The sequence below is a fragment of the Dermochelys coriacea genome, chromosome 3 (assembly GCF_009764565.3).
Source record: "Dermochelys coriacea isolate rDerCor1 chromosome 3, rDerCor1.pri.v4, whole genome shotgun sequence".
Taxonomy (NCBI): Eukaryota; Metazoa; Chordata; order Testudines; family Dermochelyidae; genus Dermochelys; species Dermochelys coriacea.
The window spans coordinates 3252099-3375552 of record NC_050070.1 but is presented as its reverse complement, the minus strand read 5'-3'; the positions used below and the strand labels follow the sequence as shown (position 1 = coordinate 3375552).

At 54.5% G+C, this 123454-nt stretch overlaps 2 protein-coding genes across 2 annotated transcripts; one reads left to right on the top strand and one right to left on the bottom strand.

Moving 5' to 3' along the window:
• Positions 1–8967: 8967 nt before the first annotated feature.
• LOC119853257 (interferon-induced very large GTPase 1-like) lies at positions 8968–37529 on the top strand. The gene is made up of 2 exons (XM_038396118.2): positions 8968–9437; positions 28073–37529. The coding sequence occupies exon 2, from the start codon at positions 28132–28134 to the stop codon at positions 35407–35409; it is 7278 nt and encodes a 2425-aa protein (XP_038252046.1). The 5' UTR covers positions 8968–9437; positions 28073–28131; the 3' UTR covers positions 35410–37529.
• A 12649-nt stretch (positions 37530–50178) lies between these two features.
• Positions 50179–91887, bottom strand: LOC119852576 (exostosin-1-like). Its single transcript, XM_038393923.2, has 11 exons — positions 91583–91887; positions 80345–80477; positions 80051–80158; positions 78378–78497; positions 73519–73651; positions 71272–71390; positions 62718–62813; positions 61963–62052; positions 60493–60653; positions 59692–59863; positions 50179–57353 (listed from the first exon to the last, which is right to left on the bottom strand). Exons 1-11 carry the CDS (start codon positions 91885–91887, stop codon positions 57168–57170), a joined length of 1623 nt encoding a protein of 540 aa, XP_038249851.1. The 3' UTR covers positions 50179–57167.
• Between the last annotated feature and the right edge of the window lie 31567 nt (positions 91888–123454).

The window sequence follows — 123454 nt, the reverse complement described above, 5'->3', positions numbered from 1 at the left end:
CTGGTGAAAAAAAAAAGGTGTTAACTCTTTTACATTAGCTAGTAAATGCATCTGATGAAGTGAGCTGTAGCTCACGAAAGCTTATGCTAAAATAAATTGGTTTGTCTCTAAGGTGCCACAATTACTCCTTTTCTTTTTGCGTATACAGACTAACATGGCTGCTACTCTGAAACCTTTCTTTTGTGTGTGTTTTGTACAAAATTTAATGCCTTTAGGCAAAACTTTAAAAAGAAAGCTGGTGTATTTTTTATGAGAGTAGAACATCCTTTGTTAAAAGATGCATCTTTATTTCAGTTTTAGCAAAATAATTAAGAAAAGGGTTTGTTTCTTTAGAGTCAGTGTTTATTTTACAATCTTCAGACAGAAGGGGGTGGGGGTTCTTGCTGTAAAATATAAGGTTTTCCTTTTAAATTTAAACACGTAGCCTATCTCTCTCTTTTTTTTTGTAGAAGCTGCTTTCTTAGTGTCGTCCAGTACAAACCCTGCTAATAAAGCTTTATTCCTATCATGCAGTTATTCAATCCTTTTAAACGTTTATTGTAAATGCTGGGGATATGACATCCTTCCCTTTACAAAGCTTACATTAAAAAGACAGCTAAATTCAATTTCCAGTAAATGAAATAAGTAAGTTTGACATAACTTTTATTATAAATGAGGGGATATACATTCAGTGTTTTTCATGTTATGTATAAATACTAAAACCGTTAGGCAAAACTTTAAAGATGGGACATTGTTAAAACTTTAACAGCATTTAAAAAATTAGAAAAGGAAAAAGTGTGTGTGGTGGGGAAAAATAGACTCCTTATCTCTGGTTTAAAAAAAGTATTATCTCTTTCACCAGCGTTAAAAAACAAACAAAAACCTTGCTGCCTCAAATAGCTCCCACTGCGTACAAACCAACCTTTCAAAAGGACTTGTTATGTTACAGCTCATTCAAAAATGACCAATGCTGTTTTTTTCACTCTTAGCAAAAGAATTAAGAAAAGGGTTTGTTTCTTCAGGGTCAGTGTTTCTCTTACATCTTCAGACAGTTAGAAGGGAAGGAGGGAGTGAGCTCTTGTTTAAAGTCTTGGTATGGTATGATTGGTACAGGATGATACATTCTAGGATGTAGCTGTAGAACAGCTTTTGATTGGTCCAACGTATAAGGCACCCGGCTCTTCCTTGTTCCCCCCAGAGGTGCCTCAACCCCCACTTTGCCCCGACGCCCCACCCCGCCCCTATCCCTGAGGGCTATTCCGCTGCTCTACCACACTCCCCCAAAACCTTCACCAAGCCACCCACCAAAGGCTGGTTTGACAGTGGTGCTGCGCCCCCTGTCAGCTGTGAGTGGGGGCGGGCAACACCCACACACCATCAGCTGATGAGCTGGGTGCGGACGCCTATGGCTAGTGGGCGCTGGCGTGCCCCGTAGGGCTCACAGCCCCCAGGAAGTGGTAGCATGTCACTACAGGTAGGGGCTCGCTAACTCTGCTCCTCTCTCTCATCATTCTCTGCCAATATGATGCCTCTTTATCATCTCCTTTGTCATGTGATCTATTAAAGTTTCTGTCAACCTAACAAAGAAATCTTTAATTTAAAATAACCCTTTTTAATTTCTCTTTCTATGCGTTAATTTTCCTCTCTTTATTTATGAACCTACCTTTATATTTCCTCTTTATTTAATAACACGTTTGCTTTTCTTTAATTTATTTCAAAATAACCCTTTTTAATTTCTCCCCAGCCTAACAACAGATTCTCTATTTTTTACTCTTTTCTTTAATAAACCTTTGAAACAATCTTATTTCTATTTTTTAATTTCTTTAAAATCCTTTCTTTAATTTCTCTCTATTTTATTTCAAATTAACCCTTTTTTTTTCTAAATCAACTTTTTAAAACCCTCATTACTCCTCTCACTCCTGTGTGTTCAGTGACACAAGCTCTCTTGCTGCTTATTTTTCAAACTTTATTTCAAAAGAACCCTTATTTTTTTCTAAAATTTTAAAACCCTCCTTGTTCCTGTCTCTACCATGTGCTCCCTCTCTTTTCTCTTCTCTCTCCTTTAAATCTCTCTACCATGTGCTCACTAAACGTACCTAATAAAGACATCTTTATTTTCCTTTTCTTTAATTTCTCTCTCTCAGCCTAACAAAAGAATCTTGAATTTTCCTCTTTCTTCATTAACCTACCTTTATTTTTACCAGTTTTATTTAATAACCCTTTGCTTTTCTTTCATTATTTCAAATAACCTAATTTTTTCTAAAATTTTTAAAACCCTCTTTGACTCCTCTTTCCTCTTAAGGACTTCTTGCCATGTGTTCCAAGTGACAAGTGGGTTGATAAGCGGGAGAGCAGTATGTGGGGGTATAGGAGGGGGCTCTGCATTGGGGGTGGCTCAGGGCTGTTGGCAGTGGGTTGGGGCTACGAGGTTGGGGTGCAGGCTTTACCTCGGGTGCTCCATGGTCAGCGGCGCACGTTGGGCTAAGGGCAGGAGGCTCCCTGCCTGTGTGCCTGGCTCCGCGCTGCACCCAGACGACGCTGCCAGCTCCTAGGCCATTGGGGTGGGGGCCCACAGGGCTCCGTGCGCTGCGTTGACCCACATGTCACTGCCCCCCAGCCTCCCATTATCCATGTTTCACCAGCCAATGGGAAGTGACAGAGCCGGGGCTCAGTGGCGGGAATCACGAGCGTTTTGGGGGGGAAGCCCCGCGACCCCATCGCCTAAGAGCTCGAACTGTCCGGCTATTTCTGGGGCGCAGCCTGGTGCCAGGCCAGGTAGGGACTAGCCTAGTCCAGTACTCATCTGGAGTACTGTGTCCAGTTTTGGGCCCCACACTACAAGAAGGATGTGGATAAATTGGAAAGAGTACAGCGAAGGGCAACAAAAATGATTAGGGGTCTAGAGCACATGACTTATGAGGAGAGGCTGAGGGAGCTGGGATTGTTTAGTCTGCAGAAGAGAAGAATGAGGGGGGATTTGATAGCTGCTTTCAACTACCTGAAAGGGGGTTTCAAAGAGGATGGCTCTAGACTGTTCTCAATGGTAGCAGATGACAGAACGAGGAGTAATGGTCTCAAGTTGCAATGGGGGAGGTTTAGATTGGATATTAGGAAAAACTTTTTCACTAAGAGGGTGGTGAAACACTGGAATGCGTTACCTAGGGAGGTGGTAGAATCTCCTTCCTTAGAGGTTTTTAAGATCAGGCTTGACAAAGCCCTGGCTAGGATGATTTAACTGGGACTTGGTCCTGCTTTGAGCAGGGGGGTTTGGACTAGATGACCTTCTGGGTCCCTTCCAACCCTGATATTCTATGATTCTATGATTCTATGATAGCCTGCTGCCTTAGACCCACAGCACTGCCGACCAGACTTCTAATGGCCCAGTCGGTGGTCCTGACCAGAGCCTCCAGGGTCCCTTTCGACTGGACGTTCTGGTAAAAACGGACACTTGGCAACCCTACGTGACTAATGGATGTTGGACCAAACTCTCAAAATGCCACACCATGAGAAGAACCAAATGCAAAGCAGTCTCCTGTTGTCACAAGGAAGAGCTCTGTTTTAGCCATGTTGAGATTCAGCTGATGGCTAGACATCACAAGATGTCTGAGGGACAGGCCAAAATTTTGTTTGATGGAAGGAGACCGCTCTGGAGTCGGGAGGTAGATCTGTGGATACGTCTACATTATGAAATTTGGAAATCGATTTCTCAAAACAGATTTTGTACAGTCCCTTCATGCATCCCTACTACGCGCTTAAATTCGGCGGTGTGCGTCCACAGCACCGAGGCTAGCGTCGACTCGCAGGGTGGTGCACTGTGGGTAGCTATGCCACAGTTCCCACAGCCTCCACCGGCCATTGGAATTCTGGGTTGAGTTCCCAGTGCCTGATGGGGCAAGAAATTTGTCGCGGGTGGTTTTGGGTACATGTCGTCAGCCGCCCCTCCCTCCGTGAAAGCTACGGCAGACAATCATTTTGTGCCCTTTTCTCTGGATTGCCAGAGCAGATGCCATAGCATGGCAAGCATGGAGCCCGTTCATCTCACTGCAGCGGTTAAGACCATTTTAACCACCTCGTGCATTATCGTGCAGTTTGTGCAGAAACAGAACCTGCAAATGCAGGCGAGAGGCAACGGCCGCACGATGACAAGAGTGATGAGGACATGGGCACAGACTTCTCTCAAGGCACGGGCCCTGGCACTTTGGATGTCCTGGTGGCAATGGGGCAGGCTCATGCCATGGCCGCCGATTCTGGGCCCAGGAAACAAGCACAGACTGGTGGGACTGCATCGTGTTGCAGGTCTGGGATGATTCCCAGTGGCTGCGAAACTTTTGCATGCGTAAGGGCACATTCATGGAACTTTGTGACTTGCTTTCCCCTGCCCTGAAGCGCAAGGATACCAAGATGAGAGCGGCCCTCACAGTTCAGAAGCGAGTGGCGATAGCCCTCTGGAAGCTTGCAATGCCAGACAGCTATTGGTCAGTCGGGAATCAATTTGGAGTGGGTAAATCTACTGTAGTGGCTGCTGTGATGCAAGTAGCCAATGCATTGAGCAGCTGCTATCAAGGGTAGTGACTCTGGGAAATGTGCAGGTCATTGTAGATGGGTTTGCTGCAATGGGATTCCCGAACTGTGGTGGGGCTATAGATGGAACGCATATCCCTATCTTGGCACTGGACCACCAGGGCAGCCAGCACATAAACCGCAAGGGATACATTTCAATGGTGCTGCAAGCACTGGTGGATCACAAGGGACATTTCACCGACATCAACGTGGGATGGCCAGGAAAGGTTCATGACGCTCGCATCTTCAGGAACTCTGGTCTGTTTAAACACCTGCAGGAAGGGACTTACTTTCCAGACCAGAAAATTACTGCTGGGGGTGTAGAAATGCCTATAGTTATCCTTGGGGACCCAGCCTACCCCTTAATGCCCTGGCTCATGAAGCCGTACACAGGCACCCTGGACAGTACTAAGGCTGAGCAAATGTAGAATGGTGGTAGAATGTGCATTTGGACGTTTAAAGGCGCGCTGGTGAAGTTTACTGACTCGCTCCGATCTCAGCGAAAACAATATTCCCATTGTTATTGCTGCTTGCTGTGTGCTCCACAATCTCTGTGAGAGTAAGGGGGAGACGTTTATGGCGGAGTGGGAGGTTGAACAAATTGCCTGGCAGCTGATTACATGCAGCCAGACACCAGGGCGAGTAACAGAGCATAGGCAGGGTGCGCTGCGCGTCAGAGAAGACTGAAAACCAGTTCATGACTGGACCAAGGTACAGTACGACTAGTTCTGTTTGCTTTCCCTTGATAGAACCCCGCCTCCTTGCCTCCATGTTAGATATAGACTATTCAGGGCTGTCTGTAAAGGCCTAGACTCTAAGGAATTTAGGTGTATTCTATCTCTTAGCTAGTTATAGAGGGTATAAAAGAGAATCAAATCTTTGGCTAAGTAGCAGAGGCAGCCATAAACTGGGAAGCGACCGGTCACCTCCTCACATTCCAAACTAGTCACACTGAAATCAGGTGCTATTGGGCTATTAGGATACAATCCTGTCCTGGGAATGCCTGTCGCCTCCAGAGAAAGGGAAGTGCCTAGAAGATGTAAAAGGAAACTTAGTTTGATAGCATCCTGTCTGGCAAGAACTCACTTATCAATAGCTGGGATGTGAAACCTCATTTCTGTATTGTTTTGTCATTATAGTTCCCACTTTGCCATTGTTTGTCTGTATAATTTCTGTCTGTAGCTCACGAAAGCTTATGCTCAAATAAATTTGTTAGTCTCTAAGGTGCCACAAGTACTCCTTTTCTTTTTGCGAATACAGACTAACACGGCTGCTACTCTGAAACCTGTCTGGTTCTGTGATTGTTCCTGTCTGCTGTATAATTAATTTTGCTGGGTGTAAACTAATTAAGGTGGTGGGACATAATTGGTTACATAATCATATTACAATATGTTAGGATTGGTTAGTTAAATTTCAGGAAAATGATTGGTTAAGTTATAGCTAAGCAGAACTCAAGTTTTGCTATATAGTCTGCAGTCAATCAGGAAGTGGGTGGGTGTGTGTGGGGGGAAATGGGAACAGGGAATGGGGGTGGGGAAATTGGAATCATGTTTTGCTAAGGGGGGGGAATGGGAACAGGGACACAGGCGTAAGGCTCTGTGGTGTCAGAGCTGGGAAATGGGACACTAAGGAAGGAAACTGGAATCATGCTTGCTGGAAGTTCACCCCAATAAACATTGAATTGTTTGCACGTTTGGACTTCGGGTATTGTTGCTGTCTGTTCATGCAAGAAGGACCAGGGAAGTAGTGGGTGAAGGAATAAGCCCCTAACAGTCCACTCCAATTCAATTTAATTTTGCCATCCCCTCTTCCCGCCCTCCCCTCTTCGAGCACTGATTGCAGAGGCAATAAAGTCAAAGTTGTTTTAAAATCATGCATTCTTTATTAACTGATGATGACACAAATAGAGGAATAACTGCCAAGGTAGCCCAGGAGGGGTGGGGGATTAGGGAAGCACCGGGTGGGCTGGTGGATGACTGGAGGGGGGAAGAACAAGACCACACTGGATTTCAAAGCTTTTTGAATGCCAGCCTTCTGTTGGTTGGGCAGTCCTCTGGGGTGGAGTGGTTGGGTGCCTGGAGCCCCACACCCTGCATTCTTGGGCGTCTGGGTGAGGAGGCTGTTGAGCTTGGGGAGGAGGGAGGCTGGTTACACAGGGGCTGCAGGGGTGGTCTGTGTCCTGCTGCCTTTCCTGCAGCTCCATCAGATGCCGGAACATGTCCGTTTGATCCCCCAATAGCCACAGCATTGCCTCCTGCCTCCTCTCGTCGCGCTCCCACCGCCTCTCATCTTGCTCCCGCCACCTATCATCTCAATTGTCCCTCCTCTGCTCATGCTCGTCCCTCCTGTCCTCCCGTTTGTTTGCCGCTTGCTTGGACTGAGATATTGATTATCTTCAAACATTTTGCTGAGCTCTTCAAGTGTGGGAGGACTGCATGAGCTCAGTGAACATTTCATCACGTGTGCGTTTTTTTTTGCTGCCTTATCTGTGCGAGCCTCTGGGTCGGGGTTCAAACATTTGCAGATGTGGGAGAAAAAAAAGGGAGAGTACTATTTAAAAGATACATTTTACAGAACAATGCGTAGACTCTTTCATGGTGAACAAAACTATTCACAGTACATAGCACATGTGCTTTTGGTACAAGGTCGCATTTTGCATCTTATATTGAGTGCCAGTGCCTGCAGGTTTGGTTTGAGAGATCCCACACACTGGGCCAGTCAACAGATTTCGGCTTGCAGGCAGTCATGGTAAGCCTTCAACCTTCATAACAGCAGTGCCCTCCTTTCCCATACCAAGCAAAGCCCGCTGAGTTGGCCATTTAAAAGGAGGTGCTGTGGTTTTTGGATTAACGTGCAGCAGAAACCCAACTAACTCCCCACATCCTTTTTGATAGACAAACTCAAACAGCTCAGCTTGAACACCACCCCCCCACCCCCGCCCCACCACGTGATTGGTATTAGGGAAGGTCCCTGCTAGCCAAACGCAAACAGCTCAGCTTGAACATCACCCCCCAACCCCCATCACGTGGCTTTTTTCAGGGAAAATCCCAGCGAGCAGCTCAGCGCCACTTCCCCCCCCCCGAAGGCTTCCCATTCTCTAGGATGATCGTTTCATCACCACCCCCCGCCCCCCACCGCATGGCTGGTATCAGGGAAAATCCCAGGGAACAGCTCAGCGCCAACGCCTTCTGCCCCCCAAACACTTGCCTAAATGTGGGGACGATTTCTTTTCATCCACAGGCAAGCAGCACTTTAGGAATGGCCACCTCTGAATTAAGGGGACCTTAATTAAATTCCCGTATTTCAACCAGGTCACTATGAATGATATCACTCTACTGAGGATAACACAGAGAGAGAAAGAAGGGATGTTGCTTGAATGCCAGCAAAAACCGGGACCATACGCTGCCATGCTTTGTTATGAAATGATACCAGAGTACTTGCTACTGGCCTGGCATGGAAAAGTATCCTACCATGGAGGACACAATAAGGCTGCTCTCCCCAGAAACCTTCTGCAAAGACTTTCAGAATACCTCCAGGAGAGCTTCATGGAGATGTCCCTGGAGGATTTCCGCTCCATCCCCAGACACGTTAACAAACTTTTCCAGTAGCTGTACTGGCCGCGAATGCATCCCAAGTCCTCAGGGCAAATAAATCATTAACAAACACTTGCTTTTAAACCATGTATTATATATACAAAGGTACACTCACCAGAGGTGCCTTCGCCGGCATCACGGTCTGGGATACGGCCTTGGGAGGGTTGGGAGGGCACTGGCTCCACGGTTATAAACAGATCCTGGCTGTTGAGGAAAACAGTCTCTCCACTTGCCTGCGCAGCGCTATCCTCATCCTCGTCCTTCTCATCTTCCTTGTCCCCAAATTTCCCATCCCTGTGCACTGAGACTCCTCCAGTGCTGTTGTCCACGGACGTGGGTGGGGTAGTGGTGGCGGCCCTCGCTAGAATTGCGTTAGGCTCCGCATAGAGCCGGCACGTCTGGGGTTCTGACCCGGAGCGACCGTTTGCCTCTTTGGTTTTTTGGTAGGCTTGCCTGAGCTCCTTAATTTTCACGTGGCACTGCTGCGGGTCCCTGTTGTACCCTCTGTCCATCATGGCCTTGGAGACTTTGGTATATGTATTGGCATTTCGTCTTTTAGACCGTAGTTCTGCCAGCACGGATTCGTCTCCCCATACAGTTATCAAATCCACCACCTCACGTTTGGTCCGTGCTGGAGCTCGTCTGCAATTCTGGGACTGCATGGTCACCTGTGCTGATGAGCTCTGCGTGGTCACCTGTGCAGGTGAGCTCACCACGCTGGCTAAACAGGAAATGAAATTCGAAAGTTCCCGGGGCTTTTCCTATGTACCTGGCCAGTGCATCTGAGTTGAGAGTGCTGTCCAGAGCAGTCACAATGGAGCACTGTGGAATACCTCCCGGAGGCCAATACCATCGAATTGCGTCCTCACTAACCCAAATTCGACCCAGCAATGTCGATTTCAGCGCTAATTCCCTTGCCGGGGAGGAGTACCGAAATTGATGTTAAGAGCCCTTTACGTTGACAGAAAAGACTTTGTCGTGAGGATGGGTGCAGGCTTAAATCAGAATAACACGGCTAAATTCTAAATAAACTCGTGGTGTAGACCAGGGCTAAGAGTGTGTCCCAGACCCTGTCAGGTTTCACTTTGCTCACTCCTGTCAGAACTTGGCTTAGCCAACAGGTTACTTTTTCAGGCTTTCTAAAAACACTGTGATTTACAAGAAATCAGGGGAAGTTATTGGCAAGCTACCAAAACTGAAACCGTGCTGTATAAATAGCCTTGCAGAGCCACCGGTTTGAGAAAGAGGAAAAATCGGAGCAAGTACAGAGCAAAGCAGAGAGCTGGAAAACGCTGACGATACAAGGTACTGTGGTGGCTTTTAGGAACACAGGAATTCTCACATATTGTGGGCACCCTGCAAGATGTGGGCCCCCAGGCAGGATTTAAATGAGAACAAGGACCCACCCCCTTCAGTCTCCTGTCTCTGACAGGTTTCAGAGTAGCAGCCGTGTTAGTCTGTATTCACAAAAAGAAAAGGAGTACTTGTGGCACCTTAGAGACTAACAAATGTATTTGAGCATAAGCTTTCGTGAGCTATAGCTCACTTCATCGGATGCATTTGGTGGAAAATACAGAGGGGAGATTGATATACACCAAATGCATCTGATGAAGTGAGCTGTAGCTCATGAAAGCTTATGCTCAAATAAATTTGTTAGTCTCTAAGGTGCCACAAGTACTCCTTTTCTTTCTGTCTCTGACAGTGGCCAGTAGATGCTCCAGAGGAAGGTGCAAGAAGTTAGCAATTAATTATGGGATAACCTCTAGCCAGCGGCAGTGAGTTATATGGGCTCCTGGCTCCAGCAATGCTGGGGGCCAAGCTCCAGCCGTGTTTGGGGCCGGGTCTCCACAGCTGATGCCCCCCGGCCTCCCCTTGCTGCCCCCGCACACCTCCCCAGGCCCGGAGCAGAGTGTCCCTGCCTCTGCCCTGCAGCTCCATGCTGCCTCCCTGCATCAACTGCTGCCGCAGGGTCCTAGTGCCCCCAACCAGTACTGCCAGGGCAGACTGCCCCTGCCCCTGCCCCTGCTCTTTTCCCTCAGACTCTTCCCTTTTCTGGCAGGACCCTCCACCAGCATGGGGGGGCCCCAGCCCTGCCCCCCACCCCCAGTGAGGCTACAGTGAGGGGCAGCAGCAAGGGAAGAGGTGCGCATGTGATGGAAGCACCATCCCCCCCCGGCACCCACCACAGGGGAGGCGAGGGAGATTCCTGGACCTGAGAGGGGCCCTAGGAGCATGTGCAGTGACAGTGGTGTGGGGTGAGTGTGCTGCCGGGGGGAAGTGGGGGGCCCTACCCCAGAGCTCGCTGCTGCCAGCTGGGAGAGGGCTGGGGGGACTCCTCCTCTCTGGCCCCAGTCCAGGGCAGCTTGCCTGCACCCCAAACTCATCCCCAGCCCTGCCCCACCCCAGAGACCAGACACCCAGCTAGACCCCTCACTCCCCCCCCCCCGCACCCTAACTCTCTGCCTCAGCCCTGGGCTCCCTCTCACATCTCAATCCCCCCATCCTCAGCCCCAGCCAGAGCCCTCATCCCCCCGCATCCTAACTCTCTGCCCTAGCCCGGAGACTCTCCAACACCCCAAACCCCCCAGCCCCAGAGAGAGCCCTCATCCCCCACACCCCTACTCTCACCCTGAGCCCCTCCCACACCCCAAACCCCCCATCCCTAGCCTCACCCCACAGCCCTCACCCCTGCACCCCCTCACCCCTGCACCTCCTCCCATCCCCAAACTCCCTCCCATAGCCTGCACCCTGCCTTCACCCCAATCCCCTGCCCTGCCCAGGGCCTGCACCCCAGACCTCCTCCCTCACCCAAACTCCCTCTCAGAGCCTTGGGCTGGTGGGGGGCAGAGTTAGGGGGGCGGAGTTTGGGCAGGGGTGGGTTCTGGGCACCACCAAAATTTCTACAAACCTGCCACCCCTGCCTCTAGCGTACATTTCTTCCTAATCCCCAGCAAGGCGGTTAGAGGTTGGCTCATGCCTTAACATAGGAGGGTCTTGTCCCTTCCAAACTTTTGTTTTTAAAACCCCTGCTATTGTAACGCTGGAAGTTCTCATCATCCAGATAATGGTCCAGATCTTTTCTGAGTGCTGCTAAGCTCCTGGGGACAGATTTTCAAAAGTATTTAGATGCTTAAAGATGCAGATAGATGCCGAGGGGGATTTTCAACAGCGCCGAGGGTTCTGATTGATCTCTGTGTGTTTTGCAATCTGTTTTTTGCACACCTTTGTTTTTTCCCTACTGCAGGGGTGGCAAGTTTGTAGAAATTTTGGTATTTCCCTCCGGCCGCACACTCACCCCACACCACTGTCACTGCACTTGCTGCTAGGGCTCCTCTCAGGTCCAGGAATCTCCCTTGCCTCCACTGTGGTGGGTGCCGGAGGGTGGGGGGGCTGCCATCAATGTGTGCCTCCTCCCCTGTTTGCTTCTACCCTTCACTGGGGGTGGGAGATTGGGCTGCCCCTTGCCCAGCATGGGGCAGGAGCAGTGACTGCGGGGGGGGGCAAGGGCTGTGCTGGTGGAGGGTCCCACCAGAAAAGGGAAGGGTCTGAGGGGGAAGGGCAGGGGCCGGGGCAGTCAGATTGGGGGGGCACTAGGACCCTGCGGTGGCAGTTGATGCAGGGAGGCAGCATGGAGCTGCAGGGGAGAGGGAGGGACTCTCTGCTCCGGGCGGTGCATGCGGGGGCAGCAAGGGGAGGCCGGGGGCCACAAGGGGGAGGCATGTGTGGGCGGCAGGTGGGGCCGGGGGGGGAGGCCCGGCCTGGCCCCTAACGTGGGTGGAGCTGGGTCCCCAGCCCTGAATTTTGCTGGAGCCTGGGCACCAGAAGCCCATATAACTTGTCTCTGCTGCCCTACTGCACTAATGATTCTGGGGTGTTGGGGCTTTCCCCATATCGGGCAACACTTGCCGCAGTGTTATCTACTTTCCTGTTGGTTTGCTGATAATGGGTGACCGGAGTGAAATTAGAGAAGAAAACTATTAAAATCACCCAAGTGTACCGTGTAATAAAGAGCAGTGACCTGGGTTCAACAGCTGACTAGGAGGGCCAATAGGAAGATGAGAGTTCAGAGATTATCTGGTAGAGCAAAGGGGGACACCTGGGCTCAGGAGCAGGCTGTGGGTTAAGGATGGTAACGGTGGGGGGCCCCTAGTATTTGAACTGGCTGGCAGGTTCAATGGGGAATGGGGAACCCACATTCATGAGCGGTAAGGCAGGACTGGAGTTGGACCTGGGATCAGGCACAGGACAGTAGCCAAAAGTGAGCAGGGGCCCAGGATTTTCCAGGGACAATCCTACAACTAAACCAAGTATTTGTGGGTTATTCAGCCACTGCGGGGGCTGTACAAAATCTAGTGGATTTTAGGTTATTTTGATATGAATCAGGATTTGATACAGTTATTTCTGCAGCTTGGATAAGCATCCTGAGCTTGTAAGCTTATCAGTCTGTATGAGTCCCCTTCCTCTCTCTGTGAGGTTTGAAATGATCCACTGTCACAAAGACCCCACCCCCAACCCTAGCTGTAGGGATTTCTTAGGGGAGGAGAGCAGATCTGTTCCCTCTGGGTGTCTTCAGGGGGGTCTCCCACGTGCTTTTCCTACAAAGTTGTCTTTGGGCCCCTGGTGCTGTGAGCTGCCCGGCTCTGGAGGAGCCACAAATGTAAAGGAGAATCTGAGTTTCATTTTAAAAATCAAAAAGCAGATCCCTGTAACGAGCCTTGAAAACATAAAGCAAATAAACCAATGTAGAGCAATCACTGGGGCTGCAAGGAACTCGTAGCTGGACTCCGTTTCTGTGGCAGGCAACGGGGCCCTAGAAATCCCACACACAAACACCCCCTATACTCACTTTCTGTGGGAAATAAACTGTATTCCACCATATGACTGATCTTCCCAAAACCCTCAGGCCAGCTCGGGATACAGCAGGATGATAATCCCGGACAGGAGTCTGCTATGCTGCAGTGGGGGATGGGGACAAAAATTATTTTGCAGACCTGCTCACAAACGCTAAGAGGAACTCTGCCTTCTCTCCCTTGTGTCTGAGCTGATGCAAACCCTTTGCTGTCTAAATCCTTCACACTCTGCTCTCCCTTCCTAGCTGCTCCTGGCTCTTATCGCTTTGCCCCTCTCCTCCACTGTGCCAGCAAAGGCAAACTCCATCCCCCATCTGTCCAGATCTCTCACACCTGTTTCTCCACGCTGCCTTTTCCCCACGGCATGCCCTGCCTCAGCCTACCCACAGAGCCACGGCCCTCTCCTCCTTCAGTGCCCTCCTCAAGACTCACCTGGGCCACAACACCCACAAGAGGCTACTCTGGGCTGGGTTGAGGGGCACTTGGGATAGTTGATACCAAAAACACAGTGTTTATTTTCTGGTGGTTATGTTTTATTTCCCCCTCCCTCCTGCCCCCCACAACACAATTTATCTATTACTTGTCTCCTTAAACTGGAAGTGGGGTAGAGACAGTGTCTTTGTACATGTGTGGCGAGCACTTGGCACATTGTGGGCACTGTTGGCAGCACAACTGGTGCCCAGAATGACTGGTGGGGCTGCAGGCTGCCATCTCCTCCCCCCCTGCAGCTTGGCCCTATTTTCAAAGTGACAAACCGGGACAACGTGGCTGGGGTGTCAAAGGGAGCCGTTCTGATGGCGATTCAGGGAGGTTGGTGGGAAGCGGCAGTGGAGACGGTGCTGTCTCCCATGCTCTCCGTTCTTCCTTCCCTTTCGGAAAGGAAACCTGGGACATCTCACTGTAAAGGGCAGGGGATAACAACAGGAATCATTTAACCCTCTGGGACCCTTTCCCTGTGCTCCCCTGATCCCAGCCTCTCCCTCTCCAATCTCTCTCTACCATCCCATCTCCTCCTACCGTCTCTTCCTCCCTCTCCTCCTGCACCACCAGCTATTCACCCACAGCCTCATTCACATGACTCCATCCCCTCGGCACTAAACCCTGACCACTCAACCACCTACTGCCTACCTTAGAACCGCCCAAACTCCATCATTCCCTCTGTCTTGTCACACGCACTCACACGCCTCTAGCACAGGCTGAGAGACCCCCTTTGGTTACCCAATCTCACCACAGCTCACACCCACCCCTCAGCTCTGAGCCATCTCGCACCCAACTCCTCCAGACAAACTACAACCCCCACACCCTCCAGGCACAGAAAACCCACCCCCAAGTGCAGAACTCTTCCTCTGCCCATCTGACACCCACCACCATCAAGCTCAGAAACCCCCTACTTGTGCTGGCTCTGGGAAAGCAGGAACCAGAGAGGAGTGAGTCTGTGATCTGAAATAGCCCCACAGAAACTTGTATTCCTTTTTCTGTGCCTGGTTCTTCATTCACAGAGGTATCCTGCAGCCTCCAGAGCAGCGGTGTGCAATACGTTCGCCACTTGCCACATGTGGCTAATAGGCTATTGAATGGTGGCTAATGCATGTGGCTTTTTTATAATGTGGCTAATAAGAAAAATTCAAAACCACAAGTGTGGCTAGCATCAAATTTCTGTTGGACACCGCTGCTCCAGAGGCTGGAACAGCTCCAACATTCACCAGGCGCTCCCCAGTGGCAGCAGGGGGTACCCCAACCATACTGTACAGCTGTGCTGATATTGGTGGGACTTAGCCCCATTGTTCCCTAAGGATCAGCTGCCCCAACTACTGAAATACAAATGACAGCAATGGAGACATCAGTAGTGTCTCCACAGTTAGGGCTGTGTTGCGATTTGCATGAAAATCTGTCTGGTTCACACTTAAATGATTGAATTCTGTCTCCAAACTTGGCCCTGTGACTCTTCATAGACCAAATTAATTTTCCATGTAATACTGTTAGAAAAACATTGACAAATGGGTGCAGAGGAAACATTTAAAAATTCTCCTTCTTAAAATTTTACTATTTTCCTACCATTCTGTTGGGATCCTGTAACAAAACAGTTACAGTCTCCACAAACTCCAAATGTCGCGCACACTTTGATAACGTCTCAGAAATAGGCCACTTTTGCGCTATTAAAATTAAATGCATAAAGAGTTTTCCCCCTTCTTTGCGATTCCAAATGATCCTGAATTTTAACTGACAATAGTTAGGCACACGGGGAGTAGAGAACTCCTGCTTCTTCTGGAGGCATCAGTTGCAGCTCCAGAATTGAAGTGAATTTTGCACTTAAAGCAGGGATTCATCCTTTTTTAATGTATGAAAAAATACATATACACCCCAAACTCATAGCGTTGACTCTGAACGTAGAATGACTTTTATGAGCATATGCAAGTAAAACAATTAATTTCAATTAAAGTAAATTTTAAAGTCCTTTAAAGATATTATCAACGTGTGGAGGACAAATTTGTCCCTAATGTTCTCAGTAACCAAATAATACTGATTCTTTAAACTTCCCATGTAGTTAAAACTTACTGAAATATTATGTATGTTATCGCTGAAGATTTTATTTTAGATTCATGGTCATTTTTTGCTATTATATTTCATAAGTGAAATTTTCTCCTTCAGCAGGGGCTGGGGAATAATCTTCAGTCCACGAAGAACTGCCCTCTTTCAAAATGTCGCCCATCAGTTCTTAATTAGACTGAGGTTGCAGGCTTTCCTAAGCAAAGACAGGTTTCAGAGTAGCAGCCGTGTTAGTCTGTATTCGCAAAAAGAAAAGGAGTACTGGTGGCACCTTAGAGACTAACAAATTTATTAGAGCATAAGCTTTCGTGAGCTACAGCTCACTTCATCGGATGCATCCGATGAAGTGAGCTGTAGCTCACGAAATCTTATGCTCTAATAAATTTGTTAGTCTCTAAGGTGCCACAAGTACTCCTTTTCTAAGCAAAGAAATTCACCTGAGCCTCATTCCTCTTCACAGCACAGGAAGCTACCATCTTATAGAATCATAGAATCATAGAATATCAGGGTTGGAAGGGACCCCAGAAGGTCATCAAGTCCAACCCCCTGCTCAAAGCAGGACCAAGTCCCAGTTAAATCATCCTAGCCAGGGCTTTGTCAAGCCTGACCTTAAAAACCTCTAAGGAAGGAGATTCTACCACCTCCCTAGGTAACGCATTCCAGTGTTTCACCACCCTCTTAGTGAAAAAGTTTTTCCTAATATCCAATCTAAACCTCCCCCATTGCAACTTGAGACCATTACTCCTCGTTCTGTCATCTGCTACCATTGAGAACAGTCTAGAGCCATCCTCTTTGAAACCCCCTTTCAGGTAGTTGAAAGCAGCTATCAAATCCCCCCTCATTCTTCTCTTCTGCAGACTAAACAATCCCAGCTCCCTCAGCCTCTCCTCATAAGTCATGTGCTCTAGACCCCTAATCATTTTTGTTGCCCTTCGCTGTACTCTTTCCAATTTATCCACATCCTTCTTGTAGTGTGGGGCCCAAAACTGGACACAGTACTCCAGATGAGGCCTCACCAGTGTCGAATAGAGGGGAACGATCACGTCCCTCGAGGGCAACTTGGCTTCATGACCCTTGGAAACAATGGATGGTGTTGATCATTTTGAAAGAGGGCATCTTAAATCTGTGCAGCCAGTAACCTCAGTTCCACTGAGGACAAGGAGAGATGGCAGCCATTTTGCCCTGGCTTGCACATGGGACTAAAAATAGCAGAGTAGACATTCCCACTTGAGCTGCAGTCTGGGCTCTGAGACCCAGTGAGGGGGGAGTGGAGGGAACAGGATGTATGGCTGGGAAAGCCCTGGGACCAGGTTTATCAGGAAGGAGCTTGGGCTAAGCTTTCAGCGTTGGTTGCTATACTTCGTCTGAGGGCTTTGATAGAAAGCGGTCAGTTCTTCTTGAGTTTCTCCAGAGACTCTTTTATGCTTCAGCCTCTGCCAACAGATACATTTTCAGTTATGAAAAATGGCCAAAATTACCATTAATCCTGGAATCCACATCTGACGAAGTTGGTTCCAGCCCATGACAGCTTATGCCCAAATTTGCCCAAATACTAAATTTGGTAGTCTCTAAAGTGCCACAGGACTCCATTAAAGGGGATTTAAGGTTGAGTGTACAGTACAGGGATATTATAATTATCCCCATTATAAACCCAGGAAAATCCAAAAGAAATCCAAACAAATTGGGTTATGGAAATGCACAATATGGGTACCCAAATCACCTTACATTTGCCTTGTAGGGACAGATGGAGAGAAAAATAATGAAAAAAAAAATCTTTACCAATCAGTTTTATCTCATCTGGGCCCACACATATGGGAATACCTGAATTGCAGCCATACAGTTATTTGACATTGTTTGGGTGCCCTCACTGTGCCTGTCCTTACCGCAATAAGTTTGGGTTTCTTTTTAGTTGTACTTTATGCACGTTTAGTATATTAGGTTTGGGGATAATAATAATAAGCCTGTAAAATATTGAAACCTAAATTACTGCTCAGTACTCTGTACCTTAGCTCTAGAGAGAGCCTGTGCGTGTGGTAACTGTGCATTTCCATACCGTCACATGTTTGGATTTCTTTTAAGTTTAACCTCACCTCTGAATTTTCTGGATCTATAATGCTTCTTTGGGGATCATTAAAACATCACTATAATATTCTTTCTGTTAAATTGTTACATGATTTTTAAAAAACAAGGAAATTCCCAGATTAAAATTTCCGATGTGAAAATTAAACATGAAACCAAAGAGTTTGAGAGTGAATGAGACTGAATGCCAAACTGTTCTCAGGAAGATGGTGACCTGGCCACATATGGTGTTAGCACGACTATGTTCCCTGAGAATAGAGACTGAATAGAATAGGCTTGAATAGAGACTGGGAGTGGATTGGTCATTACACAAAGTAAAACTATTTCCCCATGTTATTTCCCCCACCCCCCACTGTTCCTCAGACATTCTTGTCAACTGCTGGAAATGGCCCACCTTGATTATCACCACGAAAGGTTTTCTTCCTCCCCCCCACATGCTGGTAATAGCTCATCTTAAGTGATCACTCTCCTTACAGTGTGTATGATAAAACCCATTGTTTCATGTTCTCTGTGTGTGTGTATAAATCTCCCCACTGTATTTTCCACCGAATGCACCCGATGAAGTGAGCTGCAGCTCACAAAAGCTTATGCTCAAATAAATTTGTTAGTCTCTAAGGTGCCACAAGTCCTCCTTTTCTTTTTCCCTGAGAACAGTTTGGCTTCAGTCCCATTGAGAATAAGAGATGACAGCCATTTTGAAAGGGGTCAGTTTGCCATGGAATTATCTGTAGTACATCATCATTCTTCAACCATGGCTGAAGGGGAAAACTTTACTGTGAAGAATGGTTTAAAAAAAAAAAAGACCATTAATCCTTAACCCACCCCTCTCCCCCAAATATTCAGATGTAATCAATGTTCAAATGATTTTTAACTATATTGTCAGTTTGAAAGGTCTGCACTATTCTGTTATGAAGATCATTTGGGACAAAATAAATGTTCTGGCACCTGTGCTAAATTTATTTAAAAAACCATTAGAGAATGAATTTTAACGCATGAACACATTATTCAATTTACTTGTACATTTTCAGAAAAATTCATTCTGAACTCAACAAGTGGCATAGCTTTTTGCACACACTGTATGTTTCATACATAACCAAGTGAAGGAATCCCTCCTTTAAGTGAAAATCTGAACTCAGCCCTAACTATGGAACTATAAGAATCCTGAAGTAATTGTAGTGGTGCCTATGTACCGCAAAACAAGGTATCTGGAAGTGAGGATGGATGTAATGTTCGTATTGTTTCACAGTTAATTTTTTATAATTTGTATTTGGTTAGTGGGAGTTGTCCCTTTAAGCATAGGGTGTGGCAGGATTACACCATATTTGAAACTGAGAGCAACATGTGAAGATTTTGCTAATGTGTTCAGAGAGTACGGTGACCAGATGTCCCGATCTTATAGGGACAGTCCCAATTTTTGGGTCTTTTTCTTATATAGGCTCCTATTACCCCCACACCCCATCCTGATTTTTCACACTTGCTGTCTGATCACCCTATCAGAGAGTGGGAGAAAATCCTGCTTGTCTGAGCATCAACATGGTCAGAACTTCATTTACTAAACTTCTCTTTCCAGAAAGCAAGTCCCATTCTCACAGGTGTTACATTAATGGTTTGGAGGCTGTCAGTTTGAATCCAGCGCAGTTCAGCAGGAGTTATAAAGGGTTTCCACTTAATGGATGTTTGATAGTCCTCATACATAAGTTTGGTGAGTCCCAGGTCCAGCTGCCATTCACAACCCCATCGTTATTCTTTGCACTGGACTGTAGCTCTTCAGGGTAGGGTAGGGACACTCTCTTACTATGTGTTTGTACTGTGCGTACCACAACGGGTGTCGATCTCAGGTGGATCTGCTAGCAACATCTTCTTCAGCAGGGGACAAAATTGCTTTCAATTTACAGCAGTTGGCAGGACGAATTGTCACACACACTTTGGGAGTGGATGGGGAAGTTCAAAAGTCAGAAGACAGGCCAAAAAACACAACAAAGAAAACCCCACTAGCTGATCTTTTTAAACAGTCATGATTATTGGACCCATCACATGAATTTTTGGGATCTCTCTCATGATTTTTTCATTCTTGTGCCGAGCAGGACGGGGCTGAGCATGTTCCCAAATCCCTTTCCCCCTCGAAAGCAGTTGGGCAGTGCAGGAGATCAGCATCTCTTGGCACAGCAGCTCCCCTCACAAAAAGCAAAGAGCCTTTTGAAAGTGTTTAGCTGGTCTCACACCTCTCAACGTATTATTTATTTTGATGACATGGCTGTGCCTGAGGGCCAGCTGAGAAAAGGAACCTAGTGTGCCAGTCACTGAACAAAAGAATAGAAGACAGTCCCTGCCCCGAAGAGCTAACAAGACCAGCCCTGTGGGAACAGGGCAGAACGTACCAGCACAGTGAAGGTCTGCAAATGTCATTAGTGCCACATTTCTTTCTAATTCTTTGGGTGGGGTTTAGTTAGAGTTGGGGATTCCCTCCGAGAACTTTTGCACTCAGCTTATCCAGAACATCTCATCCAGTTCTGGGAGACACTTCATCCAGCTCTCTGGGATCCAAACCCTCAATTTGAATGTGGACTTGTCACTGAGGTTTTTTTTTTTTGGCATTTCATAAAACTACACCTGAGGTGACCAGGCTCAGGGGTAGGGCAGTGAGTTAGGGTGCACCACAACTCCAAAGTACATCATTATCAATCAGATTAGGCCGAGGTGCCTGTTGCTGGCACAAAAGCCCGAGGCAGGCAACAGCTGGATTCGTTGCCCGGTGTGCGTCGCCCAATAATCACAATGGGGTGGAGAAGTAAAAAAGTTTATTTGAAGCTTCAAGCGGTACAGGGAGACAACAATCTCAAATCCTGCATACCCCAGTGCAAGCAGTTACACATATTTTATACATTCATTCTTTAGCATACTTATCCTGCCCTGAGTATCCATATAGCCAATCCGGTATACCGGCCAGTTCCCCTTTTTCCTCTTATCTATTCCCCCATATATGGAGTTGTTTGTTCAGCATTATCTAACATTCCTGTCCTGCTTGACCTAATCTTGCTCCAGCCAGTTTGTGCCTGCAATACGCTGTTGCAAACTTCTCAGCGTGACCGCTGTGAGTGTCTCCGGGCAGAAAAGGGAAGGGGGGGCCATCTGGGAATAGAGCGAGGGGGCTTCATCGACACTTGTGGTCTTCCATCCCCTTGAGTTACCTAGTGGCCATGCCCGGTGTCCCCAACATGCCGACTTTCTGATTTGCCAGGGGGATGCTCGACCTCTGCTCCGCTGCACTCCAGGCCCTGTCCCCAATCCACGCCTTCCCCAAATCCCCACCCCCGCCCCTTCCCATCCCATTCCTCCTCCTTGCGGCGGGTGGGAGGTGCTGGGAGGGAGGGGGAGGAGCTGATTGGAGTCTGTTTTTGAAGTTTTTTTGTTGAAGAATTGCAACGTTTAGGTCTGTAATCAAGTGACCAAAGAGATTGATGTGTTCTCCGACTGGTTTTTGAATGTTATAATTCTTGACGTCTGATTTGTGTCCATTTATTCTTTTACGTAGAGACTGTCCAGTTTGACCAATGTACATGGCAGAGGGGCATTGCTGGCACATGATGGCATATATCACATTGGTAGATGCGCAGGTGAACGAGCCTCTGATAATGTGGCTGATGTGATTAGGCCCTATGATGGTATCCCCTGAATAGATATGTGGACAGAGTTGGCAACGGGCTTTGTTGCAAGGATAGGTTCCTGGGTTAGTGGTTCTGTTGTGTGGTGTGTGGTTGCTGGTGAATATTTGCTTCAGGTTGGGGAGCTGTCTGTAAGCAAGGACTGGCCGTCAAGAATTATAACATACAAAAACCAGTCGGAGAACACTTCAATCTCTTTGGTCACTCGATTACAGACTTAAAAGTTGCAATTCTTCAACAAAAAAAATTCAAAAACAGACTCCAACGAGAGACTGCTGAATAGGAATTAATTTGCAAACTGGATACAATTAACTTAGGCTTGAGTAGAGGCTGGGAGTGGATGGGTCATTACACAAAGTAAAACTATTTCCCCATGTTTATTCCCCCCCACCACTCCCCACTGTTCCTCAGATGTTCTTGTCAACTGCTGGAAATGGCCCACCTTGATTATCACCACAAAAGGTTCTCCCTCCTCCCCACCGCTCTCCTGCTGGTAATAGCTCACCTTAAGTGATCACTCTCATTACAGTGTGTATGGTAACACCCATTGTTTCATGTTCTCTGTGTATATAAATCTCCCCACTGTATATTCCACTGAATGCATCCGATGAAGTGAGCTGTAGCTCACGAAAGCTTATGCTCAAATAAATTTGTTAGTCTCTAAGGTGCCACAAGTACTCCTGTTCTTTTAACTGTGGTATGAAACCTATCAATTAAATCAGCTTCTGTACCAGAAGACAAAGTTAGCTAATGTGATGCCAATTTTTTAAAAAGATTCCAGAGGAGATCCTGGCAATTACAGGCTGGTAAGCCTCACTTCAGGCAAATAAATTGAAACTATAATAAAGAACAGAATTATCTAATATAGATGAACACGATTTATTGGGGGAAGAGTCAACATGTTTTCTGTAAAGGGAAATCATGTCTCACCAATCTACTAGAATTCTTTGAGGGAGTCAACAAGCATGTGGACAAGGGTGACCCAGTGGATACAGTGTACTTAGGTTTTCAGAAAGCCTTTGACAAGGTCCCGCACCAAAGGCTCTTAAGCAAAGTAAGCAGTGATAGGATAAAAGGGAAGGTTCTCTCATGGATCAGTAACTTGTTAAAAGATAGGAAACAAAGGATAGAAATAAATACTCAGTGTTCAGAATGGAGAGAGAAATAGTAGTACCCCCCAAGTGTCTGTACGGAGATCACTATTGTTCAACAGATTCATAAATGAATCTGTTACCCGGAAAAGAGTTAAACAGGGAGGTTGCAAAATTTGTAGATGATACAAAACTACTCGAGATAATTAATTCCAAAGCAGACTGTGAAGAGATACAAAGGGACTTCACAAAAGTGGGTTACTGGGCAACAAATTGGTAGATGAAATTCAATGTTGATAAATGCAAAGTAATGTACGTTGAAAAACATAATCCCAACTATACATATAAAATGATGGGGTCTAAATTAGCTGTTACCATAGGCGCCGAGTTCTGCTCCCACCGGGGGGGTGCTCAACCCCCATCTACCCTGGCCCCGCCCCCCACTCCACCTGTTTCCCCAAGGCCCTGCCCCGCCTTTTCCCACCCCTGCTCTGCCTCCGATCCGTCCCATTCCACCCCCTTCCCCAAGTCCCCATCCCACCTCCTCCCCGCTCCTCCACCTCCCTCCAGGAGTGTTCTAACCGCTGCCAAACAGGGCGGAAGTGCTGCGAGGGAAGTGGAGGAACGGGAATACGGGTGCGCTCACAGGAGGAGGTGGGGTAGAGGTGGGGCAGGGAGAGCTTGGTTGTCAGTGGGTGCAGAGCACCCGCTAATTTTTCCCCATGGGTGCTCCAGCACCCAGGGAATCGGTGCCTATGGCTGTTACCACTCAAGAGAGAGTTTGGAGTCACTGTGGGTAGTTCTCCGAAAACATCCACTCAATGTACAACGGCAGTCAAAAAAGCGAACAGAATGCTGGGAATAATTAAGAAAGGGAGAGATAATAAGACAGAAAATATCATATTGCCTCTATATAAATCCATGGTACACCCACATCTTTAATACTGTGTGCAGATGTGGTTGCCCCATCTCAAGAAAAAGTTATATTGGAATTGGAAAAGGTTCAGAAAAGGGCCAAAAAAATGATTAGGGGTCTGGAACGGCTTCCATCTGATGAGAGATTAATAAAACTGGGACTTTTCAGGTTGGAAAAGAGATGACTAAGGGGACATGCGATAGAGGTCTGTAAAATCATGACTGGTGTGGAGAAAGTAAATAAGGAAGTCTTGTTTACTCCTTCTCATAACACAAGAACTAGGGGTCACCACATGAAATTAATAGGCAGCAGGTTTAAAACAAGCAAAGGGCAGTATTTCTTCATACATCACACAGTCAACCTGTGTCGCGGTTTGCCAGAGGATGTTGTGAAGGCCAATACTATAACAGGGTTCAAAAAAGAACTAGGTAAGTTCATGGAGGATAGGTCCATCAATGGCTATTAGCCAAGATGGACCAGGATGCAAAACCATGATCTGAAGTGTCCCTACCCTCTGTTTGCCAGAAGCTGGGAATGGGCGACAGGGGATGGGTCACTTGATGATTTCCTGTTTGGTACATTCCCTCTGGGGCACCTGGCACTGGTCACTGTTGGAAGACAGGACACTGGGCTAGATGGACCATTTGTCCAATGCGCTCTGGCCGTTCTTAAATTCTTATTTACTAGCTATGAATTATTTACAAGGCCACTTGTGAATTCACACTTTGTCCATTGTTAACCTCTGTTTCCTTACTTCTGTTTTCTTTCCTTGTTCATCCAAGGCCTCCAGTTAGGAGGAAATTAGCTAGATGAAAGGACACAGGAGTGGAAAGGTGATCCAGAAAGGAGAGGGGGAAGGGAAGTAGGGCCGGGGAGAAGAAGCGGAGTTCATGGAGGGCAGGTGGAGTGAGGCTGAGGTGAAGTGACTGGGAGGGACTGGAGGGGGTTGGTGCAAGAAACTACCAGCCTGATGACATCACTAGCGTCCGAGGGTGCCGGGTTCAAGACCTGCTAAGGCTCGTGATATGTCTGCTCCTGCCAGGTTTAGTTTCTCTGGCTTCCAAGGGATGGCTCCTCCCTGAAATTTTAATTCTCCAGCCTTCATCGCTTGGGAGGGAAGAGTAAGGGGGAGGCACTGCAAAGGACACCCTTGCATGGTTCTGGCTCCGGGGGTACTGCGAGAAGGGATGACCCAACTGGGTCCCATCTTTCCTCCTACCTCCTGCAATGCTGCCGGAGTCGGACCTGCTGAGGCGACTTCTGGGTCTACTCCTAATAATTTGAGAGTTCCTGAAACCACAGGTGTCGGCTTCCTCTTTGTGCAGGGGGTGCTCAATCCCCGCTCCGCCTCAGGCCCAGCCCCTGCTCCACCCGTTCCCTCAATCCCCCACCCTCCACCTCTTCCTGCTCCACTTCTTGCCACCCAGTTCCGCCTCTTCCCCCAGCGTGCCCCATCTCTGCTCCTTCCCCTCCCTCCAGCAGAACAGCTGATCGCAGTGGGTGGGAGGCGCTGGGGGGGGGGGAGGAGCTGATCGGTGGGGCCCCCGGTGGGTGCTAAGCACCCACTAATTTTTTTGGAGCACCCGACAGAGTCGGTGCCTATGTCTGAAACCACCATGGCACAAAAGGGTGACAATGACCCAAAACAAAGGTCATAAAGTATTTCACGGGAAGCTTTAAATGCAGGATTTGTCCTGTACTGTAGATAATTCTTTCTATTACCTCCGTCTGAGACTTCATTTCTGATGTGAGTAATTTGCACCAAAAGTGAGGGGAAGCCAGTGCTGTGTGGAACAAAGGTAGTTTGGGGACTAAAACAAGTCATGTCCAAAGCCATAGTTTACTGGTATGGTTTTTCTGAACTGTTTATTCATGGCAGGCTTTACTTTTATTATTATTTATTAGCTGTATTATCGTAGTGCCAAGAAGCTTTGTGCATGAGCCAGGGCCCCATTGTGCCAGGCATTGTACAGACAGAGAAAAAAGACAGTCCCTGCCCCTGACAATCTACGTGTAAGACAAGAGACAACAGATGGGTACTGACAGACTGCCGAGGGAGCACATGGAAACACAGACAATATTGGTCACTATGACAGGCAGCGGTTTCAGCACACCAGCAGCCTACCCGTTGTCAAGGTTTTTGTGGGCCTCATGGCAAAGGAGGGTTTTGAAGGAGGCTAGTGAGCTAGTTTTGCTCATGTTTACGGGAAACACCTTCTAAGTGCGTGGGACAGCATGGGGGAAAGCATGCAGGTGTTTCAAAATGTAGTAAGTGGCTGACTTCATGGGTCAGCTGGGGGTGGGAGTCAACCTTTTGATACTAAATGAAAGATGATACCTCTCTCCTGCATTTATTTCAGCACCTTCTATACTTACTGCCCATGTAAAGCAGTTTCTGGAATGTATGTGTTTCCCATGGGACTAGAAGGGAAGAGGGGATGTGAGAAATGGGGCACTTTTTGCACCACACTTGTCCCCAGAGAAGAGAAGGAAAGAATGAAGATGGATACAGAATGAGACACAGCAGAATTTGAGTGCCCTGGAAGGAGGGAATAGAGATTGTGGTCCTTTGTGAAAGACAAGGGGACTGATGGAGGTAGAACTAAGGGGGAAGACAGATGAGAGGTGGCCAAGAAACAGAAGAGAATGGGAAAGTGAAAGAGAAATAGAAACACCAGAGACAAAAATAGGAACATAAAAGACCAAATAGAAATTTGTTGGAGGGAGGGGAGGACAGACATGGGCACACCAGAAAATAAGAAAGAAAGGACAAGTGAGGAATGAAAGGATGAACTTCTGGTAAAGGTACTAGCATGGGACTTGAGAGTTCTGGGTTTAATTCCCTGTGTGACCGTGGCAGGGGTGAAAGTAACTTAAAGGATTTACCGGTACACTGGAGTCCTGAGCAGTGGGCAGGGCCTCAAGTGGAAGAGGCAGAATCGTTAAATCCCCGGGCCTTTTAAATCAAGATTCCCTGAACAAGCGGCGGACCGGCTTTGAGAACCACTGATTTAAAGGGCCCAGGGATTTAAATCAAGATTTAAAAGGCCCGGGGCTCCAGCTGTGGTAGCAGCGGCCGGAGCCCCGGGCCCTTTAAATCAGTGGTTCTCAAAGCCAGTCCGCTACTTGTTCAGGGAAAGCCCCGACGCGCCGGACCAGTTTGTTTACCTGCCGCGTCTGCAGGTTCGGCTGATCATGGCTCCCACTGGGTGCGGTTTGCTGCTCCAGGGCAACGGGGGCTGCGGGAAGCGGCGCGAGCCAAGGGACGTGCTGGCCGCCCTTCCCGCAGCCCCCATTGGCCTGGAGCAGCAAACCGCAGCCAGTGGGAGCCACGATCGGCTGAACCTGCAGATATGGCAGGTAAACAAACCGGTCCAGCCCGCCAGGGGCTTTCCCTGCACAAGCAGCGGCCCGGCGTTGAGAACCACTGCTTGAAATCACAGCCCAGCTCCACTGCCAGAGCCCTCGGGTAGTGGTAGATGCCCAAAGCCCTTTAAATTCCCCCCAGAGCCCTGGGGGCTCCCGGCTGCCGCCGGTACTCCGGGGCTTCAGCAGCAGGGCTCTGGCAGTGATTTAAAGGGCCCAGGGCTCCAGCCACTGCCAGGAGCCCCAGGACCTTTAAATCACTGCCTGAGCCCCGGGGCTCCCGGCCCCGCCACTACCCAGGGGCTCTGGCGGCAATTTAAAGGGCCTGGGGCTCCAACCACTGCCAGGAGCCCCAGGTCCTTTATATCACCAGCCTGGGGAAGCCAGTACGGTTGATGGTGTACCGGCTCTTGCCAATAAGCCGTACTGGACCATACCGGCTTACTTTCACTTCTGGAGCTTGGGCAAATCATTTAATTTGTCTGTGCCTGAGTTCCACACAAGAGCTCTTATCACAATTGGAACCTGAAATTGCTTAGGGCTTCTAGGTACTGTGTAATACAACTTAACAGGAAAATCAAATGAGGGATGGAGAGAGTACTTCTTAAAAAAGGAAGGTAACAAAATAGAATAGTGAATCCTTTAAAAAAATAAAAGGAAAGTCATTAAAAAGGGAAAGGAGTACTTGTGGCACCTTAGAGACTAACAAATTTATTAGAGCATAAGCTTTCGTGAGCTACAGCTCACTTCATCGTATGCATCGGATGCATCCGATGAAGTGAGCTGTAGCTCACGAAAGCTTATGCTCTAATAAATTTGTTAGTCTCTAAGGTGCCACAAGTACTCCTTTTCTTTTTGCGAATACAGACTAACACGGCTGCTACTCTGAAACCTGTCATTAAAAAGGGAGGAAATAAGGATAAAATAACCAGAAAAAAACAAAATGGAAGTCTACGGAAAGATTGCATGTTGGAGAAATTAATAAAACAACAGGCATGGGTGGATAGAGCAAAACTATAGACAATTAAGGACCATAGACTTTGCTGAAGAGTAGGGTGACCAGATAGTAAGTGTGAAAAATCAGGACAGGGGGTGGAGGGTAATAGGTGCCTATCTAAGACAAAGCCCTGAATATCAGGACTGTCCCTATAAAATCAGGACATCTGGTCACCCTACTGACAAGGAATTGCCAGTCCAGCCTTAGTCCTATGGGGCGAGTGCATAGACAGTGGTTTGGATTAGTGCAGTGTGTACTGGATTTGGGGAATAGAATAGGGATAGCAATATTTTAATTTTTCCAGGGTGAGCACTGGTAAAATGTCAGAATACTTCAGTACATCAAGATTCAGGATATGATCTGATGGAGGGTAAATGTTTTCATGAAGAAGTGACAGAAATATGTTCCCTATGTTTAAATCCTTCTCTGCAGAGGAGTTAAACCACAATAATCCAGTTCAGGGTGCCCCTGTGAAGGAAACACACACCAAGATGGAAGAACTGGGGAAGAGACTCGATGAAGTGGGACTGAATACACAGCACTGGCTGCCCAAACTACAAGACAAATTGGGGATTACCTCTGCACAGGCTTTGAAACACCTAAGATACGAAGTCTACTTAAAGCTGGAGTGCAAAGTAGAGCACCCATGGGAAAAGCAGGCTCTCCAAACCCTACTTAACATAGCAGAGAACAAGACAACAATGAAGCAGCTGCAGGGGGAGCGCTTGGAGATGCTAAAGAAGAAGCAGGAGCAGGCTAAATTGGCACTTCAGGGATTGAAAGAAATGCAGGAGAAAGGCAGAAGCCGCCATGAGGAAGCTGTAAGAAAGAAAGAGGAGGAGCTGCAGGGAGTTATGGACGTAGCCCCAGAGTATTGGGCACCATCTGAGAAGCCTTTGAAGGAAGTGATAGAGAATGTGCACAAACAATTAGACCTCCTGGAAGAGTCGGTGTCCCAAAGTGAGAATCTCCCTGACAAGGACGTTTTGAGATGGGCATCAGGAGGGCTGGCCCTGCAGGGCATTTACAAAACCAACAAGCTTGCAGAGATGATGGAGAAGCGAGAGCAGCTCATAGACATCCCAGAAGGGTTCGAGCTCTTTGGTCCACAGCAAGGGCCATTGTTTGAGAAGAAGGAGTTTTCATCTGCCGAATCAGAGTCCTTGTTCACCAGGACCATGGAAAATCTGGGCTTCAGCATTAGCGTCACAGCCAAGGGTGGATTTTGGGGGTTTAGTGCTGAAACCAGCTCAGATTACAGCAGCTCTTCAGAGTCTGAACAAACCCACAGATCCCACTCAGAATCCACCTACATTTGCACCACCAAGTACAGCTACATCCCACTGGCCTCATGCTACTTCCCCAAAGCTCAGCTTCGACTTTCCAGTGCAGCGCTGCAAGAGTTAAAAGAGATCGAGCAGCTTTTGAGTCACACCCCAGAGCCAGACAAGCTCAACATGCTGAAGAGCAGGGGCAGGAGTTTCTTCAACCGATTCGGATCTCATATAAACCAGGGCCCGCTTCATTTCGGTGGGATATTCTGGTGGAAAGCGTCTTCTGAGGGATTCCGGGCAGAGCAGCTGGACGAGGTGAAGAAACAAACATCTGATGCACTCAGCTCTTACATTGGGGGCAGCTATAGTGGCTTTGGTTGGAGCGTTGCAGCTGGTGTTACTGCATCAAAATCAGGTTCTGAAGCCTCATTTCAGGGCACAGATAGAAAACAAATCCAAACAGAGATTCAGCTGTTTGTGACCAAGACAGGAGGCCCACCTGAGATACATTCTCTCACCCAGTGGCAATCTGGGCTTATGACTAGTAACAAAACCTGGAGTGTCATTGACCGAGGCTTTCACCTAATTCCTGTGTGGGAGATAGTCCTGTCCAATCACAGACAAGATTTTAGTGATGTTCATCAAGTCAGCAGCAGCCTCAGAGATGCCTATGAAGTCCTAACTAACCAAAGCGTCAGTACTTTGTTTGGAGAGGGATTAGTCAGTGCAGTGGATGAGGCCAGATCATTCTTAGAGAAAATGAAGACCTGGGAAGTCACTGGGGATGAAGAGCAGCTAGTGACACTGATCAATTTCAAACAAAAGCTGACTGCAAAAACTAAGAACTACAGTACATGGATTAACATTTGCCTGTCGGATAAGGTGCTTCAAGATTTCCTGGAAAATACAGTTTCACTGTGCAAAGATTTGCCTGCACAAAATACCGAATGCATCAAATCTTTGCTGCGCTGCCTTCTGGACCCTCATGTCTATTCAGTTAAGAATTTCCCCAAAACTTCCTCCATTATGCAGTGGATTTTTCATGAAGAAAAAAAGCAGCAAAAAAATACATCTCTCTCTGAATTTGCTGATTTTACTCAAGTCCTACAGGAAATGAAGAATTACATACAGGAAGTTACTTACGACCGTATGTCCTCTGCAGCAGCAGTGCAAGTAGCAAAGGTAAAGGCCACCTTAAATGTGAGCTTAGCTTTGTCTTCCTTTTTGCAGGCTCTACGGGAGAGAGAGCAGACAGATATCGAACTGTTATTGCTCTCCATCGCAGCCAGCGCAGGATACCGGGTGGACAGTCACACTTTTCAGTATCTCCTCGGGTGCCCAGAAATTAACTTCATATTGCAGGAAATGCAAACAGCACATGAAGGATATTTGACTCTTAGGGCTCAGGATGTTTCCAGAGCTCAGGCTTTCCTGCTGTTGATGGGTCTGACTATAACATTTGAATGTAAAGACGTGTCTCCAGAGGAAAAGAACAGACGTTTAGCTTTTATGAAACATCAAATGGGAAACTCATTGTCCACTGAAATGTCAAATGTCCTTAAAAAGCACAGTGCATGCAGTGATTGGGACACACTGGAAACAGACCTGAATTGCCTCAAAAATGGGGACTTTGAAGCCACAAATGATGAGTTGAAGAAACAGGGTATAATAAAAGAATTAGAAGGCATCTGCCAAGGAACAAAACCTTCAAATCAACCAAAATCAAAACCTGAAGTGAAATCCAGCAATGTTAAAATGTATGAAGCTATTGAAAACCAAGAGTTTCTCAATTTACTGAAGAGACTTGGACTTGAAAGTTGCTATCCAAGGAAAATGGGGACAGCAGACTTCCATGTCATTTACAAGACCTCTTTACATGACAACCAGCCCAGCACCGAATGTGAGCTGCCATTTTACTTTTTGCAAAAGCTTTTGATGGTGGACTATCGGGTAAGATACCTCGTTTACAAAGATGACATAAAATCTAAGCAAGGAACAATAAATACACTGACCACCCTAGAAAATGAGAGTGGATCCTCAGATACATTTGATGACTTTTTTAATGATATCAGTCCTGGAACCAATGAATCCGTTACAGATCAGGCACACATACACCCAATGGACATCCAGATGGCAATTTTTCATTGTGCAGATGACTTCATGAGACAATATCTTTCAACAAAGCTCGCTTTCTGCCAGTTTGCACTCCCACTTCTGGTGCCAAATCCTTGTACTTCACAAATAGAATTCCCTCTTTGGTCCCTTAGCCAAGTGACAAAGAGCTGGAAGGGTGCTGAGAAATCAGGAAGGGAGACTAGGTTTAAAAATTATAAAAAATTGATTTATCAGGCAGCTATGCCCATGGTGTCCTTCATACGGATTGGTCATTCTTCTTCTTCTTCAAAGTCCCAGATCCTTAATGCTCTGCTGAGTAATCACAAACATGACATCTTTTTCCACCGTCATTGTAAAGGCAGCAGCAAAGATTGTCTCCTGATGAAGGGGGTTGTGGAAATCTTCTGGTATTGTCCAGGTGGGAGAGATGATGACAGATTTGACAACTGCGTCGCATTCACTAATCTGCATGGAGATGCAAGGCAGCATGAACAACAGGTCAAATTTTTACAGGAAATTTCTTCTGTTAATGTGGTTCTCATATCAGATGTTGATCAAAATGATAAGAGAGGCATGAAAATTATACATGACCTCTGGAAATCTCAAAAACCTTTGATCTGTCTTTTTGCTGAAAAAGAGAACATTGTTGCTGGCAAATCCAGACAGAACATAAAAATAGCCATGAAAAACAGAAATGAAGCAGAATTAATAGATGAACTGATGACAACAATCAGGGATTTACTAGCAGGTTCAAACATAACTTGCAGTCTTGAGAACAGTGCAAATATTGCTCGCCAGCAAGGTTTCGTCATTGATGAAGATGAAGAAGAGTGCACGAAAGCCAAGACAATGGCACAGGGTCTGATGACGCTCTTGAACAAGACTAATTTATATGAGATAAAGTCAAAACTGTTGCCTCTGCAAGGAGAATTGTGGCACAAGTGGTGTCAAAAGGACAAGGAACTTACCCGCTTGCAGGATAAAAGAAACAGAAGCATTGAGCAGCACCGGAGCCAAGTTGAGTCGGAAAAGCATGCAATACGAAGCAATCAGTTAGAAAGAGCATTCCCTCTCAATCATCTAATGAAGTCAGTGCTTAAATTTCTCCAGTCACATCCAGAAGCCACCAAAAAATATTTCCTGCAGTGGATGAAAGTATTTATGGATGACTTATCCTCTGATTGCCTTGCAGAACTTCACCAAAAATACCACAGATTGTGGTCTCAAATCCTTGAAATAAAGAAAAAAGGAGAAAATGATGACTTGAAAAATGCTTTGCTAAATAAATTAGAAACACTCTCAAATACGATAAATGATTCTACAATTGGCCTTGAACACATTTTGAGAGAGGTAGCTCAGATTTATGAGGCTCTGGATTCAATGAAACAACAGGATGAATGTTTTCTTGCACTACCTCAAATTGCAGCGGACCTGATGGTTTCAGGTTATCCCATTGAGCTGATGGACGGTGATGCATCATACGTGCCATTAAAATGGGTTGCAGCAGTTTTGGACAAATTAATTGAGAAGTTAGGAGATGAAAAAGTGTTTGTTCTTTCAGTGCTTGGCACCCAGAGCACTGGAAAGTCAACTTTGCTAAATGCCATGTTTGGTCTTCAGTTTAGTGTCAGTTCAGGGAGATGCACCAGAGGAGCATTCATGCAACTGATTAAGGTGGAGGAGAACCTCAAACAGGATTTGAACTTTAGTTATATACTAGTCATTGATACAGAAGGGCTCCGGGCTATGGAGATGGCTAATAAACTGTCATTTAATCATGATAACGAGCTAGCTACCTTCGTTATTGGTATTGGTAATATGACTGTGATAAATATTTTTGGTGAAAACCCTTCAGAAATGCAAGATGTCCTGCAGATCGCTATCCAGGCATTTCTGAGGATGAAGCAAGTAAAGCTCTCCCCGAGCTGTTTGTTTGTGCACCAGAATGTTGGAGAAATAACTGCAAAAGAACAGAATATGGAAGGACAAAGACGCTTCCAGGAAAAACTAGATGAAATGACTGTTACAGCAGCTCAGCAAGAGTTCTGTGATGTAACTTGCTTTAGTGACGTTATCCGATTTGATGTGAACACCCACATTCATTACTTTGCTCACCTCTGGGAAGGGAACCCACCAATGGCACCTCCAAACCCCAGCTACAGCCAAAATGTGCAGGAACTAAAGAGCAAGATTCTCTTGGCTGCCAAAAAAGAATTTCAGGGCAGTGTTTTAAGGCTGTCAGGTTTAAAAGTCCGCATTAGTGACCTTTGGAATGCTTTGTTAAATGAAAATTTTATTTTCAGCTTCAAGAATACGCTGGAGATTGCAACATACAAGAAGCTAGAAATAATGTTTAGCCAATGGACCTGGCAGTTGAGAAATGACATACTAGATTTGCAAATGAAACTTACCAATCGAATTAGGAATGGAGAAGTGCACTCGGTCACCAAAGGAGACCTTGAAGAGGAAATTCAGATAAAGTATGATGTCATAACGGAGGGCCTACAAAAGTATTTCAGTGAAGACAAAGACTCTGAAATGCTGATTCAGTGGAAAGGAAGCATTGAACTGAAACTGAGAGATCTGAAAGAGTCACTCATTGTTGAAACTAAGAGGAAGTCTGAAGAACTTATTGAACTAAAGAAGAACCAAAGAAAACTGGATGAAAAGAAGTCAGAATATGAAAATGAGCTTCTGAAAAGAAGCAAAGAGTTGGCTCTGTCTTTAAAAGGCCAGGAACTAGGTGAAGCAGAACTGAGAGCAAACTTTAACTCGTTGTGGAGCGAGTGGGTGATTGAAGTGTCTTCAAATGCTCCACAGGCTGAAGAGTCTGATATTAATGTTGATGTAGAAAATATCCTTCTAGAGCATTTTAAACAGCCTAATTTATTAGGAAAAATTAAGGATTTCCCAAAAAGCAATACATTTTCTGTTGATTTTTCTAAATATATCAGCATGAAGAAAAAACTCTACCTTTTCAGCCATAATTTAGATGGATGCGACAAAAGCAACATTTGGGAAGTTACTGATGGCATCATTCAGGCTGTCAAAGCAAACATTGACAAGAAAGAGCAGCAGAAAATGGATTACAATCGAAGTTACATTCATGAAATATTGCAGGAAATAAGGACAGGTATAAAATCATCTGCATCCAATAACTCAAAATACACATTTAATAATGAGTACAATATAGATTTATCCTTGTATCTGTGTAAAATGGCAGCAGAAAGATTTAAAAACATGCACTCAGCATTTAAAAAAGCAAATGATCCAACCGTCTATCTGGAAAGTAAGAGAGAAGATTTCTTTAAATGTTTTCAGATTTCCTGTCAAGGAGCCACATCCATCACAACATTTGCTGATTTCTTATGCACCAAGCTTTCTGCAGCTCTCCGCCAGGCAGTGTATGACAAGACTGCCATTAATGTAGCCAAAGAGATGCAGTCTAACCATCCTGCCCTCAATGCCAGTAGATTCAAACTAGAAATCTATATTCTGAAATCCCTGGCAGAGGAGGAAAACTTTGAGAAATACAGGCAGTACATTCATTTCCCAAAGGACTTTTTAGAGAACTTTATCAAGAAGTGTGTTGATGATTATTGTTTAGACAAGAAAGATCAAAGATTGAAGAATTTCTTGGATATTTCCCTTGATTCTTTCCAGGTTCTTGTTCATGCAGCTATTCGTGACTCAACTAAAGTTGTCAAAGACAGAAGTGGCAATGTATCCTTATGGTTAGATGAATTTTGCAGAAGACTGGGAGATGTCTTAGACCTTCCCAGAAGTGATCTGAAAAGCATTGAACATCAGGAGACAACAGATGTAGAATTTCTTAAAGAAGCAATGAGTAAAGCATTGGATCCTGTGCTAGAAAATCTGAAAAAAGACTTTGCTGTCATTGGTCTGGAGCCATTTCAAAGAAAACCACACAAAATATTAGCTGAACAGCTCTCTGGGTGCTGGGAGCAGTGTCCCTTTTGCAAAGCTATTTGCACAAATACTATATTGAACCATGATGGAGATCACAGTCTTTCTTTCCATCGTCCTCAAGCTACAGCTGGCATCCACTGGTATAAAACAAATCACCTAGTTACTGACATTTGTTCAAGTCTTGTCGCAAGTAATTGCTTATTAGTGCTGGATGAAGACCATAAAATTCCATACAAGAATTATCGGGATGCAGGACCTCGTTATTCCAAATGGAGCATCACACCTGACACCTCTGTGCAACCTTACTGGAAATGGTTTGTGTGCCATTTCAGGGCAAAGCTAGAGAATCAGCACTGTGGGAAGTTTGAAGGCAAAGGGGAGATCCCTTTTCAGTGGAAACAAATTACGAAAAAGGATGTGCTCTCTGAGCTGGAAAAGGTGTTGTTCTAAGTTAGTCAGAATGAAATATTCTAAGCCTGATAGCAAATTTGTTGTTCTAGTTTGAAAGTGTATGAAACAACTGTATTTTCAAATATTATTCTTGTATTTTGATTTAGGAAGATAATCATCCAAGGTAAACTATATTTAATCTCTCATAGAACTCAGAGAAATATAAGATTATTCATATCAGTGTACAGTAGTGTAGTTGCCTAACGTCAGAGCCCTGTAGCTTTCCCAACAACAGTGATACAATTCACCTGCCTGTGTGTTAGCGTATAAAGAAAAAAATTCCCTGCTGTGAGCATATTATGAAAGATTAATTCACTCAGCAAGAAATAGCCAGATGAAGAGCAAAGAAAGGCATTAGTAAATACTATTTTTATAAAAGGTTATGATCTGATGCCAATTTCCCTGTGAGAATTATCTTTGACTTTAACCCAACAAAAGCAGGATATTAAAAAAAAACCTGGAAGATCTAAAACACAATGGTGGGATGGCAACAGACACCTGTCCCTTACTGGCAGCCTACTTCAGAACGTGCCAGATTTGGTTCACGACAGAACATCATAGAGGCGCATAACACATTTGGTGGGCTCCATCATGCCCAGACAGCATGAGAACTAACTAAAGTGCAGAGGTATTTAATGTACACTGCCATATTTGATTTTAAATGCACAATCTGGGTACGGTTACATTATGGTCAACAGTTTTTTTAATTTTATAATGTTCTGATATCATAGAATCATAGAAGATCAGGGTTGGAAGAGACCTCAGGAGGTCATCTAGTCTCACCCCCTGCTCAAAGCAGGACCAACCCCAACTAAATCATCTCAGCCAGGGCTTTGGCAAGTCAGGCCTTAAAAACCTCTACGGACGGAGATTCCACCATCTCCCTAGGTAACCCATTCCAGTGCTTCACCACTCTCCTAGTGAAATGGTGTTTCCTAATATCCAACCTAGACCTCCCCCACTGCAACTTGAGACCATTGCTACTTGTTCTGTGTATCTGGATAGAGAACTACTTTGTATGCAAGAACTATTTACTTTAACATTAAATTCCAATTTTTCATCATTGTGGTATGGGAGTCTTGTTTATCTAAACTTGTAATAGCTGCAGTTAGCAGAAAGTGTGTGTAACTATTTGTTGACCTATGACCCTGCCACAGCTTGTGAGTGACTTTATGCTTTGCTAAAGGCAGAATGACATTATAGCGGTATAAAATCGATGGGTGTATATTGCTTATTGGCTTGGAATGTGCATTGGGGCAAGTAGGTGAACATAATTGACTGGTTTATTAAGCTTGCTATGCTTACAGGCCTGTTGTATTGGTGTGAGGCCTTGTGGCAGTAGCTATGTTAAAGGTGGAATTTTAGACTAAATGAGAACCGCAGAACACAAATTCTGCCCTCTCATTCTGGGAAGTTAAACAAATGATCATGAAAGGGCCAGTACATGGCAGGGAGTTTTGGGGAATGTTAGCAACCTGGTTGCTGTGCAGTAACTAGGAGATTGGACTGCATTTATGTATTGGAATTATTAAAAAATTATTAAGAAATGAATAGTGGTAGCTTATTAATATTAATGATTAAGTTGTAGTTATGAAAACCCAAAAGGCCACATATGGATAATAGGCGGGTATCAATCTTATCTTATTATGGTCACGGAAGGTGGTCAATATAGTTATATATCCAATAAGTCACAAAAGGTGGAATATAAAAGATCCTGTTTATTGCCCTGTTTTGGGTTCTCTTGGACTCTTGAACTTGTATCAGCTGGATCCGTGGCCTTCTGAGGTGCTCTGCTAACTGATTCTTCATCCCTGTAATCCTAACTTTTAGATTGTAAGTATGAAATGTGTTCATTAGCTCTGCAGCTTTGGGTACATGGGTTGCTTATTTCAACAGACTTGTGCTGATTAGCAATTTTGTGTAGTCAAATTATTTGGTGTCTTTGTAAGGTTATAATTGAACCTAGGCAGCTCTACTGCAGATCACATCAATCTCTTAATGAAAGAGAGGAGTTTCTGGGAGAAACTTCTGTGTAGCTCACTTTGGGAAAGAATTAATTGTTAAAATAATTGTTAATTGTTAAAACATACGCATGATGCTCAATTAAACATTATCAATGTGAAAAAATGATACAGTGTCATCATTTATTAGGGCTACATATTCAGTCTATACAATTTTTCAACCACATGCTTACAAGATAGACAGAAAGAACTGGAAATATGAAAAGCTGTGTTTAACTAGAAAGACTATCACTACATTTCTGTCTCATACATTTTCTTCATTCTCCATAAAAATTACATCCTTGAAATAAAACAGGTTTCTATCAAACGGACCTTACCAAAATCCTAGGCCTCAAACTCACTTTTCAATTTAATTACAAATAAAATATCCAAATTTGCTCTTCGGAGCTACTGACCGCTAGATAGTAGGAGGCTCACACTCATGACCCATCTGATCTCAGTTGCTAGATCCCAAGACAGCCCCTAACTCTGTCACCCATCATACCGATTCCCATCAAATCTATCTGAACGCCAAGCAAAGGCAGCCAGCTTGCATGGACTGGCCAAATTCTGAGAGATGAGGTGCACCTGCAGCGTGCATTGAAATCAATGGATGAGAGGCTGCGGTTCATAGGAGTTTGGCCCTTGTAAAGCGTAAAGACTCTAATGCACCCTGGCAGTTTTGGCACACGTGGCCATATTTCCAAGGGGGCTCTGGATGCTCAGCTACACCTATGGCCCTGTGCATGACTAACCATGTCAGGTGACATATCACTGGAAAATGCATCCAGTTATTTTCACAACCTTACTGGTAATAGCCCATTTCACCAGTCTTGGGTCTGTAATGTTCCAAGTCACTACGTGTAATTTAAAGGACTACAGGAGAAAAATGCCTAACCTCCTAAAATAGGTGTGCGGCAACTCTCCAAAAAGGGCCATCGTTTTGGAGTTTAATGAACCCACCATACACACACCCACATCATGTATCATTTGAAAGCTTATTTTATATATGTTCAGATGTAGTTCTCCTGGTCATCACAAACCCAACTATCTATATTTTTAATCACTGAAGCCCCCATTACTATTACCTGTCTCTTCCTAATAACATGGGCCCCCTCTCACAGAGAGTATCCTCAGTGTGAGGCTACCATGTCATCACCTGGAAGGAGGGTCCAAACTATGGGATCATTTCCCTCTGCTCCAACGTGATGTTCTCCTTCCCCAAAACGTTCATCCTCCTCAACAGCACAGTGGCTGTCAGAGCGGGGGTCGGACCACTGTGGTATATCCTGGAAAGTCTCCTCTATGTACAATCATTGGCAGCATGTAATGTAGGCTGGTAAACCTCGTGCTGCTGGGGGTGGGGAGGCAGCAGCAGATTTGGGGCCCCCAGAAAAATCTCCTCCTGCCACAGCCCTGGGGATGGAGGAGCTCTCACTCCCTGCCAAGGCTCCAGCTTGTCCGGTCTTGGGGCCGCAGCGGGGGACCGGGGGAGGTGAAGGAGCTAGCAGGGGAAGAGGTCTCGGGGGAGAAGAGGCAGAGTGGGGGTGGAATGGGGGCAGGGCCATAGGAGAAGGGGCAGAACGGGGACAGGACCATGGTGGAATGGGGGTGGCACTGCAGGGGAAGGGAAGGAATGGGGTGGGGCAATGGGTGGGGCCACAGGTGGAAGGGGTAGAACTGGGGATGGGCTCCAGACTCGGAGCTCCAGTCAGGGCCAAGAGCTCTACCGCAGTCCTGGTCGAGGCTGAGAGCCTGACTCTGGCTGGGGCTGAGCTCTCAGCCCCTCCATCCTGCCCCTGTGGCCCCAACCAAGCTCTAAGCCCTGACCCCCCACCCCAGCCAGGGCCATGGGAGAGAGGAGCCAAGCTCTCAGGCCTCCACTGCGAGCAGCAAGCAGAGGCATGTCCTCAGCCGGAAAGAGGCAGGGCAGGGGGCCCGCATCCCCAAGGGGAAGCTCCACCCTCCATCCCTGCTCTCTGATTCCCTTCCCTCCTCCAGTTCAGCCCCTCTGCTCTCCAGAGCCTGTAGTTGGTTTCTGAGGGCCAGGAGCGGCTTGCACTGAATGCACACATGCATTGCCTGCTCATAGGGCAGGTAATCATACATGCTGCATTGGGTGCAATCAACTGGATTCTCCCCCCCTCCACACACACACACACACCCCAACTTTGCTGCTGGACTTTCGGCCAGAATTAGTGTTACTCTTGCTGGTTTTTTGTTTGTTTGGTCTTTGTGTGTGTGTGTGTTTTATTGGGGGGAGCAGTTATTGACATAAATTTAGATAATGTTTATTAGGAATAGCTGGCTCCCGCTCAAAACTCCCTTGCAAAACTCCTGTTTGCTGGCCCCCCTGGTCACTTCACAAGCTGACGTTTTAACCCCCTGTTCACAAAGAGTTAGCCCTGCCCTTTAACAAGGGATCCTAAAGGGATTAGCCATCCACCCCAGGCACCCACTGGCCTTGAGGAACTCTGCCCTCAGGCACCTCCACCCTCCCCTTCAAAGCCCCCTGGTCCCCGCAACCTCCTCTCTCTTCCCAGCCCCAAACCCCCTGCTTCCCCACCTCCCCTCTGCACATCCCCACCCCAAAGCCTCCTGCTCTCCCCTCCAAGCTTCTCATTCTCCATTCTCCCCAATCCCACACCCGCCCAGTCCCCTGCTCAGCTCCCTCTGCCTCCCAGCCCTGCCCCGTAACCAGGCCAGCAGAAAGGCGAGCAGAGTGGGGAGCATTTCTGGGGCACATGTGGGGCAGGAAGGGATGTGGGAGGGGGGGCGCAGGCAGCCTGTCTTCAAACGAGGGCATCTCATGGTTCAGGAGTGAGCCTTGAGGTGTCTGAAAAGTGCCAGGCCATGGGCCAGGTTGCCCCCTCAGCACCATGGCCGACATGTAAGGGGGCTGCTGGCCCCCCACGGACACTTAGTGGGATTTTGGGCTGGTCTCTCCCAGCACCAAAGGAAAGGGGAAGGGCCAAAGAGAAATCAGGATCCTGAGACTGACAGTCCCCAGGGCCAATGGGGAGAGGCCAATGCTCCAGGTCAGCCTGATTGACAGGGCCGTTAGAAGTCCGGTCGGCGGCACAGCGGGGGCCTGGGGTTCAGGCGGGCTCCCTGTCTGCCCTAGCTCTGCACGGCTCCCTCCAGGTCTCTGCGGCCCCTAGGCCCTGGGCAGACAGGGAGGCTCCATGCGCTGCCTCCGCCCCAAGTGCCGGCTCCACAGCTCCCATTGGCTGCGAACCACGACCAATGGGAGCTGTGGGGGCAGCACCTGTGGGCACGAAGGCAGCTCATGGAGCCTCCCTGGCCACCCATGGGCCTAGGGGCTGCAAGGACCTGGCAGCCGCTTACCGGGAGCTGCAGTAAGTGCCGCCGGGACCCCACACCCGCACCCCAACCCTCTGCCCCAGCCCTGAGCCCCTCCTGTACCCCAAACCCCTCATCCCTGGCCCCATCCCAGAGCCGACACCCCCTGCCGGAGCCCTCATCCTCCTGCCGCACCCCAACTCCTTGCCCCAGCCCTGAGCCCCCTCCTGCACCCCAAGCCCCTCATCCCTGGCCCCACCCCAGAGCCCGCACCCCCAGCCAGAGTCCTCATTCTCCTCCTGCACCTCAACCCTCTGCCCCAGCCTGGTGAAAGTGAGTGAGGGTGGGGGAGAGCGAGCAATGGTGGGAGGGGGAGGGGGCGGGGCAGGGGCTTCAGAGAAGGGGCAGGGCAGGGGCAGGGCCTCAGAGAAGGGTCGGGGCAGGGGTGTTCAGTTTTCTGCTATTAGAAAGTTGGCAACCCTAGAGTCAGGGGTGAGCTAAAGGAAGGAGCTGTGGGGCTAGGGCTGGGATGGCGGGCGCCAGCTGTGCCACAAGTAACACTGGAGCCGAGTGCGGTGAGCAGCTGCGGAGACCAAGGGGGGCCCTGAGCAGAGGGCCTGGTGCAAAGAGATGTCGCCAGACAAGAGAACTTGCAGGCTGGACTCGGAGGGCGGATGCGACCCTCACGGGATGGGTGGGGGCAATGCTGGGGAGAAGGGTCCTGACACCTAGAGCCTGAGGGCAAGCAGCGTCTGACATGCAGTGTTACCGCAGTCCAACCAGGGCCTGGGAGGGAGGCTGGGATGTGTGAGGAACAGACTGTGAACTTTCCTTATGTCCCAGTACAGCCAGTTGTGGTGCCCCCGAGCCCGCAGGGCAGGACTACTTGTTTCCTTTAACCCTCTTCCGTTTTTCCCTTATTTTTCTTACAGTTGCTGTCTAATAAATTGTATTTGGCTTGAACTTAATGTAGAGATCAGTGGGTCAGGGAAGCAGCGGGTGCAGAGAGAGCACCCTGGAGAGGGGCCGCTCTGGTCCCTGGCCTAAGTGACCATGACAAGACTGGTTTCAGAGTAGCAGCCGTGTTAGTCTGTATTCGCAAAAAGAAAAGGAGTACTTGTGGCATCTTAGAGACTAACAAATTTATTTGAGCATAAGCTTTCGTGAGCTACAGCTCACTTCATCAGATGCATTCAGTGGAAAATACAGAGGGGAGATTGATATACACACACAGAGAACATGAAACAATGGGTTTATCATACACACTGTAAGGAGAGGTTTCAGAGTAGCAGCCGTGTTAGTCTGTATTCGCAAAAAGAAAAGGAGTACTTGTGGCACCTTAGAGACTAACAAATTTATTAGAGCATAAGCTTTTGTGAGCTACAGCTCACTTCATCGGATGCATCCGATTTGTTAGTCTCTAAGGTGCCACAAGTACTACTGTAAGGAGAGTGATCACTTAAGATAAGCCATCACCAGCAGCGGGGGGGGGAAAGGAGGAAAACCTTTCATGGTGACAAGCAAGGTAGGCTATTTCCAGCAGTTAACAAGAATATCTGAGGAACAGTGGGGGGTACTGATCCCATTGAGAATTACCAAAAGAAACTACAGCATTTGCTCAAGAAACTCCCTGAAAAAGCACAAGAACAAATCCGCACAGACACACCCCTAGAACCCCGACCTGGGTTATTCTATCTGCTACCCAAGATCCGTAAACCTGGAAATCCTGGATGCCCCATCATCTCAGGCATTGGCACCCTGACAGCAGGATTGTCTGGCTATGTAGACTCCCTCCTCAGGCCCTACATTACCAGCACTCCCAGCTATCTTCGAGACACCACTGACTTCCTGAGGAAACTACAGTCCATTGGTGATCTTCCTAAAAACACCATCCTGGCCACTATGGATGTAGAAGCCTCTACACCAACATTCCACACAAAGATGGTCTACAAGCCGTCAGGAGCAGTATCTCCAATAATGTCACGGCTAACCTGGTGGCTGAACTTTGTGACTTTGTCCTCACCCATAACTATTTCATATTTGGTGACAACGTATACCTTCAAATCAGCGGCACTGCAATGGTCCCCGCATGGCCCCACAGCATGCCAACATTTTTATGGCTGACTTAAAACAACGCTTCCTCAGCTCTTGTCCCCTAATGCCCCTACTCTACTTGCGCTACATTGATGACATCTTCATCATCTGGACCCATGGAAACGAAGCCCTTGAGGAATTCCACCATGATTTCAACAATTTCCATCCCACCATCAACCTCAGCCTGGACCAGTCCACACAAGAGATCCACTTCCTGGACACTACGGTGCTAATAAGCGATGGTCACATAAACACCACCCTCTATCGGAAACCTACTGACCGCTATTCCTACCTACATGCCTCTAGCTTTCATCCAGATCATACCACATGATCCATTGTCTACAGCCAAGGTCTACGATATAACTGCGTTTGCTCCAACCCCTCAGACAGAGACAAACACCTACAAGATCTCTATCATGCATTCTTACAACTACAATACCCACCTGCTGAAGTGAAGAAACAGATTGACAGAGCCAGAAGAGTACCCAGAAGTCACCTACTACAGGACAGGCCCAACAAAGAAAACAACAGAACGCCACTAGCCATCACCTTCAGCCCCCAACTAAAACCTCTCCAACGCATCATCAAGGATCTACAACCTATCCTGAAGGACGACCCATCACTCTCACAGATCTTGGGAGACAGGCCAGTCCTTGCTTACAGACAGCCCCCCAGTCTGAAGCAAATACTCACCAGCAACCACACACCACACAACAGAACCACTAACCCAGGAACCTAACCTTGCAACAAAGCCTGTTGCCAACTCTGTCCACATATCTATTCAGGGGACACCATCATAGGGCCTAATCACATCAGCCACACTATCAGAGGCTCGTTCACCTGCGCATCTACCAATGTGATATATGCCATCATGTGCCAGCAATGCCCCTCTGCCATGTACATTGGTCAAACTGGACAGTCTCTACGTAAAAGAATGAATGGACACAAATCAGACGTCAAGAATTATAACATTCAAAAACCAGTTGGAGAACACTTCAATCTCTCTGGTCACTCGATTACAGACCTAAGAGTGGCTATACTTCAACAAAAAAGCTTCAAAAACAGACTCCAACGAGAGACTGCTGAATTGGAATTAATTTGCAAACTGGATACAATTAACTTAGGCTTGAATAGAGAATGGGAGTGGATGAGTCATTACACAAAGTAAAACTATTTCCCCATGTTATTGCTCCCCCCACCCCACCCCCCACTGTTCCTCAGATATTCTTGTTAACTGCTGGAAATAGCCTACCTTGCTTGTCACCATGAAAGGTTTTCCTCCTTTCCGCCCCCGCTGTTGGTGATGGCTTATCTTAAGTGATCACTCTCCTTACAGTGTGTATGATAAACCCATTGTTTCATGTTCTCTGTGTGTGTATATCAATCTCCCCTCTGTATTTTCCACCAAATGCATCCGATGAAGTGAGCTGTAGCTCACGAAAGCTTATGCTCTAATAAAATTTGTTAGTCTCTAAGGTGCCACAAGTCCTCCTTTTCTTTTCATGACAAGACTGTGTGTTAAGGAATCTTGGGCCCAGCCTTGTCAGGGTTACGAAGACTCTGCCAGACAGGAGAGCAGAAGGGGAGTCCTGGAGGTCAGGCAAGCCTGTGGGTAAAGGTAGCTGGAGCGAGGACTCATATCCTTTCATTTTCTGATTCCACCGACGCACAGAAGCCAGGAATATTCCCCACAATAGTGGGACCATTCCCCCACTTACACACGTTAAAACTATATCTTGCTTCATCTATACTAGGATTTTTTACATGAGTTGGCCTCACGTTTTTAAATGCATCTGTTTCCTAGTGAACACAAGCCGCAAGAGGCCTAACAGCAAATGCATTCCCAGTGCCCCAAACCACTGTCTGTTTAGCCAGCGCATCCTTAGTCAAACAGAGGTAAGATAGGAGTGGACAAAAACTAATCCCTTTATGGGACACAGTTTCTGAGCCAGCTAATCCCCCCCCCCGAAGCATTTCCCTCTAGGTGCAGAATGGAGTTTTCTTATGTATCATCCCCTCAGCCAGGTGTTGGCATAAAGAAACAGGGCCAAGGCTGGATATCATGGGGTTCCTTCTGAATAATTAACATTGGCTTGAGCCCCTACCCAGAAGCCTGGGAAAATTAAATACCCCTCTAGGCACCCTAGATAGGCAATGCTACCCCCTCTCACACACCAAGTCCTCAAAACAAAGAATGTTACTGAGAGAAAAGGGGACGCAGAATAAACTTGAGTAAGCCAGCTATAATAAATAAATAATATCTGTACATACAAATAAGTCAGATTCCCCCATGAAGTTATCTTGTCAATAGTCAGACTCAGTCCTCATCTTATCAGTGAGTGTCCAATAAAACAATTTGTTTCTGAAATAGCCACCTCCCTCCTCTGCTGCACCCCCACTCACTGTTTATCATCCAGGGTTAACAAAGTCTTGAGTTTGGGCAAGTCAATCTCCAGCCCCTAAGGGAAGTGCTGCCTGAGCTGGTGGGGGGAAGCTCTTCCACCGGACCCAACTGATTACAAGTTGTAGTACTGGGCAGGAGACCCTCACCTAATCTGCTGGCTTCTGGGGTGTACACAAAGGCATCTCTTTGCAAAATCTCCAGAGAAATCAGTGGCATATAGAGTAGAACCCCTACCGCCAGGGACACACTCGCCTAAGAAAAAACAAACAAAAACACTCTTTTTCTTTCATTTGTTTTTAATTCTGCACTCTGCTGCCCAACTATACCAGACTGGGGTATGGTTAGGGTGATCCCACACCCCAGGCATATTTGGTGCAGTTCTCTTGCCCTTTTGTTACCTGACCGGGTAATGATGTTTGATCACCCCTGAACTCTAAACTTAACTGCCTATTGACCAAAATGCCCCAAACTGTCACACATCGGAAATGCAAATGAGGCCCAGCCCATTCAGTCTTTTCCTCCTGCTCAGCAGCAGATGGCAGCAAAGAGCTCCATCCCTCTGGGGTCCTGGGCTGCACTTCTCCCTGTTCACCAACAGGTGTCCATAGTGAGCTCCCTGCTCTCTAGGGTATCTTTCCCCAGGGCTCAGACTTCAATACATTCAAGCAAAAATCTCCCACTGAGCCGGGTTTAAGCTTGTTAAATCTGCTACATAAAGGGGAAAATCCAGGCAGGTCAGGGCTTGCAGGGGGAGGGACTCATTTATACTTTCTATGGCACTTATTGCTGCAGTATCTGAGTGTGCTATATCAAACAGATTGCACAGACCATGAGGTAGGGAAGTATTATCCCCTTTATAGTGACAGGGAAACTGAGGCACCGGAAAGCTGTGGCAGAACTAGGAACAGAACCCAGGTCTCCTGAGCCCCTACGCCAGAGCCTTCACCTCAAATCACTGTTTTTATCACCTCTGGAGACAGCTTGGATTGTGGGCAGTGGTCAAAGAGGTGCAGCTAGTTTCCTGCTTTCTCAGTTTCTATGGGCTGTGCGGCGAGAGCTGAGATTCACACCCTGTCCTTCAGAGCAGGTAGGCCTCACTCCCATGAGCAAGGGATGCATGGAGGAGGAGACACACATGGATGAAAGATATTAGGGGAAGACCTCACTGGTTTCTCCACCAAGCAAAGGAGAGCTGCATTAATCCAGCTGGCAGGGGCCTGTAGATTTAGAATGGCAGGAGCTGGCTTGTAGCCCTAGAGTGTGTTACATCTGCCTGCACCACGTGGATCTGTGACATCCTCTCTGAGCCTGTAGGAACAGAGCTAAGCTGGTCTCAGTGCGTACCTTACAGCCAGGCTAAAAATGAACCAACATGAAGTGTCCAGGAGAGGGTAAGTCCTGGAGTCCTGACCACTGGCTGCAGATTCTGAAAGGAAATTGGGTCACTAAGCCAGGAGACACACTCGGTAATGAAGGGACTTCACCTGCACCTGGGCTAATTATTAATTTCAACCCAGAAGAGAAAATCTAAATCATTTGTTGCTTGCTGGCCACCACATGTCACTGGCTGATCTTCACCCCCCCACCCCCCATTGCCAGCCTGGGCAGCCTTTCCCCCAACAGACCCTATCTGGATATTTTCCTCCCCTGATCACTGAGCCCTGAGGGCCCACATGGTTTTCTTCTGTTGGAACTGGGTATCCTTTATGACGTTGCAATGAGGCAGCTCATTAGGAGCCACCTAAACTAGCTAAGAAATAAATGGTGATTGCAGCCTGCGTCCCTCCCCTCTCAATCCCTGGCATAAATAAAGCCTGGCCCAGCCGCTGCAATAGAGTGAGGCCTTTGAATGGTCTCTGTTGGGCTCTGTATTAAAGCAGAAGCAGGCAGAAGGTTTGGGGTATTTCAAGGGAGACTGTAACACACTCCACATAAGGGGCTTCAGGCGAGGAGCTGTGTGTCCTGGGGAGAACTTGTGTCAGGCCTAACGGGCCCCAAGGGTATAAAGCTATTTATCGTTTGATTCAAATAGCCCCCCATACAATAGTCTCTGCAGTAAGAAATCACTTTGGCACTGCGATGGGTACCCGCATGGCCCCACACTAGGCCAACATTTTTATGGCTGACTTAGAACAACGCTTCCTCAGCTCTTGTCCCCTAATGCCCCTACTCTACTTGCGCTACATTGATGACATCTTCATCATCTGGACACATGAAAAGAAACCCTTGAGGAATTCCACCAGGATTTCAACAATTTCCATCCCACCATCAACCTCAGCCTGGACCAGTCCACAGGAGAGATCCACTTCCTGGACACTACGGTGCTAATAAGCGATGGTCACATAAACACCACCCTATATCGGAAACCTACTGACCGCTATTCCTACCTACATGCCTCCAGCTTTCATCCAGATCAGACCACACGATCCATTGTCTACAGCCAAGCTCTACGATATAACTGCGTTTGCTCCAACCCCTCAGACAGAGACAAACACCTACAAGATCTCTATCATGCATTCCTACAACTACAATACCCACCTGCTGAAGTGAAGAAACAGATTGACAGAGCCAGAAGAGTACCCAGAAGTCACCTACTACAGGACAGGCCCAACAAAGAAAACAACAGAACGCCACTAGCCATCACCTTCAGCCCCCAACTAAAACCTCTCCAACGCATCATCAAGGATCTACAACCTATCCTGAAGGACGACCCATCACTCTCACAGATCTTGGGAGACAGGCCAGTCCTTGCTTACAGACAGCCCCCCAGTCTGAAGCAAATACTCACCAGCAACCACACACCACACAACAGAACCACTAACCCAGGAACCTATCCTTGCAACAAAGCCCGTTGCCAACTCTGTCCACATATCTATTCAGGGGACACCATCATAGGGCCTAATCACATCAGCCACACTATCAGAGGCTTGTTCACCTGCGCATCTACCAATGTGATATATGCCATCATGTGCCAGCAATGCCCCTCTGCCATGTACATTGGTCAAACTGGACAGTCTCTACGTAAAAGAATAAATGGACACAAATCAGACGTCAAGAATTATAACATTCAAAAAACAGTCGGAGAACACGTCAGTCTCTCCGGTCACTCGATTACAGACCTGAGGGTGGCTATCCTTCAACAAAAAAACTTCAGAAACAGACTCCAGCGAGAGACTACTGAATTGGAATTAATTTGCAAACTGGATACAATTAATTTAGGCTTGAATAGAGACTGGGAGTGGATAAGTCATTACACAAAGTAAAACTATTTCCCCGTGTTATTTCTCCCCCCCCCACCCCACCCCACCCCCCACTGTTCCTCAGACATTCTTGTTAACTGCTGGAAATGGCCCACCTTGCTTGTCACCATGAAATGTTTTCCTCCTCCCTCCCCCCCCCCCCCCCCCGCTGGTGATGGCTCATCTTAAGTGATCACTCTCCTTACAGTGTGTATGATAAAACCCATTGTTTCATGTTCTCTGTGTGTGTCTATAAATCTCCCCACTGTATTTCCACCGAATGCATCCGATGAAGTGAGCTGTAGCTCACGAAAGCTTATGCTCAAATAAATTTGTTAGTCTCTAAGGTGCCACAAGTCCTCCTGTTCTTTTTGCAGTGAGAATGAATCAGAGATAATTTTTATACATTGCTGCCATCTACTGGACATTAACAGAAGTGGCAGAGAAACAGAGTTCTGAAATCTGAGCCCATTTGACAATAGTCCTACAGCAAACCCTAAAACCTGAGGTCACCATGTGGTATCCTGAGTTTGGCTGAACCCACAAAAAGGCTGCGGAATGAGAAGGGCTGCTGGATACTTGACCCAGCTGCATGAAAGGTTCTGCCCTCTCCCCGGGTTACTGTGGTGAGTTTTATGTAAGCGACTGTATTCTGTAACAGAAGTAACTGGAAGGTCCCTCGTGGAGGCTGTACTTTGGCTAGTGAGACCACAGGTAACCATATGCTGCTTTTTAACTAAGCAATGCTACGTGCATGTTCTTCCTTTGTAAGGCTTCGTAGGTTGGCCTAAGAGAACATCACACCATAATGTTAAACAATTGCTTTTGGTGTTTTAACCAAGTCCCTTTCAGAAACTGGAAAGATCCGGGACCACATTCACACCTGTGCTTTCTGATTAATTACCTGCCTGAATTATCTCAGCACTTGGGAGCCCCAGTCATGGGCCAGGACCCCATGGTGCCAGGAGTTGTACAAGCACAGAACAAAGCCCCTGCCCCAAAGAGCCTCCAGGCTAAGACAAGAGCATCCCGACTCCTTGGAGACCGACCTAAAGCACGATAAATGCACTGGAGATCCTAAAGAACTGGTAACTGGTGATGAGTAAACGTAATGAGAAGTCTTGGTGATTCTGTTGTTCTGTGGTGTAACCGCTTGGCCTCAATCCTGTCTGTGTCAGTCGCTTACAAGATAGTATTGTATTGAGTACCCTCCTTGTACATTTGAACTCTGCACTTGCTCTATAACACTGTAGATTAGAGACTTCTGTGGGCCTTTGTGAATTAATACATTTGTTGACTGGTTAAGAACTGAGTGTTTTGGAAAGTGCTGTTCAAGGTACAAGTAGACCTGGAAAGAACCCGGTATTCAGGTTAATAGCTAGTTCTCCCTGGCCTCAATATAAAGGGGTTACCCTAATTAAATTCCATTCCAATATTGATTATACCGCTGACCCAACTGGCAAATCTAGTTTGTTAAATTTCAGCTTTAAATCTAACCGGCACATTGGCAAAGTCATAACGTTGACCCCGCCCATGCCCTGCTACTCATTCTTATATCAAACACAAGTTATTGGGTTAATATTGTGACACTACACCCCATGTTCATTATGGGGGTATAATTATGATATGATTATGATATAATTGTAGTTAGATGAGGCCCTGAAACATAAACCCTTGTATCAGAGGCCCAGTATGAGGCCTAAAGCCTGAGCTAAAGTAATGGTCAAGACTTTGCTAACATAAAGCAAAGTTAGGCTGTGAGCCAGAGGCAGGCCCTGCTCACAGAAGCTGGCAAGGAAAGGGCTGATGTTGCAAAAGTACACAAACCTAAACAGTACCAGAACACTGTACATTCCACACAGATAACAAGGAACAGGCAGACCCATCCTAAAGACAGGGCAAAAGATGGATAGAGTTGTTTTGTTCGAACCAGGAGAGAGGCAGCACCTTGTTACGTAGAGGGGTTGCACCTCACTATGTCAGGAGTGATGTGTAACTTGTTTGTACCCGTGTATAAGAATACAGCCCTGGGATGGTGTCTTGGTCTTGCCTAGGGGGCAGTGGAAAGTCCCACCACTGACTGAGCTGTGTCCATTGTCAGGGAGCATATAAGTACTAGCAGACCCATCGATATCTAATCCGGTGAGCTAGAGACTGTGTTTCATTGGACAATAAACCTGGCCGGGTGCCTTCGTACCTTATCAGAGTCTGTGGTCTTTGCGGGTTCTCTCGGGGTCTGCTGTGTCAGCTATCTGCGCAGAGCCGGGGCACCACACAGAGGGAGCATGCACGCAGCCGACTGTTATCATCATCGAACAAAAGCAGAGCACCGCACCGGTAGCCTCTAATGACAATAATTATGATGTAATTTGTACAAGATGAGTCAGGTAAGGTGTCATTGGAAAAGTTATGATTTGCCAATATGATTATCCTATTTGTATGCATGTATCATTTTTGTATCTGAAGTTATGAATGTTAACTAGGTATCTGTATTTCAAATGTGCTTATTCTGGAAAACACCCACAGCGGGCACAACAATGAAGACGCCAGACAGTGCTCATGGCTCATCAGCAAAGACAATGGGCTATGGAAGAGTTTAGCCTTCCTGTAATGTTTCAGCTAGCCAGTAAGTATTGGCTGCTATGACTCAGCAAGGGCATGCGACCAGACCATGTGACACTGAACACCATTTTGGGTACCTGTATTTTTCCACAAACAGGGCTTGGAACAGTTTATGGAACAAGGGGTTCCTGCTACATGTTAAAGCTATACAAGGTGAAGTGTGACATCATCTAGTGGCCTCATTCCCCACACAAGGACACTCCTGGAAACACGTGGGGAAAGAAGACTGAACTGAGGGAAGTGCTGATCCCAGGCTAAAAGGATTTCTACCCTGTGTATGGAAACCTGGTGGACTGCTTGTATCATCCGCCAGGGTGAGAAATTGCTAATTCATAGCCAATCTTTCTGATATTTTAGGATTAGTGTGCAGTTTTATTAGGTTATCTGCTTTGATCTGTTTGCTATCGCTTATAATCTCTTAAAATCTATCATTTTGTAGTTAATAAACTTGTTTTTTGCTTGATCTAAACCACTGTACCTTTGACTGAAGTGTCTGGGGAAAATCTCAGCTTGGTTAACACAGGCTTGTTGCATATCCTTCCCACATTGAGGGGAAGGCGAATGTTATTAATGAGCTTACATTGTACACATCCCTGTGCAGTGCAAGACGGTATAATTTTGGGTTTATACTCCGGGGCCAGAGGAGGAGGTGAGCCTGGGGAGCTGGGAAATTGCCTGGTGTCTGCTGTTTGCACTCAGGTAGCTCAGTTTGGGTGTGTGGTACCACCTACTGTCATGTTGGGTGATAACAGGGCCTGTGGAGGCTGGCTGTATCTCCAACCAAGCAATGTGAAAAAGGGCCAGCCCAGCTAGGAGAATGAAGGACCACAGCAGTCCCCATAGCTCCCAGCCTGCACCCCGGGTGTGACAACCCATCACAAAGATATTGATTCTAAGGCCAGAAGGAACCACTGTGACCATCTAGCCTGACACACATACCCCGCCCCATATAGCACAGGCCAGAGAATGGCCCTGAATTAATTCCTGGTTGAACCAGAACAGATCTTTTAGAAAAACATCTAATCTTGATTTTAAAATGGTCAGTGATGGAGAATCCACCCTGGCCCTTGGTTAGTCACTGCAATGGTAAATTACCCTCCCTATTCAAAATTCACACCTTATTTCCTGTCTGAATGTGTCTAGCTTCAACTTCTTCCCATTAGATCTTGTTATACAGCAGTAACTGTGTGAAAGTCTCAATCTATTCATACAGGAGGTCAGACTAGATCATTAATAGTCCCTTCAGTCTATATCTCTCCAGTTGGCAAGTGCTATGGAAGAGTCTGCAGCTCAGCTGGAGTGGGCAGGATCCCCCTACTGAGGTCGCTGTCAAACCAGCTCCTCACAGTGGACAGTAACTGCTTTTATTGTGTGTACTGCACCCTGCAATGCTGCTGAGCGCAGTCAGCACCTGCCTTTAATTTTCTAGTTATGGGGGAGGGGTGCGGGGGGATCCTTTTTTGCTTCCTTTCTGGCTGTGTTTTACAGCACATTAAATAAAGCTCTACTCTGTTAAAGCGTCACTGTCTTTCTTGTTTCACAATTCAGAGCTGCAGATCCCTCAAGGCAATAGAGATACTGGGTAACTGAGGCATATGGAACACGGGGACTTGCCTGTAACCACCCTCACACACACTGCAAACTTATCACTCTGCATGTCAGGTAACATCACTGGCCAGCCAAACCAGGATACTGCCTGGGACACGTCTGGCTTGTGCGCGCTGCCAGAGTGAGCTCGTAAAGCTTCCCACACTGGCACTGCCCTTGCAGCAGCCTAGTAACTGGCTGAGCTCACATTCAACACACAGCCTGTCCATGCACTCCCCTCCCCCCCGGCAGTGAGAGCTCCCACTTGGGCTGGCGGATGTTATGCAGGGTGCAGCAGGCAGCAACAACTACTGGGTGTTTTCCTCACTGAGACAGAGCCTCGTCATGACACACAATCCCTGCCCTTCGGTCTCCTGAAGACCAGTCTGCAGCCTCAGGAGATAGTTAAATCTTTCCTTGCTACTGTCCAGGAGCTTGGTGTCGGGCTTCATGAGCCAGGGGAGCAAAGGGTGGCCTTGATCCCTGAGACTCCAAGTTGGCTTTGGAACCCATTAATGCCGATAGGCCAGACCGAGAGAATCGTCCCTGCTTTCAACCTGTCAGGAGGTGCTGTGTTCCTAAAGATAAAGCATCATGGACCTTCCCACCCCAGCCAACGTGTCAGTAGCTTAGCCTCTCTTTGCCAGAAGCTGGGAATGGGCGACAGGAGATGGATCACTTGATGATTCCCTGTTCTGTTCATTCCCTCTGGGGCACCTGGCACTGGCCACTGTCGGAAGACAGGACACTGGGCTAGAAGGATGGTCTGACCCAGTATGGCCGCTCTTATGCTCTGTTCAATAAATCATCCCTGGTGCTCCACCAATGCTTGCTCAACCATGAAGGAGTCCCCCTCAAAGGCAGGTAGGGAAGGAGGCAGGATCGGAATGTGCAGCCCGTCTATTACCCCCTGCCCAGCCAGGGAAGCCCATTTCATTGACTCCATCTATTATTTCCTGCACACTGTCCGGTCACGCTGATGTGCAGCTGGACACTTTTACTGGCCTTGCGCACCTGGATGACAGTCACCCTCCTTGTGGCTTTTCCCAGCAGCAAACTGTTTGCCTGCCGCCCGATAGCAATGTGGGGCTGCAAGCACCCACCTGGTTCTCAGCACCCATTTCCTCACAGTCAGGGCAGCTGCCGTCTCAGTGCCTGGGTACTGCAGGGCTGGGGCAAGCCTGGTACATAGCTCCAGGGATGTGGTCTCCCATGTCCAAAAGTTCTGGTGCAGCTGCTAGTCGGCCTAGTTCTGCATCACACCCCAATGCCACCGCTCAGCGCCTGTTGGTCAGCAAATGCTTGTCATAGCTGGACAATGTCTTTTACTGCCCACTCATCCTCAGTACCATGTCTCTGAGCATGGTGGGCTTGCAAATACAAGAGAATGCCTTGTTCTGGCCTTAAAATGGACCTGAGAGCATTGCTGCTCAGTGCTGCGTCCATGGTTTCAGCAGTGCAGCGGAAAACAGAGCGAATAAGAGTAGATTATGGGATGGAACCGAAGGATTTATGGGAATTCGACCCCACAGTCCCAAATTCCCTGTGAGGAGTGAGGATATCCCACAAGACACAGCCAAAATTCCCCACAAGGCAGTGCGTCAGAAGGTGGCACAGAGGACACTGATATGCCAGCCCATGGAGCCACATGTCTTTTGCAGCTAGTCTGATGCCATGTGAACGCCCTCTGCTGAAATAGCCTTGACAGTAGCCCTCTGTCGGCAGAACTGTTGCCATTTAAACTCTCTAGCATAGACGAGGCCTAAATCACACAGCGTCCCTGCTGTGGAGCCATGGGGCCCTGCTCAGGGCTGGTTCCTGCAGCCCTTCACTGGGGAGCTCTGCCTAACTATGGATGGCAGGATCTGTGGCTCAACGGCACAGCTAACCTTCATCAGAACAAAGGAAATGTGCAGCTGGCCCCAAGGGCTCAGCTCAGGCGTGTGAGACTCGGGTCTTTTCCCTGCGCTAGCGGAGGGCCTGGGTTGTTCTGTGATGACTGGGGCAGGGCAAGAACCAGGCTAAGCTCTGACGTCACTGCTCTGGCCTTAGTCTGCCACTCGCACCCAGCTTCCAGCGGTTTTAGCTGGCCAGGGCAATATGGGGCTGGGGTCAAACACACAGTGGCAGTGCCCTGAACAGAAACCACAGCAGAGGCCCCTTGAAAAAGTCTTGGTTCAGTTTAATTCAACAAATTCTGATACAAAATGGGCCTTTACAGGGATTCCTAGGAGGGGTTTTTACATCTGAGTCGCTATAAAACCTACCTATTTTGCTGCTGCACGAGACACATTCGAACAGAGCGTTGGGGCAGGGCGGGGAGTCCATCGCCTTTCTCAAACCCCACCGCCAGCCCACGCCTTTGGCTGAACAGGGGCAGGGAGACAGGGCAGCTGGCACCGTGGACAGGAGGGAGCGAGGACACCTTGAGCCAGCCCCTTGCTACTTCCATCCTGTCCTGCTGAGGAATCAAACGGAGCAGGGCTGGACAGAGCTGCTGAGAAGGGGAGGGGAAAATGGCAAGAGGTTTTCCTCTCCCTCTCCTGCAGACACCTGCGGCCGATTGCTCTCTGGAGGCCTCAGTTATTTCATTGTAACTAACCTGGCTTCTGGCTCCCAGGGCTCTAGCCTGTCCTGTCTGACTCTTCATCAGGCGGCTCCCGGGCAGGAGCGGGTCTCACCCTGACACCTGCCTCCCTGGCCCACCGGCTCGGTCCCGTTAGCCCGTCGTTGGTCGCTGCGCATCTCATCGCTGAGCATGCCGGAGGCAGCTTGAGCAACGCCGCCACTGACCTCTGCATCCGATGAAGTGAGCTGTAGCTCACAAAAGCTTATGCTCAAATAAATTTGTTAGTCTCTAAGGTGCCACAAGTCCTCCTTTTCTTTTTGCGAATACAGACTAACACGGCTGCTACTCTGAAACCTGACCTCTGCGGGGTGACACTGAGGAATTCATGCCAGGACCCTGGCGCACTCAGCAGCACGGGCTCCTCCCTGGCTTTGGGACCGATTCGCCAGCCTGTCGCTGCCAGCCAGTGACTCGCTCCCTGAACGATGCCTCTGAAACCCACCCCCCGATACAGGGATAAAGCAGCGATGGGGAGGGTTTACACTGGCCCTCGGAGACCATGTGGGACCCCGCACACGCACCTTGGACCTGCAGGGGAGGCTGTGCCTCAATGTCTGAGTACGGTCATGGCAAGCCTGTGCTCCAGGCTCTGAGCGAATGTCTGACAGTTCCTCTCCTCTGCACCTCCCTCTGCCCCCGATGAGCTCTGCAGAGAGCCCCCAAACAGCTCTCCCTGCCCCGATCCAGATCCCCCCACGGAGGGAGGGACAGCTCCCTGGAGGAGGAGGAAATGAAGCCGACTCACCATGGCTGGGACGATGGGCCCCGTGGAGCTCCCGGCTTCTCTGCAGTTTATCAGAACCTGCTGGGGGCCTCTCACTTCTCTGCCCCCCTCCTCACGCCTGCTCCCACCCTACCCCCTCAGCACCCTCGCCCTCCCACGCAGACCACATGCACCCGCCCGCAAGTCTGCAGCTCAGCCACCCTCTCCAGCCCTCCTCCCGTCAGTTCCAGGGGAGATTCAGATGGGGAGCTGGCTCTGGGCTGAGTGGGGTGCTGAAGATCTGCTGGGGGCTGCCATGGGATCCCCCACGCCCAGGGGCTGGCGGGATGTAGTGGGGACACCTGTTGGAAGGGGGCAGGAGGGGAGATGTCCCCTCTGCCTCGTCCAGACACAGAACAACCTGCCGGGGCTCCGCAGTCAAGCCCTGAGCTGGTGCAGACACGGAGCGGTGTGACCCTTCTCTACCACCCCTGCGAGCGCGGGATGGAGGATCTGCTGGGGCTGACACCCCTAGGGCTTTGCTCCCTGCCCCCTTCAGTGGTTGTCAGCCCCACTCAGATCTCTCCCTCCTGCACAGGCATGGCCCGGGGACCACAGAGCAGTGCACTCGGCTCTCCCTCGGATTCCCTGGGCTCCCATGCTCGCCCTGCCAGGAGGCTCGGCCCCTGGCCACTCTCTGATGGGCCAAACCTGCGGATGGGGATGTCGTTGTGTGTGAAGCACCCAGAGGAAAAGGGCTTTGAGCCCTTGCTGGGCAACCACGGTGAAAGGCAGCTAAAGATAAAATAAGGGAGCGGCTGAGCGGGCGTCTCGGTGCGGCTCCGTCTGCACTCGTAGTTTGGGGGCCCAGAGAGGAGACACGATTCTTGGCTTGAAAGCGGGTTAAAACCAGAATCAATCAGTGACATGAGCCATGGAGCGAGCAGTCACAGAACTGCCCCTGGACTCTGCGCTCTGCATCCCGAGCCTCCGACTGTCCCCAAAGGTTTAACCCCAGAGCCAGGCCCAGCGGCTGTCTCCCCTGTTTGTGCCCGACAACCCGGCCCTGCCCCTCAGGCCAAGCCTCCATGGCTCCCAAGGGAGAGTCCCTTCTCCGCAGGCTTCTTTGGGGGGGTCCTCACCCCCTTCTCACTCTCTGTCTGCGGCTTCTGCAGCTCTACAGCCTCTCGATGTCCCTGTACTTCTTGCGCAGGTTGGAGACCTGGTCTTTGAAGAGGACGGGGTCCAGCCGCATCTGCGAATGGACGAGGGGCATGAAGCCGAACCAGCTGGTGAAGGAGTTCATACAGGCCTGGCGCTGGGCAAAGTGCTCCGGGTCGGCCCAGCGGGATGTCTTAGAGCCCTGGGGAGGGAAGGTGGGAAAGGGTCCCTGAGTGCAACAGGCAGGAGGTCACTGATCGTGCAGGAGCTCTGGGGCGTCACTCAAACGCCCAGGGCACGGCAGCCTTGCAGGGATAACGGAGCCTGTTAGAGGAAGGGTGGCCCAGTGGGGGGCGCTAGGCAGGGCCATGGGTGACCCAGCTTTAATTTCCTGCTCCGGTAAGTCTCCCTGCCACAGTTTCCCCATGTGCACACAGGGGAGAACAGCACTTTCCTACCTCAGGGGGCTGTGGTGAGGAGAAGACAGAGATGACAGCAAGGAACTGAGAGGCTGCGGTGAAGGGGCCAGATACGAATCGTATCTAGACAGATTTCACTGCACAGCTGTGCAACGCACTGCCCACCCTCCCCCCATCCCAGACATGGGGAAACAGGTGCAGCCAGGTGAGCTCACCCAGCAAACCAGTCCCCGTGCTGAGCACAGAACCCAGGCGTCCTGACAACCAGCCCTAAACGCATTCAGCACAATGCAGCCTGCCCGTCACCCCAGAAATTGGCCCTTCTGTTCCGCCGCGGGCTGCCAGGGCAGTAGGTAATTCACCGTGTCTGAGAGCAGCACGAGTCGGGAAGGGCCGGGAGCTGAGCTGCCTGCCAGTGTTTTCAGCAGCTGCCTCCGATTTGGGGTGCCCGCTGGAGGCAGCTTGGGCTGCAGGGCTGGGCCGATGCCACAAGGGATCAGCGCAGGGATCCGAAAAGTAACGGCAGCAGGGGAGAGCTGGACTCTGAGCCACACGCCAGCCCCAAGCCCCTCCCCACCCAGCGGGGGAATCACCCTCGTCCCAGGGTGCGCTGGGGCAGGGGCCAGGCAGGGGCCGGGGCAGGGGCAGGGCTCTCTGCTGCACAAGGGAGGTTCCGGCTGGATCCCCTGCTCCAGTCGCTGGCTCCCCAGGCTGGCACCGGCTGAGGGCCACACCGCAGTCAGCCTATGGGTGGTAAGCACCATGCACCAGTGAACCCTCTGGAGGAACAAGGCAAGGCCCTAAGGCCCAGAGCCTCAGCGGTATTTGGGCAGCTTGCTCTGACAGGCACCACGGGGAGTTAGGCACCGGGATACCTTGGAGGGGCTGGGCCCGAGGGACTGCCCAGGGCACTGCATTCAGTGGGGAGCAGGGCTGCGCTGTGTAGTGGGGAGGGCGGATGGGGATCAAAGCAGGGGGCAATGGAGCAACACCAGGGCCCTCGTGTCCTGACAGAGCTGGGGACCCGCTGGGACAGGGCAGGGGGACATAAGGAAGATGATGGCTCTGCTCTTCATTTCCATCCCACACGCAGACGGGCGTGAACAGTGACTCCAGCTCCGAACCCCTCTGGCCACTGGGAACGTCAGGACCAAGAGCCAAAGGGCCCAGTTTCGGGTCTGCAGCAAAGGCTGACCCTGTCTGGGCTTGGGCCTGTCTACTGCCTCAGTTTCCCCTTCTTCCCGGGTAATAAGACCTCCCTCTGCAGGTGTTTTCTCCTGATTTCTCCCTTTTGGGGAGTCAACTTTGGCAAGGTAAAGTGCAAACTAACTCAATATCCCCCCCTGCACCAGCTGGCTTGACCCTCAGGACAGGGCTTTCAGTCTGTCCCTCCAAGCAGGCTCTTGCCCCTGCAGGGCTCCCTCCCAGGCCTCTAGGGGGATTTCCTCAATGCACTGTAACCCCGCGTCTGTGGGACCCGCGCTTGGGGCCTTAGTGTGTCCAAGCCCGCAGCTGAGCGTCCGCAATGCTTCGTAAACCTGGGTGTGTGATTGCCAGACCGGGTCTCACAGCTGTGCTAATGTATCCACAGTGCACCATGCAGCCCTTCTGACTCAGGTCCGTGGCTTGAGCTGCGTGCACACTGCACAATGAGAGGTTTGGACCTGAGCTTCAGCAGGACTCGGGCTCAGACCCCACCGGCCCCCCAGGTCTGAGTCAGCCAGATGTGTATGTGGACGATACGGGGGTTGGGCTTAAACCCAAGTCTGAGCTGGGTGTACAATGCAGTGTAGATGTACCCTACTCAGCTCCGGGTTGCTCACTGGCCCTTCCCCGGAGGGTCTCTCACTCTTCAATGGCGCGCTCACTCCAGGTCTGCTCCCTGACTGGCCAGAGGCTGCCCCCATAGCCCAGCCCAGTTCTTAGTCCTGCGATGAAGGGGCCAGATACCGATTCTTAGTCCCCTGACCCTCGCAGCCATCCCCTCCACCTGGGGAGGTGGGTGAGGCCTGGCACAGATGCAGCTGAGCCCCCAGCCCCCTGAAGGGCCAGGGCTCTCTGTGCTGAGGTCCATCCCCAATTCCATGCATTCGAGGCAGTCGGAAGAGGTGGGAAGCCAACCTGCTGCATCATGGTCTCCTTGTACTGCTTCTTCTGGGTGACTTTGATGGGCGGGAGCTTGGTGACTGCAGAAACCAGGAAGTTCATCAGGATGTCCTCGCAGTTGGCCATCTGGTCCACCATGCTGTGCAGGCTGGCCGGCAGGTAGAAGCTGTACAGGTAATGATAGTACCTGCCAAAGGAGAGGGCAAACAGGCAGCATGCAGCGAGTGCCGGGGGGAAGGGAGGGGGTTGTGAGACCCCAGGCCAAATTGGCCCTGGTGGGGCTCCTCCCAAGGCAACAGAAACGCGCCAGCGATGGGTCTGGCCCATCGTCTTACCAAGAGTAATTCTGCCCAGAGATGCTCCTGGAGCTGCTAGCACGACGGTGCGGCACATCTGGGAGACCGGCTCTGAGCAGGGAGAGGCAAGACCCTGCAAAGCCAGTGGTCTGTCTGCACCGGGGCTCCCCGTCAGCTGGGCGGGGGTGGCAATGGAGGGACAAGGCTTGCAAAGGGCGGGAGGTTACAGAGAAGGCTCTGCTCTCAGCCAGAGCCCTTGTTCGGGAGAGCTGAGGTAGCAGGGGTGTCCCCGGGGAGCCCCGCTAGCACCCCACTGCTTCGCGTTAGTCTCTCTGTACATTGGCCCTGCTGTACAGCCAGCGCTCGTGGCTGGTGCCTGCAGGAGGCTGCCTGGTGCTCTGCCAGGCAGGGCAAACGTTTGTGCCTTGCCTTGCCAGCGGCACGTCGCACACAGCCCCCTGCGCCCTGTGATTTCCCGCCCGGAGCCAGGTTCCCGACCGTCCCCCCGCCCCCGGCTCACCGGTGGTAGAACGCTGCCCCCGTCAGCACCATGGAGTACTCATTGGTCCACTTAGAGGTGTAGGCCCACCAGCCTTTGCTGCTGTCCCAGTAATGGCTCCGGGCTGGGTAACCCACGATGCGCTCCGGGAAGCTGCACCACACAGTGAAGGCAAAGTCAACCTGGAGGCCCCGATGGCAGGGGCAGGTCAGGGGGGAGACGGGAAAGGAACGAAACCAGGATTAACAAGCCAGGCTTGGCACAGCAGCTCCAGCTCTGACGCTGCCCCACTGTCCGCGGCTAATACAGCTGCATTCACCCGGCCCGTGGTGTCCTGGGCCAAACCTCTGGCTGGGGGTCTGCCTACCCCTGGGGGGCAGTGGCCTGGGAGCCTCAGTGTGCAGCCCCCCCCGCCAAGCCGCCACATGGTGCCTCCAGGAGGGTGCCCAGCTCCCCTGCCCAGCTCTCGTGCTGGCTGCACCTCATGGCAGGGGGCTCTTGCCCTGTGACCAAGTCAGCCTGCCCCGGCTCCCCGGCTCCAATAATGCAGAAGGGGAAACACTGCACCCCCTGCCCCCTATTTCAGGGACCTGGTGTCTTCCCTTCCCCTGGCACACCCAGAGCCGGCTCTGCCCCGTGCCCACGACAGGGACAGTCCCCCTGCCGGCCTTGGGGAGGTTTGGTGTCTGTAATTCCCCATCGGGTCAGGGAGAGTGTGGGGGGGAAACCTGGCCCGTTCTCTTGTGAACCACACACGAGGCTCTATGAAGACCTGACAGCAGTGCCCAGTACACAGGGCCAGCCAGGGGGCAGCTGGGAACCGGGGCTGCATGGAAGCAGCCACGCACCCAGCGCCAACCTCTCCTGCCCCTGAGGGTCCGGGCTGCGTTATTCACCGAGAACCCAGCCAAATGGCACCGGACCCCGACTCTTCTGCTGGGTAAAAGACAGCTGTGTGCCCCCCACGGATGGGCCTGATCCGCATGGCCCATCCCTGGCACAGTGTCCCCTGCTGGAGCAGAGCCGTTTATGCATGGCCAGAGGAGCCCTGCCGCTATCAGCTTTCATAAGGTCGCCCACCACCATGGCATCAGAGCACTTCTCCGGCCCCTGCTTGGGCGTGGAGTTGAAATTTCTGGTTTCCCTAGCCCCGGGCTGTTCCCAAATGCTGTTTCCTTTTGCATCCCAGTGTCTGACCCGCTGTGAGTAGCCGATGACCAGCGTGGGACATGGGCAGGCGCGGTGCAGCAGATGCTGTGTGAGTGTCCAGTACACGGCTCTGTCGCTGCACCGCAGGGCCCTCCAGACCTGCCCCAGCCTCCCCCCGCTCCGCCGGTGCCCCTCCTCCCACCTCTCCCGCTCGACTGAAGCTGCCCCCAGCCAGCCCCTGGGGCTATCCGAGCCCAGGACCCTCCCCCCCAGCTATGAGATGCGCCCCCGTCCTGCAGGGAGGGACAATGGGAATTATTGGACCCCCCCCGTTGGCCTCACCTCATTGGTTGATAGGACAGTGTCTTCGTCCAGGCTCAGCACAGCGTCCGTCCGGATGAGGTCGTAGGGGAAGAAACGGCTGCTCATGGTCTGTGCAAAGAGAAAGCAATTAAAGCCCAGCCAGCCACGCGCCCCCACCCCAGCCCCTGTGACCACACCCCCTAATCCCAGCAAGCCACCCCCCAAACACTGGCCACTATGACCACACATCCCCAAACCCCAGCCACTGCGACCCCACACCCCCACTCCCAAACCCCAGCCAGTGCGACCATGCACCCCCAAACCCCAGCCACTGTCACCATGCACCCCAACCCCCAAACCCCAGCAGTGCGACCACACCTCCCCACCCGCAAATCCCAGCCACTACGACCACGCACCCCCAAACCCAGGCCACTGCAACCATGCACCCCCACCCCCCAGCAGTGCGACCACACACCCCACCCCCAAATCCCAGCCACTATGACCACGCACCCCCAAACCCCAGCCACTGCAACCATGCACCCCCACCCCCAAACTCCAGGAGTGCGACCACACACCCCCACCCCCAAACCCCAGCCAGTGCGACCATGCACCCCCACCCCCAAACCCCAGCCACTGAGACCATGCGCAGCCACCCCCAAGCCTCAGCAAGTGCGACCACACACCCCCAAACCCCAGCCACTGCGACTACGCACCCCTACCCCCAAACCCCCAGCCACTGCTCCCCTCCCTGCCCTCCCACCTCCAGAAGTGCTGCAGCCCCGGGGCCCCCCTACCTTGTGTTCCCCTTCCACGACGCTGAAGGGCACAGGGACGGACGGCCACCGGCTCCTCGGGGGCAGGGGCTTCTCGCAGTTCCACAGCACCACGATCTGCAGCAGGGACGGGCGGGGCCGGGTTATGGCCCCGACCAGCCCCAGGCTCAGACCTTTACCAAGCATCAGCCACGGCCAGCCAGCACCAGCGGCCTCGGCCACCCCAAGGCCAGAGCCGGGCCACCATCCCGCCAGTCAGCACGGTGCATGGCCCGAGCAGAGACGCCCACGGGGAGAGAACCTCAGCCAGACCCAGCCAGGGCCCCGTAGGGATGGACCCGGACGGACCCTGACACCAGCCCCCATACCCGGAACGGCCCTTACCGAACCCACAGCCCAGACGCAGCCCCGCAACAGCTCTGACCGAACCCACTGCCAGCCCCCATCCCCAGTACGGCCCTGACCGAACCCACCGCCAGCCCCCATCCCCGGTACGGCCCTGACCGAACCCACCGCCAGCCCCCAGCCCCGGAACGGCCCTGACCGAACCCACCGCCAGCCCCCATCCCCGGTACGGCCCTGACCGAACCCACCGCCAGCCTCCAGCCCCGGTACAGCCCTGATCGAACCCACCGCCAGCCCCCAGCCCCGGAACGGCCCTGACCGAATCCACCGCCCAGCCCCCAGCCCCGGAACGGCCCTGACCGAATCCACCGCCAGCCCCCAGCCCCGGTATGGCCCTCACTGAACCCACCGCCAGCCCCCAGCCCCGGTACGGCCCTGACCGAACCCACCGCCAGCCCCCAGCCCCGGTACGGACCTCACCGAACCCACCGCCAGCCCCCAGCCCCGGTACGGCCCTGACCGAACCCACCGCCAGCCCCCAGCCCCGGTACGGACCTCACCGAACCCGCCCCCAGCCCCCAGCCCTGGTACGGCCCTCACTGAACCCACCGCCAGCCCCCAGCCCCGGTACGGCCCTGACCGAACCCACCGCCCAGCCCCCATCCCCGGTACGGCCCTGACCGAACCCACCGCCAGCCTCCAGCCCCGGTACGGCCCTGACCGAACCCACCGCCAAGCCCCCAGCCCCGGTACGGACCTCACCGAACCCGCCCCCAGCCCCCAGCCCTGGTACGGCCCTCACTGAACCCACCGCCAGCCCCCAGCCCCGGTACGGCCCTGACCGAACCCACCGCCCAGCCCCCATCCCCGGTACGGCCCTGACCGAACCCACCGCCAGCCTCCAGCCCCGGTACGGCCCTGACCGAACCCACCGCCCAGCCCCCAGCTCCGGTACGGCCCTGACCGAACCCACCGCCCAGCCCCCATCCCCGGTACGGCCCTCACTGAACCCACCGCCAGCCCCCAGCCCCGGTACGGCCCTGACCGAACCCACCGCCCAGCCCCCATCCCCGGTACGGCCCTGACCGAACCCACCGCCAGCCTCCAGCCCCGGTACAGCCCTGATCGAACCCACCGCCAGCCCCCAGCCCCGGAACGGTCCTGACCGAATCCACCGCCCAGCCCCCAGCCCCGGAACGGCCCTGACCGAATCCACCGCCAGCCCCCAGCCCCGGTATGGCCCTCACTGAACCCACCGCCAGCCCCCAGCCCCGGTACGGCCCTGACCGAACCCACCGCCAGCCCCAGCCCCGGTACGGACCTCACCGAACCCACCGCCAGCCCCCAGCCCCGGTACGGCCCTGACCGAACCCACCGCCAGCCCCCAGCCCCGGTACGGACCTCACCGAACCCGCCCCCAGCCCCCAGCCCTGGTACGGCCCTCACTGAACCCACCGCCAGCCCCCAGCCCCGGTACGGCCCTGACCGAACCCACCGCCCAGCCCCCAGCCCTGGTACGGCCCTGACCGAACCCACCGCCAGCCCCCAGCCCCGGTACGGCCCTGACCGAACCCACCACCAGCCCCCAGCCCCGGTACGGCCCTCACTGAACCCACCGCCCAGACTCCAGCCCCGGTACGGCCCTAAATGAACCCACCGCCAGCCCCCAGCCCCGGTACGGCCCTGACCAAACCCACCACCAGCCCCCATCCCCGGTACGGCCCTGACTGAACCCACCGCCCAGCCCCCAGCCCCGGTACGGCCCTGACCGAACCCACCGCCAGCCCCCAGCCCCGGTACGGCCCTGACCGAACCCACCGCCAGCCCCCAGCCCCGGTACGGCCCTCACTGAACCCACCGCCCAGACCCCAGCCCCGGTACGGCCCTAACTGAACCCACCGCCAGCCCCCAGCCCCGGTACGGCCCTGACCAAACCCACCACCAGCCCCCATCCCCGGTACGGCCCTGACTGAACCCACCGCCCAGCCCCCAGCCCTGGTACGGCCCTGACCGAACCCACCGCCAGCCCCCAGCCCCGGTACGGCCCTGACCGAACCCACCGCCAGCCCCCAGCCCCGGTACGGCCCTCACTGAACCCACCGCCCAGACCCCAGCCCCGGTACGGCCCTGACTGAACCCACCGCCAGGCCCCAGCCCCGGTACGGCCCTGACCGAACCCACCGCCAGCCCCCAGCCCCAGTACAGCCCTGACTGAACCCACCGCCAGCCCCCAGCCCCGGTACGGCCCTCACCAAACCCACCGCCCAGACGCCAGCCCCGGAACAGCCCTGACCGAACCCACCGCCAGCCCCCAGCCCCGGTACGGCCCTGACCGAACCCACCGCCCAGACCCTAGCTCCGGTAGGGCCCTGACTGAACCCATCGCCAGCCCCCAGCCCCGGTACGGCCCTGACCGAACCCACCGTCAGCCCCCAGCCCCGCAACGGCCCTGACCGAAACCACCGCCAGCCGCCAGCCCCGCAACGGCCCTGACTGAACCCATCGCCAGCCCCCAGCCCCGCAATGGCCCTGACCGAACCCACCGCCAGCCCCCAGCCCCGGTACGGCCCTGACTGAACCCACTGCCAGCCCCCAGCCCCGGTACGGCCCTGACCGAACCCACCGCCAGCCCCCAGCCCCGGTACGGCCCTGACTGAACCCACTGCCAGCCCCCAGCCCCGGTACGTCTCTGACCGAACCCACCGCCCAGCCTCCATCCCCGCAACAGCCCTGACCGAACCCACCGCCAGCCCCCAGCCCCGGTACGGCCCTGACCGAACCCACCGCCAGCCCTCAGCTCTAGTACGGCCCTGACCGAACCCACCGCCAGCCCTCAGCTCTGGTACGGCCCTCACCGAACCCACCGCCAGCCCCCGGCCCCGGTACGGCCCTGACTGAACCCACCGCCAGCCCCCGGCCCCGGTACGGCCCTGACTGAACCCACCACCCAGCCTCCATCCCCGCAACAGCCGTGACCGAACCCACCGCCAGCCCCCAGCCCCGGTACGGCCCTGACCGAACCCAACCGCCAGCCCCCAGCTCCGGTACGGCCCTCACCGAACCCACCGCCAGCCCCCAGCCCCAGTACGGCCCTGACTGAACCCACCGCCAGCCCCCGGCCCCGGTACGGCCCTGACTGAACCCACCGCCAGCCCCCAGCCCCGGTACGGCCCTGACCAAACCCACCGCCAGCCCCCAGCTCCGCTACGGCCCTGACCAAACCCTCCGCCAGCCCCCAGCTCCGGTACGGCCCTGACCGAACCCACCGCTAGCCCCCAGCCCCGGTACGGCCCTGACCAAACCCACCGCCAGCCCCCAGCTCCGGTACGGCCCTGACCGAACCCACCGCCAGCCCCCAGCCCCGGTACGGCCCTGATCGAACCCACCGCCCAGCCCCCAGCCCCGCAACGGCCCTGACCGAACCCACCGCCAGCCCCCAGCTCCGATACGGCCCTGACCGAACCCACCTCCAGCCCCCAGCTCCGGTACGGCCCTGACCGAACCCACCGCCAGCCCCCAGCCCCGGTACGGCCCTGATCGAACCCACCGCCAGCCCCCAGCTCCGGTACGGCCCTGACCGAACCCACCGGCAGCCCCCAGCCCCGCAACGGCCCTGACTAAACCCACCGCCAGCCCCCAGCTCCGGTACGGCCCTGACTGAACCCACCACGAGCCCCCAGCCCCGGTACGGCTCTGACCGAACCCACCGCCCAGCCTCCATCCCTGCAACAGCCCTGACCGAACCCACCGCCAGCTCCCAGCCCCGGTACGGCCCTGATCGAACCCACCGCCAGCCCCCAGCTCCGGTACGGCCCTGACCGAACCCACCGCCAGCCCCCAGCCCCGCAACGGCCCTGACCGAACCCACCGTCCAGCCCCCAGCCCCGGTACGGCCCTGACCGAACCCACCGCCAGCCCCCAGCCCCGGTACGGTCCTGACCGAACCCACCGCTAGCCCCCAGCCGCGGTACGGCCCTGACCGAACCCACCGCCAGCGCCCAGCTCCGGTACGGCCCTGACCGAACCCACCGCCAGCCCCCAGCCCCGGTAAGGCTCTGACCGAACCCACCACCAGCGCCCAGCTCCGGTACGGCCCTGACTGAACCCACCGCCCAGCCCCCAGCCCCGCAACGGCTCTGACCGAACCCACCCCCAGCGCCCAGCTCCGGTACGGCCCTGACCGAACCCACCACCAGCCCCCAGCCCCGGTACGGCTCTGACCGAACCCACCGCCAGCCCCCAGCTCCGGTACGGCCCTCACCCAACCCACCGCTCAGCCTCCATCCCCGCAACGGCCCTCACTGAACCCACCGCCAGCCCCCAGCCCCGGTACGGCTCTGACTGAACCCACCGCCAGCCCCCAGCCCCGGTACGGCTCTGACTGAACCCACCGCCAGTTCCCAGCCCCGGTACAGACCTGACTGAACCCACCGCCAGCCGCCAGCCCCGCAACGGCCCTGACCGAACCCACCGCCAGCCCCCAGCTCCGGTACAGCCCTGACCGAACCCACCGCCCAGGCCCCAGCCCCGGTACGGCCCTGACTGAATCCACTGCCAGCCCCGAGCCCCGGTACGGCCCTGACCGAACCCACCGCCAGCCCCCAGCTCCGCTACGGCCCTGACTGAACCCACCGCCAGCCCCGAGCCCCGGTACGGCTCTGACCGAACCCACCGCCCAGCCTCCATCCCCGCAACAGCCCTGACTGAACCCACCGCCAGCCCCCAGCCCCGCAACGGCCCTGACCGAAACCACTGCCAGCCCCCAGCCCCGCAATGGCCCTGACCGAACCCACCGCCAGCCCCCAGCTCCGCTACGGCCCTGACTGAACCCACCGCCAGCCCCCAGCTCCGCTACGGCCCTGACTGAACCCACTGCCAGCCCCCAGCCCCGGTACGGCTCTGATCGAACCCACCGCCCAGCCTCCATCCCCGCAACAGGCCTGACCGAACCCACCGCCAGCCCCCAGCCCCGGTACGGCCCTGACCGAACCCACCGCCAGCCCTCAGCTCTTGTACGGCCCTGACCGAACCCACCGCCAGCCCCCAGCTCCGGTACGGCCCTCACCGAACCCACCGCCAGCCCCCAGCCCCGGTACGGCCCTGACTGAACCCACCGCCAGCTCCCAGCCCCGCAATGGCCCTGATCGAACCCACCGCCAGCCCCCAGCTCCGGTACGGCCCTGACTGAACCCACCGCCAGCCCCCAGCCCCGGTACGGCCCTGACTGAACCCACCGCCAGCCCCCAGCTCCGGTACGGCCCTCACCGAACCCACCGCTAGCCCCCAGCCCCAGTACGGCCCTGACTGAACCCACCGCCAGCCCCCAGCCCCGGTACGGACCTCACCGAACCCACCGCCAGCCCCCAGCCCCGGTACGGCCCTGTCCGAACCCACCGCCAGTCCCCAGCCCCGATACGGCCCTGACCGAACCCACCGCCAGCCCCCAGCCCCGCAACGGCCCTGACCGAACCCACCGCCAGCCCCCAGCTCCGATACGGCCCTGACCGAACCCACCGCTAGCCCCCAGCCCCGGTACGGCCCTGACCGAACCCACCGCCAGCGCCCAGCTCCGGTACGGCCCTGACCGAACCCACCGCCAGCCCCCAGCCCCGGTAAGGCCCTGACCGAACCCACCACCAGCGCCCAGCTCCGGTACGGCCCTGACCGAACCCACCGCCAGCCCCCAGCTCCGGTACGGCCCTCACCCAACCCACCGCCAGCCCCAAGCCCCGGTACGGCTCTGACCGAACCCACCGCCAGCCCCCAGCCCCGGTACGGCCCTGATCGAACCCACCGCCCAGCCCCCAGCCCCGCAACGGCCCTGACCGAACCCACCGCCAGCCCCCAGCTCCGATACGGCCCTGACCGAACCCACCGCCAGCCCCCAGCTCCGGTACGGCCCTGACCGAACCCACCGCCAGCCCCCAGCCCCGGTACGGCCCTGATCGAACCCACCGCCAGCCCCCAGCTCCGGTACGGCCCTGACCGAACCCACCGCCAGCCCCCAGCCCCGCAACGGCCCTGACTAAACCCACCGCCAGCCCCCAGCTCCGGTACGGCCCTGACTGAACCCACCACGAGCCCCCAGCCCCGGTACGGCTCTGACCGAACCCACCGCCCAGCCTCCATCCCTGCAACAGCCCTGACCGAACCCACCGCCAGCCCCCAGCCCCGGTACGGCCCTGATCGAACCCACCGCCAGCCCCCAGCTCCGGTACGGCCCTGACCGAACCCACCGCCAGCCCCCAGCCCCGCAACGGCCCTGACCGAACCCACCGTCCAGCCCCCAGCCCCGGTACGGCCCTGACCGAACCCACCGCCAGCCCCCAGCCCCGGTACGGTCCTGACCGAACCCACCGCTAGCCCCCAGCCCCGGTACGGCCCTGACCGAACCCACCGCCAGCGCCCAGCTCCGGTACGGCCCTGACCGAACCCACCGCCAGCCCCCAGCCCCGGTAAGGCCCTGACCGAACCCACCACCAGCGCCCAGCTCCGGTACGGCCCTGACTGAACCCACCGCCCAGCCCCCAGCCCCGCAACGGCTCTGACCGAACCCACCACCAGCCCCCAGCCCCGGTACGGCTCTGACCGAACCCACCGCCATCCCCCAGCTCCGGTACGGCCCTCACCCAACCCACCGCTCAGCCTCCATCCCCGCAACGGCCCTCACTGAACCCACCGCCAGCCCCCAGCCCCGGTACGGCTCTGACTGAACCCACCGCCAGCCCCCAGCCCCGGTACAGACCTGACTGAACCCACCGCCAGCCGCCAGCCCCGCAACGGCCCTGACCGAACCCACCGCCAGCCCCCAGCTCCGGTACGGCCCTGACTGAACCCACCGCCAGCCCCGAGCCCCGGTACGGCCCTGACCGAACCCACCGCCAGCCCCCAGCTCCGGTACGGCCCTCACCCAACCCACCGCCAGCCCCGAGCCCCGGTACGGCTCTGACCGAACCCACCGCCCAGCCTCCATCCCCGCAACAGCCCTGACTGAACCCACCGCCAGCCCCCAGCCCCGCAACGGCCCTGACCGAAACCACTGCCAGCCCCCAGCCCCGCAATGGCCCTGACCGAACCCACCGCCAGCCCCCAGCTCCGCTATGGCCCTGACTGAACCCACCGCCAGCCCCCAGCTCCGCTACGGCCCTGACTGAACCCACTGCCAGCCCCCAGCCCCGGTACGGCTCTGACCGAACCCACCGCCCAGCCTCCATCCCCGCAACAGGCCTGACCGAACCCACCGCCAGCCCCCAGCCCCGGTACGGCCCTGACCGAACCCACCGCCAGCCCTCAGCTCTTGTACGGCCCTGACCGAACCCACCGCCAGCCCCCAGCTCCGGTACGGCCCTCACCGAACCCACCGCCAGCCCCCAGCCCCGGTACGGCCCTGACTGAACCCACCGCCAGCCCCCAGACCCGCAACGGCCCTGACCGAACCCACCGCCAGCCGCCAGCCCCGCAACGGCCCTGACTAAACCCACCGCCAGCTCCCAGCCCCGCAATGGCCCTGATCGAACCCACCGCCAGTCCCCAGCTCCGGTACGGCCCTGACTGAACCCACCGCCAGCCCCCAGCCCCGGTACGGCCCTGACCGAACCCACCGCCAGCCCCCAGCTCCGGTACGGCCCTCACCGAACCCACCGCCAGCCCCCAGCCCCAGTACGGCCCTGACTGAACCCACCGCCAGCCCCCAACCCCGGTACGGACCTCACCGAACCCACCGCCAGCCCCCAGCCCCGGTACGGCCCTGTCCGAACCCACCGCCAGCCCCCAGCCCCGGTACGGCCCTGACGAAACCCACCGCCAGCCCCCAGCCCCGGTACGGCTCTGACCGAACCCACCGCCAGCCCCCAGCCCCGGTATGGCCCTGACCGAACCCACCGCCCAGCCCCCATCCCCGGTACGGCCCTCACCGAACCCACCGCCCAGCCCCCAGACCTGGTACGGCCCTGACCGAACCCACCGCCCAGCCCCGAGCCCCGAAATGGCCTGGGTCAAACCCGCCCCACAACCTCCATCGCCATTTAGACCTGGACCCATCCCCTACCACTCAGCCTCCATCTTCGGAACAGCCTGGACTCGCTCCCCGTGGTTTCCTCTCCCAGCCCCACCCGGGCGTGCAGAGGCTCAGCTCCCACTGTGGCTGGCCAGGGGCTTGTTCTGGGGTCAGACCGCAGACCCGGGCCCACGGGAGCGGGAGGAGGCACGTCCCCGGCAGGTGGGCCCCTACCTGGGTGCAATGCTTGGACTTGGCGATGGCGAGGATGAGCCTGACGATGGGCTGGGACTGCGAGAGCAGCGGTGAGACGGCCTGGATGACGGCGGTGAACTCCCTGGCTGGGCTTCGCCCTGCAACGACAAACGGCCCGGCTCGGACTGGCCCGGGCGCTCTCCGGCCAGGCCGAGGGGCAAGGGGCCCCCGGCAGCCAGGAGGGGAAGGGGAACAGCCCGGGCGGGGCCAGCATCTGGGCAGGGCTGGGGCGCAGACGATGCACAGAGGAGTTCATGGCGCTCTCGGGACCTGGCCGGGGGGGGGGACGGGGAATAGCCTAGGGGGCTGCAGCATCACTGACTCTCTGCGCTCAGGGGTCAGCCCCCACAAGCAGGAGGCTGGCTTAAAAATCCTGAGATTTAATACAATCCTCAGCACTGGGCTGGGCTCTGCACCCCTGCTCTCTCAGCCGGAGGGGTCGGGCTGTCAAGCTCTTCTTTCACCCCCCCAGGGCGTCTTTACCAGAGACCTCCTTTCTCCCAAGAGTTGGCTGGGCAATGGATGGGTGATAAAAACCAAGTCTGGACCAATCTGACTAAAACACCCTTCCCCTCCCAATAACTCGGCTTTCGCTCTCCTGTGACGCCAGCTGAGTTCCAGCTAGACAAGACCTGGCTTTCTTATGGAAAAGAAGCAGGAAGAAAGACTTTCTGGTCTTCTTCATATGTCAGAGGAAGAAGGGAAAATTCCTAAAATCTGAAAACAAAACTAACCCCCTCCCAGCGAAATTCTGATTCTGAAAAGGGAGCATGCCAGGGACTCACTGATGTCCAACAGGAATGTCACTAGTGCCATAGATTTTGTGTGGAAGGTGCCCAGATACTAGGGTGATGGGCCACCACGATTAAACCGTAAGATAGACACAGCACACAAATAAGGCAAACCCCTCTTTTTACCTCCCTTTGATGGGCTGGTTTAGAAATAAGGATGGAAATTTTAAGCTGGATCCTGAACCAAACCAGGAGCCTCCATGCTGGGAATCGGAGAGTGACACCAGGCACATCCTGGGTTTGAACCCAGGACCTTCCGCATCAGACCTCTGCCACTTTAGCTAAAGGAGTAACCCCATTCACTGGACCGGCAACTAGAGGGGGATGTGGTGCCACTGTACAAGTTCTAACCCCAACCCCGGGGCTGATGCAGCGTTAGGTGCAGCCAGGAGGTCAGTGTCTCTGCATAGTGCATCAGTGAGCTGGTGGAAGGGCTGATCTCCACCAGGCGGAGATGCCAGCAATCCCTGGTCTCCAGAGATCCCTGCAGGAAACAATCCCCTCCTGTAAATCCTCAGCCTGCCACCAAGTGAGCAGCCCCCAAAACACGTGGGGCTGGCCAGCAGCTGCAGGGTAGGAAGGGAGATAAAGGGAACAGCAAGTAAGGAATGGTAGGAAGGGGAGCAAGACAGTATGAAGGGCACCTGGGACTGGGGTAGCAGGGGCGATTGAGGGGCATTAGCAGAGCTGGGTGTGGGGAGCCCAGGCCTGGGAGAGCAGGGGCTGTGGGCCAGGATTGAGGTGCACTGGCAGAGATGGGGGGAGCCCATGGCTGGGATAACATGGGGGGCTGCAGGTCAGGAACAAGGGGGCCAGTAGAGCTGTGTATGGGGAGCCCAGCTCTGGGATGACTGGGAGGGCAGCACACTGGGACTGAGGGGGCTGGCAGAGCTGGACACTGTTAAATGAGCCAGCTCCATTGGCACCGGCACCACGGGGCCCGTGACTGCCCCTCCAACCCGGCGCTCTAGGGTGGGGCTTACTGAGGAGTGAGTCTCCAGCCGGCTCCTCCCAAGCGATCAGCGGGAAAAGCCCGTTTGCCACAGGCTGGGCTGGAACAGCAGGGGGTGCTGCAGGTTCAGGATCCCGGAGCAGCAGTAGAGCTGTGTGCGTGACCCACTGATCTCCCACCTCCGATGCCCCGTCCAGACCAGCAGCCCCCCCTCACCCCGCTATTGTTGTCCTGGCCGCTCCTGAGCAAACCCCACGCGCTGTAACTCACTGCACCAAAGCATGAGGGCACCACGGCCCCTCCAGGAGAAATATCCAGGAACCATGTATATTCTACTCAGCCCACGGGCTGTTACTCCATCGGGAGCTCCCAGCCCAGCCTGGGCGACCAGGGACTCCAGGGCCAGCTCCGATGCCTAGCCGGGCTGGAGGCCCCCCGGTGCCCATTCCCAGAGCCTGGCCTCTCCCCATCGCTGCCACCTACCCAGGGCGCAGTAGTAGAAGGGGAAATCGGCGAGGCTGGTGGAGAACTGGGGGAGCGCGTAGAGCCCGCCCGGCTGCGCATTCCACATCACGTGGTTCCGGCTGATGTGTGCCTGGATTCGGTCCTGGATGATCTGAAAACGACGAGGGGACCGGGGGAGCCACGTTACTGACCCTGGGCTGGGCCCTGCGAGGCTCAGCTGTGGACGCTGCACCGCCCCGGCCTCCGGCCCTGCCCCATATACCCCGGGGCGGGAGCCAGCAGGCTGGGCCACATACCACAGCAATCTCTGTTAGAGGGCTGGGCTGGGCTCCTGCCCCGCACTGGGTTTGTCTAGGTTAGGAGAAGAGGTGGGTTATGCTGGGGTTAGCGAACACGTGTTACCTGGCCCCAGCACAGCCGCAACCTTTCACCAGTGTAGATGCAGGTTAACCCCTCTCGTCACCAGTCGGCTGGGCAAGGGTGACCCTAGAGGGGCCTAGGCTGGAGGGGAGGCCAGCGGGTGCCGATCAGCCACCGGACACCAAGGGACTGAGTCGGAGCAGCGAGCGTTGGGGATTCAAGGCCCCGCCGACAGCTGGCAGCACGCTCTGTGCTCACCATCGTGCCCCGGGGACCAGACATGCACCATGAGCAACTCAACGTGTCCTTCCCACCATGGCCCGAGACACCTTACCCAGCGCTGCGGAGGGGAGAGTGTCCGGGACAGCGGGTGAGGCTCCCACGCCAGGGAGCAAGGCTGGGCTCTGCACTGGAGAGAGGCGTCCCCAGTGGGGGGGGGGGTTGGGGGAGCTGCTGCATTGCTCCAAGGCGTTGCCCCGTAATTCAGGGCTCCCCATGCTTTCATTTCGCTCTAACGGGCCTGCAGATGAGTGGCCACCTCACTGCGTCCCCTGGTGGCTGCGCCTCAGTTTCCCTTCGTGGATCCCTTCGTGGATCCCTCTGGGGCATTTCCAGTCCAACCCAATAGCCAGGCTTAGGGGCTGGTTTATCAACTCAACGACCAAAATGAAACAAACGTCTCCTCTCCAGAGCAAACCTGCTCCGTCCGCATGTCAAAGGTGTTTGTTCAGCCTGCCTTGAGCCCCCCAAGACGGCTCCTGCACTGGGCACCTGAGACTCCTCCAGGTGGCAGCGCCCCAGGGCAGCAGATGCTGGGCTGAGCCCCCTCATTTGACCTAACAGGCCCAGGTGTTGTTAACAAGCCCCCTCTAGAGGTGGGTCCATGCTGCCGGCGTAGCTGTGCCGGGCCAGCTTTCATTAGCCAGCACGGGCAGCAATGGCAGGGCAGACGTGGTGGCCTGAGCTAGCCGCCAAGTGCCAGCCCACCTGGGACCCTGGTTCCGTACTGAGACTGCCAGCCTGTGTTGCCACATCTTGCCTCCTATTGTTACCCCTGCAAAGCCAGAACAAGCATCCCACCCGTACAGCAAGCAGACCGTCACTTGCAATGCAGACGTACCCAGCAGGGGCAGTTGGCTGGGGGCACCGGGTGAGGGAGCCTGGGCTACAAATCCAGCCCTGGGGGGCAGCAACCACGCGCTGCTGCTGTCCCATGGTGCTGAGCGTGAAGCGAGCGTCCAGTCGCAGCCCTCGTGGCCAAGCGTCACCAGCTCAGTCCAGCCTCCCAGCCCTGGCCCCGATGCGCTGAGCCAGCAGAGGGGCAGAGGCTGGAGCGAGCACGGAGGCTGATCTGTACACCTCTGTCTCAGGCACTTCCAAGGCGCCAATCACCATGGTATCTGAGCACCTCCCAGCCCCCTGTGAGGCAGGACGGCACTATGATCCCCAGCGCACAACTGGGCGAGGGTCACAAGTGGAGTCTGGGGCAGAACCCAGGATGCCTGAGCCCCAGGGGCATGCCCTAACCACTGGGCCAGCCTTCCTCTCTTCCTCGGTGGGCTAAGGGACTTGCTGAGGGTCACACTAGGTGGCTGGGCAGCGGGAATCGAACCCGGGTCTCCCAGATCTCCAAACTGCTGCACAGCCACGGTCACGCTGGCAGCGAGCGACGGTTACTGCTCACTGGGCCACGCTCGCGAGCGTCACTGGACCCTTGTCGTCCGCCCAGTTCCGGCTGGCCCCGCTCCCCGTTGTGTCTACATGGAGCTCCGTGGGCCTGGACCTGCATCTCTCCCTGAAAGGTCTGTACCACGCCCGGCACAAGGCCCCAAGCCCCCACTGAGATCTGCCAGTGCAGGGCCCCAGCCGAGCGGGAGCCGTTACACAGGGCCAATGGCTCTGATCACATCTTGGTGCAGCCGAGACGAACTAGCTGGGATATGGCCAGATTGAGGAGCCCAGCCTGAGGCTTGGAGTTGGGGGCCAGGGGTGACCCTAGCCTGTGACAGGGTGTACCCACGGCAGCTACCAACCAACCAAGGTCCCCCCACCGCCCAGCCCCCTGCGCCGGTTCCTCAGCCTGTAGTGTGGATTCAGCCTGGCCTCTCCCAGCCCGGCGGTAACACCACAGCCTGGTACCCTGATCTCCCTGGGCACCACGATGCTCCAGGCCATGAACACACCAGCTGGGTTGGCAGCTGCTGGGAACCTTTTCTGCACTGCTGAGAATCTGCAAAGTTCCTTCCTATGGCCAGTGAGCCCCTGCAGTGCAGCCCGGACCCCCAACTGCCCGATGAATGAAGCACAGAGATAACTGGCCTGTAGCGGCCTTCACACTCCCCGAGGAGCCCTCTCCCCTCCCGCCTCGGACCATACCACATCCCAGCGAGCCACCACCGGCCTCACCCACCTCTCGCTGGGCCAGGGCGAGCTTGGGAGAGGCACAGAACAGCCCAGCAACTCTTCAGAGAGTGCGGGCTGGGCCCAGGGCGCTGCCTCTCTCCTGGCTCTGCCGCTGACCCGCAGTGGCCCTGAGCAAGTCACTCTGTGCCTCAGTTTCCCCACTGGCACAATGGTCACCCCACCGATGAGGAGGCTTTCTTCATTCACGTGTGGCAGCACTTGGGATGGGAGAGATTAGACAAGGGCCTGGCCTCCTAGTCTCCTTCCAGTGCCCTTGCTGGAGAGAACAGCTGCATTTCTGGTGCACCTCTGTGATGTTATTGACTTGAACTGGGACCGTATAGAACATTGTTGCAACCAAGGTCCTGTAGTGGCACCAAATCTTGTATAAAGGGGGTCAAATAAGGTGTCTAAGACGAGGTTATGGTTTGCTGGTTAGGATTATGCTATCTGTTTGCATGTATCATTTTTGTATTTAAAGATATAAGTATTGGCTGTATATTGTCTGTATTCCAAACTTATGCTATGCTTCTGGGTGACACCCCAGACAAGTTGGTGTCAGCTCTGCCTAGCCTGCTGGATGACCCATTAAGGACCATCAGCGACACAACTGACCCGTTGAGAGAAGGCAGACACGCCTTGGGACGCAGCGAAGCAGGCAGGGACCTGCCTAGGGACAGAACTCTGAGGTGTTTCCAGGCCGTGTGAGAGGCAGCTTGTCCTTGGGACAAAGAAAGAGACGCCACGTGGCAAGAGACTATAAAAAGCTGCTGCAGCTCCTCCTTCTTGTCTTCAATCCTGCTTCATACCTCTGGAGGGACTTGGCTACAAACGGAAGCTCTACAGAAAGGACTGAAAGACCCATCCCAGCTGGGGATGTTCTCCAGAGACTTGATTTGAACCTGCAGTTTATTCCATCACTGCTGCAAGTCTGAACCAAGAACTTGGCCATTACTGTATGTCATTGATTCCATTGAACCAATTCTAGCTCTTGTCTCTATCTTTTTCCTTTTATGAAGAAACCTTTCGATTTTAGATTCTAAAGGATTGGCAACAGCGTGATTTTTGGGTAAGATCTGACTTGTATATTAACCTGGGTCTGGGGCTTGGTCCTTTGGGATCGAGAGAACCTTTTTTCTTTTACTGGGGTATTGGTTTTCATAACCATCTGTCCCCATAACGAGTGGCGCTGGTGATGATACTAGGAAACTGGAGTGTCTCAGGGAATTGCTTGCGTGACTTGTTGTTAGCCAGTGGGGTAAAACCAAAGTCTTCTCTGTTTGGCTGGTTTGGTTTGCCTCGGTGTGCACAGAAACCCCAGCCTTGGGCTGTAACTGCCCTGCTTTAAGCAATTTGTCCTGAATTGGCACTCTCAGTTGGGTCCCGCCAGAACCAGCCTTGTTACAAGCTCCCAGCCCAGAGGATCCCAATGTGCTTTTCAGACAGCATGCACTGCTGGGTGTCTGCCAGAAAATCCACAGCAGGGTCTGGGAACTGGCCACCTCTGTCCTGGCTCCCCAAGGCCCTGCCCGAGCCTCCACACAGGTGGTGGCTCCAGGGGTTTGTCGTTACTGTTAAACAACCTCATCACCGAAACCTCAGCCTGAGCTGTCCCTTGAGCTTGACTGTTCTAGAATATTTCCCCGCAGGGATTGCCAAGCCCCCCTCCGAGACACTCAACCCATCTGACAGCCAGGGCTGCAGCTCATAGGAGCCACTTGTTCTGACTGCCAGGATGAGTCAGCAGATGAGCTCTGCACCTCCACACAGGTCACAGATCCTGACCTGGGTGACAGCTCCCTTGACCCAGCAGCGGCATGTCAGCACTGCCGACCCCTCTTCCCCTCTGAGAGTAAGAGAGATATAAGCAGAGCCTAGGTCTCGGGCAGACCCTAATGCCTTCCACCATCCTTCAAGGGGAAGGAGCAAGGTGCCGGGACATCCTCTCCTCCCCGCTGAGCGTCTCTTGTTCTCCCACTCAAGCCATTCTCCTGCCCTCCTCCACGTTCCGGTGCACCAACCAGACCCACTGTCTCCCCCACCAGCCCTTCCCCCATCCTGAGTGAGGGGACAATGGCTGTAACCGAGGAGCCCACAAAGCCGGGAGCACTCGCCTCGAGGGTCGTCAGCACGATTTTCTCTACCGAGGAGAAATAGGTCTCCCACAGGAACTGGGTCTGCTGCCGGAGCGCCAGGACTCTGCCGTGGTCTATGGAGCGGGTTATCGACGGGATCTGGAAGAGAGCCAGGGCGGGGGGGTGAGGGAAGGTTGGTGGTGGGCTAAGATGACCCCCAGAGCCTCCCCCCAGAGCCAGGGACGGGGCAAGCTGGCCAGGGTCTCTCTTGGGTAAGTGCGGCTCTGGGGACACAGGCTGGTGTGGGGCTGGAGGGCTCAGCAGCCAACGCCCCAGATGGCCAGGGAATCTGACACCGGCTGGGGGAGCTGAGCCCTTGAAGATCTGGCCCACAGAGTCAACGATCACACTTTGTACCATTCACTAGGTGGCCGCCCATGACTGGTCTTATTGTGCCCATTTCACAGAGAGGAAAAGGGAGGCCCAGGGTGGGCAGGCGCTGAGCGACCTGAACCTGCCCCGTGAGTCAGTGGCGGAGATGGGAACAGGACTATCCGGAGCCATGCCCCAGACCTGGGTCCTGCTGCCCCAGATACATGCCCCGGCTCCGGCAGCAGGCTGGGTTTGGGGTGGGACAACCACCCGACCCCCTATACTGCTCTCAGAGCCCCGCATGGCCTGGGGATGGGGCCACATTCCCAGGAGTTCAGGCTGGAACAGTCACAGGGGCCTGGCAGGGGCCTGAACGGGGGGAGGGTGTCCCCCAAGAGGGGGCCCAGCCAGCCAGTGGGGAGGTGCACAACCTCTAAGCCAATGTAAAGGCAGCATTAATCTGGCTGCCACAATGCAGGCAGGAGCTTGGCATGTTTCACTTGCATGCAGCTCTGCCAGTGCCCCCCAATTCCGATGCGCAGCCCCCTGCTACCCCAGCCCTGGGTTCCCCTCCCCCAGCTCTGCCAGTGCCCTCCAATCCCAACCCATAGCCCCCTTCTACCCCAGCCCTGGGCTCCCCACACACAGCTCTGCCAGTGCCCGCAATCCCCACCCACAGTCCCCTGCTACCCCAGCCCCAGCTCTGCTGGTGCCCCCAATCCCACCTCACAGCCCCCTGCTACCCCAGCCCTGGGTTCCCCTCCCCTAGCTCTGCCGGTGCCTCTGGGGCAGAGAGCTCAGAGGGCAGAGCTGGGATTGTAGGACCCCTCTGTGCCTTGGTGCCAAGGAAGCTAGAAGCCAGGCCTGGCTGAGTGCCGGTCACTGAGGTGCTCCGCAGGTCCCCATGATGCCGGTGTGGGTGCGAGCCCAGCCTGGCACTGCCCTTTGGCACCAGTGCCCCAGAGCCAGCTCCCTTTCCCCCAGGGTTGGGGGGGATGCACAGCGCCCGATCCTGCCTCCTTCACACGCTGCTTCTCGCCCTGCTCTCCTCGGAAAGGGTGGGCCCTGAGGAGCGGGGGGCTGGGGGCTGCAGTTGATGGGGGTTCTGGGGGGGTTAGGGCTCCCGCTGCAGGGAGAAAGCGGGGGGAGTCTCATTAGTGCACCATGAAGCTCACTGTGGTTCTGGTCCCCACCTCACCCACCCGGCCAGACCCCGGCATCAGGCCCACGGAGCCGTGAGCAGGGGCGACCTTCCTGCCACGCGGGGTGTGTGTATGTCTCAGAGGGGCCAGGGAGTCAGGCAGCCCCCCCAGGATGTGCAGCGAGTGCGTGGCCCCTACCTGGAGGAGGAGTCTCTCGTCCCCAATGATGGCAGCCTTGTTCCAGTCGATGACCTCGGAGAAGGGCAGCTCCCAGCTGTTGCTCAGCAGCACGGGGATGCAGGCGGCCTGCAAAGGGGGGACAGGGTGGGGTGAGCCAGGTAGGGGTGTGCGTCCGTCTGTCCGTCCAGCGGCGGACGCACACAGCAGCCGGGACAGACGGCGCCACCTTTTGCTGGACGCCACGTGGCTGGGAACCGGGGCGGGGGAGCAGCACAGGGGTGAGGAGGAGGCCTGGCACGGGGCCCAGCTTACCTGGAGAGCTTCAAGGAAACGGAAGGACCCCAAGCGCCGGCCCCGCGGCACCAGGCAGAAGCTGGAGTTTTGCATCAGCTCCTGGGAATCGTACCTGCGGGGCGGGGAGACAGGAGTCAGGCGCCGGCTGGAGCTGAGCCCACACGCAGGGGTGTGACTAGCTCGGCCCGTCCTAGCTGGGGTGACTCAGGCAGGGCTCCATGTCCTCGTGCTGCCCCCGAACCCAGAGCCCTCGTACGCTGCCCCCCAACCCAGAGCCCTCGCACGCTGCCCCTGAACCCAGAGCCCTCGCACGCTGCCCCCTCCGAACCCAGAGCCCTCGCACGCTACCCCCAAATCCAGAGCCCTCACATGCTGCCCCCCAACCCAGAGCCCTTGCGTGTTGCCCCCCAACCCAGAGTCCTCGCACACTGCCCCCCCGAACCCAGAGACCTTGTACGCTACCCCCTGAACCCAGAGCCCTCACATGCTGCCCCCCAACCCAGAGTCCTTGCACGCTGCCCCCCAACCCAGAGTCCTCGCATGCTACCCCTGAACCCAGAGACCTCGCACGCTGCCCCCAGCAACCCAGAGCCCTTGCACACTGCCCTCCTACCCAGAGTCCTCGCACGCTGCCCCCTGAACCCAGAGCCCTCGCATGCTACCCCCTGAACCCAGAGCCCTCGCACGCTGCCCCCCAGCCCAGAGCCCTCGCACGCTACCCCCGAACCCAGAGCCTTCGCACGCTGACTCCCCAACCCAGAGCCCTCGCACGCTGCCCCCCAACCAAGAGTCCTCGCACGCTGCACCCCCAAACTCAGAGCCCTTGCACGCTGCCCCCAACCCAGAGTCCTCGCACGCTGCCCCCCAACCCAGAGCCCTCGCACGCTGCCCCCCCAACCCAGAGTCCTCGCATGCTGCCCCCCAACCCAGAGCCCTTGCATGCTGCCACCCTGCCCTGAGCAAAACACCTGCCCCCTGGAGCCCAGCCCCTCTTACTCCCCAGCCCCACGCAATGGAGGGGCCATGGGGTCCTGGAGACAGTCCAGGACTGTTTCTCAACCCTGTCAGGGGAGTTCAACTTGCTTTGCTCCTGTCACCATCAACAAGCAGGGGGGCCGGGGCCCAGCCCTTTACACCTGTGACCCCACAGCCGATGGGTGGGAGAGGAAAGCCAGGCGAGTCGGGTGTTTGGGACCTGACATCACTAACACGAGGGCAGTGGGGACTGGAGGTTCCAGGGGACTGGGCTGCAGCTGAGCTAAAGAAATAACTCCTATCAGCTGGCAGCAATAGTAGGCTGTTACCTCCTACTTGAGCCAGCCCCTAGGTTAGGGTACAACATGCACTGGGCAAGCGTGTTACTCTGACACCTCATCCAATTCCTCCCGGCAATGGCAATAACAAGCCGCTTCTCTCTTGGGCCCAGCCCGAGGGAGCGGAGGCAGGAGTCACAGAACGAAGTCCCCTGGCCTGTGTGCCATGCTGGAGGTCAGATGGTTCTCAACCTTCCCAGACTCCTGTACCCCTTTCAGGAGGCTGATATGTCTTGTTTACCCCAAGTTTCACCTCACTTAAAAACAGCTTGCTTACAAAATCAGACATACAAATACAAAAGTGTCCCAGCCCACTAGTGCTGACAAACTGCCGACTTTCTCATTTGTCTCTAGAACTTTTAGTTTGTACTGACTTCCCTAGTGCTTTTTATGTAGCCTGTTGTAAAGCTAGGCAAATATCTAGATGAGTTGATGTAGCCCCTGGACGAGCTCTGCGCACCCTAGGGGTCCACGTACCCCGGTTGAGAACAGCTGGTCTGGATGATCCTTAAACCCTTCTACCCTGAAACTCAATGACAGACTTGCCCTGTGTTTTACCCTGCAGGGGGTTCCCAGGACCTCTCAGCAAGTCTGCAAAGCCTCGTGTTAGCAACACACGATGCAGCCAGGGCAATTTAGATCCCCCCCCCTTCCCGCTCATTTATTGTGTCCTAAAGAATATGGGCTCCCAGCACCAATGACACCCTTACCGATTCAGCAGGACAGTAGCCCAGGGAATAAAGCCCCTCTGCTCCCATTTGCAGAGACCTGTCCCTCGTGGGCAGCCTCCACACTCTGGGCCCCCCCGGAATTCAGCCTTAAGTGGGCTAGAAACATCCCTGGGAATTGGGAGCCCAACCCCACCGCTGCCACGGGCTACTTTTCTCCAGGCCCACGAGAGAGGCAGCTGAGTCAGTAAGAGGTGGCGACTCCCCGATCCCATCGGATAGAGGAGGGTTTCCATAGGCAGTGGGGCGATGCTCAAACAAGAGTCATCTCCCACGCAGGGCCAGTGAGAGAGGGAGCAGGCAGGAGGGTGCAGCTTTGCTAGCCAGGCCACCAGCCACCAGGTGATTGTCTCGGGGTCCCAGGCCCGCCCCCCTGCAGTTTGACGGGTCAGGCTCATCTAATCATGTTTCCAAGGCGCTTTAGGATCTTCCACCCCCCTCAAAACCCTAGCCCAACGCTTCCGCAGTTTGGCCCACATTGGCCTCACCATGACTCTTCGACCATCCCTGTGAAGGTCATCACCGAACAGGTCACTGACTCCATTTGAGGCTAACCGATTTATTTGGGCATAAGCTTTCATGGGTAAAAAACCCACTTCCTTGGCTGCATCTGAAGAAGTGGGTTTTTACCCACGAAACCTTATGCCCAAATAAATCAGTTAGTCTTTAAGGTGCCTCTGACTCCGTGTTGTTTTTTTGGATATAGACTAACACGGCTACCCCCTAATACTTGACTCCATTTCGTACCACTCACGCATCAGTCAGATACAAGTTACGGGGCGCAGCACACACGTAACTGGGTTAGCACCTCTGGCCTCTGCTATCCAGGCCGTCAGACCGGAGGATCTAAGGACCCTTTCTGGCCTTACATTCCAGGAAGGGGTAACGATGATCAGACAGGATGAGCAGCATCCGACTTGAGTCCACCAGAGCTGCATGGCTTCCCCGCAGTCCCCTGAGTTCCGGTGGTTTTGCAGGCAGCAGGCACCCGCGTAATAAATAAATGAATGTTGATGAAAATTCCCTGAGCTTCTGACAGAATTATTAAAATCAGCCTGATGGCTTAATGGGCTGTCACTCACGGAGATGCTGCAGCTTGTCGCTGATATGTCAACAGCCGCATCTGTTACTCTTAGACATGCTCCCTCCAGCAGAGATGCCGACGTGACACCTTAATAGGCTGGTGCGGACGTACAGCATGTCTCCAAGTGCTTGTTGGCATTCGCCACGCGCCCGCGTTCTCCATCCTTCCCCAGCGAGCCAGGATGTTTTTCTTTTCGATTAAAGGGGATTATGTAAATGTGCATGCAAAGCAGCTGGGGCTGCAGGCACCCGGGTAGATGCCAGCACAGAGCTTAGTTGGGAAGGTCTGTGGGTCCCTGGGCTCAAGATCAGAGGAGGGGTGATGGTCCTGGCTCTAGGATCAGCTGCCTGTCAGAAATTGACTGGAGTTCCAGCCCCACATTTGGGGCCCCCATCTGTAAGGACCCTGTTCCGGAGTCATCAGCAGAGATCGAACCCAAGACTGTCAGCACAGGTCCACACCTCTCACCCTGGCACCCCCCATAGGGTGGGCCTGCCCCCTTGCCACGCTATCCCCCAGCACTGGGACCGCAACCCTCACCTTGCAGCCCCCCCATGGCGCAGGTGCTTACCCCTCGCCCTGCCACCCCAGCCAGCATGGGCCCAGGTAACATGCCCACGACTGGCGGCTGGCCTGTGCTCTGGAAGGGAAAGCTGGCCCACCTCTGCGGACAGGAGGCTGTGTCGCCGGGATGACCTCCACCTCAGCAGAAAGGGGATCAACCTCCCAGGGGCAGACTGGCCAGGGTAGTCAGGAGGGGGTGAAAAGAGAGAATAAATGAGCACGCAGCACAGAAACCAAGAGGGTGAGAAGAAAATCAATCAAGGAACCAAAAGGACCTGCAGCGAAGACATTTGCGAATTGCCTCCATCCCAAGGTTAGGAGCCTGGGTAACAGACAAGAGGAACTGGCGCTGATCACTTACGCCACTAGTTGGTATCACTGAAACCTGGCAGGACTGAATGTTAAAATCAATGGTTATGACCCACTCAGGGTAAGAGGAGAGGGGCACTGTATGTCAAAAATAGCATTCCCTGTTTCCAACTCACTGTTAACTCAGGTCACAAGCTTCCGGGGCGGTGAACTGGGGCTCACGCCCAGATCTGGAGCGCCAGGCCTGCCTGCTGGCACAACGGGGAACAAACTCTTGGATGCAACAGGGAACAGGCCGTGAACATGGACAAGCAGCCGGAGACGCCAGGGGCGGACGATGGGAATGGAAGTCCCAGGCCAAGTGCTGGAAGTCACAGTCCGCGTGATCCCTCTAGCCTTATAAGAACGGCCATGGGGGTCAGACCAAAGGTCCATCTAGCCCAGGATCCTGTTTGCCGACAGTGGCCAGTGCCAGGTGCCCAGAGGGAATGAACAGAACAGGGAACCATGGAGTGATCCATCCCACCGTTAGGAGGATTGATTTATTTTGCAGTCAGGAGTGACAAAAGGTGGGTGGGACACCAGCACTGGAACGGTGGCCCCACTCCTACCCCACCCCTTTCCCCCAAAGCCTGGCCCCCATGCCGCCCTTCCCCCGAGGCTCTGCCCCCCTTGCTCCTCCCCTTCCCTTCCCCCCTGCCGCTCGCCCTTACGGCCATGGCCCCCTGACCCCAGCTGTTCCAGAGCCCCCGGTTGCAGGAGCCCGTGGGGCTCTAGTCTGGAATCAGCAGCATTTGGTGCTGCAGAGACACATGGAATAAGAGGCAATGTGATGTGCCACAGATCATGCAGGGGGTCGGAAGCAGGACCCAGACATCCTGACCCCCCATGTTCTAACCACTACACACAGCTGCCCTCTAATGCAATGAGAATTAACCCGGCCGTTCCAAGAGGGTCTAATGCTACCGAATTTTGAACCCAGAGTCTCTCCCCAGTGCCGCAGTGTAAATATGAACCCTGGGAAGGGGAGCGCTCTCATTCCTCCGCAGTGCGGAAAGCCCCCATCAATCCGCAAGTTCCCCCAGCAACATGGCAGGCAGCGCCAGGCCATGGCCCTGAGCCACCACAGAAGAGATTGATGGTCCAAGTGCCCCCCACCCACCCACCCCAGGGATACCAGGTGCTCACTCTGCATTCAGCCAAACTTTTAAAGGGACGGAGCCCTGATGTCTAAGCTGCTCTCCCCCTTCAACAGCATAGATCCAGCCCCTCGGTGCAGGTGGAGTCTGGGGCACTTTCTGATTCTGCTGCTGTAACCCTGACTCGCCTTTCTGGGGGTGGGGAGGGAGAAAGGCCTAGTCATGGTTAAAATAGAGGGAGCCAGGAGTAGAGCTCTATTCCTGGCTCTGCTACTGAGCCACGTACCTGCGGTGCCTCAGTTTCTCCACCTGTACATGAGGCTAAAGCTGACCTGCTTCCCAGGGGCGAGGGCCTCCTTCCAGCTGCCCCCCCAACCCATCATCTCCCAAGCGGGGAAAACATTTGGAGATCCTCAGGCTGATGGGGCTAACGAAGGGCAGAGGACGGGGTTAATAAGTTCTCGGTGGGGGTTACACGTTGGAACCCCTGAGGGGTTCTGAATTCAGCGGGGGGGAGGGCGTGAGCCTCGCTGCCCTGGCTAAATTCCTTCGGATCCTGCCAGTCTCCCACTCCAGCTGCCCAGGCAGCTTCAGCTGCAAACAGGATCCATCTACCCTCCCTGTCCGACTCTTTACATGGCAGCCTCTTTCACAGGTGCTGCGCCCCACCCCAGAGGTGGCTGGATGTCCGTGGCGGGTAGCAGTCTGGGCCGTCTGCAGAGCGCTTCGGGACCCCTGAGGAGAGGGCAGTCATTGACTTCCAGCTAGGGCAGAGATAAGGAGCAGCTGAGGGCCGGTCACAGGACAGAGACACAGTGGAGGGCCTCTGTGTATTTCTGGGGCTCCCATCACTGCAGCATGTGAGCGCCCCACCAGCACGAACAAACCTAGCCTCACAGCACCCGGGCAGGGAAATACTCCCCCCCCCCCCCAGTCATAGAGGAGCCGGGGGCCCGGAGAGACTGACCGCTGTGCCAGGGTCACACAGAGCGGAGGACTGGACCCTCCTGATCCCCAGCCCAGTGCCCTGCCCGCACCGATCCCCGCTGCCGAGAATCCTTGGGAATGGCCTGCCCCTAAGGAAACCCCCTGGGCAGCAGCTGGCCCACGAATTAAATACAACCCCCCCGCCAGGCCGATCAGCAGGTAGCCGCATGGCTCGGGGTGTGGGCAGCCTCAGGAGAGCAGCAGGGAGCAGCCCCTGCCAGGTGCTGGAGGTCGCCATACTGGTGGTGGCGTGTTTTCCTGGGGGGAGGGGGGGTGCCATTGTGTTGCCTTTAGGATGAGCTCTAGAACACTGTCTCCCTACCCTTAACATTCCCAACCCCCCCGCCCCGGATGGTCAGCCACATCCTGTGTCCCTTTGTCCCCAGTTCTCCTGCTGGGAGGCCGTGCTGTGGTGAACAGCTGCTGAGTTCCACCCAAGAGGTGGCTGCATCACAGGAGCGGAGTCTAGCGCTTTCTGGGCAGATGGGCCCCTGTGGGACAAAGTGTGCTGTGGACCCCCAGACTGGGATTTCAAAGGGCTCTCGGGGAGCCGGCTGCCTGACTCCGATTGAACAGCAGAGAGATCCGAGCCCCTGCCCCCCTCCCCGGCTCTGTGAGCAGCTTAACGCCTGCCTCCTATGGGGAGACATCCCTGGCATGAGCCCACCGGGCACCCCGCTAGGGCCAGGAATGAACGTGGCAGCTGAGCGAGGAGCCCAGCATTTAGGGCGGATTAGTTAATTGTCGTGCTGCTTGGTGTTAATTACCCTGTCGGAGGGATACTGGAGGGGAAAGGCTGTACAGTAGTGAGGAGAGCTGGCGGAGCGAGGGACAGTGACAGATCATAGCACTGGCTTGCCTCGCTGCCGGACCCCCAAAGGCTGGAGCAGCCTGGGTCCGAAGCGAAGGTGGCTTCCAGACTCTCCTAATGTGCTTTGATGTATTTATGTCGCCATTTGTCTTTGTGCCCATATTATTGCATTCCAACCCCTGCCCAGCCCTGTCAGACTCCCACTCCTTCTTCCCAGGGGCACACATCAGCTACAACGGCTGGCAACAGCCCGTACCAGGGCTCTGGTCAACCCAGCCGCGCGGTCCGGGCCCACCTTCCGAAACAGGGCTCTGTCCGTCCACAGTCCGCAAGCAGGGCCCGATTAACACAGGGGCTTTAGGGGCTGCAGCCTAGGGCCTCGGGCTAAGGGGGTCCCCGCAAAAATAAATCCATAATTATATACGATTCAGGGGTCACCAACCTGCCGATTGCGATTGACTGGTCGATCCTGGAGCCTCTGCCAGTCAATTGCAATCTCTGGACTGCTAAAAGCTCAGCGGTGCAGCAGGGCTCAGGCAGGCTGCCTGCATGCCATGGCCCCACACTGCTCCCGGAAGTGGCCGGCTGCGGGGATGGAGCTTGCAAGTGCAGACAGCGCACAGAGACATGCTGCCCCGCTCCCCAAGGGGCGCCAGAGAAGTGCCAGCAGCCGGCCACTTCCGGGAGCAGCATGGGGCTATGGCAGGAAGGCAGGCAGCCCGCCTGAACTCTGCTGCGCCAGGAGCCACCTGTGGTAAGCGCCTCCCGGCCGGAGCCTACACCTTGCTCTCAGCTAGTTAAGGGGCTCCTGGGGGACATCAGCAAGGCAATAACTAGGCCTGATTAGAAGGGAAGAAGAAAAGGCCCTAGACCCACCTGCCCCAGCCCCGGTAACGGAGCCAGCATCCCCTATGTGGCTCTAATTAGCACCTGAAATACTCTTCCGGCTTTTCAGAGCAAGCTGTGAATTAGCCACAAGGGGCAGGCAGAGAATCTCCCTCCTGTTGCAGGCCGGACGTCGGCTTGACTCAGGCGGGAGCAGTGGGAGGCCAAAGCCAGTTTTCTCTGGGCAGCCTCCCACTTTCCCATCTCTCCCGGGAGGTGGCTGCGCCCCACGATTCCAAATCAGCCGAGAAGTGCCATTGGAAGCCCCTTTCCTCTGTGCCCTAATCTCACTTCTAAGCGGATTAGCTGGCAAGCGGCTCCCGCTACCCGCCTGTTTTTCGCCTGTGTAACAAGCAAGCAGATCAGTTACATTTTCGACGATTGCATTAAGCCCGTTTATGCCAGGATGCATGAACAGCGCATCAATCCATTAAGTCATTAAAAGGCAACAGACAATTTAAAAATGTATTATCATTGCACTTGGACTACTTCTGGCAACAGCTGCTGCTGAACCAGAGACCCTATTAAGCAGGGGGTGAGTGTAGGGTGTAATTCATATGTGCAATGAATTATCCTGTGTAAAAGGAGCTGGACAGTGGGGAAAGGTGCAGGGTGTGTATGTTAAACATCATGACAGTGGAGTTTGCAGCCCTCTTGGAAAGACTGGGACTGTTTGCTGTAGGGCTGAGACATGATGCAGAGCTACAAATTAATGAATGGCGTAGAGCAGGCAACTCCGGCGCTCCGGTTCAGCCTCTCATAATGAAAGAACAAGGGCATGTGCTGAGAAAGGCAGCAAAACAGGATCAACAGAAATACACACAATACGCGCATAGCCTCTGGAACTCCCTGCCACAAGATAGGGTCACGGCCAGGAGTCCAGCAGAATTTGGGAAAGGATTGGACTGCGGCTAAGGAGAACATCTGGAGTTCCAGCAGAAAGGATTTAAGCAAACCAAAGCTAACCTGTTTGGAAGGGAGACACATCTTTGTGCTTCCGGACACAGGGTTTCCTTTGACTGCTGGGGCATTGCCCCAGGGGGAAATTACTCTATGACTGCTGACTGCAGGGTTCTCACCTCTTCCCTGTAAGATGAACACCCGAGCAGCTGCACCCCACAATCCCCCAGCAAAGAGCAGAGGAATTGTCATCCCAGATCAGACCCTTGGCCCACCGACCACAGCCTCCTGGCCAACGCGAGACTCTGCAGAGGAAGATGTGATTTGGGTCTGTGGCAGGAGCTGCGTCCACACGGCAGGAGGACAGGGCTTGGAGTGGAGTGCCGGCAGGACATGGGCTCTGACCTGCCCCCCAAGCAGGGGCCGAAGACCCAGGCTGACCGAGTCAGACTCATTGGTGCGTGGATGGAAGGGACGCCTGGGCTCCAGTGTGCACCAGAACCCGGGCTGAGAGAGCAGTGTAGACGTATCCTTAGCGGGGCTGAGCGCTGTAGATTAGACACAGGGCATCTCTCTCTCCCTTTCCCTGTCCGTATCTCTCTCTCTCACCCTCCCCACATCGTGTCCAAGATCTGTTGGCTCCAGGTTGTGCTCGAACAGGCCGATTGCCTAAAGCTCCCTGCCCAGCCTCGCAAGAAGAACAAAGGAGAGTGAGACAAGGGGCAGAGCAGCTCGCAATGATCAGAAACGCCTGCCCAGCCCGTGCCCTGAGCTCCCATGGACCTGTCTGGGGATGGTGCAGAGCCCAGCCCCGTGTTTCAGCTAGTGTGACCCGCTGCTCGAGTGTGTGTCACGTTCCTATCCTGGGGTGTCTCCACAGAGGCCATGTCTTCGCTCAGATCTTAACACAACCGACTCATGGGAAGAAACCATCATTTTTCTTAGTGGGGAACCTATGGCGGATACCAGCCTACTACTGCTGCCCGCGAATGGGGTTACTCCTTCAGCTGAAGTGACAGAGGTTGGCGCTGTGGTGCTCCAAGTCCTGTGTTGAAGGCCTGTTGATGGTCTGTGGGAGGGATTGCTACTCTAGTATCTCTGAGCCCTGCCAAACTCTCTCCCTATTGCGTCCCCGGGTATTTATGCTGGGCACAGCACTGGGTATCTGCCCTCCTCACATGCCAGCCCTAACCTTCCAATGACTCCTCAGCATGGTAAGGGCCCTGCAGGGTGACACTCCACCTCAAAAGCAGCTCTCTCAACTTCCACCACTGTTTGCAGGGGCAGCCCAGAGGCAGGGCTATGCCCCATGGACTGACTCTGGGGAGGAGCCATAATGCTAGGTGGAACAAACACCAAGTGTGGTTCTGTTGGCTGTGTAACGTGATAGCTAAGAGTGTTACCACCCCCTCTCCTGGCTAGTCCACTATTGGATAATAGTCTACTACTGCTACCAGCTAAAGGAGTCACTCTTGTAGGCCTGGCGGAGGTCTGTGCCGCGGGGCTGGAGATCCCGCTGACAAACCATTGCCCCAAATGCAGAGACGCTGCTGTGTTAAGGCAGACTTGAAAAACCCTCCCAGGTGAGAGCCTCCGTTCTGATGGGAAATTAATATCCATCTGGCTTTCCATCACCAGCTCCGGGGAAAGGGCCGGCAAGGACACTTTGTCCTCGGCCTGGCACATTTTCACGCTAGTTTTGCAAGGCTGCTCTGTCCGGCCATGCACTGCTGCCCCCGGCTGGACAGACTCAGACCTGCTCACGTATCTGGAGGATTAGCCGGATTCAATTTCTATCGGGGAATGTCAGGACACATGGATTTCCCCCCACATCCACAAACCCATGGCAAAAGATTTCCATCAACACTCATTGAAACGTACAGAGGCAACGTAAGAAAAAGCTGCTGGAGCACTTAGGAGCGTTTGCCCTACGCACATGTACTTGGTCTGGTTTGATATGGGACGTTGGCAGTTTGCGTTTTAACGGATAGAAAGCTTTGATTTTTGGAATCTCGACATCTACTGTCATTAAATAATTACCGGCTGACCTGCCCGCAGCCCAATCCCGCAGTAATTCCCGACAGCTGCGAACGTTGAAATAGACAAAGCTGAAAAAATGCTTAAAATCCACAATTCTGCCAACCTGTGAAACTAAATAGCTATAGAACAAAACTGACCCGCAACAGCCACCATCAGAACTGCAACAAAATAAACAGCAAATTCTGTCCACCCGACCTCTGTGAGCTAGCCCCTTAGTGGCTGGAGGCGGCTCTGAGACAGACCTACCACCACTGACTCAGTAGCTAAGGGCAATTCTCTCCCGGTCTCTCCTGGTGAAATCCCGTGTTGGGGCCTGTTGCTCAGCACAGAGGAGCAAAGATTTCTTCCATCCCGCCACTCCCTAGGTGCCCCAGAGACAAGGTGTGGAGTGCAACCTGCCACGCCCTTCCCTGGCCTGCCCAGCGGCAGTTCTCCCTTCCTGGCAGCTCTGCATCCTACATGAGTCCCTCTCTGCCTCAGTTTCCCCACTGCAAACCTGTGCATGCCTTTCCCGCTGTGCTGGCCCATGGGGCTGCTTTCTTCTGAGCGCTGCCCCCTCGAAGAGTCTTCAGCCTGTCCCAGGAGCAGTGACAGCGCAGTGGGGCAGCCGGTGGGGGCTGACCCCGCGGAAGGAACAGTGGGAGACTTGGGCCAGATTTCCCTTGTGCAAACCAGCCCCTGCTGCTGAGCTGCCCAGCCTGGCTCGCTCGGAGACAGCCCCAGAGCTGCGTTAGGCAAAGTCACCGAAGCCAGCCCTGTCCGAGTGAGCGCGATGCAGCCGGGGACAGAGCCCATTCGCATGCCGGCGGCTCCTTGGGAGAACAGGCAGGTTGGATGGATTTGAACAAGGCAGCAGTTTAATTTGCCACCCGGTGATGGTTCTGGGCTGCGAGGTGCCGTTCTCTCTCAGGGCTCAGTCAGCAGGGACAGGCACCAACAGGCTCCTCCAAGGAGAATTATGTGCCACTGTTGAGGGTTAATCGGCCATGAAGAAAGGGAAGGTGCCGGGAATAGGACAAGCAGTGTCACCTCCCAGCCAAGTGTCTTCACGGCGCAAGTGTCACAGCGAGGAGAGGAGACCCCTGAGGGCAAAGCAGCTTAGCGCAGAGGCCTGGCAGACTTCCAGGAGAGCGCTCCCTTGCCAGCTTCCTGGGGCCAGTGGCCAACTCTCCTGCTGCCCTGGGGAACACGAGACGGCCGCTCTCACCTGTCCTCGGTACTTACATGGCTCCCATCACCACAGGAGCTGAGCACTGCACAATCGCTATCAGATCTATCCTCACAGCAGCCCTGCAAGGCATGGGGGAGCTATGATCCCCACTGGGGAAACTGAGGCACAGATTTCAGAGTAGCAGCCGTGTTAGTCTGTATTCGCAAAAAGAAAAGGAGGACTTGTGGCACCTTAGAGACTAACAAATTTATTTGAGCATAAGCTTTCGTGAGATGAAGTGAGCTGTAGCTCACGAAAGCTTATGCTCAAATAAATTTGTTAGTCTCTAAGGTGCCACAAGTCCTCCTTTTCTTCTTGAGGCACAGAGCGACTCTTCCCCACCACCCCAGTCACGGGGCAGTCTGTGCTGGAGCAGAAGATGGAAGCACTCCCAGGCGGTGCTCTAACCACTGGGCCATCCTTCCTCTCCTGGGCTTAGGATACACCACTGCAATGGGGGCCTCCCACAGTGCTTCACACATGCCCTCTGGGGGAGGGGCAGCCAGGCGCCTAGGCTACCCTGGGAGGCTGATGGTGAATGCAGCCACCCCAGCGCTGAGCACTGACAGGCCCCGATGGTCTTCAGCACCGGCTCTGGGTGTGTCAGGCCCATTTCAGCAGTGACTCAGCTGCACCCGTTCCCCAGGGCAGACTCAGCCCGGGAGCGCTGCCCAGCCTCGGCCGGCACCCCGGAGATAAGGTGGGGTCCTGGCGAAATGACCCAGCAGAGCCGAGCCCGAACAGAGCTGAGTCCAGGGGAAGGGGGTGGCTCTGAGCTGCCTGGCCTGGGGAGAACTCATTCTCCTTGTTCAGCCCCCTGGGTCATTACTGTCAGCAGCTCTGCTAATTGTACATGTTCTCCTCTGCTTAATGAGGTGCCATTTAACTACATTGGCCAGCAGCGGGGGGAATTCATAGGCGGGCGAGGGCCAGGGAATGGCTCCTGGAGGGCATGGTCCCGCGCCGGGAGCTCTGGGACTCAGAGGGAGAAGGACGCTCAGTGGCTGATCTGTTTCCAGCAGACAGTGTTTGTATCGGATCTGGGACGCCAGGAAATCCCGCCAGCAAGGGGCAGGACTCATCCGGAGCCTCACAATCCAGCCAGTGCTACCCCCGCTACCAGGAGGGCTGGAAAGACACGGCCTTGGCGCACAGAGAAACAAGAGGGGCCCAGTCAGGTCACCCCTCCGGAGTGGTGCAGAGCAGAGCACCTCAGAGGCGAAGTCAATGGTAGGTGAGGGCACACCACATCTCCCAGGGGGCTCAGCATCTCCCAGAAGCGGGGCCTTCATTACTGAGAACTCCTCTGCCCCAAGCGTGATAACCCCATTAGGGTCTGAACCTTGGACCTTCAGCATCAACGGCACAGGCTGCTACAGCTTGAGCTGAAGGCGCAACTCCATCAACTGGCAGCAGTAGCAGACCGTCCAGAACCCCAGAAGGAACCTTAAAGGACACAGCTTGAATTGTTTGAGCTGCTAATGCATATTCATACTCTAAAGCTCCCAGCGCTGAATACACACACCTGTTCCATTCGTATTTCACAGCAAGGAATCTCACGGGCCCCGCAAAGGGTTAACTTTCCTTCTGCCACTGGGAGAGCAGTGGGTGGACTGAATAGCCAGTAGCTGGAAGCTCCTTCCTTCCCCACATGTGGTGGTGCCCCTCTGAGGCGGGCTGGAGCTTGTCATGTCATCACCAGACTGGCTCCAGCCCCGCCAAACTCACAGCACTGGTGAGACTTGGTAACACCAATAAGCCAAGGTGCCAAATGCACCTTCAGAACAGGCTCCAGTCCCGGGCTGCACCCGGCCGGCAGGGAGATTTAGGGCTGAGTCTGGGGGCGCTGCGCCAAAATGCTTCCCTCCCATGAACGCCCAGCCCTGTGCTTCGTCCCTTTCTCCCTGTGCCACCAAGGTCCAAGCCAAATGCTCACCCGCGTCTTATTTATGTATTTCTCCCCCTATGTCTTGGAGAGGAAGGCGAATCCCGCAGGGCTGGTCTGGGTTCCTGTTGTCCTGCGGGGCTGGGGGCGGGTAACTGAAAGATTGTCTAAAGCACCGGGACAGACCATGGTCAACACGGGGAGCTCTGAGCCGGTGGAACGAACTCCACCAAGAACGAGGGACCATCCCAGACCTCCCCCCGCCTTCATCCCCAAGGGCTACTGCATTTCCTTGACCTGCCTTCTCTACACAAACACAGAGCAACTGGGGTATTTTTATAAGACACCCCCTACCCAAACCGGACGCTCCCCTGCACGAGCGACCCAAACCGGACGCAGGGAGAGACTGGGTGCTGTGACTGATCCCCACAACTTCCTGTGTTTTGGCTCCAGGCTTCCCATGTGTGGAAGGGCCCCCAGAGGCGCTGGAGCCTCAGAAATCAGCGAGGGGTGGCTGGAGCTACAGGAGAGAGTTTCTCCTTCATCCCCCAGCCCTGGAGCCTTTGCGTGACTGTTCCTGAGCTCCTAAGTGGCACCCCCTCCAGGCCACAGGTCGGTAGGTCCCCCAGGAGGGGTGTCTCTTGCAATCACTGCTCACCAGTGGAGTGGCTCTTCCACATCGGGGCCTGGAGCTGGCCCTGCCCAGGGCTGTGTCACTGCAGCCATGTCCTGGGGTGGAGCAGGATGCATGAGAGGAAGAGCCCCACGGCAGAGACCAACGAGCTGCCCGGCTTGAGACCCTTTCACCTGCAGTTCTTTGGGGCAGCGACCTTGCCTAGTGGAGGCGTAACTTCCACAGATCCCAGTTGTCAGCAGGCGGCATCAAACCAAAAGCCATATGACTGTTAGCTAAGGCTGTAGAACAGACTCATTTTCTCTCTCTCTGTAAGTGGCCTCGGTGCCACTAAATGGGACAGGACCCCGCCCCCAGGAGGTGTGTGGGTTATGGAGGCATCAGCCCTGTCCCCTGGATGGGCTGAAGAGGGGTCACTAGCAGGCATGTGCCCTTCAAGCCAGTGCTGTGGCTGCAAAACCAGCTCCTGGCGGGACCCAGGAGTTGGGGTTGGCCCTGCTTTGAGCAGGGGGTTGGAATAGCTGAGCTGTCGAGGTCCCTTCCAACCCTGATCTTCTAAGATTCTATGATTGATTCTGTGACCCCCTGCTCTGCTGTCCAGGGGGCTCTTTCACAGCCTGGCCCCGGGCGGGGCAGACCTCAGCTGTCAGCTTTAACACAACAAGTCTCCCAGGTGACAGAGGGGCGCTGCCTTGTCTACACTAGGCTGTTAACACCTTCCTGACCACAGTCTAGACCAGGCCAAGGAGAGTGGCCTTTGGCGATGGATCAGGCGGGACAATGGCTCACCCGGGGATTTGAACCCCTGCCCCCGTTTTTCACTGCTGGCCTGGGTAAGAGTGAGTCTCCCTTGAAGTCCAAGGCCACATCCATCCCCTGTGCACCGCTGCGGGAGTTAAACCCGAGGGAGCAGAGCCCTGGGTTTTCGAGCTACCCACAAGTTGCCCAGTGATAAGGCAGCTCCGTGGTGCGTGGCTGCCGACCTGCCTGTGACCCTGCTTCAGCAGCTCTTCCCAGACACCTTCCCGCTCCCAGCCCGGGCTCCACGGAGCGAATTAACCGCGGGCTGGGCCGGCAGGGGAGGAGGCAGCATCAGGCGACTGATCGGGGATATTTTTGTCTCACTCGCCTATTCCTTTCCGACAAGCTGCAGCCTCTCCTGGGGGAATATTCTGTGCTGCTCTTTTAACATTTGCTTCTGGCTTTTCCTGGAACTAGCTGCTGTGCCGGTAATGAGCCGGCAGGATGGCAGCGTGCCATTGGCATGGCAGCTCCGGGCCAGACCCAGCGGCTCAGTGCTTACTGCACTGCTGGCTGGGTCGCTGAATGCAAACGCTGAGGATCTTTGCTTCTGTTGGCTCAGGATGGGTTAAACAGGCTGTGTTTCCCAGTGGTCAGAGCACAGGACTGGGGCTCAGGACTTCTGGGTTCTACTTCTGGCTCTGCAACTGATTCAGTGGCAGGACACATAGGCCAAGACGGACAAAAGCGACTCGTGATGTGGGAGGCTGAGACTTTGTGACACGTTAGAGGTCTAGTTTTCACAGGGCGGGTGCTCAGCACTCGCTGAAAATCAGGCCCTTTCCTGGTGTCCCAAGCGGGGCCCCAAGTCCACTAGTCACTTTGGATCTGAGAGGTGTTGAAATTGGTGGTAGCGGTGGGTGCCTACATGAACACTAGAAGCCCAGATTCTGTGGCTGCCCGAAACGATGTGGCTGCTGCATGGCTGCTATCTGCCTGGCCCGGGCATCCTCTTTTGGGGTCGGACATCTGTGCAGAAACGTGACTGTACCCTGGGGCTCCAGCAGCCCGGTGGAGCCCTGCAAACTTCGGTGAAAGCTTAGGGAGAAAGGTCAAGCTGAGTTTTGCTGCATTATCACTGATCTCCATGTTAATGAAGCCACAGGCAGGAGGCATGAAGTGGGGAGGGGGTTTGATTGGGACTCTCCACAATGTGGGGACCGTTCCAGTGCAGGCTGGGAAAGGCCCCCGCGAACACCCACTCACCAAATCGTATTTACTGGGAATCTCTGGTTACCGGAAACCTCTGAATGAAACTGAAAGACGGGTGCAGCCAGACGCCGGCTGCTGTGGGCACATCCCCCAACCACACATTGTGCGACGCTCCTGAGCACATAGCGCACAATCCCCGAGCTATGATCTGAAAACTTACCTCTCCGGAGCTGCTTTGGACGGAGCAGCACCAGGCTCTTCTGAACCACCGAGATCAACCTGGGACAAAAACACCTGCCAGCGGACACTCCAGGCTTGGTCCTGTCCTACCAAGCCAATTAACAGACGGCCCATGGCCTCTCCATTGGCCCTCTCTCTGTTCCAGGTGGAGCCTGCAGCCCATGACCAAAGCGGTCCCGTCCCTCGAACCTGGCACAGCTGAGGTGGGACCATCTCTTTCCTGTTGCTGGCAGGTGGAACTGGCGGTGGGTGGCTGAAATGCCAAACCGCAGCTGTTGGGATTTGAAATCTTAACACTTGGCTTCTTTCTGTTCTTTGCAGCCAGTCGCCTCAGCTTCCCCAGCGGGGCGGTGACAGCCAGCGTCGAGGCTGATTTTATGACAAATGACAGGAGGATGGTGAAGCACTGGAATGGGTACCCTAGGGAGGTGGTGGAATCTCCATCCTTAGAGGTTTTCAAGGTCAGGCTTGACAAAGCCCTGGTTGGGATGATTTAGTTGGGGTTGGTCCTGCTCTGAGCAGGGGATTGGACTAGATACCTCCTGAGGTCCCTCCAACCCTCATCTTCTATGATTCTACACCGAAGAGAGATGTGAAAACCAGCCAGCAGAAAGCAAGCGCCACTTACGAGCACACTCGCTCAGCCAACGTTACCGTGGCCTGAGAAATGATGCTGCAAAGCACCCGCCATGCTCGCCGGCGCGACGGCCTGATCACAAGAGACTGGTGGCGAAATCCGGGGCCTTTACAACTGACCACTGGGCAACTTCTGAGATTCGAGGAGTTCTGACGTGGCACCGAGGAACAAAGCCTGCTCTCAGCGCCAGTGGTGGGAAGCCAGAGAGGACCAGCACTGGAGTCCGTGTGGTTCCAGCTAATTCCCAGGTGAATGCAGGGCATCCACTTGGATCTGCCAAAACTGTCATGACCTGGGTCCTGGCTACATTGGAGCTTGCCTCTTCTCGCACCTGGTTCCATCAGCTGCGACTCTTACACCTGGAACCTGCTCCCCTCCCTGGCCCGACACAGCCTGACTTTGCTGACCTCTGGGGCTTTGCTAAGCCTGTTCATTCATGCCCAAGCCACTGCTAAGGGGGTGGAGTGATGTGGGGGTGGGAGGGGGGCGCTCGGCTTGTTCTCATGGAGGAGGTTTTTAGTGCTGGTGCTGAGCCAGCTTGGATCATCTATGCAGGGTTTTAAGGTCGAACAGAGCAGGTGGCCGGAGCTACCAGCCGGCGCACGCTGGACGCATCAGAATAAATTAGTTCCCCCCGGGAGTGGAGGTGGGGCGGGGGAGGTTCGGGCACTCCCGCAGGCGTGTCCAGTTTTTTAATATTACAACACTGGCAGCCCTAGTGCATGTGCGGATGCCAGAGGCCTGTGTTTCCCCAAGGGATTTACACACACAGAGGGACATTTTCAACAGTGCCGAATTCCCATTTTCAGAAGTGGCCCAGGAGCCTGATTCGCATTGCCTTTCCCTGGGGCTTAGGTGGCTAAGTCACATAAGCTCCTCTGAAGATACCACCCAGCGCCTCGAGTCCCTGCCGGGCTCTGCTGCCTGCAAGGGCTGTACGGACAGGCGGCTCCCAGCAGGAGGTGTGTAGCTTAGCACCTGGGGCTACCCCAGCGGGATGCTGGCTCTGCTGAAGGAGTGAAACGGACAGGCCTGACTCACCTAAGCCCTGCGGTGCCAGTACCCATCATCTGTAGCACTTCCAGTGCAATTCCGGCCATCCACAGCAAAGCACAAAGGGGGGGGGGCTCTGTTATGCCTCCCATTTTAAAAGAGGAGGAAACTGAGGCATGCAGCAGGTCAGGGGCAGAAGTGGATCCCAGGGCTCCTGGCCCCCAGGCCAGGCGCTCGCCACCAGTCCCTGACCCCATGCAAAAAATGAGCAAATTCACCCCCCAAACAAGCCAGGTCCATCTCAAGGCGGATTAGCAGCTAGCACCACAAACATGCTTCCTAAAGGGGAAAGCGTCTGCCAGAGGAGTTGTGTGATCTCCTGCCCGAAGGAGAGGCTATGGACGCCAGAGATTAAAGAATAATTTCAAACTCTGAAGAGAACTGGAGGGGAATGGCACGGACGGGGGCTGGCTGTGAGCAAAAGAGAGCGAGATGTTTTGCCAATAAACCACTCGGCGATTTATTGTCCATTCATGCCTGGACTTTCTGGCTGTATTTATCTTTCAGCTCAGACAGTGATCTGGTGACCCGGTATAATTCTGCTGACATTATCCTTTAATTAAAGCACTAAAACATGCAGGAGCTACCGTGACAAATCACAGAGAGAGAGACTCCAGGCAGGGTGTCCGCCGGCCCATGCCAGCCAAGCGAGCCTGGAGTAGGCGGCCCGTGCTCCATATCGTCTCTGTCCAAGAGCAGAGTAAACAGGTGACTAAGGCTGAAGTTGTTGGTGCATAAATAACTGCTGCTCCAGGGCTGCAATAATCCAGACATCATGTTGCTGCTACCTGGTAGCATTCCCAAAGGGCGGCTCACACCACCCCGAGTTCACAATGCCCTCCAGCTCTCAGGAGCTGGGCAGCCCGGAGGGTGGGAGGGGACACCCCGGGGGGTGCAGCCCAGGGTGTGGGAGGAGACACCCAGGGTGGCTGTGCAGACCAGGGCATGGGAGGAAGGGAACCTGCTTTCTTGCCCAAGGACAGACGCAAGCAAAGGGTCCCATTTCCAGGCCCAGCATGGGGCTGGATCGTGCAAAGGCCCGACTGGGGGCTTGACACTGCGCCACCCAGGAGACGGAGATGAGATGTGGCCAGGAGAGTGGGAGCTGGGGGTATCTCAGAGGTGACACATGCCCAGAGAGGCAGCAGACACCTCGTACTCAGTGTGCTGGGTTTACACATAAGCCGTGACCATGGTTGCGTGTGGTGCCGTCCTTAGGGGTCCAGCCCAGACTCCAAGCTGCAGGGAATCTCTCTTCAGCAACCAGGGAGATGACCAGCTACTCCGCGCCTGATCCCCCACTGACCACTTGGTCTCCCCACAAACCCTAAGCCCATCCTCCCCTGGAGTGACGCCCAGGCAGGGAACAGGGCTGGGTATTCACTGGCCTTTCTACCGACAGCAGGCTTGGGGGCTAGGAAGGGGGAGCAGAGCCGTGAACTGCAGGCAGTCCAGAGACAGATCCGTGCTGGAGCAGCAGAGGGGCATGGGGGTGAGGCTGGGGAAATGGGGGACATATCGCACTCAGTTGCTTAGAGGAGCCAGAGGAAAGAGAATGATCCAGCCATCCCCCCTCCTCACCAGTGCATTCACTGAAGTTTGCAGGGATTGTTTCTCCAGCTCCAGGCTGAGGCAGGGGGTTGGGGTGTGGGAGGGGGTATGGGCTCTGGGCTGGGGGGGCTGGGAGTGCAGGTTCTGGGGTGAACCAGAAATGTGGGGGGGGGGGGAGGGCTCTGGTGTGTGGCTGGGGATGCGGGATTTGGGGTGCAGGAGGGAGCTGGGACAGGGGGTAGGAGTGAGGAGCTGAGGGCTCTGGCTGGGGGTGCAGACTCTGGGGTGGGGCTGGGGAGGAGGAGTTTTAACGGGCATTCTGGTCGAAAACCGGACACCTGGCAACCCTACCCAGCACTGCTAGCCACGCAGCACTAACACCAGACACCGGGGGCACCTGGCCTGCAGGGACTCACAGGGAAAAGACCCCAACCACAGCCCCAATACCACTTCCAGCAGCGCAGCCCCCCCCAGCCCCCAGTCGCTCCCTAAGGAATTGCCTCAGCGCTGATAGGGAACAGCACCCCGCGCAGTGTGTTAGGTGATTTGGAAGCTGCTTCCCCATGGCCCCCAGAGATCGCGGGTACCAGGGCGAGGCAGCAGACTCTGAGAAAGCAGGACCTAGAGTACTCGGAGCCGCGTCGCTCCCAGGGTATTAGAGAGACGTGGGGGAGGGGATGTAAAACCTCTTACTGGACCGAGCTCCGCTGGGAGAGAGAAAGGCTGCCGAGCGTACACAGAGCCCGTCTCTCTCGCCCAACAGCAGCTGGGGCAATAAAAGCGAATACCTCACCCGCCTCGCCTCTCTGAGAACGCAGGGCATTTGCCAAGGGACACGGCCCAGCAGCCGCCCCGGGAGGCAGCCAGGAACCTGCCTGCAGAACCGTCCCAAGCTGGGTTTGGCAGGAGCAGGCCACGCAGCAGAAAAGCCACCTCCTCTTCGGGCGGCCACACGGCCGCTGGAGTCCCAGACGCACAGGTAAAGGAGCCTCTGTGCACAGGGGACGGGAGATCACTCCTTTTGGTCCGGCTCGGTTAGACTGGGGCTCTGTCAGCGCTTTTCCCGGCCCGCCGCCCTCACCCACCAGCGCCGACGGCTGAGCACACGAGACCCAACGTTCCGGGTTGGGAAGCAAAATAATCCCCGGGTCGGCTTGTCAGTTTCAGTGGGACTCTGCCGCTTTTCCGGAGACACCCTGGCAGGCTGGGGGACGTCCAGGGCAGGAGAACCCAACCGCGAAACTGACTGACTAGGAAAGGACAGCAGCGCTGCTCGGGCCAGCTCCGCCGAGACGAGACGTGTGAAAGCAAGGGAGCTAGACTCCAGGGCCAGATGCTGCTAAGTGCTCGCCGTGCCGGCACGAGCCCCAGTCCCGAGGAAAGATTTCCAGAGGGGCTGGGCCTGGCTTTTAATGGGAATTGTGGAGAGCTCCGTCCCGCTGGGAATCAGGCCACTTAGATGCTCAAATCTGGCTTTTGGGGCCTAACTGGGAACGTTGGCGAACATCTCCAGGAGATGCTGGTTAGGACAGCGAGCCGGTGCGATCTCTGCCTACCCCACAGCTGTGCCCTAAAAGCACAGCCTAGGCCTTGCAGCTCTTCCCAGGAAGCCTCCAGGAAAGGTTCCTCATGACACTTGTAATTAGCTAGTCAGTGTCTTGTTACTAGATCCCCATAGACCCTGGGCCAGGAACAGCCCCCCCAGGGACTCAGGGGAGGGCTCTGCCACTGATGTGAATGGCAATTCAGAAGGGTGCACACTAGTGAGTCTAACTGCAGGACTGGGGCCCTAGAGGGTTTCATGCAGCTCCTCTCCGGGGGGCATCTAACCTCATAAAACGACAATGACAGATGTGGGGCTAGGAGGCAGGGAAGGGCAGCTGGGCGCAATGTGACATGCCGGGGAGCAGAGGGGTTTCTGAGGCCACAGTCACACACACAGCAGCTCAATATGCTCTCGAACCACCCCACAAACGCCCCTGGCTCCCAACTCCCCAACGCTGGGAGCGGGGCAGGATCCAAACCTGAATCCAGAGCTTCACAATTCTCCCACGACGATGGCCCCACTTGGCTCCTGCTGGTATGTCGGGCTGCACCAAAACCCTGCATCCCAACTCAGCAGGGGTCAACCCCCTGCTCTCCTGTGGTAGGAAAGGGGGGTCTGAGTTGACCGATGCGAGGGGCAGGGGAGCTCTCATTAAACCTCAGGGAGAAGAGAGCTGGGCCGCGGGACCCTCGTTCCTTGTACAGACTATCCTGAGCTCTCCTCGACTTTGCTCAGGAGTGAAAGCGCCACTTGGAAAATCTGCCATTTTCAGCCTATCCCCAGACACCAAGAAGCAATTTCACCAGCTCCCAAAGAGCCTCTTTAAATAGACCAACGTCCCCTAAGAGGATCTTGCAACATTTTCCTTTTGCTGCCCAGCCCCAGCCTGGCTTTATTTACTCGGAGCCTCAAAGGACTGGCTTCAAATAGCCCTTCACAACCGCCCTTCCTGGATCTGCTGAGCTGGATCAAAGCAGCCGCAGGTCTGGGAGCTTCGCGCCCAGGGCGATGGGCAGGCACAGAGCATGTGCCATGCCAGCCTGAGCAAGCAGGACACGCCGTGGCCTGAAGAGCCAGGCTCGGACCCATCTGCCGACCTCCACGACGCCAGGCTCAGCCCCCTTCAGGACCTAGACCCCCACCTCCCTCACAACTCCTGGCTCCGGTCACTGGCTTGTCCCCTGACCACGACGCCAGCTCTGCCCTCTGGTTTTGCTCCGACCACTAGGCCGTGCTCCTTCAGGCCGGTGCGTGACACCCCGGGGCCCAGGCTAGCCACTGCTCAGAGGCAGCACTGCGCGCCGGGGTGAGGGTCTCTGTGCATTTTGCCTGCGGTTGAGGTGCCGCCCTGGAGGCACTGGGGAGCAGGTGTCCCGTGGGGGCAGGTGTGGGTGACACTGGTAGGCTTGTGGTTTGGCCAGCTGTCAGGTCTGGGGAGCGTTTCCTTTGTCACTGAAAAGGCCCCTTTCCACTCCTTCCAGAGATCAAAGCGCTGCTCTGAGGACTCGTCCCTCGGCGTGAAAAGCTGCCGGTCCCATTGCCAGCGGCAGGACCAATCCGCACGTTCGGGCGCCTCAGATCCTGATTCCATGTTCTGAAGGTGCCACGTTCAGAGAGCGCCAGGCAGCAGCCACCGCCCGTCTGAGCTGCCTACAGGCCATCAGTGCTCATTTCCGCCCGGCTCCTGGCGCTCAGACCCTGCTGAATTTCTGAGCCGTTCCTTTCAGAGGTGGGATTTTTCTTCAAGACTCGACAACTCGCAGCGGCCCCCCCGGTACCCTTCACCTGCCTTCTGGCTCCATTTGGGGTGATACCAGCCACAGGACGGTCATGGAACCACAGTGGGCTCCGTGTGTGGGGTACAGGCAGGTGCTGGACAGGGAGACTGAGCATCCTCGACACATGACGGGGGGATCTGCCATCCCGGGGCGCTTGTGCCCACAAATCCTTGCAAAGGGGGCTGCACAGGGGCCGCTGTCCTGTCACGAAACCCAAGCCCCTCAGAGCTCCCTGCACAAAGGCTGTTTTGCCTGGTGCTGGGAGGAGCAGCACGTCCGTTTGAATGGACTCCTCTGTGTATACAACCCAGCCCCACTGAGGGTCCCGAAGAACAGGAAGGGCCAGGAAAGACACCAGGCTTAATGCAGGGGCTGCAGGGGAAATGGGGAACCCAATAAAATGGGTGGTTGATTTTCACCGATTCATAGATCCCAAGGCCAGAAGGCATCATTGTGATCATCTAGTTTGACCCCCTGTACAACACAGGACAGAGAACAACCCCATGGTAATTCCCAGAGCAGAGCTTTCAGAAATACAGCCAGTCCTGAGTTCAACATTGTCAGCAATGGAGAATCCACCACAAACCCTGGGTAACTTGTCCCAATAGTTAATTACCCTCACTGTGAAAATTTAAGGTGTTCTTTCCCGTCTGAATTTATCTAACTTCAACTTCCAGCCATTGGCTCATGTTAGACTTTTCTCTGCTAGACTGAAGAGTCCATGATTAAATATTTGTTCCCCTTGTAGATACTTACAGACTGGGATTAAGTCATCCCGCAACCTTTTCTTTATTGAGCTAAACAGATTGAGCTCCTTGTGTCTCTCACTATCAAGCAGGTTTCTAATCCTTTAATCGTTCTCATGGCTCTTCTCCCACCCCTCTTCAATTTATCAATGTCCTTCCTGAACTATGGGCACCAGAACTGGACACAGGATTCCAGCAGCGGTCGCACCAGGGCCAAATACAGAGGTCAAATAACCTCTCTGCTCTTACTCCAGATTCCCCTGTTCGTGCATCCGAAGATCGCATTAGCCCTTTTAGCCTCTGTGTCACACTGGGAACTCATCTTCAGCTGGTTATCCACCACAACCCCCAAATCTTGTTCAGAGTCACGGCTTCTCAGGGTAGCATCCCCCCTGCTGTAAATACGGCCTGCAGTCTTTGTCCCTAGAGGTATACAGTTACATTTAGCTGTATTAAAGCACATATTGTTTGCATGCCCCCAGCTCATCAAATAATCCAGGTCGCTCAGTGTCAGCGACCCATCCGCTTCGTTATTTATCACTCCCCCAGGTTTTGTGTCCTCTGCAAACCACTTCAGTGATAATTCTATGTTTTCTTCTAGGTCATTGATAAAAGTGTTAAATTGCAAAGGGCCAAGAACCGATCCCTGCAGGACCCTAGTAGAAACACCCACTCCGTGAGGATTCCCCATTTACAATTACATTGCGAGACCTATCAGTTAGCCAGCTTTTAATCCATTTGATGTGTGCCATGTTCATTTTATACCGTCCCGGTCTTTTAATTTAAATGTGTAAATGTCGTTCGGCACCAAGTCAAATGCCTTACAGCAGTTTGCTACATCAACACTATCGCCTGGATCAATCAAACCTGTCATCCCAGCAACAAAAGATCTCAAGCTAGTTTAAGAGGATCTATCTTCCAGAACCCCGCGCTGACTGACAGGAATTACATTACCCTCCTTTCATTCTTTCTTAATCAAGTCCCAATTCCCTCTCACCTAGGGTGCCACTGTCCCTCAGCATTAGATCTCACCTGGGGGGTTGGGATGAGCCAGGGCCAGGGCCCCTCAGTGGTAGGACTTGTCTATGGTGTCCTGGAGGCTGGGGTCCCAGTGCCGGAGTTCCCATCCTGTCTGATCAGGAAAGAGTCGCACACCAGACTTTCTTGGCACCAGCAATCACCCTAACAAGGCTCGGTGTCTATTCAGAGCCTGCTTCCAAAAGCCATCGCTTGGCACCAACATGGCATCATGCAGCCTGGCCTTAAATAAACCCTGCCAGCAGGCTCGGGCCTGGCTCGGGAGGCCTGAGACCTGGGCAGGGGGTCCAGAATCCCCTGCCCTCTGGTCAGAGCTGCCCCGTGCTCTGGCAGGGCTCCATGTGAGCTGCCACCAATAGCTGATTTCTTAGCGGCGCTGACATGAATCCCTTCAGTGCTTCTCCACACCAGAGAGTCACCAACAGGGCAGGGGGTGGCAAAGGGCAACCCAGAGATGGCGGAAGCCAGCCCTGAGGGCACCACGTGTGATTCCTCTGTGACTGCTCCCTGGGGAACACCCTGACTGAGCCCCCCTGAGCCTGCCTGCTCCCCACTACTGGATTGCAGGGCCTGCCTGAGACACAAAGCCCATGCTGCCCTCTCTCTGCCTTCCAGCCATGGATCGGCAAGTGCTTTATCCACCCCAGGGAGCTCAGCCCCATGACGCCATACTGCTGAGGCAAAGGGACTTGCCCAAGGTCATGCAGGCAAGCAGCGGCGGAGCTGGGAGCAGAACTTGGGACTCTCAGACCCTGCATTCACTCCCTGGCTCTGCCATGCAGGACCTTGCTTGAGTCCTTTAGTCTTACGGTGCCTCATTCCCCCGTTCTGCCTTTCCGTCCTGCCTGTTCACACTGCATGCTCCTCAGGGCACAGACAACCTCATCCCCCAGTTTTGTGCCGCACCTCCTGGCACGACGGGACCCTGATCTCAGTTGGGGCAGCTAGCTCCCACAAGCAGGTGGCGAAGCAGAGGGCTGGTTCAGTCTTCACAAACACCTTCCTCACCCTGCCTCGTTAGTGTTGGAGGGCATTTGGGGAGCAGGCTGCCCGGGGAGGGGAGGAAATGACCTGACCACAACAGACCCCATGGCGCCTAGACACATATCACAACAAGTCAGACAAGGGCAGATTTGGGACGGCAGGGCAGTGCTGTCGGAGGCTGGTACAGAGCCCTGGTTTGCGTTAGTCCGGAAGGGGTTTCTCCAGTTCGCTTTGTTTGAAATGTTCGTTCCCTCTGGACTTTGCTTCAAGAGGTTGCCCGGAGAGCAGGGCCTCCTGGGGAGCCTGCTGCAGCCGTCAGGAAGACTGGTTGTGCTGCCGAGATTTACAGCAGCCGTTTGGCCGGGGTGAAAGAGGCAGAGGCACCTGACGCTGGCTCAATAAATCCACGCCCAGCTGCTGCGCGGGGCAGGGGCCAGCTGCCGACGCCGGGAGAAGGAGATGCAAACAGCCTGGCTGCAGCAACTCAGGGGAAGCTGGGCATGCAGACACCTCACATTATTAATTGGGCTCAACTCCTTTGGAAGATCAAAGAACAGCAACACCCCCAGCCCCCGGGTGAGGTGAAGGGGCAGCAGGACCGACATGGCAGCTGGCAGGTACCAGCAATGGGGTTGCTCCCATACTGCAATAGGTTGGTAGCACTGCCAGCTGCTCCCAGGACCCTGTCAAAGGAGACTGGTCAGTTTCACGTCCGGTCGCTCATGGGCGATTACACCCCAAGGCCCGGAACACGTCCCTAGAATCATAGAAGATCAGGGTTGGAAGGGACCTCAGGGGTCATCTAGTCCCACCCCCTGCTCAAAGCGGGACCAACCCCAACGAAATCATCCCAGCCAGGGCTTTGCCAAGCCTGACCTTGAAAACCTCTAAAGAAGGAGATCCCACCACCTCCCTAGGTAACTCATTCCAGTGCTTCACCACCCTCCTAGTGAAAAAGTTTTTCCTAATATCCAGCCTAGACCTCCCTCACTGCAACTTGAGACCATTGCTCCTTGTTCTGCCCTCTGCCACCTACTGAACTCTGGGACAGTTCAGACCCGGATCCCACCTTCCCAGCATCTCTCCCCCTACACTGGTGCTCAGATCCCGGCTCCATCTGGATGCAGCATCCCCTCACCTCCCACAACCGCTTCCCTGGAGATGGAGAGGCTCTGTAACCCCCAGGACTCAGCCCAGCTGCCGTCCAAGGGGGCAGCACGAACAGCAGAGCAGCACTGACCAGCTCAGGACTGGCCGCGTGCTTCACCCAGAGAGAAACCAGCCATGGGGCTGGGATCCAGAAACACAATAGTTCCTCCGTTCTCTCATGGTCATTAACACAGGGCTGCCTGGCACTGAGGGCCCCCGGCAAGGTCCTCCCAGGGGCTGCATATTCGGATCTGGTTGGATTCTGGACCAGCACAACGGCCGCAGACAGTGCCTCACGCCAGAGAGATTCTCAGGTTCATCAGCCAAAATCCCACTGCCTGGGCCCGTGGGGGTGCAGACGGCGGGAGAGGGGGCTGGGAATCACAAAGGCATTTACGCTCTGTAAGGCTGTTTGTTCACAAACCTCCCCAGGTGGGCCTGTGAGCGAAGTACAGGCAGAGCCAATAATCGTTTTCATCATATTTTAATACAGCTGCAGGAAGTTAATAAGAAATCTTCATGAAAGATCTCTGCTTGGCGAGATTTCAGCCCAGACGTCCCAGAAAGGACAAGGCTACATTTAATTAGAAGCATCTTCAAGACAATCTGCTCATCAGGCTCCCATTGGAGGCAGATGACGAAGGGGGAAATTTTCAGAAAACTCCCCTCCTAGAGAGAGAGAGAGAGAAAGTAAACATCTCCAAAAATGACCCTCATCAATTCCTCAACCCTCATCAATTCCTCTCTTGTAGGAGCAGAGCAGGAGAGGGCCCTGCAGCTGCCAGCGTGACTCCTGCACAGAAATGATCAACGCCGCGTGGCCCGTCTGCCTGAGGATCTCAGCTCACAATACCCCTATTCACATCCTCATTTCACAGACAGGAAAACTGAGGCACAGAAAGGTGAGGCGGATTTTCCTGCCTCAAGCAGCAAGAACAAGGAACAGATGTTGGGAGCCTTGGTGCCTGGTCGTCTGCTCTCCCCACTGCCCCCATGGATCAGAGCTCGGTATGGGGCCTGTGCCCAGCTGGCATGCTGTCGGGGCTTTAACAGAGTGTGGTCGCTGTGCCAGCGCCCTTGTCCCTTCCTTTAGTTAAACCAGCAGGATTAAATCAAGTCTGCGGTGAGCTGCCCTGGCTTTGGGATCCTGCAGTGCCAAGCCCTCCGCAAATGGGCAGAGCGGAGTGGGAAGGGCAAGGCAAAGAAAGCAGTGAGGCAGGGGTCTCAAACTCCATTTGCCTTAGGGCCAGTGCCAGTCCTCAAATCCTCCCAGCGGGCCAATAATGTCACTCATGCCACCCAGAACTCTGCCCCCCACTTGTCTAAGGCTCTGGGAAGGAGTTTGGATGGGGGAGGAGGTCTGGAGTAGGGGATTGGGGTGCAGGCTCTGGGAGGGAGTTTGGATGCAGAAGAGGTCAGAGGTTGGGCTCTGGGAGAGAGTTTGGGTGGGGGAGGGGGTCGGGGTGCAGGCTCTGGGATGGAGTTTGGGTGCTGGGTGCAGGCTCTGGGCTGGGGCAGGGGGTGGGTTGTGCAGGAGGAGGAGGTGGGGTTTCAGGCTCTGGGAGGGAGTTTGGGGGCGGGAGGGGGTGTGTGGGAAGGGGGTGGGGGTGCAGGCTCTGGGAGGGAGTTTGGGGCTGGGAGGGGGTGTGGGAAGGGATGAAGGGAGGGAGTTTGGGGCAGGAAGGGAGTGTGGGAAGGGGGTGGAGTGCAGGCTCTGGGAGGGAGTCAGGGGGTGCGGCACTTATCTGGGGCTCCTAGGCGGGGTGGGCTGGGGGGCCTCCGCACGCTGCTGCCCCCAGGCACTGTCCCTGCAGCTTCCCATTGGCCGCAGGGGCACTCAGGAGTGGGGGGGGGGGCAGCCTGCAGTGGCACAGCCCCGCCCCGGGGCCACAGGGAGGGGCTGGCAGACATGTGGAGCGAGCAGGCAGAGCAGGGACCCGGGCCATTATAAATCACCTGGGGAAGGGGCGGGGAGGAGTGCCCGGGGGCGGCAGGCGGGGCCCAGGGAGAGACCTGGCCCCAAAATTGCTGGAGCCCCACAGGCCACATTGGGGAGGTTCTTGGGCTGCAGATGGCCCGCGGGCCGGGGAGTTTGAGACCCCTGGCTTCTAGCATCCGCCCCACAAGCGAGACCAGGTCTGCCCAGCCACACAGCTCAAAGCACAAGGATTTGATCCTCTCCCCTCTGCAGAGCTGCTGTTCGCCGCCTTCCTTCCTATTGATCTCCTCATCACCCAGGGGAAGAACTCCCCGGTCTCCCCCTGCTAAGATGGAACCATCCGCCGGCAGGAAACTAATGGCCCCGTCAGCCCATCAGGGTTCACGAGCGGTTCGGGACCAGAGTGAGTCCTGGATGCTGACGGGCCAGATGGGAGAGAGGTAATAAACCTACCTCCGGGGTCTGGGATTGGGAACCAGTCGGGCAGCATGCTTTGTAATGAGGAGATGCTGCTGCAGGACTCCCAGAGGGGAGATCAGGGTAGTGCTGTCTAGTGGTTAGAGCAGGGAACTGGCAGATTCTTGGCTCCCAACTCCTGTTCTTGGATGTGCCACTGAGTCACTGTGTGTCTCTGGGCAAGTCACTTAGACCTGCATTTTCAAGTGTCCATGATTTGTGAGTGAGCACCGCAGCTGTCATGGAAATGGGTGGGAGTTTGGGCTGAGTAAGAACTGAGTAAGGATCCCGACATTTGGCCCTTTTACATCCTGGGGTTGATTTTCTCCATCTGTGGGTGCAGTTTCAGGGACAAGGAGGAGATCCAGGAGGACGGTAAGCCCTGGGGTCCTGCCCCGGCCTAGGGAGTCTGACCGGAGGCCTAGGCGGTGAAGTAGCCACGGGGAGCAGAGGAATCTCCAGTGGGGAACCAGAGATCGGCGAGGAGGTAGAGGGGTGCTTGGCTCAGCAGTTCTCCGTGGCGGCCTCTGGACAGCATAGCCAGCGGGACGTTGTCACCCCAGAATGGGGGAAGGGACTAGGGGACTCTATAGCAACCTGATCAGAGGGCCGAGGCATGAAGAGGGAGCACCCTGAGTCGTGGAGAGAAAAGGGGGCACAGCCCAAGCACCGGACGGCAGGGCGCGCCAGGTGGGGCAAGAGCTATTCTCAGGCCCTGCAATGAGTCTCACAAGAGCTTTGGAGAGTAACAATATTAGCCATGGCAGAGCCTCCAGCTCCTGCCAGTAGCCTACAGTCATACCTGGGAACAGGCACTGCATGCAGGGAGCTCCCTGTGCCGGGCTGCAGTCCCGCTGGACAGGGAGAAGCGCTTTGCTCGTCTCCCTTGTGTGAGACTGGCCGGTTTCAGCCGCCTGAATGAGTTGCCGGAGGTCGCATGGGCCGCACTGGCTCAAGGTCAGAGGGGCGAAGCCTCTGTCTGCACTCTGGGAAAGCTGCCATTAAAAATTAATTACAGCATAAAAATGTGTTAAGCTGGCACTCCGGACAAGCAGCTTTTGTGCAGCTGCCAGAGCCTGCCCCCCGCTCTCCTCCTGCCCGGAGGTTCTTGGCTCGAGCTGCCCACGTTCAGCCATGGTCGGGTGACGACACCTTGCTCCCCAGTTTATGGCTTTAACAGCAGTGCTAACGCTGTGCGACCTATTGTTTGTGATCATCCAGCCTCATGCTTCAGGACGTCAGCTGATTGCCACAGGGGTCAGGAAGGAGTTCCTCTCCGTGTACAGCAATGCACCATGGCTGAACACAGCATGGAGAGGGGAAAGTTAGACCACCCTTTAGCTCTCTGAGCATCCCACTGACAGCAGCCAGGGATGGACACCTGGCATCCTACCCTCCCATTTGGAAGGAGCGGAGAGGATTCAAAGGGGTGATCTGGGGGACAGCAGCCCACACAGGAGGCTGTGTTTACACACCTGGGCAAAAGCGGGGGATGCAGGGGGCTCTACCCCCTAAACTGCCCCCTAGGACACAGGAACCATGGGAAGAGAGCACAGCGGTGCATTCCCCTTGGCTGCAGCGTGGCACCCGAACGCTGGGCAATTTCCCGAGTGATGCTATTACAATCAGTTCATGTTACGTGCATTAAGTTGATAGCAGCCCAGCGACATTATCCGAAAGTTCTGCACTTCCCGGGGCCTTTCAAGTCTGCGCCTTATATAGGAGGAAACCTACTAAGTCCCGGACTCAGGCTCTGAGTGCAGCTGGCTACAGTACGATTCCTCATAGCTAAAATGCAGAAACTGCGCTAGCAGGGCAGATCCCTGGGCCTTCGGGTCAGGTGTCCAGCAGGGGACAGCACGTGATGCTGCAGCGGGAAGAGGAAAACTCCCCCTAAGGCAGCTGGCTGCCACTGGATCACTACTGAACACGGATGGGAGGAGAGACATTCCTTCCTGGCCTCTAAAAACACGTCCGTCTGGCCATGAAGCATGAGAGCTGCTTACCCCTTAGCTGGGAGGGTTACACCCACAGAGCCGCAGACGCCATAATAGGTCAGGAAACTGTTCAGTTCACAGCAGGACGACCCAGGATGACGGCCGGGCAGCCACGACTCCCTGAGTACTAAGAACCAGCTGCCAGTTTTCATGCCATTTCCAGCCCCTCCAGGAGCTCATTTACAAGAACAACGTGGCCTCTGCACAGAGTCGCCTGCTCATCTCCACTGACTAGCAGAAATACGTCTTTTAATGATCGGAGCCAGAATCATTCGGCCTGAGGCTCAGATGGTGTCGATCAGCACCGCTGCATGGGGGCCAACAGTGCTCCCTTGAAGCATCCCCCCCGAGGATCAGGCCCACTGGGCTCTAATTTAAATAAACATCTCACTCGGTGTTTTATTTCTGCTGAATTTCTTAGGCTCCCTTCCCTTCATGATGCTCAGGGGGGACTCCAGGCCAGGCCACTTTCACCCCCGCCCAGGGAGGTCCCGCTGGCTGGCAGTTGAGCTGTTCTGACACTAATTGGTGCCCGGTGAGGCTTGGCAGAACCTGCTCGCGGAAAAACAATCTGCAGGGCAGGAAGGATCAGGCGCTGCCTGGCATTTTTGCTGTTGCGTGAACTGATGGTCTGGAAAAGCCCGAAAGGTTTTCACATCTCTCCAGGTGCCTCAGCCCTTGTCCTCCTCCGAACAAATTATTCCTTGCTGGGAGCCTGAGGTCATCTCAGGCCCCTGCTCTACAAGCCTTGTCAGCCCAGAGCAGCCCCAGATGGTGAAGAGTCAGGCAGGTTCTGTCTCAAGCTGCCGTCCTGGGGAGAGCGACGCCTGGCAAGGGGATGAGTTGTGGGGTAGTAACAACCACCCGCCAAAATGCTCAGCACTTCCAGGGCGACTCTGGAGCTTGCAGCTGCAAAGCTAGAGTGCCCCCTTTCTTCTGAGCGTGACACAAACTTTCGCTAGCTCCTCTGTCCTGCGCAGATCCGCTGGAGGGCCGGAGCCACGGAGCAGAGGTAGCCAGCTGTGTGCTCACTGTGAGCTGGAACGCTCTGGGGAGCAGGGACAAGGGCCATCGATGACATGCTGAGATGCTCGGAGGTGCCTGGGGGGTCTTGGGAGCAAGCTTGAGTTCCCCACTACAGCTCACTTTAGCGAGGCCCTATGGACAACACAGTGTTGGGTCCCAGGGCTCAAGGGTACAGAGCCTTTCACCACAAGGTTCCTGGTTCAAAGCTAGCTCAGGTCAGTCGTGACCAAGGGCGGCTCCGTGGCCTGCGGAAAATGAACCAATGGGTCTCACTCTAGTTCTGCTCTGACGGATGAAGCCCTCCCTTGAGGCTTGTCCTGCCCCGGCCTCTGCTCAAGCCGGTGTTGGGCATACCGGATCCTTTACCCGTCAGCCTGGCACCTTCCACCACAGGCAAACAGACGTGGGACATTGTTTCAGAAACACCCAATGGCCCAAAGCTCCTGGCCCAGCCTCAGAGCCAGCAGCCAGGCCCCAGCCATGGTTTGCCATTCACTTAACAACGGTGCTCTGGACGACTCAGGCATGGTAACTGGCCCCTGCATTTAACCAGGACTCTTTAATCGCCTGGGGCTCGCTGCTCTGCTCTGGGAAGGATTTAATGCTCCTCTCGGGATGTCGCTATGGCTATTATGTGCTATGGCCCATTCCCAAAGACGGATGGTCCTTGCGTAAGAGCCAGGCCCCAATTTTGCCCTGGAGCCTGTTGCCACTGGCTTCGACCATAGCCATGCGGCCAGGGGCCAGTCACATGTAGCCCTCTCCAGCATCCTTCCCAGATCAGGGCACATTAGATTCCCTCTGTGGTTTGTGGAGATGGTTCCTGGGGCTGGAAAGGCCATAAAGGATGGAGGAGCAGCACCCCTGCCTCGCCTGCCAGCGCTCGGCTGAGTCTCCTGGGTGCTGGGAAGGGTCTGGGAAGGAAGTGCCCCGCGGATGCGTCAGGCAGAGCGTGTTGCCAGGCAGTACATGGAGGAAATGAGTGAGATGAGCGGGGAGGCCGGGACACAGCCGGTAGACGCTGGCCAGGGTGCTGAACCCACAGGCCTGTGTAGGGACAAGAGTGCATCCCGAATAACAGAGGGAAACCTTCCTCTGGTCTGCAGGCTCCCTCCAGGCAATACAAGGCTTTAGCGCCCCAGAGTGCTCAGCTGGCTTTGGGGACCCCTTCTCAGGGATGACGCCCCCTTTCTGTTCTGACTTTGCCCCCACATGTCTGCCAGGCCTGAGACAACAGGGAGTGGTCAGCAGCCAGCGATCATCTGCTCAGAGTAAAACATCTTAGGCCAATGGGTTTGTTCTAGCTGGGAGAGGTCACAGCCTCCTCTCGTCTTAGGGAGGGTGACTGGGAGTCCTGGAAGTCTCCAGGAGAAGAACAAAAGGAGAAGGTGACTGCAGCAGGAGTCTGTAAAGGGACTCAGAGAGGGGCGGGATGGAGAGCCGTTCTGCACCGGATTGAGATAAGGGAGGCTCCTGTGGGGGGATGGAGGCCCCTGCCGGACGGACAGATGGCCTTTGGGGTGGTGTTTTGGCAGAAGGGCGTGTTTAAAGTCCTGGGGAGGCTAAGGGGTTGTGCCCAGAGAGGTCAGGCAGCCAGCCAGTGGTTCCAGCACTCGGATGTGAGGGGCAGATGGAAGGTCTGCACTGTGAGAATGTGCCTATGGACTTGGAGATTGGCAAAGCAGCCGGACTCCATCCCTGCTCCAGGAGCCTGAAATCCCATGGGGATCCAGAGCCCGGAGGCTGGGGTTCACCACCCAGCAGCCATAGTGGGAGGCCAGGAAGGGGCGTTTGCTGGGACCTCTGCCAAGGGGGACCTAGCTCCTAGGCAAGTCACCAGAGCTTCCATTGGCATAGGGAAAGCCACACCCCAAAATGGGAATCCTGGCCACACGCCCCCAGCCCTGCCTGATGAAAAGCTGATTCAGCAATACGCTGCTAATTTCCCGAGATCCCCCTGTGATGTTATTGACATAACCTGCAACCACTGTTATATATTTGCAGCAAATATGGTACAAAGGTTGTTGTGTAAATTGTCTATGGAAAGGTTAGAATTTGCTAATTATGATGATGCTATCTGTGGGCATGCATCATTTTTGTAGTTAAAGTTATAAATTTTGGCTGTGTACTTTTTTCTCAATGTGTTTTGATTCTAAGAAGCCTTAGTAAAGCATTTGGTCAGCTTCTTGAGAAAGGAATTTGCAAGTTAAGTGCCCAATCAAGAAACACTTAACTGACAATAGACCTTGGGAGACTCCAATCCACATAAGAAGCCTTCCTGGGGACCTTCAAGAGAGCATGTAAGCAATGGCTGCCCCCTGTAAAAACTGAGTCAGGCATGGACATGTGACTTGCCCATGTGACTCCAAACTCCATTTTGCTGTAATTTTCCATAGTAAGAACAAAGAGGTGTCTTTACACCTGGAGGAGACTATAAAAGGCTGAGGTCTCATCTCCATCTTGTCTTCAATCCTGCTTCATACCTCTGGAGGGACTTTGCTACAAACGGAAGCTCTTCACAAAGGACTGATGACCCATCCCAGCTGGGGATGTTCTCTAGAGACTTCATTTGAACCTGCAGTTTATTCCATCACTGCTACAAGCCTGAACCAAGAACTTTGCCATCACTGTATGTCAATGATTCCATTTAACCAATTCTAGCTCTCATCTATATCTTTTCCTTTTATGAATAAACCTTTAGATTTTAGATTCTAAAGGATTGGCAACAGCGTGATTTGTGGATAAGATCTGATTTGTATATTGACCTGGATCTGGGGCTTGGTCCTTTGGGATCAAGAGAACCGTTTTTCTTTTACTGGGGTATTGGTTTTCATAACCATTTGTCCCCATAACGAGGGGCACCGGTGGTGATTCTGGGAAACTGGAGTGTCTAAGGGAATTGCTTGTGTGACTTGTGGTTAGCCAGTGGGGTGAGACCAAAGTCTGCTCTGTTTGGCTGGTTTGGTTTGCCTTAGAGATGGAAAAAACCCCAGCCTTGGGCTGTAACTGCCCTGCTTTAAGCAATTTGTCCTGAATTGGCACTCTCAGTTGGGTCCCGCCAGAACCAGCCTCATTACACCCCCACGCCGAAATTACATTGTATTGAACATTTCTGCCACTAGCTCCACCAGCCCGTCAACCCTGCCGTGCAGCGGCACTCATGAAAACACCTGGCCAGCCTGCAGACTGGAGACGGTTCAAAGCAGTAAATGCCCCGCCTGGCGTGGCGCGGCTGATGGTGCCAACTGTTGACCTGCCTGGGATGGCCGCTGTGAAGCCAGGCCGTATTCGCTCACACTGACCGGGACGATAGTGGTAAGTCACAGGGTCAGGCAGCTGCTGGCTCCAGAAGTGATTTGGGTGGGAGATTTCTGTGCCCAGCCCCAGGAACAGCTGGTGGAGAGACAAGAGGCAGCTTTGAATGCAGAAGCCAGACTCTGCTAAAGGCAAATCGAACAGCCCTTGTGCTGGCACTGCCCCACTCCCGGGAATCTATGGCACAACTCCCACTAACTTCACCAGAAGCAGGCTCAGGCCCTCACGCTGTCTGAGAAGCAGTGGACCCAGCCAGCCTGGCAAGGGAGGGCTGAACTCCACCTGCTCTCCAGGGGCATGGTTTTTTGATGGTGAGCAGAGGGCCCCATAGCACGCAGAGTCTGCATCCGATTCTGGCTCATGTTGGTCACTCCTTGTGGAAGACCAGGCAGACAAGCGAGCGGGGGAGCAGGCAGACAAGCGAGCGGGGGAGCAGGCAGACAAGCAAGCGGGGGAGCAGGCAGACAAGCGAGCGGGAGAGCGGGCAGACAAGCGAGCGGTACACCGGGCAGACAAGCGAGCAGGAGAGTGAGCAGACAAGCGAGCGGGAGCTACTGAGATAAAGGACTAGTGGGGAGGATTTGGCTCCTATTTAATTCCAGGATCAAGCCCCTTCCCTCCCACCCCCCGGCAGCCTGCACAGCTCTCCATCATTCAGAGCAACCCTCTGTGGGGCACTGTCCCATTCCCAGCAAGGCAGGTGTCCTTGGAACAAACCCACCATCAGGGCTGGCTTGGGACTGGACGGGCCATGATGACTGATTTCCTTCCCCCAAACCCCCATGGAGCTCAGCCACAGCCAGGGCTCAGGCACGCTGCAAAGGGAGCCAGGGGGGTGGGGGGGTACCTGCCCGGCTGCTGGCTAAGTCCCTAGGGCTGTCAACCGGGCACTAACCACCTCCAAAGATCCTCCAATGGAGTGGGAGAGAAGGGGCCACCTGGCCCAGGGTAAAGGAGCAGCGGGATCGAGTTCAGAGCCTGGTGCTCAGGAGGGCTGTTCCCAGGTCTCCGCACAGCTTGGGGAAGTCACTTTCTCCTCCGGTGCTGCCGTCTCCCCAACCCCCACTAAAGTCCTTCTCATCAGACTCCCATCAGCCTGTCTGCCCACTGAAACCCCTTCCCCATGCAGGGCTGCCCCGGTGCCACCTGGAGCCAGCCGAGCACTCGGGAGCTGGGGCTGCTGGGACCATCTGGGTGCAGGTTGGCTCATCATGCAGAAGGGTTATCTCCTGGCCACAGCCATCGCGTGTCTTGGTAGCAAAGCCATGACAGTGGGCAATGGGGTCTGGGACTTCGGGCTTCTACCTGGGCTCCTCAGCCCAGACTCTTGCTTCAGCGGAAACCCCTGGAGGGTGATTTTCTCACAGTTTCTGGAAGCTGGGGATACCAATGCCAAGAGAACAAACCTATTGTATCTCCGACTCCTGGAGAAGAAGATAGGAAAAGCCCATGGAACCTCTCTGCCCCTCGGCACGCAGGACTGAGCACCTCACAGCATTCAGAAATCTGCCCCATAACATCCCTGGCAGCTAGAGAACGGTGATTCGCACCATTCTACTCATGGGGAAACTGAGGCACACAGTGATTCCGTGACTCGAGCAAGGTCCCACCGGGAGTCTGTGTCTGAGCTGGGAATTGAGTCCAGATCTCCCGAGTCCCAGCCCGGTACCTTTCCCATAGGCCCAGCCTTCCTGTGCTGTTCTTTGCAGAGAGTTTGGCCCAAATTCTGCAGCCAGGATCCTGGATTCCCAGACACTGCAGCATGGCAGCCTGGCATCTCTGCAGTGAGACTCGAGAGTTTTATTCCCGCGTGTTGTAGGAAGGTGTTGGCAGCAGGTTTCCAGTGCAGGACGACAGAAATGTCAGGCTGGCTTCAGAAGAGGAGAGAGCTGCCCGATCATAAGAACATAAGAACGGCCATACTGGGTCAGACCAAAGGTCCATCCAGCCCTGTGTCCTGTCTGCCGACAGTGCCCAATGCCAGGCGCCCCAGAGGGAGTGAACCTAACAGGTAATGATCAGTGATCTCTCTCCTGCCACCCATCTCCACCCTCTGACAAACAGAGGCTAGGGACACCATTCCTTACCCATCCTGGCGAATAGCCATTAATGGACTTAACCTCCATGAATTTATCTAGTTCTCTTTTAAACCCTGCTATAATCCTAGCCTTCACAATCTCCTCAGGCAAGGAGTTCCACAGGTTGACTGTGCACTGTGTGAAGAAGAACTTCCTCTTATTTGTTTTAAACTTGCTGCCTATTCATTTCATTTGGTGGCCCCTAGTTCTTATATTATGGGAACAAGTCCTCTGCCAGTGCCCCCATTCGCATCACGGGGCCGTCCGCTCCTGCTTCAGAACAGGAAATTACAGAGCTTTGAGACTCGTCTTCTTTCCTCCAACTTTCCATCTCCCTCCCCCCTACTCTTCATTCCACCATCCCCCAGCTCGGGGAGAATTGGCTGTGAAAAGCCGCACGTTCCGAAGGCTCCGAAAGGTAAGGGACAGACCCAAACTCACCCCAAGCTGGGGCCAGAGCCCAGGAGCCCAGAACCCCAGTTCCAACCGCCCGAGAATACAGTACTTATAAGCCGCTTGAAACTCCCTGAGGAAACTGGTTAGGAAAGTACCCTCATTATCTGCTCCGGGCTGGGCCCCGGGGGGCGGGCGGTGATATGGAGCACACCCCAGGCAAAGTGCTGCCTCCCTCTGGCATGGCCGATGAAGACGGTCAGAGCGGGCACTGCCATGTTCCTAGGCCGGGGCCCTGGCAGCTCTCAGCTGCACACAGGCTATTCGAAATCCCTGCAGCGGCCGGGCTCCCTTGCCTGGCTCCGTGTCCTGCGTGTAATGGAGCAGGTGAGCCGGGAGGGAGGGCGCAGCCTGACTGGCACGTTTGCAGACGTGCCCGGGTCTGAGATGACAGCCTGTCCCAACCCCGGCCAGCGTGAGGATGACGGACGCAGCTAATCCGGAGGAGCCCCGCCAGCCGCTCCCCGACACGCCAGGGAAGTGCTCGGCTTTGCAGGAGGAGAGGTTGAGCTGCATTTCCCAACGCGGACACCTGGCTGTGTGGTGTGACTTTCAGACCTGCTGGGCTCCCTGGGAAGGCAGCAGGGGCTGTGGAGGCATAAAGCCCCCGACCATCAGATCAATTTTATGTGGAGGCCTGAAGACGGATTTCGGTGCTACCTTTCAGACACGCGGGTTTGCCAACACCAGCCTGTGCTGCTGTGACTCAGTTTCCCCATGTGTAGAATGGGAACGAACGTCTCTGCTCCTGGGGTACCATGACCCGAGACCCTTTGGGGAGAGGTTATCCTTATCACTGCTGCTGCTGGGATGGTGGCATCCCAGGGCACACCCTGGCAAGGCTGGCAAACAAGCTGCTGCCCCCCTGCACCCTGCTGCCCCTGCTTCTGTGCTACCATAGCAGGGCTCAAGCAGAAGGGCGTCCAGGCTCAGAGTGGGACAGGAAAAGTCAAATGGGTCCCTTTTCCCTGGTGGCTACAGTTTTCTCCACCTCACGGCTGCCTCCTAGCTCCCAAACTGCCTCTGAGTTCCAGGCGCTATTTGAGGGAGACCAGCCAGCGCCAGTTCCTGGCGGTTTCATCACCAGGTGTCATCTTTCATTCCTGGAGACTCCAGGGCAATCCTGGAGAGTTGGCAACCGTAGTGCCTGTGGCACACACAGTCCTGGCCCAGGACCCCACTGTGTCAGGTGCTGTACAAACACAGAGCAGACAGCCCCTGCCCCTGTGACCTGCGGGTGCTGAGGAAGGCTGGGGAGAGGCAGCTTGGTGTTGTCCCAAGGAGGTGACAGTCCAGCCTCAGGGGCTATTCGGGCCCCTCGCTCCCCGGGAGCCGCTTCCCCTTCCCCCCGAAAGGTTCTGCCAACACAGGTGCCAGCTTCCCCGTGCAATCCCAATGGACCCACCCCACTGCTCTGCGAAGGGAGGGGGGATCCTTCAGCCCCAGGTGCCGGGCTGTGTTGATGCTTTGATTGCAATTGCTTATTCAAGCAAGTTAAAAATTAATGGCCTGTTTTACAAGACAGTGCTTCCAACCTTTTATGTGTGTCAAAGGAATAAACAGCGAAATGTGTGCCAGAAAAGGCTGACGTGTGCAGTGGGGGAGCTCGGGGGCTCTGCGGCTCCTGGTGGAAGGCAGCCGGGCTCCGGATGGGGATTTGTGCCTCAAGATGGGGTGTGGAGCAGTCTTGTGTTCAGGCATCCAGGCGTCAGCCGAGCGGCCAGTGACCCACGCCGGGGAAATCTACGGCTGTTGTGCGCAGGGGCCCCGAGACCCATGTCCCATGTCACACGCACACGAGCAGAGATGGGAGAGATACCCTCGGCAGGTGCTCTGGTCAGATGCCCAGCCCAGCACAGAGGCAGGTCGCTGCTCAGAGTTACAGACACAAGAGGTTTGTCTCAAAAAAAGATGCATTTGAATTGGAAAAAATATAGAGAAGGGCAACAAAAATCATTAGGGGTACGGAATGGCTTCCATATGAGGAGAGATTAATAGGTAATGATCAAGTGATCTCTCTCCTGCCACCCATCTCCACCCTCTGACAAACAGAGGTAAGGGATGGTGTCCCTAGCCGCTGTTTGCCAGGAGCTGGGAATGGCGACAGGGGGTGGATCACTGGATGATTCCCTGTTCTGTTCATTCCCTCTGGGACACCTGGCACTGGCCGCTGTGGGAAGACAGGACACTGGGCTGGATGGACCCTTGGTCTGACCCAGTGTGGCCGCTTTTATGTTCTTATGTAATAAGACTGGGACTTTTCAGCTTGGAAAGGAGACGACTAAGGGGGATACAATAGACGTCTATAAAATCATGACTGGTGTGGAGAAAGTAACTAAGGAAATGTTATTTACTCCTTCTCATAACAAGAACCAGGGGTTAGCCAGGGAAATTAATGGGCAGCAGGTTTGAAAAGAACACCAGGAAGTATTTCTTCACCCAATGCACAGTCAACCTGTGGAACTCCTTGCCAGGGGATGTTGTGAGGGTCACAACTATAACGGGGTTCAAAAAAGAACTAGAGATGTTCCTGGAGGACAGGTCCATCAATGGCTGTTAGCAAGCTGCTCAGGGGAGCAATCCCATGCTCTGGGTGTCCCTAAACCTCAGACTGCCAGAAGCTGAGACTGGATGACAGAGGACAGATCACTCTATAAATTGCCCTGTTCTGCCACTGCCTCTGATGCATCTGGCACTGGCCGCTGTTGGAAAACAGGACACTGGGCTAGAGGGGCCATTGGCCTGACCCAGCCTGGCCGTTCTTACTTTCTAAATTTGAATAAGAATCCCAACATGCAGGTCCCTCTGGTGTGGCCTAGCACTAGCACGGCTTGGCACTGCCAGCATGCATTTCAACAGAGGATCTCAAAGCACTGCCGAGCTGGGTAAGCAGCACCATCATTGTTTGACAGATGGGGAAACCGAGGCACGGAGCAGGGCAGTGATTTGCCCAAGGACACAGCCCATGGCAGAACCAGGATTAAGAGCCAGTACCCTGCGATAAACCCTCTACCCCATCCTGTGGGTGCAGGGATAGCAAGGGCAGCTCAATGCCACTGCAGACATTTGCCATCTTTGCATGACCAGAGTTAGCGAAGGGTCAAACCAGAGCATAAGCCCCAGCATTTGAGCGGTAGCATGGGGGACTCCCACAGGCTGTCATCAGGCAGAGAGAGGCAGAGGGCTAGATCCTGGGGCCTGGCTGAAACACCGATGGTGCCATGTCTGTGATGGGGGGGCAGAGCTCACCTTCGCTCTCCTCTGACCCCAGGACTGCTGCAGGCAGGGCCAGTCCCCTGGTGGACACTAGAGCCACCTGAGCGCTGCTCTAATTTGTGCCCTCCGTGAAAGGGCCTAGAGCCTGACTGCTCTCTCCACACGGACAGCCGACCACTCAGGATCCTCTCAAAGAGGCTCCCACTGAGTAACCTACCCATGATCTTGCCTCTCGGGTATGTCTGCGGCCCCAGCACCACCCCGTCCTTATGGTCTTTCTCCTCACAACACCCCTGTGAGGCAGGGCAGGGCTGTCACCCCCTTGCACAGCTGGGAAACCGGCTAAGAAATGGAGGAGCAGGCACTTGAAGCCAGGCTTCCCGAGCAGTGAGGAGCTGCCAAAATCTTAACAACCAGTTCCCTATAAAAAGTTCTGATGTAAGGGATGTGCCCCAGTATGTATTTTTTGTACCAACAGGGTTACCATACGTCCATATTTTCCCAGGAGGAATTTTTAAAATTTAAAGAACCAAAAAGCCTGACCTGTCCGGGAAAATACGGATGTATGTTAACCCTGCCTAAAGTTCTTTTTTTTAAAAAGATGGGCCTGAACTAGAAATGTGCTCCGTTTCACATGTGTGGGTCCCCGCCACTACTTGGGGTGTGCTAGGGTGACCAGATGTCCCGATTTTATAGGGACAGTCCCAGTTTTGGGGTCTTTTTCTTATATAGGCTCCTATTACCCCCCACCCCCATCTTTCACACTTGCTGTCTGGTCACCCCCCCCCCTCATTAAAGCAGGTGTGCCTGGGAACTGCCCTGGGAACTGCTGGGCACCAGTGGACCTGGGGCCAGCTGCAGACAGGGGCATGGGGCAGGGCTAGCTGGAGGCAGGGGATGCAGGGCTGGCTGCGGGCAGGGCAGGGGGTGCAGAGCTGGCTAGAGACAGGAGGGTGTGGGGTTGGCTGGAGGCAAGGGGGTGTACGGCTGGCTGGAGACAGGAGAGGGGTTGACTGGAGATAGGGGCTGGCTGCTGGCAGGGCAGGGGAGGGGGTGGCTGGAGACAGGGGCTGGCTGCGGGCAGGGCGGGGGTGCGTGCGGCAGGGGTTGGCTGGATACAGTATAGGGGGTGTGGCAGAGACTGGCTGCAGACAGGGGGTGCAGGGCTGGCTGGAGACAGGGCAGCAGGTGCGTGCGGGAGGGGCCAGCTGCGGGCAGGGCAGGGGGTGTGTGCGGTGGGGCTGGCTGCGGACAGGGGGTGTGGGAGGGGCTGGCTGCGGGCAGGAGGTGCGGGCGTGGCTGGAGGCAGGGGCTGGCTGCAGGCAGAGCAGGGGGTGGCTGGAGGCAGGGGCTGAATGCAGGCAGGGCAGGGGGTGCGGCAGAGGGTGCAGGGGCTGGCTGCGAGCAGGGCAGGGGGTGCGGGGGTGCTGGAGACAGGGGCTGGCTGCGGACAGGGGGTTCAGGGGGTGGCTGGAGGTGGGGGC

What these genes read in the sequence shown, in the direction of transcription:
- LOC119853257 (XM_038396118.2), top strand. Translation starts at nt 28,132, where the DNA reads ATGGAAGAACTGGGGAAGAGACTCGATGAAGTGGGACTGAATACACAG.
- LOC119852576 (XM_038393923.2), bottom strand. Translation starts at nt 91,887, where the DNA reads ATGCGAATGGGCTCTGTCCCCGGCTGCATCGCGCTCACTCGGACAGGG. An exon ending in AGCGGGAAAGGCATGCACAG is followed by an intron (nt 80,478 to 91,582) that starts GTTTGCAGTGGG and finishes GTGTGGGCTCAG; the next exon opens with CTCCAGCCGGCGCCTGACTC. An exon ending in GTTTCCTTGAAGCTCTCCAG is followed by an intron (nt 80,159 to 80,344) that starts GTAAGCTGGGCC and finishes CCCCCTTTGCAG; the next exon opens with GCCGCCTGCATCCCCGTGCT.